Here is a 144179-nt window from a genome sequence, read left to right as displayed (position 1 = left end):
ATCACTGTGACTCGGTGCACTCAAGCTTGCTTCACATAAATGAATTATCTCTCCCCATTATACATCAGTAAGAAAAAACTAAGATGCCCACATAAATTCTTACATTAAAAATGTAGTGAATGTTAATAAACTTTAGGTGAAAACGGCATCCCAACCTACGCAATGACATCTTTTACACATGTCCAGATTAGAACTAACATTTATACAATGCTTCTTGGTCACAAAACATAGCACTGGTCTGTGGAAATGGGGTGCAAGCCACCAATGAGCACTACTGTGTGTTGTTTAGTCTTCTGTCAACTTGACACAAGCCAGGATCATCTGAGAAGAAGGAATCTCAGATGAGAAAATGCCTCTGTCATATTGGTCTATAGGCAAGTCTGTGGTGTGGTTTTTTGTTGTTGTTTTTGTCTTGTTTTGTTTTTTGCTTAATGGTTGATATGAGAAGGCTCAGGCCACTGTGGGCAGTGTCACCCCGAGGCAGATAGTCCTGGGGTGTTTAAGAAAGCAGGCTGAACAATCTAGGTGGATCAAGCCATCAGGCAGCACTCCTCCGTGGCATCTGCTTCAGTTCCTGCCTCTAGGTTCTGCCATGAGCTCCCGCCCTGGCTTCCCTCAGTGATGGAGTGTGATCTGGGAGTTATAAGATGAAGTAAACCCTTCCCTCCCTATGCTGTTTTTGGTCAGTGTTTATCACAGCAACAGAAACTAACATAGGAAAAAAAAGCCATAAAGTTCAAATGTCTTGAGGCCACATTAAAACTAAAGGGAAACAAAAGGATTCAGTTTTGTAGTGCCTCTTGTTTATCCCATAGACACAAAGTATTGTCACTTCAGTGTGGAGCCAGGAAGATTTTCTTCCTGCTACATACTTGACAGGCTCTACATTTTATATTTATAGTGTGTCTCATTTTGCACTAGCCTTTCAGAGTGAGCAGCCACTGTGTAGTCCAGCAAGCACAGATATAAAATGTTTCCATTGCCCTAGCAACCTGAGAAGACAAGCTTTTTGTAGTTGTAGAGAAAAAAAGAAACTAAAATTCAAAGACATAAACATTTTCTCCAACAACAGCTAATGAGTGCACAGCCTAGACTCCAACCTCGGCCTCTGGCCTCCGCTTCTGAAGCTCTGCACCTCACTCTGCAGTCTGCAGAGGAAGACGTTTTCAACATGATTCTGAAATACAGTCACATCAAAGGAAGGCATGCACCAAGACCTCACCCATACAATGACATGACATAGATATGTCAGCTCTATTTTTTTTCTCAAATCACAGAGAGCCTTTAATGAAAATAATCTCCAAGTCCACACTCTCTGTGAGTGCGTATTTCTGAGTGGGGTTAATTACTGTCAGTAACATGTGCCTTCCCTCCATCACCTATTCTCTAGCCTGCAAGGCACCCTGTATGTTCAAAAAACCAAATGTATGTGTGCATGCATATGTACAGTATACATACACCCACATACTCACACAAATACACGGAGTTTCCATGGCTCTTACTAGCCCCAAAGTAGCTAGAACAGTAAGTTAAACTGTTTGGTCTTTAGTTTCTTAAGCAGGATGCTGGGGCAACTTATGCTTCAGAGAGAACCTCTCTCTGATCTTCCGTTCTCCTTTTCTCTGCTCCCTTTTCTCCTGAAGGCACACTGTAGTAACTAAGATCGCTCTTCCCCAAGTCAGATTACTAAAACCAAAAGCATAGTATAACCTTCTCCTGCTTTTCCTGTCTTCCATCTTACCAGGAAGACAGGCTTGGTCTACCTTATCCAATAATAGATCCGAAGGCCTTCATTCCACACAAATCCCTGCCCCATACCAGAAAGGAAGGCACACTGGACAACAGGGCCATGAAGAATCTGAACAGACAGGGTGTGCTGTGTAGTAATAAGGGGCGGCGGGGCTGTGACCCCAAAAACCCCAGCCGCCTGCTCGGCTCGGCTAGCTTATGGCCCGAAATAATTACACGGACACTGTATTCTTTTAAACACTGCTCTGGCCCATTTCTAATAATCTATGTAGCGCCCCTAGGTGCGCTTACTGGGAAGATTCTAGCCTAAGTCCATCCTGGGTCGGAGCTGGGGCATGGTGTGCGTCTTCCCTGGAGCAGGTAGCATGGCGTCTCTCCTGCATCTGCTCCGGAGAGCGGAGCTGTGGAGTCTGACCTCACTTCCTCTTCCTCCCAGCCTTCCCTTCTGTTTACTCCACCCACCTAAGGGTGGGCCTATCAAATGGGCCTAGCAGTTTCTTTATTGCTTAAACAATGAAATCAACAGATTGATATATGACACTCCCACATCAGTGCTGGATGTCCCTGTCTCTGAGTGTTAGATGAGACCCTTCTGTCGAGTCACATGGCATACAGTAGCCCATGCTTCAATCATATCTCTGCACTGAAGTCTCCATAAAATCCCAGGGGAAGAGTTTGGAGAGCTTCTGGGTAGCTGAAACCTGCGGAGACTGAGAAAGGTGAGGGGGAACTGATCCACATCCCGGAGCAGCCAAGCCCCTGCCGGAGAGTTCTTCCATGTGTTTCTCCATGCAGATCCTTCTTTGTGCCCTTACAGTAAACCAACAAATGTGTTCCCCTGGGTTCTGTGAGTCACCCTAGCAAATGAACAAACGGGGGAGCTGTAGGGAGCTGCCTGTAGTCAGGGGTCAGAAGCCTGAAGCCTGGACTCCAGACTGATGCCTAAAAAGTTCTGTGCAACTGAGCCCTTAGCATTTGAGAACCGATGCTGCCCACAAGCAGGCAAGGGCAGAATGGAATTCTGCTCTAGAACTGATTGCCTGCTAACTGATGGCAAGACATAACCATGCACTTTGAGAGCTCGGAAGTGATGCATGACAGAAGGAAAGCACACAGTGCAGTCACGGAAATGGGGTTTGCCTTGCCTCAGTCATGGGACCTCTCAAAGTGCTCAGGTTAAAGCCCTAACTTCCTAATATGTATATATTAAAGATGGGGACCTACAGGACGTCCTTGGGTTAAAATGAGGTCACATAGGATGAATACTCAGCCCAAGCAAGACATTTATACTGTCCCATCTAAGGCTTAAGGGAAAATGCAGTGGGGGTGGGAGGTGTAAGAGCCAGAAGATAGGGAGAGGAGCTTCAAATCAACCACTGCAGGCATGCACTCAGAGCAGCTGCAGTTGCCTGCATTGAGCCAGCAGAATCACCCTGTTAGCCATCAGGCAGGGATGCAGGAGGACTCAGGGGCCTCTACCACCCGCTACTGTACTGCTTGCTACTAGTAAGGTTCAGGAGGAGCGGGAACCATTTCCTTCAATTTTGTGCCCACTGATACCCCCACCAAGTTCCAGTGGATAGTGTCCATCCAATGGTCAAAGAGATGACCTCTAAGCAGATGCCAAGACAAAACCAAAAGTCAAAAATCCAGGAAGGGGACTGCAAGGGAGGAGGCGGAGTAGATGGAAATGGGAAGGAGATAAGAGAGGATGTGGAGAGAGAATAATCAGGATACATTCTAAGTGTGTATGAAATTATAATTAAAAATCAGTCCATCTTTAAAGTACTATTTTATAATGGCGAGGTCATGAGGGCAGGAGCCTTGTAAAAGGGTTAGAAACTGTAAAAGAGCAGAGAGATTAGAACTTTGCATGTGAGGACAGAGAGAGAAGGTAGCTTCCTTCAAGTCACAAGAGGGTCCATAGCAGGTACTAAGTCAGTCAGCGTCTTGACCTTGGCCTGCAGAAGCTTAAAACTACAAGAAATAGACACCATTGTTTGTGCCGCCCAGTCTGGGATACTTTGTTTCAGCGGCTTGAGCTAAGACATTGCAAGTGTACTGGACTGTCTCTATGTCTGAACCCCAGAGCTCCATGGACTTCCATCGGCTTCCTTGGCTCCTCTTCTCCTCCAGAAGCATGAGCCCAGGCTAGCCAGCTGTGAGGTGGTAGCCCCTTGGAGAAGTTGACCCCCCGCATCTCAGCTGACGCCCCAGGCATAAGAACAGCTGAGTGTGGCCCAACTCAACACCACCGAGAGGATGCACCTAATTCCTGCCAGTAGAAGTGGGAACTACGTCTATGCTGTCTCGAGTCACCCCGTTCAGATGGTTCCTTATAAAGCAAAACCTGAGTGACAGACACATGAACATGCTTCAGGATCAAGGCAATAAAAAGTGTAATACTTAGGGCCAGAACATGGGCTGAATGCTGCCTCCCTATGACTCGGTAAGGATGGGTGACGCACACTTTTAATCCCAGCACTCAGACGGCAGAGGCAGCAGGATCTGTGTGAGTCCAGTATGTGTGCGTGCCTAGACTACAGAGTGAGTTGCAGGCCAGCCAAGACTACATAGTGAGATCCCGTCTCAAAGAGAGAAAGAAAAGATACATTCTGTTTCATAGAAAGTAAGGACGAACTTGAGGAATCCACGGAAGGGATGAAAAGATAGCTGGAAAATGCAAAGAAAGAGAAGGGAAGTGGCTGGAAAGGGAGAGGAAGGGTGTGGGGAAGAAACAATAGAGATCTGAGTTCAAATCCTAACTGCACAACCCAGTAGCTGTGTTAGTTAAATCACCTGAAGCTCAAACTTACACCTTCTCCCAAAAATGCTCTTAAAAATGTTTACATTACCCAGCAGAACAACCGCCCTTTAGTGGGCACTCAGTGCATCTCAGATCCCTTCTTCACTTTCTCTTGTACCTAGCAAGTCCTATGTGATTACGCTCAGTTTTCTTCATATTATATACAGCACCATCGCTACACATTATTCTTAATTTGTTCACAGTTCCTTTCCCATATTGGACAGGTCAAGTGACTGAAAATTATCCACTTGATGACGTTATTAAATACCTTGTGAAGACTACGCTGTGGCTCAGTCCAAGCACTAAGGCCTCAGAACAAGGGAAGCAACAGTACCGCTCTCAATGGGAGATCAAGGTCCTGAGGGCAGTAGGCTTCTGGCGTTAAGTCCTGAAGTCAAAACTTGGAGTGTTGATGCCCAGGAAGGAAGAGTTGTGAACCCCGGATCCAAGAGGCAAAGACCTAAAATCCTCCAGTCATTCTGTATTGTCTGCTTGCCCTTGGCTGAGCGGATGGCACCTGCCTACATTGAGGGCAGAGCTCCTGTGTTCAGTCAGTGAGTCAAATGCCAGGCTCCTCGGGACACAGACATAACCCCCACAAGAGAGCTTTCTTTACCAGATCTCCGGGCAATCCTCACTCCAGCCAAGTTGACACCATCTCAGAGATGAAAGATCTTTACACTGAAAAGAAATTGGAGAAGACACAAATAAATGGAAATAAATCCTGTGCTTACATGCTGTTAAAGTGTCCACCAATCAAAGCAAACCACAAACTCAGTGCAATCTCTATCAAAACACCAGTAACATTAACCACAGAAAGAGAAAAATAATCCAATCCTAAAATTCATGTGAAATCACGAAAGACCTCTAAATAGACAAAGCAATTGTAAGCAAATGGAACAAAGTCAGAGGCGTCACACTATTTAATTTCAAAACACACTACAGAGCTACAGTGACAAACCACACGAAACTGACAGGAAGACCACCAGGACAAACTAGAGAGCCAGACATAAACCTGTACAGTTAACCCCTCCTGACTGTCAACCAGAGTACCAAGAACACACAGGGAGGAAAGAGGAAGGAAACAAATGACCAGTTAAAAAGAGACATTTCTCAAAAGAAGACATACAAATGACCAACAGATATATGAAAGGTGCTCAAAATCTCTCATCATCAGGGTAGGACAAATCAAATCCACAGTGGGCTCTCCTCATCCTGAGGATGGCGTCTACCAAAACAACCCAAAGGGTACATGTTGACAGGTATGTAAAGAAAGGACACACAAACATACACACACACCCACACACACACACCACCCTGTGGGTGGGAATAAAAGTTAATAGAGCTATTGTGGAAAACTTTTAGAAGTTCCTCAATATTAAAATGACAACAACTGCATGACGCAGAAAAACCATGACTTGGTGGTGTACACTCAAAAGAAATGGAATCAGTGTCAAATAAATACTGTCACTCCCATATTTACAGAAGTGTTGATTACAATAGCTAAGATACTGAATCAAACAAAGTGTCCATCATTATAAAACTTGAAGAAGAAAATGTGGTATGCATATGCAACAGAATACGACTTAGCCATGGAAGGAGGAAATCCCACGATTTTGGACAACACAGATGAACCTGGATGATGTTAAGTGAGCCAAACCAGGCGCAGAAAGACAAATGCCACATGTCTTCACAATCTGGCATTTATACGGGTGATGCAAACAGAGAGTAAAATGGTAACCACCGTGGACCGGCTGGTGTGGAGTGAGGGGGGGTGGAGAAATGTTAGTCAAAGGGGCACAATGATAGGGTAAGCTTAAGAAGCCGACCGAACGGCACCATCACAGTAGTCAATGACGGTTTATTATGCTATATGCTTGAAAAATATAGAAACAATACATTTGTGTTCTTGTCACGAAGTAATAACCATGTGAGGCATTCACCTGTTAATTAGCTAGATCTGACGTCCCACAGCACAGACACACGTGTGTGTAAATGTATATTTTAATATATTACAAATATATAAATAAATGTAAACATCTATCTCAAAATGTCTCATTGTACATTATATATATATGTAAACACACATAACACATATCTGTAAATTTAAAAAGTATAAAAGGACATAGAGATGTATCTTAATGGCCATGCATTTGTTTAGCATGTGTGAGTTCCTGGGTTCAGTCACTGGCACCAAACCCACTTTTCATGCATGTGTAAGCAAAGTCATTATTCAAGTCTTCCTAAGTGTTTATTTTCAACAGATCAAATTCACTAAAAATTTTAAAACTCAAGTCAGAGGCCAGCCTGGTCTATAGCACAAGTTCCAGGATAACCAAGGCTACACTGAGGAACCCTGTCTCAAAAAAAAAAAAAAAAAAACAAGAAAATTAAAAATCAACATATTCTAAAACAAAGCTTTAAGAAGAAAGTATAAAATAATATCTTTATGATATTGAGGAAAATAGAATTTACCAAACAGAATTCAAAAAGCAGGAATCAAAGTGCAAAATTAGCAGACAGCATTCAAGACTGTTATGAACCTGAGGTTGCTGGGCAGTAGAGCACACACACACACAGCAGGCACGAGACCTTAGGTCTAATCCCCAGAAACCCTGCCCCCCCAAAAAAATTGCTTTTGTTCTTCCACAAAAGGCATCATTAAGAAGCTGAATATCACTGTACATTCCTATAATCTAATATTCATGAGGCTGAGGCAGGAGGATCACAAATTTATCCTAGCCCAGTTGAAAATCTATTTGGGAAAAAAATCCTTAAGAGAATAAAAATGTAAGTCCAAGCCATATGTATATATGTGTGTATATAATCTACAAATCAGGGCTGGTGAGATGGCCTAGCAGGTAAAAATCCCTTAACAGTCGAGTTTAGCAACCTGAACTCAATCCCTGGACCCCACAGTGGAAGGAGAAAACCAACTCCTCTAAGTCGGGCCCTTACCTCTACACATATGATACAGCATACAAGGCCCATACATATATATCATGCACATACACTAATAATCAATTAATTTTTTAAATCTGTAAGTCAATAAGAACAAAGAAAGCCTGATAAGAAATTTGGCAGACCAGACACAGACCATGGTGGCACTTGCCTTTAATCCCAGCATTCCAGAGACAGACAGATCTTTGAGTTCAAGGCCAACCTAGTCTACCCAACCGAGTTCCAGGATAGCCAGGATTGTTACACAGAGAAACCCTATCTTGAAGGAAAAACATTGATAAAAGTTATTAAATCAGATCTTTTACAAAAGACTATTTCCAAGTGGCCAATACTTTTTTAACAAGGTGCTTAACTTCTGGGTCATATGAAATAATCCTAAAATTCATGTGAAATCACGAAAGACCTCTAAATAGACAAAGCAATTGTAAGCAAACGGAACAAAGTCAGAGGCGTCACACTATTTAATTTCAAAACACACTACAGAGCTACAGTGACAAACCACACGAAACTGACAGGAAGACCACCAGGACAGACTAGAGAGCCAGACATAAACCTGTACAGTTAAACCCTCCTGACTGTCAACCAGAGTACCAAGAACACACAGGGAGGAAAGAGGAAGGAAACAAATGACACTGGGTACCGAAAAGCTAAAGTTTTGCCCTCTGTGATGGAGAGTCCTCTTTGCCAACATGACAGCACTGAAAACTGTTTACAAGACCAGAAAAATCACACCTCTGGTGTGTCGGTGAGAATATTTCCAGAAAGGACTGACTAAAGAGGGATGACCTACCCTGAATGGGGGTGGTACCACACCATGGGCTGCATGGAATTAAAAACAAAGGGAAAAATCCAGATAATGCAGGTGTTACTTATCATCTATCTGTTATCTATCCATCTATCATCTATTATCATCTACCATCTATCTATCTATCTATCTATCTATCTATCTATCATCGCTCTGTCTGTATCTCTATCTCCACTGCCCCGAGTAGAGCAATCTCTGCCATGTGCTGCCGTTGCCATCAGTTACTGCCACATCCCAGGCCCCCAAAATCCATGGAGCCTAAGAATATGGGGTAAAACCTCTCTAGGGCCAGACTTTGAGGATGTATGGGTTTATTCCACTTCCTGCCCACTCTCTCTGCTTCCTGTTTGGCTGTGATCGGATCTCTCAGCTCTGGCTGCCTGTCACCATGCCTCCCTCACCATTATGGACTCTTCCTCTAGAACTGTAAGGCAAAAAAAAGCTTCTTTAATTTGCTTTTGATGATAAAAGTAACTGATACAGCAATAGAGACTATTTTCATGAAGTTTCAGATGAGAATAAGGACTCTATTGGGAATTGGGCTAAAAGCCATTCCTGTTTCCATTTTGGCAAAGAACTTGATCACATATTACCCAGGACCTGCATCTTGCCAGAAGACTGGGTATAAAGGTGATAGACTAACTGATCTGAGTGAGAAAATTTCAAATAACCCAGAATTTAGTCTGTGGCATGGTTATTGCTGGTTTCTTCTAGCCAAGTGTACAGTGAGACTAGGAAGCAAATTGCAGAGTAGGAAGGACCTGGGAGAATTCACAATTCGGTCATAAATTCCAGAGTGCAAAATCAGAGCTAAGAAAGGTCTGGTTTCTAAAGGAACTAGGGTTGTTTAAAAGAAGTCAGGTCAGTTGCATCAGACAAAACATGTCTTTGTATGCTTCCAAGAACTAGCCAGAACTCACTCGGGGCAGACTCAAGAATGTGAAATACTTCCCTCTGAGTACAGAACACCTCTGAGTCACGCAGCTCACACAAGCCCACCTAGAAATCGTTTCCTTGGGACTCTACAGCTCTGAAGTCCAGGCACACGAACCTCAAGCTGCAGCACAACTTGGCATCTGCTGTCTGATGCCACATTTGCAGGCAGGCACAATATAAAAATGACAGGGTTATGAGTACTTCCACATAGACTTCAAAGGGACACCTGGGAGGCCAGGTAACGTGCAGCAGCATCAAGACCACTGTAGGCAGCCCCGGGAGGGGTGGAGGAGGCAATGTGTGAAACTGGGAGCACGGAAAGGCAAAGGTGAACACAAGAGGTTAGCAATGCCGATGCCAGGAACTTGGAATACCTGCCGAGGAAAAGCTCAGGCAGCAAACAGAGGTAACACAAGAAGTAAACCATGTGGGCACTGGTCCCAAGGTCATAGGGATGGTGCTCCCTAAGCCACTGAGAGCTTACATTACCACATGGTGTGCTCAGACACCAAATACCAGAAGGTGCTGCAGGTTTTATGTTGGCCCTGATGCATTTGGGTCTTGCTTTGGCCCCATCCCTTCTTTTTGTACCACTATCTACCCCGTTTGGGATGGAATGTGTATCCTGTGCCACTGGATATTCAAAGTATGGGATTTCCTTTTCCAGTTTAGATGGTTCTCGTTACTGAGTTTGTCTTCTGTCATGGGAAATTTGGGATTGGAACTTTGGAACAATGTTACTATGGGAATTCTTGGAGATGGACTGAATACATTTTGCATTATGAGATAGACATGAACCTTTGGGAGCCAAGGATGAATGTTGTGGTTTAGTGTGTGTGTGTGTGTGTGTGTGTGTGTGTGTGTGTGTATGCATGATGATTGTGTGGACACAGATGGCACAAGGCACAAGTTCAAGTCAAAGAACAACTTAATGGAGTCAGTTCTTTCCTTCTACCTCTACGTGGGTTCCAGCATCAAACTCAGACGGCCAGGCTTGCACCACCTGCTGAGTTTTCTAGGAGTAACAGGTTGGTTTTATAAATAATCATTACCTTTATTTATTTGGGGTTTGTATGTGTATACACATGCTCCACATGTTAGAGCAGGCATGTGGAGAGCAGAGGACAACTTTGAAGACTCAGTCTTCATTTGTCACCTGGAGGGATCAAGTCACCAGGCATGCTGGGGAGTTCTTTTACCCATAGGGTCATCTCACAAGTTTAATAGTTACTCTTGATTATTACCTTCACTGGATTGAGGAATGCCTGGAATAAAGGTGTTTCCAGAGAGTATTAACAAAGGGGAGAAAATGTCCTGAAATGTGGGCAGCAACCATCCCATAGGTTAGGGATCTTGACAGAAACAGAAAGGAAATATGGGAGCCAGGGATATGCATAAAATGATACAGTTCTTTCCTCACATGTAGAATGCCCTGAGTTTGATGCCCAGCAGTGTATAAATCCAGGCATGGTGGTGCAGCCTATAAGTCCAACCCCCAGGAGGTGGAGGCATAAGGATCAAAAGTTGAATATTATCTTGGCTTTATAGGAATCAAAAGCCAGCCTGGGCTACATAAGACTCTGTCTCAAAAATAACTAAAGAAAATAAAATAGGCAAAGAGAGAAGACCAGGCATTCTCTCTCTCTCTCCTGCTATTCCCTTTCTCACAGGTGGGCACCTCTGCCACAGGCTCCTGTTGCCATGGTGCTTGCTTCTTCCTATAGATCCAAGAACACGGAATAAAACCTCTGAAACCATGAGCCAAAATAAATACATTTTCCTTCGAGTTGTTCCTCACAGTGACAAAAGCTAACATACTCATGAACTAGCCCACAGAGATGCATCCATGGGCGGGACCAACGATGCATATGTGTATATTCAGAACAGACCAAAGCAGCGTATCACCAGAGCACTTGTCCAAATACTGCAGTCGTGTGTTCAGAGAGCCGTGTGGGAATGAGAATGGGTGTTCCACACACTGCCGACGAATCTCACAAGCAGAGCTGAGTGAAAGACACCGGAGCAAATGATACACCAGATCATTTCCTCCACACAACACTCAAAACCACGGCACTAATTTACAGCGAGATCCCTCAGACCTGGAGTTATGCTGTGCATAGGGGAGACAGTGAGGACTCAAAGGGGTCTCAATGCCACTTGGCTTGGAGTCAAGTTACATAAGAACAAAACCTGCATGCTCAGAAGGTATATGTACTTTTTAGCGCTGAATTATTATAAAGGTGCTTTAAAGGCCAATTTTCCTTTGGCATCAACACACTCAAAAATCATTACAAAGTTTCCAAAACCAAAATTTGGCAGTTCGCCTCCCAAGAAGACTCTGGCTGGGCCCATTTCCACAGTGTTCTGATTCATTGCCTGCCACCTGTACTTCTGTCTCCAGATGCCGTCAGGAGGCACGGATCTGTGATGGCCACTTTCTTGCCAACTCGACACAAGCTACAGTCATCCCGGAGGAGGGTGCCTCAGTCTAGAAGATGCCTTTAGAAGATTGGGCTCTAAGCAGACAAGCCTGCGGGGTATTTTCTTAATAAATGACCCATAGGGGAAGAAGGCCCAGCCAATTATGGGTGAGGCCGCCCCTGTGCTCGTGTTCCTGGGTTCTAGAAGAAAATAGGCTTAGCAAGCCCTGTGGGTAAACAGCACTTCTCCACGGTTTCTGCATCAGCTCCGGTCTCCAGGTTCCGGCCCAGTTTGAGTTCCTGCCTTGGCTTCCCTCTCTGGACTGTGATCCAGGGTAAGTAAGCCAAATAAACCATTTCCTCCCCGAGTTGTTTTTGAGTCACAGTGTTTCATCACAGCAACAGTAACCCTGACTAAGATAGAATCTCACACTGGATATGAACTTCTTGGTTCTGCCTTTCCTTCTACTATGTCTTCAAAGGTAAGCAGCAATAAATTTTAGAGGAGAAAACCAGACTAAAGGAAGCTAATTCCTGGCCTGGAATCCTCTAAAGACTCAGGATTTGACAGCACAGTGGCTTTCTGTTGGTGGTTCTTAACCTGTGGGTCGTGACCCCTTTGGGGGGATTGAACGACCCTTTCACAGGGGTTACCCAAGACCATGAAAAACTACAGATATTTATATTATGATACATAATAGTAGAAAAATTACAGTTATGAAGTAGCCACAAAAATAATTTTATGGTTGGGGTCACCACACCATGAAGAACTGTATTAAAGGGCTGCAACATTAAGAAGGCTGAGAACCACTGCTCTGTGTGAGGAGTGAGTTAGGGTTGGCTGGAAGTCTACTTAAGAAATGGTGAGATCTGGGGGAAAGGAAGGAAGGAAGGAAGGAAGGAAGGAAGGAAGGAAGGAAGGAAAGAAGGAAGGGAGCATTGAGCAGAGAGAAGGAGAGAGAAAGGATGGGGAGGGAGGAAGGAAAAGAAAAGAAGGAAAGGAAAGGAAAGGAAAGGAAAGGAAAGGAAAGGAAAGGAAAGGAAAGGAAAGACAAAGAGGAAAAGCTTATTTGGGGCCCACAGGTTCCGAAGTTTCCATCCTTGTCCAGTCAGCTCTATTGCTTTGGGGCCTGCAGTGAGGTCATGGTGAAGGGCATTGGTCAAGCAAAGTTGTTATATCGTACCAACTTGGAAGCAGAGAGAAAAGATGAGCCAGGGCTCCCAAACTCCCTTTAGGAGTATACTGCCAGTGACCACCTCCCTTCCATTAGGCTTCCCCTCCTAATGCTTCCACCATCTACAATAACACCATCTGCTGGGGACCAAGTCTTCAAGGCATGAGCCTTTGGGGGACAGTTGGTATGACCTACCTACGACCTGTCTGACTTTGGGTGGGTTAGGTCTCAGCACTAATCAATGCCTCCGTCGACAGAACAGATATACTAATACCTACTTCTATGTGGCAAAACATTGTTATAAAAATATCTCTTGCATCCTAAGAGGCTGGAAATTTTACTGGACCTCACAGCCAGAGTTAATAATACACATTGAGGTCACTTATGACTTAAGATTGCTATCCTGGTGTGTATTCCGCCTGTTTGTTTAACCTGCTTTTCAAAGAACAATGTGACAGCCAACCTTACTTGCCTTGGGGTCCCATGTAATCAACTTTTACAACCTAAGCTAATGCATAGCTTTAATCTTAAATTATATACTCTTCCACATTCTCACCCATGGGTAATGTGCACACATGTGTGTGTGTGTGTGTGCGTGTGTGTGTGTGTGTGTGTTATAATAATAAACACTAGAAACAGCAAATAGATTGAAAACAACCTTACAAAGCAAATATCCACCATAAATGTTGGAAAAGACATAGACACAGACACAGGGGAGAGACAAGACAGCATCCAGGCAGGCATAGATATAGACTCAAACAACAGGCAGGAGTTGATGGACAACACAGGGAGAAATGAGTAGAGAATTCAAATATGGGCTCACTCCTGGTTAAATTATTCAAGGGGAAATTTTTTAATTTCTTTTCTAGAATGCAACATAGACACACTTTGAGTACTCTGAGGTTATTACTAATGTGTTTAAACCATTAGTTTGGGGATTACCTCTAGGTTTAAATGTGAAATCACACGTGTGTTAGTTTCTGTTCTCGTTAGTGTGACAAAATATCTGACCAAAGCAACGTAAGGGAGAAAGGTTTACCTTGCTTCATAATTTGGGAATATAGTCCATCAGGCATTTAAAGCATGGTGGCAGGAGCGTGGGGCAGCTGTCACATTGAATTCACAGTCAACTTGTTCTCTCATTTTTATTCAGTCTGGGACCCCATCTATAGAACAGAACTGCTTGTGTTACTTGTGGCCTTATACCTTTCTTGAAATGCCCTCACAGACATACCTGTCGTGTTTTTCCACAATGATTCTAAAGGCGGCCAAGCTCAGGCAGACCTGTAACCATCCTGTGTTAAACCAGCAGCCAGCAGCAACTTTGTTTCAAAGCACTAACCTACTCTGTAACATTTTTATATCAAATGCATCCTTAAAGGAGTTACACGAAAACCACACCTCCTTCCTGTCATTTCTCTTGTGGTGCCTAGCCGTCTGTGGACTTCTTAGTCTTAAGAAGTGATGGATACTATAAATGATCAAAGGAGAAAACCAAAATTATCCCCATTCTTGGTAACTGAGAATTCTGCTAGTCCAGTGGCCCCAACACTCATAATCAACTGGCCCTTCCACAAAAGAGGTCGTGGGATGAGATGGATGATGTGGAAGGCTGTGGTGTAAAGACACTGAGGTGCTTCAGGCTGAAGGGTCTTGACCTTGCTCATGGATGGAGTGAGCACCTGAGAGAAGAGGGCTTGATAATGGGGGGGGGGGCACATTTGGAGCAGGACTTCCCATAAATGGAAGGGAGACACCGAGGTAGCAGAGAGGGGTGTACAGGAGTCGTAACGCTCAAGTTCTGGCAGGAACTCAGCTTTGTGACTTTCCCCAGGAATTAGGAGGGTGGAGGGCTTGCAATGGACCCTGGGACTCAGGTTCCGAGGGAAGACACCTAAGGCAGGAAACAGAGTTAAGAAACAGTTTGGAAACCACAGAAGAGGCTTTTTGAGAGCCGGAAAGCTGAGTTCAGAACCCGTAAGTTTGTTTGGTGGAAAAGTAGATCATTTGAGTATCACTCCACACCCATGGTAGTGGCTAGATGAGGCATAGTTACGACGGCACACGCTCACAGGAGTGGAAAATGGTAAACACTTTGGTCAACAGCCTGGCAATGCCTTTTAGAATTAAAAGAACGTCTTTACCATATAATCCAGCAAATAATACGGTCTTGAGCTCTTTTTCAGATGGAAATGAAATCTTAGCTTCACACGGGAAGTTGGTTCCCCATAGGCAGGACCTGGAAAGGACTCACGCATCTTTAAACAAGCCGTGGTGTGGGCGTACCACGGACCGTAAGTTCACATTACCTCCCTTATCCTCGAGGAAACCAGGCTGAGGGAAAAAAGCCCAGCAGACTTCATGACTTCATTTTGTAAAACTTACAAAGTAACAACTATAAAGATGAAGAACAAATAGATTTGGGTACCCTAGATTAAAGGAAAGGGGTGGCTATGAAGGAATAACACAGGGAAGTCTATAGTCATGATTTAATTGACTGTTTTGAGTGAAGTAGTGGTTACTCAAGATCACAAGTATGCTAAAAAGTTGCACAAAGCTCTACACACTAACACATGGATGAGTTCATGTGTGATTCATACAATGTAAATAACTCGGTGATGTACAAGTGTCAGATTCCTCTCTCTGACACAGTACTAGAGCGGCATAGGAGGTTTAATGGAGCATATAATAAGGTTCAAGGAGACAGGAGGACCTGGGGGTGGGCTGGCTACCTATACTATCCAAGTTGGGAGTTCTGGGCTCAGCAAGATATCCCACCTCGATAAATAAGCTGGAGCACAATCAAACAAGACATCTGACATCAATTTCATGCCTGCACACAAGCTTACAGATGCACAGGCTCACATGTGCAGATAAGTAATAAAGTTTTACGTGGAGGGAACAGAAAGGATGTCCAGGACTTGACTCTGCGTTTCTGAAATATCCTGCAACTCTATAATTTATTGATTTTTGTTTGTGCTGTCATTGTTGTTGGAGGTGGTTTTCGTCTGTTTGTGTATGTCTTTTTAGCTGTGTAGTGAAGCAGACTTGAGCTCACCACTCTCCTGCTCAGGCACTGTGGGTAGGTATTGTGATGTGAGCTGGTTGGGTCTTGTTGCCCTTTCATTGTTTAAGTCAAAAGCACAATAAGCCGCAAATGAATGATTTAGCAAAGACTCAAGGAATAGCTCCTGTGTGCTAGGTTCCGTATGAACCAACAGGGATGTAACTGTGATGAGATAAAATGACCTCAAGGAGTTTGAGATTCCCATGGAGTCTGATCCTGACAAAGTCTCTTAGGAATGGGAAAGACAACATCCACCTGGTCCACTGGCTCATTGCCTGTAACCATGGCTGCTTTCCTCAGACTCGCTTTGGCTCTGGGGACAGAGCTCCCTGATTTTTTAATTTTTTTAATTTTTTTGTCCCCAGAGCCAAATGGATAAGGTTCACAAGTCCTTCCATCCCTTCTTGTCTGGTGACATTTAACAGTTTCTCCCTGGCAGCCCAGCCTAAGCTCTCATCACCACTTCCTTCATCCGAGGACAACTGGCCTTAGTCCTCTCCTTAGATCCAGAGGAGGAACATGGGACCGGCCGATTGGTGTACTGTTTTCCTGGCTTTAAAAGCCTCCACATGCATTAAACACAACATTTTGCTTAAAAACATCAAAGGAACTGAAATCGTTTTACATATGTGCTGTGGGAGCTCCTTCTGCTCCTTCAGCCAATAGCCTTTAAGATACCAGCCCACTTGGGAATGGTCTCTTTTGCTTTAAAAAGCAGTGGTAGCCCTGTTCTCTCTGTCTCTGTCTCTCTCTCTCTCTGTGTCTCTGTCTCTGTCTCTGTCTCTCTCTCTCTCTCTCTCTCTCTCTCTCTCTCTCTCTCTCTCTCTCTTCCAGCTCTACTTCCGGCTACTAGACTCTGTTCCTGGTCACGCAGAGGACTGTTGTCTAGGACAGTGATCTGTAAGTTTCCCCCTTAAATAAATAACCCTTTTATTAATCATTCCAAACTGGTATGGGATTGATTGTTTTGTGACTTACGTCTACACATATGACACACACACACACACACACACACACACACACACACACACACACAAAGAAATGAGGCTCCAGGAAAGTAAGGGACTTGTCCACTTAAGTTTTCTCCCTCTGTTTCCTTACCTTCTTTTCCTCTTTCTCTATCCCACACCCCCGAAAACAGGTACTAAGGGACCAAGGTATGTTCAGATTTTACACAGCAATTAAAACATAAAAGTCATGTAAGAGAAAATTCAGAAGTCCCTGGGAGTAGGTTGTAGGCCAGACCTGGAGTCAGAGAGAGCCCTGGAGACAACTCCAGTGCTAAAACGAGGAGAACCCTGAGCCAAGCTGACAGGAGAGGGGGAAATACTGATCAAGCAGAAGGAATAGCATGTGGGAAACACACAGTCTAGCCTGATGGCTACCAGTTCCAAGCTGAGCATGTGTGTGTGTGCATGCACACACGTGCATATATGTACACACAGGTCCATGTAGATATTGTTATGGTTTGGATATTAAGCCTTACCCAAAGATCTATATGCTAAAAGCCTTGGGAGGTGGCAAAATCATTGGGAGAAGAAGGGTTTTGTGGAAAGAAGTTGGGCAACCGAGGCATGCTCTTGAAGGAAATATTGGGATCCTGGGTCCTGTTTCTCTCTGTGTATCTGCTCCCCCTCTTTCTCCTTGACTGCCATGTTAATAGGCTTTATCCATAACATGGTCCGATCATCCCAACATGATACACTGTGTCAACAAAGCCCCATAGCAGTAAGGCCAATGATCAAGGACTAAATACTCTACAACTGTTAGCCAAAATAACCTTCCCTCCTATAAGGTATTCTCAGGTATCTTATCACAGTGACAGAAAGCTAACAGTACATGATATATGGATATGCATATATGTGTATATGTATATATATATATATATATATATATATATATATATATATTAATACCTTGAGGTTAATATTAAGGATAGTAACAGTGTTGATTGCTAACATCTTAGTAATCATTAATACTTATTGGTTAATTTTGAGAGATTTATAGTTTAATTTTAACATATGGGTTCACAAGCTAAAGATCCCGTCACTATATCCTCGACAGGCTATGTCTCAAAGGGGAGAGAGAAAGAGATCTACCACTGTCTTTCTTCTCTTAACCTACTCTTCTCAGGGTGGAGGTGTCATTTGTTTGTAAGATAAGGTTCTCTCTGTGTAGCCCTGGCTGTCCTGGAGCCTGCAATGTGGACCAGCCTGGCTTCGAACTCACAGACCCACCTGTCTCTGCCTCCTGAGTGCCACCAAACCCAGCTCTTTATCCTACTGTTGTGGCATTAAGGCAAGTGCCTTCCTCAGGGGCCTCTCTTCTCCTAACACCTTCCCAGATTTTCCCAATTTATCTTGCAGCAGTAGGAGTTACAGCCGGTTCAATTTCTGCAAACTACAACCACCCCCTCAACTTGGAAGAAGGATCCTACAGTTAAGCAACACAACACCAAACTAAAAATGGCCTGGAGAAGATCAGCCATACCTTAGAGCAGGTTCTTGTCATGTTTCACAAGCACAAAGTCTCCCTCTCTCTGTCTCTCTCTGTGTGTCTCTTTCTCTCGCATATGTGACCAAATGATTCTTAGGTGATAATTTAAAAAGGAAGAAGCAGCTCCGCGGTTGCAGTCTGAAATAAGTGTCTGTTTTTAAATGGCTGGAAAAAGAATGAGGACAAGAGAGAAAAGCAGAAAGGGGGAAGTGCTGCCTCATGCAGGATGCAGTAGGGGTATGAGAGCATCCTCAGGTCCCCATGTTGTGCTGGCTATCAGTGAGTTTAAAGCTATGAAAGAGCACGAATCAGAAGGCCTGACCATGGGTTCTGAGACATCCACAGCTTCCAGGTAATATCCCCCTTCCCAGTGACCTCATTCATAAAAATTAAGCTGACCTTGAGTGGTCCTCAAGCTTTCTTTGTTGTTTGACAACATCGGGGAATGCTGGCTCGTTTTTTGTAATCACAGTACTCAGGAGACAGAGACCCAAGGATGGCTGCAAGTTCACCTGGTGAACATATCTAAGCTCAAGGCCAGCCAAAACTAAATAATGAAAACCTTCCTCAAAATCAAAATTAAAAAAAATAAAAAAGACATTTCCCATCAAACCATCCACTTTTACAATTTTTATTCAGGTGTGTAACACATGCACGGAAGAGGGAACGGAGTGCACGTTCAGCTCAGCGTGTTTCCACGAACTGATGGCACTTAAACCCACAGTCAGATAATTGACAGGTCAGGGCGACACCCCAGGCCCTCCTGAGTGGCACATCTTCCATGCTAGCAGTGGAGTAGAGACGCTCATCAAGAGAGACGGAAGGAAAGTGCCAGTTTGTTTCTTTGTCTAATTTTAATAGAAAACGTGAAACCCTTTCCACAGCACCCACGACCATGCACCATCGATCACGTTGCCTTCCAGATCTAGGTCAGGTGAGCAGGGAGAGCGCTTTACTCTCCTGATGACTCAAGAGCCACCATACGTAAGTGAAGAGAGGGGTCCTAGAAGCATAGATGATCAAAGAAGGAGCCAAGTCAATGGCCAGATAGGACAGGAAGCTCCTGACTCCAATTAATATAGCACACGGCACTGAAACCAGGGAGGAAACCCACGCAATGCATGCTGGGTGCTGGCAAAGGTTTGAAGCAAGCCTAAAACAACTTCTGACTTAACCATTTAAACCCTACTGCTATGCACAATGTCTATATGTCAATAAAAACTCAAAATGTTGTTTGTTTATTTTAACATTTAAATACTGAATAGGACATCTGTCAGCTGGGGTTTTGTTGGTGGTTTGGTTTGGGGATTAGGCTGGGGGGTTGTTTTGAGACAGGGTCTCATTGTTTCCCAGTTTGAACTTCTGGGCTCAAATAACCCTCCCAACTCAGCCTCCATGGTACATGCCACCTTCTCGGCTTCTCCCAGAATTACACACACCCAGTGGCACTTACATACCCTTCAAAAGGCAAAGGTGACCTGGGAGTGGTGGCTCCCAACTGTTATCTTAACACCCAGGAGGCAGAGGCAGGAGAACTGGTACAACATCAAGGCCAGCCTGCTCTAGACAGCAAAAGCCAAGCCAGGCTCTGTGGCAACACCAGAAAAGGAAAACGAAGTGCCAAGGCCAGCAGGGCTAGGTGACTCACACCTGCAATCCCAGCTTGGGAGGCTGAGTCACAACAGCTACTGTGAGTTCAAGGCCAGCCTGGGCTGCAGAATGAGACCCTATCTGAAGAAGGTAAAGTACTCTGGAGAGGCGGTTCAGAGCTAAAAGTACATTCTGCCCTTCCAAAAACACAAGTGCACTTCCCAGTGCCCACATCAGCTCACAGCCCTTGAGCTCCAGCTCCAGGAGAGCTGACGTCCTCCTGACACCTGGATACACACAGCATTCACTCACGCAGACACACAGACACACACATACACAAAGACAGAAAACAAACAAAAAAAACTCTGTAAGAAAAAATGAAATAATCAACATACCTAAAACATAGAACCAAGCAATTTTAGTAACCACATATTTTAAAGTCCATATGTAATAATATTATAAACATATATAAGTCAACCATATGTAGGGCCTCTCAAATTTTTTCTGAGAACTAATATATCCACAGTCTGTCCTCTCACTACAGTAGAAGTAAATGAGAACTCGATAGTAAAATATGTAACTAGACAGAACCACTTCAATTCCCTAGTAATGACGTACACTTCTATGTGACCCTCTGGGTTAAAAAAAAATTGTAATAAAAATTAAAATAGTTTATAGTAACTAATTATGACACAAAACTTTCAGGATTTACAAAACAGCCATGCTCAAAGAAAAAGCTACAGCCTCAAACGAAAGTATCTTTTCTCCTTCTGCCATGTGGGTCTGAGGAACCACACTCAGGCTGTCCGGCTTGGCAGCAAGAGCGTGTCCACTAAGCCATCATGTCAGCCTCTATTCATCATTTGAAGAGAGAGCCTAGCTAATGCCTAAGGAAGAAAAGGTTTAAAAATGTGTAAGAATTGGAAATGAGGAAATAAAATTGTCTTAATTATAGAAAAATGTCAACATAAGAAATCCTTCTAAATCTAGAAACTATTCAAGTTAATAAGTGTATTTAGTGAGATCGCCGGAACAAAGCCAGCACATAAAAATGCATCGCATTTCTGTATCCCAGGAACAACTCAAAGCAACTGCAGTAGCGCGGAGGAGAATCCGTAACCAGTGGCATCAGCAATTTACATCCCTGATGTCCCAGTGTCTCCACTGGACGTGATGGCGCTTTGCTCAGCACCTCAGCACTCAGGAGACTGAGGCAGACAATCAGGTCAAAGGCCAGCCAGGGATGAACCAAGTTCAAAGCCAATGTGAGCTGAAGACATTTGGCAAGATCTTGTCTCAAAAGTGAAAGAAACAGGAAAATAGTGTAGTTTCTCCTCAGCTCAATTTCAATCAAAACAGTGCTATACTGTTTCCATCTGTTTTAAAGGCACCAAAATTACAGAATGGCTAAATACTGTTCTGAAGTTTTAATGTGGACTCTAACTCTTGTAAAGCAGGAGGGTAAAGAATGAGAGGTACAGATAAAAGTGTTTGCTTCACATGCACAAGGCCCGGAGTTTGATCTCCAGCACTGCAAAAAAAACAAACAAACAAAAAAAAACCCTAAACAAAAAGAGGAAGGGAGTCAAAACCAAACCATTTTGCATATAAATATTAAAATGTTCAGCTGGGTGGTGGTGCTGCACGCCTTTAATCCCAGCATTTGGGAGTCCTAAACAGAGGCAAGCAGATCTCTGTGAGTTCGAGGCCAGCCTTGTCTACAGAGCTAGTTCTAGGCCAGCCAAGGCTACCCAAAGAAATCCTGTCTCCAAAAAACAAAACAAGCAAGCAAATAAAAAGTTTCTTAGAATTGAGTGACATCTAAATCATCTAAATTGAGACATGCAAAGAGGGAGAAAGAAGGAGAGAATGTGCTCCAGTGTTCCAGGACTGCCAAGGCTACACAGGGAAACCCTGTATCCAAAAAATAAAAATAAAAAATCAGCAAGAATGGAAAAATACTTGATGGGTAAGGGCACTTGCTCTGAAAACTTAAGGACCTGAGTTCAAATTGCAATCAGCTATGCAAAAAAAAAAAAAAAAAAAACCAACACTGGCAGGGTGCTGGGGGAGCTGGAGATAAGAGAAGTCTGTCCAGTCAGCTTAGCAAAAAACGGTTCAGTGAGTGACCCTAGCTCAGAGCAATAAGACAGAGAGGAATGGAGGAAGACACCTGGCATCCTGTTTTGGCTTCTACATGTATGCCCACACATGCTCATGCTTCAAGCAGAAAATAAATAGCACACTAATAATAAAATATATACATTGCAATGCGTAGGCACTCAGGCAAAACTATGTTACAATGTAGCCATGCACATGCATAAAGCAAAAATTAAATAACACTTCAGTAATAAAATATATGCATTGCAACATGTAAGCACTCAGGCAGAACCATGTTACAGTATAGCCAGGTCCTTGCACCTGTATGTAGACTGAATGAGAAAGATAAATTATGTTGCAATTTCTTCCCACTGTCTTCCAAAACATGCAACATTGCTTTAGGCGGATTTTTCTGGAACAAAATTAAGTATTATAAACTTCTTAGATTTGATAGTACTTTTAATCCTGGAAATTTCACTGTGTGTATAAGAACAACATATCTTCTACACTCAGCAAAACTTCACCTCTCTTCAGCAAAACATTTGAAAGCTCACACAGGCTAACTCAAACAGTTCCGGTTTCTGCCGGTGAATGCTACCCAATGAAAAACTTACTAGCAGCTTTCCTGCTTCCATTGATAACCTTTGGCACGGGCAAATTTTCAGTCTGCCTTAACACATGCCCTGGACCCCTGAGAAATCATGTGATATTTATAGGTCCTTCCTGTAAAAATATCCTTTCACCAGCCCAACCAGGCAAAAGCGGCCATGACAAAAAGCCCTTGGAAGAAAGTGTGTCTTCTTGGAAGATATCAAAGGGGTCATGATGGCTAAGAAAAATAAAAACTAGCCTGTCTTTATACTTTTTGTGATGGCTGAATAGAGACCATATGTAATATGTGAGGCCTCAAGTCTGGGTCCGACCTTGTTCAGCTCCCAGTCTGATTCTGCAGTATCTTAAGTGAGAGCATCCAGGTCCCTGTCCCCCGAGAGTGCTCAAATCTTAGCCTCAGCACATTCAAATATGTTAGGCGCTTCTTCATTTGCTCGTAGAATATTTTATTTGTTAATATTAAATAATATCCCTTAAAATACAGAAACATTGGAGGGGAAATATTTTCTCTGTCTTTTGTATAAAAAAATCTACTCCCCTTTTTTCAAATCGTGCTCTCTTGTTCTTTCATATCTCTTCTTCTAAGACCTTAGTGATGAGTTCACAGACTTTAACGTGTCTATTTTTCAAACAAACTAGAAAATTAGTCAAAAGCCATTATTATACTTTCTAGGGTTCATATTTCTTTTCTTTATACAAGGTAAATTAATTCTAATATAGCTATAGGCAATTTTATCTTCTTTATACTTTTGTTATTATTTATGTAAACATGTGTGTGTGTATGTGTGTGTGTGTGAGTGTGTGTGTGTGTGTGTATGTGTGTGTGAGTGTGTGTGTGTGCCTGAGGAGGTGAGAGGAGCATCAGATCCCTTAGAGCTTGAGTAATAAGCAGCTACGAGTTGCCTGATGTGGGTGCTGGGAATCAAACTCAGGTCCTCTGCAAAAACAATACATGCATTTAACTGCTGAGTCATCTCGCCAGCCCCTAAACAATTTTTAAGCTAATTTTTAAATTAGCTTTAATTTAAATTAAAATTTTTAAAATTAAAATTTTAACTTTAAATTTTTAATATTAAAATTAAAATTTTAACTTTAAATTTTTAAATTAAATTAAAAATTTAACTTTAAATTTTTAAAGCTAGTGGAGTGACTTGTCTGCAAACCCCTACCTACCTGAGAAGCTTTGTGAGGTGAAAAGACCTGGGTTTAAATCCAATTCTACCGCTTTCTGTCTTTATGCTGCACAGAAGAATGTTAGTTCGTTTCTTTAGGTATCTACTGGGACAATATGTAAAGTACCTGGTTCACAAACTCATTGCTCATTAAATAGGCTCTAGGATGTCTATTACTAAAATCAGCGGCCGTGCTTGTCGATATCTACTTAGTTCACCTAACCTGACCTGAATCTGAAATAAATCTACTAAACATGTAGAGTCTTCATGCTGAGAAGGATCCCTGGAAAAGAACCAAAATGTAGGAATGGTTTAGAAGCCACTTTCCTCGTAAAGACAAACAGAGGAACCAGGTAAAACTGCAAGAGGTAGTTGGAGCCTACATGCTTAGTATGTTGGCAAACAGAACTTGAGCTTTGAAGAGCTCTGGTCACATGACTGTGTTCCGGAAGTGTGGGATTGTGGTTTAATAACTGCCTTCCTTCCTTTACCTGTTCTCAGTACATCTCAGACAGCCCAGCGAGGTTTTTAACTATGGAGGCCTTTTAGAACTTAGGCCTCTTTAGAACGTCATCTCAAAATGCTTTGCCAGCCACAAAATATCATATGTATAAGACAATTAAAACAGCTAAGTGTGTGTGTGTATGTGTGTGTGTGTGTGCATACATTTACCTCATACACTCTCTCACACACACTCAAATCCACTCTTCAACACAGACCCATCTCGCAACACAGAAAGAAAATGACCTGGAAGGCCCTTGGGAGGCCCTAGACATACATTAACTCATGACCTGTTTGGGGTCTTAGACACCTTTGCAAACCAGAGGGAGATTGTTGACTCTTCCTCTCTAGACAAATAGCACCCTTGCACAAGTGTGATTGCATGTTACAGACTCTGAAAACGAAATTTGTAAGTTTCATCATTCTCCGGTGTGTTTTGGTGAGGACTCAAAGAATACAAACATGACAACAGAATACAACGCCTGTCTGCACACACAAACATAACTACCTGAAACAGAAGCTCCCGAAAACAGGTCAGTCACGTACGTGCGATAGTTTCTAAGATAAATTTATCCTATGTGCCTGCCTAAAATGTTGCTCAGTTGTTACCCAATCCCCCACAAACTGGAAACGAAAATATATTAACATCATCTAACTAACATTTTTCTGCTTGGGAGATAAAGAAACTAAGACCCAAGGAAACCAAGAGTCTGGCCCCCATCTTTATTGAGAGATAGCTGAACAAGCCAAAACATGTCTATTTGGATCGCCAGCCCAAGCAAAAATTCCAAATACCAGCTCCCATCAAAAAGGGCAGAAGAGAGACCTCAGGCTTCAAGCATGCTGATGCTCTGAGGTGGAACGCTGGCAAATGCTGGGCTGGGCCTGAGCCTCTGATTCAGGCAGCTTTCTTTCTAAGTCATGTCAATGGCCTAGCATGACTTGACAAATAGGCAAATCTTTCCCCGTTCTCCATTTCTCCAGCCACTGCAACTAGCAAAGAAGAGCCCTCTCTTGGAACAGATTTTGAATACTTAGATCACACAGGCATTATTTGTCCACGAGTGGCAGCTGGCCGGGAAACAGGAGTGAACTGTCCTCTTCGCTTTCACCAGGGCCTCACACAGCTGTTTCTTCCACCCTGGGACTGCTTAATTAAAATTTAAACATCAAAACCACATGGATCAATGCGTGAATGTGAAGGGTCCAAAGCCTTTAAGTCCCCGCTGCCAACAACCTCAGGCCCCACCCCGTCACTTTTAAAGCCAGGAGAAGCCAGGATCCATTAAGACGCTGCCTTGCCTTTGGTAGATTGGAAAGCTAGCCCTGCCCCTGGCATCCATCACATGTAACCGACTCACGGTCTCTTTGCTTGGAAGTTCTCCTGTATGTGAGTGTGCATAAACCACTGCTCATCATGAGAAGGGAATCTTTTAACAAGCAGAGGTCAGACACCTGCGGGGGGCGGGAGGGAGCACACGGACTACCGAGCAAGAAGGCAGGCGGGGGACAAGCAAGTGGTCACCTGGCGCCGGCCTGCCTGCACTTGCACACACGCCTAGCCAAGGGCAAAGCGCGTGGTCCCGGGCAGTTTCGGGCGTGCGGGCACGCTGAGCAGCTGCGGAAAAGCGAAGCTGGTGAACCCCAACATGAGCCCCGGGTCACGGAGATGGCGGCCTATCCCCGGGCTCGCGAGGCCCCTCTTCGGGCACCAGGGTTGGGGGTAGCCAAGGATGCAGAAGGAAGTGCGGACCCTAAACCACGTGTACTCTGGGACGAACCGGGGGCCGTTGCTCCTCCCCTCCCCCCTCCCGCTGCGGCAGAAATTTGCCTGGGCCTCGGCCTTGAAAGCCCCCCCCATCCTCCAGAGTCCTTGTTGCGGGGGTGGGGTGGAGGGGTCTTTCACTTCAATCTGTTTTTGTCCTTGCCCTCCCCTTCAACAGAATTCTTGTGCTGGTGTTTCTGTTTTTTGTGCTTTTTTTTCTTTTTTAGAGGCGGTGAGGGGGCAGGGAATAGGGGGAGTTTGCGTCTGAACATCCCTGAGCAAGGTAAACAGTTCTGAAGGTCAGCGACGACTCCCCGCTGGTCCCTCCCAAAAAGATGAACGCTCTTCTGGAGATCGTCTAGAAAACCCGAACTGTTTAAGCACCAAGTTCTCCAGCTATTCCATTAATTGGTTGAAACCCTACATCTTAATGATTAACAATTGTAAACACTCCTCCAAAAATAAAAGTATCAAAATTCTGGAAGCGATTATAAAGAAAGCTGTGAGATAGGTTCTCAGTCAAGATTAATTCAAGAATGCAAAAAAATACACATATTTAGTGCTGCAAAAATGGAAAACTGAAGGAAATGGTATTTAGAAAACAGTCATTTAAAGAGGACATATATTACATAACTAAAAATTACGAATAGACCTCAGTAATCAAATTAGCCATCAGCACAAACTAAACAGGTCCATATTGTGGACACCCCCCCCCCAGCATCTTTTAGCCGCCCCTCCGCTGTCAACCCCTTACCTTTATTTTCAGAATCTTTCATTCTCTGTTCCCTCCCTGTGCTGCACGAAAGTAGGGAAGTCCAGCTGTCTGTGCAACCCTGCCTTGGGATTTGTCATTCACGGACAGTCAGCGGTCCCGGGGGCGAAGTCCCTCAACGCAGGAGCACCCAAGCTATGATAATGGCATGCAAGTCAGTGTGCAGGGTTATAATTTTGCTTATGCTGGAGCGGAAGGGATGAGGATGAAGGCAGACGTAAACACGACTTCCAAAACATGGCATGGAACCGGATCTGGAGCCTAGGTTTGCCCTTCTCCCTTTCCTGGAGTGAGTACCTCTTCGCCTCCAGAGAGACTCGGTTTGGTGTTGAACGTGGAAGGTCTGTGCAGTGGTCGAGACTTATTTCAAATGACTTTGGAGGGGGGTTTAAGAGCCCCAGCTTCCTCTTCTATACTCATGTGATGCTTCCTTCATTTATTTAACAAACACTTCTGGGTGGGTCAGGCGCAATTCTTAGCCCTGTAGTGTGCAGGACCAAACCCTAGCTCTGCTCTCAATACAGAAGCAGTGGGTGCCATACAGTGACCTGTGCCTGCTGCAAAGACATGATTCCTAAAGCCGCTTCACCAGGATCTAAATCAATGAGCATGGAAGCTTTGCAAACCAGCCAGTCAGTGACTCAACCTGAGCCTGAGGAAGCCAGACCAGGAGATCCCTCTACCGAAAGGCAAGGAAGCTTCCAGCAAACGTTCTAGCCATTCAGACCACACTGAGTTTTGTCTCGTTCTACAACTCAGGTACATCCCTCCTTTCCTCTGTTTCACCTGTTAGGGTTTCAGAGGCTTTATGAAGCAGGCACATCCCTGCTCTGGTAGCAGTTTTTACCTTCCGGTGAGAGAATTCAGACAAGCAATAAAAAAACCATAGGCGGGGAATAACGGAACGTGGCAATGAGGTGACAAGTGCCATTTTTAGACAGTGTGGCCAAGTGAGAGGATGTTTAGCTTATGAAAAGTGGGGCAGCATTATCACAGTCTTCCAAACATCTCTACTTCGAAATAGGGCCGGGTGTGGCATTCAATGGCACAGTATTTGCCTGGCATTTGCAGGGCATTGGATTTGACCCAAAGCATTGCCTTACAGCCCTCCATGCCCCTCTAAACAAAAGAAAAACAAGTTTAAAGCTGCTTTTTCAAGGCTAGTGAGATGACTCACTGTGTAAAGATGCTTGCCACCAAGTCTGACTCATGACCTGAGTTCAATCCCTGGGCTCTACATAGTAGAAGGAGAGACCCACTCCCCCAAATTGTCCTCTGACCTCCACACATGTAGCACAATACACATGCACACACATATGAATGCAAAATCGACGACTGTCATAATTTTTAAGTAAATAAATAAACCTTTAAAATAAATAGGGGATGGAAAGATGGCTCAAAGGTTAAGAGCACTGGCTGGTGTTCCTGAGGACCCAGGTTGGATTCCCACCAACCACCCCACAGCTCAGGGATCTAGTGCCCTCTTCTGGCCTCCTTGGATACCAGGCATGTACATGGTACACACACACACACACACACACACACACACACACATCTTGCTTATATATAAGCAAAACACCCATACACATGAAAATAACTTTTTAGTTAAAAATAATTTTTTTCTAGTTCTGAGCCTTCACAAACCTCCTTCCTCTACTACATGTTGCCTCACTGGTAGCTGGTTTTGTGTGATTTTTTTTCCCATTACGGATTGGAAAAACTGATGCCCAGAGAGATTAACTGATGAACTACAGGACCCATGTTTAGAGAAAACCAACAGAAAGAAATCCATCTGCTACTCTCATCCTCAGAACTTCCTGGTAAATACAGTCTTGACAAAGATATTCCAGTGGACAAGGGTGTTGAAGACCCGTCTGCCATTATCAACCGAGTGGTGAGGGCAGATGACTTAACCTCCCAGCATCATCTCCTCACCGATAAATAGGAGCTCATCCCACCTGCCCTGGTACGCTGCTAGGAAGACCAAAGAAGAGAAGAGCTGCAGAACTTGGTAAACAATGCATTCTGTCAATGTGAGGAGTCATTACCAGCTGCTTGGGCACATTTAAGATGACTAATAAGTGTTCACCTGCTCATGGCCGTAGCCATGAGTCAAGTATGGCCACGGAACAGAAGCTGTCTTGGTCACTAGGGGGTCCCTGGGTTGATTTCTAGCTGTTTACATTTGAAGACTCCCTGTAAAGTTGGAAATGTTTAAGCATTTGGTTTTGGTTTCCATTACCCCTTGGCAATGTATAATGGCTTTCTGCTGTTCTTTAGAAGGTTAGGGGCCAGTGAGGGGAGCGCGCTGAGACAGTTGCATCTTGAATGTCTCCCAGAAGCCCATGCAATAAAGTCTTGGTCTAAAGGCACAGCTATTTGAAGGATGGAAACCCTTTAAGAGGTAGAATCCAGAGGGGGATCTTTAGGCCACTGTGAATACAGTCTTGAAGTGGATTATGGGACCACAGCACCACCCCCTTTCTCTTTCCTGGCATGGGATAAACTGTTTTTGCTTTGCCATGGGATCCTCAATAATATGTTGCCTTACCACCAACCCAAAGCAATTTTTCAAACCTATCAGGGACTGAAGTAGATAAACCTTTCCCGAGGCCAGTGAAACGGCTCCGGGGGCAAGGACACTTGTTGTCAAACCAGAGGACCTGAGTTCAATCTCTGGAACCCACATGGTGGAAGGAGAGAACTGACTCCCAAAAGTTGTCCTCTGAACTTCACATGCACGTATGCACTCATGAACAATAAATGTAAAAAAAAATGTTTAGGACAACCTGTTCCTCTGTAATTCATCTCGCATATTTTGTTATAGAGATGGAAAGCTGAATATCACAATTGTGTTCATTTTAACTCCTTCATATCCACCTTCTGAGCCTCGGGCCTGTACATCACATCCAAGAACTGGGCGTTCTCCTTCGAGGATTGTCAAACTATGCTGGGTAGGAGCATCAGGGGGCTGAGATGCTGTAGACCTCATGCCCTCCCTTCACTCGGCGATACTATTCGTGTTAGGAACTCTTCTACACGTAAGGAAGATGCAGCGCTGAACCAACATTCAGTCTTGGGGAGCTTGTGGCCTCCAGTTGAGGAATTCCTAATTCGGGCAAACAGATGCCAGACCTGGGTTTGAATATTAGGGGGCAAAAGGGCTTTGAGGCAGAATAGACTGCATCCAAACATGGACTGTGCTATTTACTTGCCCCTAGAGAAAGTTAGGGTGCGTTCTGGAGCCTCTCTAAAGTTTCCGTTCTAACCGTATGGGTTGAAGACAGTAATGAGACCATCTCATAAGGCTGGATGAAGCACAGTGACCTCAAACGTGAAAAGGTACAGCACAATGCCATGAGGGAAGGTCACAGTCAGTGCTGGAAGATTAATAGGGTGACCTGAGTCAGCCCTCTGAGCCTTAGCTTTCCTCATAAACTAAGGAAAATAGCAATTAGTTTGTAGGGTTTTATTGTGAGAATTATACCCCAGGACGGAGGTAAAGCCTGTGGTATAAAGGAGCAGGGACCCACAAGCTACCTCACTCAAATTGCTTTTGCATCAGAGAAGAAATACCAGGATTTGAAGTAGTACGGAGAGGGAGGAAGGAGGGCTGCCATTTATATTTCAAAGGAAGTAATGTGTTTTTAAGTGTGACCTTCTCTACAGATACCTGCTCCCCCCCCCCCAACGCTGCTTCTGCAAGGTTTCAAGCATACAAAGGAGTTGAAAGGATTGCACAGTAAGCCCCATAACATATGCATTGTTGTGTCTGTGCATGTTTTTAACCTGTTCTTGGCTGCTCCTTAGTTTATCATGTGCTGGAGAGAGAACATGAGAGACAGACAGAGAGAGAGAGAGACAGAGACCGAGAGACAGAGAGAGAGAGAGTGCATGCCACGACGTGGTCATAGAGAGGTCAGAGAACGGCTCTGGGTAGTCTATTCTCATCTGCCACCTTTACATGGCTCCCAAGAAAGGAGCTCAAAATTAGGCTTGCCCTGCAAGTGCCTTTAGCTGTTGAACTATGTCACCTGCCCCATCTTATTATATTTTTGAGACAAAATCTCACTATATTCCCAAGCTGACCTCAAACTTATGATCCTCCTGTTTCTGCCACGGAAGTGCTAGGACCCTCAGCCACACCCAGATTTTCTCTCCTCCTCTTTTTTAAAGGTGGGGCGCAAGATTCAGCAGTCCTTCCGTCTTGGGACTATAGGCCTGGGCCACTGTATATGAGTAACTGAATATCTCTTTTTCCTTTTTAAAATCAGGTTGAAAGAGATTGAAGGTCTTATTAAATGGAAAGGGGGTTCCCCTCATGACACAATATACCTTAGATCTCTGATCCTCAGGCCATTACAGTTGGGGCCAGACAAGCTCTCTGAAGTTTTGACCTGCCTCAAGATCATGCCTCACTCAGGAACAAGAACAAGCCTTGGATTGAGTCTTTCCACTAAGGGGTGCCTCTGACCCCAAGCTTATGATAGAACCATAACAAAAGCAATTCTAAATAGCCAGTCATGTCATGATGCTCCGTCTCAATAACTAGGTTTAGGGAATGCCTCCAGCAACTCCACTGGCCACTAAGTCCTTGGCATTTCTGCACAGTCCCTTTCTTATTAGAAGCCACTTCTGAGTCACTCATGAGTCACAAGCATGCTGGAGAAAAGTGATGGCTTTCCCGGAAATACCACACTTGGTCTTTCTCCACCCAGGAATCTCTGTTTGGTTTGCTCCAAGCATCCAAGTGGCAGTTAGGAAGGTAAAATGGAGAGAGAAAACTCACTACCAAGCAATGGGGATGTGTACCTGAGCATGCCTGAGGGCAGGTGGCATGGCTCCAAGGAAGGCAGAGACACCAGGAAGCCAAGCTACCAAACAAGAGGAAGGACGTTAACCCGCAGAATGCCTACCACTTGCCAGGCAGTTCATTTTTATTGTCATTTGTATGTTTACTGGAGAACTCATTTGCCAAGTAGTGGTTTTATTGCAAGGATGCTCCCATCAAGCCGCCTCGGTTCAAACCCCAGGGTAGCAACTATATCCCTGTGGGAGCATGATCTAACCTTCCTCTGCTTTGGCCCTTTTCTTATTCATAAAATGGAGACTGTAAAACAAGGGTGTTCAGTCCAGGAAGATGGCTCAATGAGAAAGGGGCTCTAGCAGCGCTAGCTTGATGGCCCGAGTTTGATCCCCTAAACCCACAAGAAGCCAGATACAGTGGCCTCCATCAGTAATCCCAGCTCTCCTACAGGGCCAGAGCCAGGACCGGCTCCTAGAACACAGCACAGTGACAGAAACAATAGAGACCTCAACAAAGTGGGAAGGGAGAACCGATGCCTCCAAGTCTCCTCGGACATCTGTGCACACACACAAACAATTTAAAAGTATGTATTATGTGTATGTACATAAATATATATATAGACAAAACTGTATACCCCCATATATATGTGTGTGTTTGTGTGTGTGTGTGTGTGTGTGTGTGTGTGTGTGTGTGTAGGCACTCTTTAGCTGGCATACAACACTACACACATGTTACAATCCCAAATCTTAGATGAGAAAAATGACGGCGAGTGGGAGGCGAGGTGACATACCACAGCCACACAGACAAGAAGCAGCAGGGCCCGGATGCTCCACGTCATTCACAACTCACAGCAGCTCCGGGAGGGAAGGGCAGTATCCAATCATCCCCCTGTATCGCTGTGAGCTCGGTACCTCAAGAAATACTGGCAACTCACTCATGCCACAAGTAGCAAATGGAAGAACTGAGACTCAGACCCACACTTGACAAAGCCCCCATCTATCTCATAGGACAGTTTCACAAAATTTAGCTTATACTGGAGTTACTTCAGGGCTTAGTAAAGGACAGGTTTCTGGGCTCTGTCCCCAGAGCTTCTGATTTTGTGACTCTAAAGCAGTGTGGATTATTAGTACCTCTGAGTTGGAAGACCTCCCTCAACAGTTATGCACCTGTAGGCATAGTAGGTGTTAGGGAAAAAATCGGGCCTGAGACTGTCAGCAGAGAAGCTCTGCCACTCAAAGTGGTGACTACTTGCCAGGGCTTAACTATCTTGTATTTTCTGTGCATGTGTGTGAGTGTGTGTGTGTTACCTATACAAGTACATGCTAGTGTGCTCAGGAACAAGGGTGACAGATATGATCGGTCACGCCCAGCTCTAACATGGTCGCTCAGGATCTAAAATGGGGTCCTTGTTTATTCAGCAAGGGCTCTCCTCACTGAGCCATCTGTTCACCCTAACTCCTTTGACTCCTTTGAAATGTGATCTCATTTGATTCCAGGAACCATGATCTCCATTTAATGTTATTTAAAAGAGAAAAAAGACACACTGTTAGAAACAAGGAGTGAAGCTGGCTGACATGTGTTCTGCTGTCCTCCTGTCCTAGAAGAGAGTATGAGCTGGCACAGACTGAGCTGGTTCTAGCTGTGTCTTCCCAGGAAATAGCATATTTCAGGACCCAACAGGGTGAGGTGACCTCTAGTGAGAGGAACTCAGGGATGATTAGCATAATCCCAAGGGCTGGAGCCCTCTCCGGGCAACAGAAACGCACCAACTCTCTGGACAGTCCCTTTTCTACACCTAGTAGCCTCGAGGTGTGATTAAAGAGCCATCCTCTGGGAAGGGTGGATTATTGGAAGGGTTCATTTCTACTCCACACAGCTTGATCTCCTTTCATGGAGAAGTCTTGAATTTGATGCCAGAAGTGGAAGAAGATAAAAACACTACATAATTAAACTGAAATCAAGTAATTTATTAGAACCCAGAATATCTAAAGAATTCCTATAAAGGGCTGGAGAGATGGCTCAGTGGTTAAGAGCAGTGGCTGCTCTTCCAGAGGTCCTGAGTTCAATTCCCAGCAACCGCATAGTGGCTCAAGCCATCTGTAATGAGATCTGGTGCCCTCTTCTGGCCTGCAGGCATACATGGAGGCAAAATGTTGTATACATAATAAGTAAATTTAAAAAAAAAAAAAGAAAGAATTCCTATAAAGAGAGAGAAACGTACCAAGAGTGGGAACGGTCCGCAACAGGCTTTTCACAGAGGCCTGAGTGAGTGGCCAGTGTTAGTGAAAAGATACTTAGATTCACTATCTATCAAAGGTATTCAGTTCTCCGAAAAAGACAAAGGACCGTGGTGGTCATGGTTGTCATGATCATGCATGACTATTGGGAGCATGCCTGTGCAGGGCATTTGGAAGGTGGAGGTTTAGGTCAAGGCCAGCCTGAGATGCCTGAGACCATCTCCAAAAAACACAAAGCACTAAAGGGGCCCACGACATCATTTTATACACATCAAGCAGGCAAGCATTGAAATGTCTAACACTATCAGATTGCACTATATACTTATATGAAGTTGTGGAAGGATAAACTTACCTACTTTTAAACAAAAAGCCTAGCAGAACACGGAAAGGAATCAAGAAGCTCACCAGAAACAAATTAGCATAAATTAACATAAATCTTCAGAGGTCTATGTGGTAAGATCCTTTAAGAGCAGTAACAACAAAAACTTTATTACATTTTTATCCAGTAACTGTCCCTCTAAGTATTTCCATCGTATAAATAGTCAGGTGCATGTTTTAAGATTGTATTTGTATTAAATGTATATGTGGGGATGAAGGTGGGTGTCCACAGAGACTAAAAGTTGTTATTGGATCCCCTGGAACTGGAGTTACAACCAGTCAGGTCATGGGTGCTGGGGACTACACTCCAGTTCTCTGGAAGAGCAGCATGCACTAAAAGATGCCAGGAGGCCTCGAAGCTGTGTGCTTTCTTTCTCCCCTATGACTTGTGGGGCAGGCTGGGAGAGAGCTGAATGCTGCTACCAAAGGCCTCGCCGTCCCAGAAGATTCAGCTGCCCGAAGAGACGCAAGTTACGGTCTTCCCCACAACTCACTAAACTTTTCAGTCCCGTGACTACCCAGATGTGAGGTATAAGATCTGGACTGATATTTATAAAAATAAATTCGCCTTCTCTGAGCCTCTGGGAGCTACGCAAACATTAACCAGCACAGCTACAGGATGCCACGGGAATTAGCATCCCCATCTTGCAGATAATAAATGGGTTGAGTTTTAGGAAGATTAAGGGCCCCTGGCTAAGATCATGCTGTCTAATTTGGGGCCACTCATTAGCAGCAGACTAAAAGGATAGTCTTTCTGCCATCAGAGAACATGGCCCGAGGTGTTCAAGCGATAGCAACGTCATCATGAAGAAAACTTCAGATGCCCTTTTTCAGAACCGATAAAGCCGGGCTATGGGTTTCTTTCATCACGTGACAGTTCATCTTAACTTCCGTGAACACATGGGAATCTGTTCATTGTGTGCTGGCAGAAAGGGTGAGTTAGCCAGTTACCTGCTGTGAGTCCTCTTGCAAGGCATTCAGTATCCCCTCACTTTTCCTCTCAAGTACAAAATGGAGGGGGTAAATAACATCTACCCTTCTTCCTCCAGGCCTGTTTTCAAGATCTGACCAAGACTGGGTACAGTAGCACTGAGAAAGGAGAAGAGGCGGGACCTCTGTGGGCCCTGGTCTAGAGAGCTCCAGGCCAGCCAGAGCTACATAGTGAAACCATGTCTCAGAAAAAAGAAATGACAAAAAGGATAAAAATCTGAGCAAGCTCTTGTTTGAATTAATCTACTAGGTATCATTTAATTCCTTCTTGCTCCTCTCTTGCTCTGTCTGCCTCTCCCGTGTCCCCACTCCGAGGCAGCCTCTCACTGATTCCCTCTCCCCACTCGCCCCTCCCCCAATAAACCTCTTGTGCACATACAAAAAAAAAGTATCATCTTATAGTTATATCATAATAGTCTTATCCCCAGGATGTGTAGGGAACAAAAAGAGGAATGTACAGGGATGTGTAGCCTAAAGAGCTGTGGCTGGACCGTACGATAGGAACCAGGAACAGAAGCAAAGGCAGAGGATGCTGTGTTCAGGATCGAACTGTATTTGCTTGTTTTGTTTTTCTCCAGGCAGGATCTCAAAATATAACCCTGGGTGTCATAGAGCTCACTCTGTAGACCAGGCTGCCTTCACAACTCACAGAGATTCGCCCTGCCTCTACCTCCCAAGTGCTGAGATCAAAGGTGAGGCTAGAACTGTAAAATTCTAAAACTCTCCATTCCTTCCTTCCCAGAATCAGGTGATGCATACCATGGTCTCTGAAGGAGTAGCTAGTGCTATCCCAGGACCCAACAACCTAGAGGAAGAAGCTGACCATCCTTAGCCCCATTGACCATCAGTAGCAGATCTTGGTAGCCATAAGGAGGAAGCTTTATTCGCATATTAATTAAAGTAGGAAGACGAACTTTAGAAGCCAGCAAGGTGCTGAGTGATGATGGGCTCAAGGGTCTCTTTTCTGCCCACCAAAAGCTCATGTCCACGGCAATAAATAAATATTTGCAAGACATTCATCAGGTTTTATACTCCCTACTCTGCACCAACACCTTACAGCTATTAGCTCTTCCTAATCAATCATTTATTTGATCCTTAAAGCAACGGGGTAAGGGTGGCTATGTCACCATAGGGCTCTGTTGACATCTGGCTCAGGGCTGGATCTGTCGGCCATTTTAAATCAGGGCATGTCTGCCTCACAGAGGAAAGATCTTTAGAAGAAAAAACAGACAAAAAGGAGGAGACCAGACCCACACAAGTACCGAACGCACACTTCAACTGGAGTGAAGGGTAAAGAGGACTGGGGAAGGTGTGAGCTGTTATACCAGACGGGCAGCCACAAACGCCCTGCAGGGGATGAAATTCTAAAGAAGAGGTTACAGGTGGCAGGAAAGGCTTCGGGAGGGAGGGACCGCGTTTTGAGTGGCAGTCAGCCAGGCAGCTAGATGAGGGCATGGCCACTGCCGGCTGAGAAACCGTGAGCCCATAAACCACGTTGTTCCCTACTCAGACGCCTTTCTGCCAGTGATAAATGTCTACTCTTCCTCCCCGGCCTCAACTTGCCCTTCAACTCTCACTTAGCCCTCGCTGAGCACCTCGGAGCCCTGCGGCTGTTTTCCCTGCGGGTAGACCGCTTAGCCAGCTGCTTACTGGAGTAACTCAACAGGTCGGAGGCTTCCTTTTGGCTCTGCCTCGGGCCTCCTCCACACACCCGTGTCTCCCAGCTCAGTTCCCAGGAATGGGTGGCTTTAGGAGTGTAATGTCGGTCTCCCTCTCTAGAAATGGTGTCGTGCGCAGGACTTTGCCTATCTTGCTCCCTTCGGGTCCTTGCAGAGAGAGGGGCTGGATAAAAATGAACGGAGTGATGAGTAGCTATGAGTTGAGGCCCTGAAGAGGACAGAATGGCCTGCGCCTGGAAAGCAAATGCTTGTGGCGGTGCTTCTGGGTAACCTGGAGTCTCCGAGCGCCTACAGGTTGGAAAGGGGATGGGCTGGGTGCAGATGGGGAGATCCCGGAAGAGAGCCTGGGGGGATCGTAACAACGCCCCAAAGGTACCGCACTGCAGGGGCTGGGCCAGGCGTGGGATCCAGGAGGGAAGCCAACCTGCGTGAAATTCTGTCGCGTGTCACCCACAAATCCCCAAGTGCAGAGCCAAGCCCGAAGACAAGACGAAGGGCGGGGGAGGGGGAGCACACCGGGACCCGCCCCTGCCCTGCAGAAGCCTGGGAACCTCGGGCCTGCCCCCCCCCCCCCCACCCCGGACCTCCCAGTGCCCGCCGCCACCCCGGTGCCCTCCGCCGCCCCGTTATCCGCGGGGCGCACACTCACCCCGCTCTGCCCGGGGAGCTGTTCGCGTCCTCCACAGCCGCCGACTCGCACGCCACCGCCGCAGCGCGGACAGCAGCCTAGGGCTCTTAGTGCCTCCGGCTTCGGGCGCGCCCATAAGTGCTCCCGCCCCTTCCCGCCGCTGCCAGGGCCCCCGGGGTAGCCGCCACTGTCGCAGCAGCGCGTCTGCTTGTGCCCGGGCCACTGCCGGGTGGACGCGGCCACGGGGGAGGAGCTTGCGGCGGGGAGATTCAGTCCGTGCGTGGCGGCCGGTCCCGCGGTACCCCGACCACGAACAGGTGTGCGCGGCCACAAACACACGCTCTTTGCTGCAGAAAAAGCTGTGCGTGTTCTGCAGTAGCCAGGTGTCCTAGACTAACGCGGGAAACCCCAGGAGAGCCTCGATCCTATCTCACGTCACAGAGCGAGCATAAGATCGAAAGGAAGGTTGGACAGGGGAGCACGGAAACACAATTCTTAGTTAAGGGATCCACCTTAGGGTTGGCAAGAGACTTGACCCTAGAGTGGCTCCCAGGAGCCCAGGGTGATGTCCCCAGATAGTCCCTTGGGCAGCTGAGGATAGGGAACCTGAAATGACCCTATCCTATAGCAATACTGACGAATATCTTGCATATCACCATAGAACCTTTATATGGTGATGGATGGAGATAGAGACAGAGACCCACACTGGAGCACTGGACTGAGCTCCCAAGGTCCCAATGAGGAGCGGAAGGAGGGAGAAGATGAGCAAGGAAATCAGGACCACGAGGGGTGCACCCACCCACTGAGTCAATGGGGCTGATCTATTGGGAGCTCACAAGGCCAGCTGGACTGTGACTGAAAAAGCATGGGATAAAACCGGACTCTCTGAACATGGCGAACAATGAGGACTGATGAGAAGCCAAGGACAATGGCACGGGGTTTTGACCCTACTTCATGTTCTGGCTTTGTGGGAGCCTAGCCAGTTTGGATGTTCACCTTCCTAGACATGGACGGAGGGGGGCGGACCTTGGACTTTCCACAGGCAGGGAACCCTGACTGCTCTTTGGACTGGAGAGGGAGGGGGAGAGGAGTTTGGGGGGAGGGGGAGAAGGGTGGGAGGAGGGGGAGGGAAATGGGAGGCTGGGAGGAGGCGGATACTTTTTTTTTCCTTTTCTCAATAAAAAAAAAAAGATCGAAGCCCCCAGCGGTAAGTCTTCTGTCCAGAGGTCGTAGCGCGCTGAAAGGATGGTTTCCATGTCCTGATCCCTAAATCCACCTCACTGAATGAGCGTGTTAGAAATGAAACATACATCTCTATATGCCCGCCAAATTGCAAAACTGCCATTTTTGCAGTCATATGAATATTAGACAAAGGTTTCACCAGGTGATCAAGATTAAAATCACCAGTAGTGGCAGATGAAAACTGCATGTCTCCGAACTTGATGTGCTCAGGAATTCAGACTTGTCTGTCTTGTGCTCTGGATGAAAAAAATGCACAAACAGAATCTGACGTCAGGAAACACCAAATAAACCCAAAATAAAAACAAGAGTCCTAAGATGGGGTCCTGTTTTCTCCAGAGATGCTGATGCCATAAAAGTCTATGTTCAAGATCAGAGGAGGCTAGATCACTGGGCAGGGAACCCTGATAGCTCTATGGGCTGACAAGGGAGGGGAACTTGATTGGGGGAGGGGGAGGGAAATGAGAGGAGGTGGCGGGGAAGAGACAGAAATCTTTAATAAATAAATAAACAGAAAAAAAAAAGAAAAAAAGATCAGAGGAGGCAGAAGAGTCACAGCTACTAAACACAATTGTGCTCCTTGACTGGACCCTGAGGTGGAGGTATTTCATGTTTTTGTTGTGTTTAAGGCTCTAAATCGCAAGGCCAGCCTGGGTTACAAAGAAAGATGTAGTGATATTTTGTTTATGTTTTAACAAATAAAGCTTGCCTGAAGATCAGAGTGCAGAGCTAAGCCACTAGAGGCTAGGGAATAGTGGCATTTACTTTTAATCCCAGGACTCCTGAGACAGAGACAGAGAGATCTCTGTTAGCCAAGGCCACCCTGGGCTGTGGAAAACGGATCCAGTCTAAAAGAGAAACAGAGGTCACACAAAGGTGATCCCAGCACTTGGGATCATAAGCCTTTAATTCTAACCCTAGAGGGGTGGAGACAGGAGTGATATGGCTGGGTGGAGAGAGGAATATAAGGCAGAAGGAGACAGGAGCTCAGAGCTGTCCGAGGTTTGGTGGAGACAGTTGCACTCTGAGGTTTGGTGGAGACAGAAGGAGTCTGGAGATGAAAACTGAGGACAGGATCGCCCTTTGTTCTGGGCATTGGTAGAAGTAAAAGAACTCTGGTGAGTATCCCCGCCTGTTACGCGGGAGACCGGGGTTCAATTCCCTGACGGGGAGAGAAGAAGAAGAAGAAGAAGAAGAAGAAGAAGAAGAAGAAGAAGAAGAAGAAGAAGAAGAAGAAGAAGAAGAAGAAGAAGAAGAAGAAGAAGAAGAAGGAAAAGAACTCTAGTGACTGGCCTCTCTGCTTCTCTGATCTTCAGCTTTTAACCCATATATCTGAAGCTGAGATTTTATTATTACAACCATTATTCGCGCTACAGGACGACCTTGTCTCAGAACAGCAGTAGCGATACTAAGAAGAAAGGAATATACAGAGGTAAAGGCCTAAAATGTATCTGGGCTGAGCAGGCAAAAACACTTGCCACACAAGTTTGACAACCCAAATTTGATCTCCGGAACCAACAAAAAGCTGGGTGTTACCATGGCTCAAATCTGTAACCCAACACTCCTACTGGGAGAGAAGCAGCAGAAAAGCAGAGGATCAGCCAGAAGTTCCCAGCCCAGCTAGACTACAATGCAAAGAGAGGCAAAAACAAGAAAAAAAAAAGCCTGTTCTGCCTCAACAAGGTCGAAGGAAAAACTCCCAAAAGTTGTCCTCTGGCTTCCTTCTGTACACTATGCCATATACACGCCTATAAATCTTTTTTTTTTTGAGACAAGGTCTCTCTATGTAGTTAGTCATAGTTATCCTGGAACTTGCTATGTAGACCAGACTGGCCTTGAACTCGCAGAGATTCTTGTGCCTCTGCCTCCTCAGTGCTTTGATTAAAGGCATATCTGAATTTCAGATAGCTCAATCCAGTATATAAAATGTGGTTGAGCCACCAGGATCTTGTTTCCATGGCTACGTTTGACTTACTCATCACCCTTACTCCCTTAAAGAAGCCAGCCACCATCTAAGGCCTGAGGGCTCTGAGAAGTTACAAGGGCAAGGTCCTAGGCTCCCTGATATCGAAGAGGCCCTTGGTTGTCTAGACAATCAACCCTGTATAAGCAATTATAGGGCAGCCCTATTTGATTAATTTATAATGTAGAAAATGAGAATATAGATTCAAAATGAAAGATGAGTAGGAGAGACTGGGAAGCAGATGGATCTCTCTCTCTCTCTGTGTCTCTCTCTGTCTCTCTCTCTCTCTCTCTCTCTTTCTCTCTCTCTCCAGTAAACAGATTTCTTTCATACCAGCTTTCAGGTTTCATGGATTCCAAACCGAAGACACTGGCCCTTTGAACAAATCATCTATTTAACAGAGCTATTCAGGAATAGGGGTCACATGGAACTTACTAATTCCCTAGACAAGTTTCCCCCTGTTCCTGTGACTTCTTAACCCCGGGGGCATTGAAAGTCTTAGAGTTAGAATACATAGTATCTAATTTTTGTTAACCAAACCATCTGTGAAACATGGTTATTTTAAGCATCAACCACTATAGCCATTCTCATTAAAGAAAGGAGTATAATCAGACAGCCTCGACAGCCTTTTTGCTAGGTACCCTACCACACTAACCTATATGTGCTGAATCTTACCAACTAGTTCTGAAATACCATCCCGGCCTGGTGGGTCTGGCAAGACTCCCCTTGGCATCGATTGTCTGTATCTCCACAAGGTCTGATCTTCACATAGAGGGACCGAGTAGATATAGCTCCACACTTGGCAAGTAGAGGGAAGATTACAAACACAAGCCCTGCCCAGACTACAGAGTGAGATCCTGCCTCAGACAGAAGCAGTCAGCTTGCAAGCAGAAAGATTTTATTGGTCTGGAAAAGACCAGAGGGACTTATTTTTCCTTTTTCTTCCAAACATCATGTGATTTCATGACACCCTTCCAGCTCAGAGCCAGAATGAGGTCAGAAGTTTCTGGTTCCCACAGTTAAAATGAGCCTCAGATAGATGGGGGAGGGGTTGGGAGAATCTCTTCAACAAACCCTGCAAGCCCATGAGATGAGAACTCAGTCTGAATGAAAAGGTCCCAAGTGCCCTAAGGCACATTCAGGAGGTTAGGGACAAGAATTTCTTTTCAAAGGCCAAAAATGTGGACTGAAAATACAGTAAGACGAAGAAAGTGAGAAAAATGTGGGCTAGTGAGATGGTTTATCAGGTACAGGCCTTGTTCTGTCAGGACTCACATAGTAGGAAAAGAGAACTGACTCCTTCAAACTGTCCTCTGACCTGCTGCACACACACCCCACATACATATAGATACACATACATACACATATACCCCCCACACCACATACCACAAACACACCATATATACATACACACACGCCACACACACACCACACCACATACCACAAACACCACATACACACACACCACACCACATACTACAAACACACTGCATACACACACCACACCACATACCACAAACATACCACATATACATGCACACCACATACATACACATATATACACACCACACCACATACCACAAACACCACATACACCCACACCATACCACATACCACAAACACACTGAATACACACACCACACACACTATACATACCACACACATATATAAACACCAAACCACATATACACACATACCACACCACATACCACAAACACCACATACACCCACACCATACCACATAACACATACACATACACACACCATACTACATACCACATACACACACCATACCACATACCACAAACATACCACATACCTACACATACCCTACACATATAAACACTGCACACATACACATCATATACTACACTGTAATGTGAATTCTAATTGATCTCAATAAAATCCCAGAGTTAAAGAAGTTAGATGTAATGATATTTCATTTGTATTTCAATAAATAAAGCTTGCCTGAAGATCAGAGAGTAAAACAGCCCCACTGGTCAGCCTTACAGACCAGGCAGTAGTGACACACACCTGTAATCCCAGTAGCCCCACTAGTTTGCCATAGAAACCAGATGGTAGTGATGCACGCCTTTGATCCCAGCACTAGAGAGGAATATAAGATGGGAGGAGACAGCTCTCAGACACAGTCTCATTCCTGGAGGCAAGATCAACATTTCGGACTGAGGAAGAAGTAAGAGCTAGCGACTGGCTGTTTTGCAACTGGCCTTCAGGTTGAACCTCAATAGCTGTCTCTGAGTTTTTATGAATTGTGCTACAGTCAGAGAAGTAAAGGAGTCAGCCACTAGAGGGACTTCTTACCTCTACCAAATCCTCAAACCAAATGGGTAAGGTCCTGTCTCTACGAATCCTTAAACTGAATAGGGCTGAGCTCCTGTCTCCTCCCGCCTTATATTCCTCTCTCCCCAGACATAGCACTTCCCATCTCCGCCTCCCTTGTGCTGCGATTAAAGATGTATGCCAACAGTGCCTAGCCTCTATGGTTAACCAGTGGCTGTCTCCACTGTCTGATCTTCAGGCAAGCTTTGTTAGAGCACAAACAAAATATCACCACACACACACACACACATACATACCACATACACACACATCATACACATACCACACACACATATCACACACATACGCCACACCACACGTAAACACACAAATGAACAAATAAATGTAGTTGAAGAATTCAAATGTGAAAAATGCAAACCAAATAAACCCACTTAATTCTAAATTTGTTCACTGTGCAAGTAGAGAAAAAATAACTAAATCCCACTCGTGTCATTCTGTTTACAAAGCTAGTATCAGAAGTAAGAAATACTAAAGTTTCCGTTCTCAAAGTCGATGAGATTTAAAGAATGTATTTTCCCATGTATATGTGTATCTCTGTATGTGTGTGTGTTGTTGCAGTTTATAATAAAATAGCCCCACCCTAGCCCAGAATGGAGTATAATAAGGGTTTACTTAATAGGGGGTGAACTCACAGAAAGGGTAGCACTGGGAACTGGAACCGAATCCAGCAGCCATGAGACCCTCACATGCTTTAAATCTGCATTTATAGTACATTGGGTCATGCCCAAAGTGGGCGGGTATCTTAAAGACTTTTTGTTGAAGGAGTTATCTGAAGCACCATTATTTGGACAGAAAAGGGGAAATAGTATGGGAAGTCCTTCTGTATGTGTGTTGCTTTTATTGGTTAATGAACAAAGAATCTTCTTTGGGCCTATGGCAGGCAAAATTAAGCCAGGGAAGAAATCCAGAGATAGAGAGAGAAAATAGGCGGAGTCAAGGAGATGCTACGGAAGGAGAAAGACACAAGCCGCAAGCCACCAGCTGGAACTTTACCCGGTAAGCCACAGCCTGTGGCGATACACAGAATAACAGAAATGTTAATAAGGATCCTAAGCTAGTAGGCCAAGCAGTGTTGTAATTCATACAGTTTCTGTGTTATTATTTGGGTCTGGACAGCCAGGAAACAAATGCAACCTCCCTTACAGTGTGCAGCTATATACGTATGTTATGTAGGGTTTTGAGTGTGGTGTGTGTGTGTGTGTGTGTGTGTGTGTGTGTGTGTGTGTGTGACAAATGGATGTCTGGAGGGGAGAGAAACAGAACAAGCAGAGCTGTGAGAACTCTGACATTGCCTTTTGGGAGCAGCACGATCCTAGCCACCCCTGCCTACCTGCTCAACCTCTGCTTCCTCATCTGTGAAGTAAAAGTAGTGAGAAGTTCTTGCAGTAATTTACTGCACTAGATGTACTGGATCATGGGCTCAGATTTATAACAGTAGCCTTTTATAATGCCATGTCCCTTAGAGAGGCAGTGGCAGCCTTTATGCCATCTTCCGTTTTCAATTAATGAATAAATTGTGTGTGTGTGTGTGTGTGTGTGTGTGTGTGTGTGTGTGTGTGTGTGGTTGTGATCACAGAGACATGGGAAGGCCTAGATCTGGGATAAGGGTCACATCCTCCAAGCTCCATCCTTTCTTCTATTATGCCTAAACATCGCCATTAACACCACCCCCTTCCAGAAGATTGTAGCACAAATAATAAAAACCCAGAGACAGATATTGGGGTTCAACCTGAAAATCAGAAAAGCAAAGCAACTAGCCACTGGCTCTTACCTCTACCTCAGACCGAAAATGGGCAACCCTGCCTTCACAAATCCTCAGATTGAGACTGCAAGTGAGGCCTGTTTCTCTAGATCTGGGGTTAAAGGTATGTACCACCACTGCCCAGCTTCTATGGCTAATTAGTACGGCTGCTGGGATTTAAGATATATGCCACCATTGCCTGACCTGTATGACTGACTAGTGTGGCTTCTGAGATTAAAGGTGTGTGCCACCACTGCCTGGCCTGTGTGGCTTACTAGTGTGTCTGTTTTGCACTGATCTTCAGGCAAGCTTTATTTATTAACATACAAATAATATGCCACTCTAGAGGATTCCAGGGTAAGAACTATATCCTAGTGTCGTGGTCACTCACTGCCAGTGCCTCTGAAGTCACTGGGATCAATAGTATCACATCTTCTGGATGAACGGTAATGCCAGTAGGGAATTATAAGAAATACGCTGAATATAATCCCACCCAAATCTGCTTTTCAAGCTGAAGTTCTCCAAGTTCACAAGATTAAAGGGTGTGGTGATTTGATGAGAATGGCTTCCATACACTCATATATTTGAATGCTTGGTCACCCTATCCACCCACCCCTTCCTTCACAGTTAGCAGAACTGTTTGGGAAGGATTGGGAGGTGTGGCCTTGTTGGAAGAAGTGTGCCACTGGGGTGCTCTTTGAGGTTTCAAAAGTGATGTGGGATGTCTTTCTGTATATATGTTGCTTTTATTGGTTGATGTTTTGGACTATGCCAGGGCTGGAAGAGATAGAGAGAGAGAGTAGGCAGAGTCAAAGAGATGCCATGTAGCTGCTGAAGGAGGCAAGTGCCATGGAGCTGCCCAAGAAACAAGAGGTAACAATCCACAAGTCTCATGGTAAAATATAAAATAATAAAAATGAGTTAATTTAAGATGTAAGAGTTACTTAATAAGAAACATGAGCTAATAGGCCAAAAGTATTATAATTAATATAGTTTCGGTGTGATTATTCGGGTCTGAGCAGTCAGGAACCACATGAGTGGTCTCCTACTACACAAAAGACTCACACCATCCCCAGTTAGCTCTTTCTCTACATCTCTGACTCATGATTGTTATCTCAACATGTAAGCTCTCAGCTACTACTCCAAAACTATGCCTGTCTGCCTACCTGCCTGACATCATATTCCAGCACTTGGAAAGCAGAGGCAGGCGAACCTCTGTGATTTTGAGGCCATCCTGGTCTACAAAGTGACTTCAGAATAGCCAAGACTGTTACACAGAGAAACCGTGCCTCAAAAAACCAAAAACAAAAAAAAAGCATAGATTTGCTTTTTTAAAATGTCTACCCTGTATCAAGAAACACAACAAAGGTGATTTAATCTAGAAAGGGGACGACATGATCCAATTCCATCCTAGCTTGATCTTTTCTTTGTCTAAATAAGTCAGAAAACAAGAGTCTATTTTCAATTTTGGATTTGTAAACTTTTTTTTTCAAAATAGAGCATATTCACAGTGTTGCCTGTAAATAAACAGAAGCGCCTGTAGTTTCAAAATGCTGACCCTGAGCTGGAGAGATGGCTCAGAGGTTAAGAGCATTGCCTGCTCTTCCAAAGGTCCTGAGTTCAATTCCCAGCAACCACGTGGTGGCTCACAACCATCTGTAATGAGGTCTGGTGCCCTCTTCTGGCTTGCAGGCATACACGCAGGAAGAATATTGTATACAAAATGCTGACCCTATAAATTTGTCACCAGGTAGACTTCCATGTCGCTGCATAGGTATCTCCCTGTGACCTTCCTCTGGGTAGTGGGAGTTATATCAGGTGTCCCTCTTTATGAAGCCCAGCACTTTGGGGCCTCGATCCACTTCCATATATCAAAATGGCAAGCCTAATTTCTTACTGTTTACATTGTCCTTGTATACTCTGCCTGTGTTTCAGAATTATTTTAGTTTGCAACTGCTGTATACCTGGGTTTTTGTTTTTTTCAGACATGGTTTCTCTGTAGCTTTGGACCTTGTTTAGACTTCTTTTTTATAGTTTCAGAAACGTTTCCTGTCCCTCTGCCCCTTTCCAAATTTCTTTGGAAGCACTTTCCGAATTGGAACACTGAGAATTCCTTGGGTTCTCTGAATCACCAATGACGATGAAGATTGTGTCTGTCTGTGGCCTGTCTTTTCTTTAGATTTGGGGAGTAGCTCCCCACACACGAGTCACATCTCGGCAAATGGTTTGCTAGCTGCATCTACTACCTCTGCTCTTGACTCTCACACAGCTTCTTGACTTGAGATCACTTCCTCAAAGCCAACATGATGCTCATCACGCTGAGAGGCTCGTTCCTTGTGAAGAACCAGGGGCCATTATACTCACTCCTCCACTGGCCTCTGAGAGAAATTCTGCAATTAACAGAAAACTCTCATCTTTAAAATGAGAAGGGAGAGACATCTCCACCATGACACCTGATCTTCCTTCCCTTTGCTTCCATACTGACACAGTTTTGTCTTTTCTAGGTCTGGTCCCACTTACTGTCTCCCTTGCCCACAAACCATTCTGGCACAAAGGAAGCTGATTCTCTTGTCTTTCACTTAGGCTTGAACTAGTTGATCTTTGTCAGTTTTGAACAAAACCCATCACTTTCCACCTACTTGCTATACATAGCAATTGAATCACTTAGCTTGTTCTCCTATTGTGCTTCTTTCTCCAGTTTTTTTTTCTTTCCCACACCATTTCTACTGGTCTGTGACTGCTTTCCTTTTGTCTCTTCAATTAAAGAAACTGTGTATACAGCACAGTTCTCGCTGTACTCACTCCATTCAGCTCCCAGCTTTGCTGATGCTTATCATCGGTTAGTAACAGAGTCCCAAGTGAGGACTTAGTGTGAGTTGAATGTCTAAAGAGCACTTATCCATATCCTTGACTATTGAAGATCGAGCTCGGTGTTTCTGTTCTTCAGTAGTATTCCACTGCTGTTTTGCCTGTGTATGAATTGCTTGGACTATCTGCACAGGACCCCAGAATTTTCTGTTTCTTGAAGAATGTTTTAACGCTAAGCATTCTGAGTTAAAGTGATATATAGGCTCGGGGTTTTTAAACCTATTTTTTTGTTTGTTTTTAAAAGATATATTTATTATGTATACAGTGTTTTGCTTGTATTCCTGCAGGTCAGAAGAGGGCACCAGATCTCATTACAGATGGTTATGAGCCGCCATGTGGTTGCTGGGATTTGAACTCAGGACCTCTGGAAGAGCAACCAGTGCTCTTAACCTGTGAGCCATCTCTCCAGCCCAGTTTCGTTTTTCATACAGGATTTCTTTGTGTAACAGTCCTGGCTGTCCTGCAACTCACTTTGTAGACTAGGCTGGCCTCTTACTCAGAGTTCTGCCTGCCTCTGTCTCCCAAGTGCTGGGATTAAAGGTGTGTGCCATCACCGCCCAGCTTTTAAACCTATTTTTATAAGCTATACGGCATTATGAATTTGAATTTTAGTTTTGATTCATGAGTTTTTCTTCTTCTGGAGGATTCGATTATAAGTGTGTTGGGTCTTCTCCATCCCCTATAGCTGTGGGTTTTCTACCTTTTTATTATTTTAATCCTATGAGTTTGTTTTCCATGTCCATGTCTTCTTTGTATGCCTTGTTGAATTTGGACTCGCTTGTACCCCTTGTAAGTTACTTCTTAGGACCTTTGTCTCACTTTGTATTCCTGTGTCATCTCTCATTTACAGCTTTTTATTGTGTCCTGCTCAGGACTACATTTCTGATTTGTCTGTTGTTGCTTCCCTGGTTGGCTCGTTATTGGAGTGGTGGACTACAATTCCCTTTCTGTTCTGAAGTTGGGTCTTGGATGGTCTTTATAAGCTATAGAATCCTATTTTAGACTCCCGATTTATTTCCTCTTAAACATAATTCTGTAGAGTCTTGGAAAGATGGCTCAGGGGTAAAGACAACACTTGCTGCCAAGCTCACGTTTGATTTCAATCACCCACATGATAAAATAAGAGAACTCTAAGACAATCCTGCAGACTTGTCTTCAGACTTCTACATTTGAACAGAGGGACCTACACACACACACACACACATTCATTTTAATGTGCGGCTAGTGGATACTTTTTCTGCTTGTTCAAAATGTTGGACTTTCCTACACCAGGTGTTTCTACTGCAAGGATGAAGCCTTACTCAACAGCACCCTCTCCTGTTGGTACACTGAAATATTTACTTTTTATAGTACTGTTCATTAACTTCAGATCTAACTATGTGGTACCAGACCCTTGAACACGCTATGGAAACAAAGCTACGAACAAAGCTACATCCCTGGGTCCCTCAAATACACTTCTTAATGAACACTACCTTTGGGTGTAATGTTAGGGAAAGCTTGGCGTCTTAGATTCCATGGACTCTTTGTTCTATGGGTTTTTATATAAATCCTATCTATTTCTACAAGGGCTCCAGAGCTGGTACTGAGCTCCGATATTTATTTCCCCATCCAAATAAAAATCTGCAGTATTGTGTCCTAGCTATATATGAGTTAAATATAATTTTATCCTGCTTTTGTTGGCTTTATTTTTTTAAGGATGTATGGACTCAGATTTAAGTAGCTATTGTTTTCAGAGTCCTCATTTTCTTGCCCAAACTTGTACATACCAGTATTAATTTTTAGGCAAGACTTTCATGTGGAAATTACATAATAGGTCTAGTTTATTGGGTTCAAACTAAAGAAACTTTTTTTTTCTTCAGGTAAGACACAGGTCAGTGAGATGGCTCAGACAGTAAAGGTGCTTGTTACCAAATGAATTTGATCTTTGGAAACACAAATGGTGGTGGTGGTGGGGGGGAGAACAACTCCACTCACAATACACACAATGGTGCGTTGTGTGTTTGTAGGGGGGAAAGATCAAAACAAGTAAATGAGAAAATAAGGGGGAAATTTAAATAGAGAAAATGGTTTTCTCAGGTCTAAGCAATTTTCTCCTTCCTTCTTCTCACTCAGAGTATTGTGGAAAGGACCTATGACCCACGTATCTACGGCTATATTTGTCCTGCAGTCACTATGAATCATCTGAAATGGTATACTTAATGGTGCTGTTGGTCTATATACACAATCTCCAGAGATAGTGGCTGCTCTGGCTTCATAGAGCTGCATTTGGCATCCATCCCTATTCCTAATTACTCCTTGTCGGGCAATTGTGTTCTCTCCAGATCCGTGGCCTTAGATGGCGGGATAGAGAATGTCAGCACCTGATCAGACACGAGAATCTCTCCATGGGAGTCTTTCCTGGCGTGTTAAAGGGACTACCCCCAGGACCTTGGCCAGGAGAGAAGCCTGACAGAGAACCTAATCGTTTAGTTCCTCGTCAGTTGATTTCTTACCATCTTGACCAGGACCCAGAGTACCAGGATAATGGGAGTCAGAAAGAGGAAGAGCTGAGCGGTGGTCAGTAAAGTCCCTTAAACCACTGACTGACCAAGTGGACAGGCTTGACCAAATCCACCAGTCTCGGGTCATCATGAGTAACTGCTGCATGGCCCACTGCCTGGCATCAGACAGCCCACCGTATCTCCCATGGCATCCACATCTATGCTCACACTTAACTAGTCACCAAGACGACTCTCCTTCATCGTCCTCTCTAAAGTCTCAAATTGGCCCACGAGGATCTGCTACTTGGCCAAGTTAAAATCAGAAATGGCAAATACGCACGAACTACAGGTCTGCCTGGGGAAAGCGAACAAGTGGACGACGACAAGCCACAGGAAGGCAGTGGCAGCAAGAGGTTGGGCAGCAGTGGCTCCCTTTTGTCAGAGGTCATTCCACTGTCTCATGCTCACCCCCATTTTCTCACCTGGCTCCTCACGTCCTCCTGGGAGTGGCTTCCTTCTTCTGCTCCTCTTAGTCTCATCATCCCCTTAACTGAAGTCTCTTCTCAGTTCAGATCTGCGGCGGGGTGACTTTCTGTCACGCAAACTGGACATCATTTCTGACAGGTATTCTTACACTGTCTCTCACCAGCGAAGTGCAAGGCCTTCCCCAGCCAGCCTCACCTGTCTCGCAGGTGGTCTCTGCCTGCCGTGCACACCCAAACCTCCCTGCACCCTCTACCGCATCTGCCTAGATGTTCTTTCTGGCAAAACTCAGCTCAAACATTAGCCATCCCTTGACTTCTCCTTAGCGAAGAGGTCTTCTCAATGAATAGGTTAATTGTAATCACTCATGTTCTCCAGACAACTGGAGCGTCAGGGGCGAAGATTTATATTTGTATCCTTAGAATCTAACGAAGTTTGACAAGAGAAATCAGTAAACAACTGGATGGCAGATCGCACTCCTGGGCGCAGCTCCCTTAGGTTATACCATCCTGCAGTAATAAACCCAACCCAGAGCCAGCAAGATGGCTCAAAAGGCAGAAGTGCTTGCCATCAAACCTGACCGCCCAAGTTTGATCCCTAGGACCCACATTGCAAGGGAGAACTGGCTCTCACACATTGTCCTCTAACATCAGTGCAAGGCAACAAGTATTTTAGAAACTAAATTAAAGTGTCTATAGTCTTTAAAAACCAATTTTATTTTCAGATACTACCCGCCCAGTATGGACGGGGTGCATCTTTGCTCTGAGTTTTCCCTTTTTAAGAGACCCAAGGCATTGTTCACCTCACTAGGATTTCTGACTCTTCCATTGTCAGCTCTGAAGTGGCACAATTTGTCTACCCTTATTTCAGTGACATCAGCGAGGCAAGTGTCCAAGTATGAAGAAGCCCAGAGAGAAGGGCTGTGAAGTCCTCCAACAATGAGGGAGCGTGGGTGTCTCAGCCATCTGACAACCTGCCGCATAGCCATCCCGTCCAGATGGCCTTCCCCTGCCCTTCCTAAGGACACGCATGGGTTTAGAACTTGCTTCCAGCTGGTTTCAGCTACTGGAAGGCCTCCCAGAGGAGAAGGCCATACCAGGGTTGCGAAAGGCCAGTAGGTACTTCCTTCATGGCCCAAGCTCCCACCAGACAACATTACAAAGGGCTCTGGCTCCAGCGTCTGTAAAAACAAAACTAACGAGTAAAGGGCAGGACAAACAAGGAACATGAGGGAACATTAACAACAGCAGGAAAGCGAACAGGACCAGAAGCACGGCTTGCCACCACTACTTGGTTTAGGTTACATTCACGGTTTGCCTCGTTTACACGTTAGAGGCAACTGTGGCTAACGGAAAAGCCATCACGTGGCGTAAACAACCAAGAGCAAACTCCTGAAAACTTTAGTGTATAAACAGCCACAAACACTAAATGAACTGATTGCATCAAGCAGAAAAACGTTTATTTCTATCAAATTGAATACAAATTGATCTTCAAGTAAGATAACCAAAAAAAAAAAGCCAATTAATACAATGAAGTTAGGCTAGCATATACAGAACACGTTCAGATACTCTGAATTAAGTATATTCCAAAATCAGGAACACCAACTGTCACACTAAAGAAAAACAGGCCTGTCGGCTCCTGGAAAAAGTAAGCCATTTTTCACAGGTGAACAGAAGACAGGTGGCCCCGGGTTAGAAGACTGCCTGGAACTTTGGGAGATCACAGTGAAATGCCATCATAGCGCAACATATTCCCCCAGAGATCTGTCCACCTCAAAAACAATCAATTCAGTAGTACAAATTCTCATAAAACTAGAAAAGCCTTGAGGCCTAACATCGCTTGCAGTTTCCACAAAGACAAAATTTTCTTCCCTCCTCTCTAATCCCAGAGAGGTAATGACCCTTTCAAAAGTTCGAAACAAGGATCTTTTATTGCAAGACACTTGTGCTTCCTGTTTTCTGTCACTAGAGATACAGTCTATATGAATGCTATCTGGGCTAATAGCATAGCCTGTCTCCTTCACACTCAACTACATACAGAATGGCCAAACCATGACGTGCCCAGGCACAGGTGATAGCAATTTATTCTGCCAAGAACTGTTCGGTTTACCGCACCAAAAATAAGGAATAGCATGTATGGATAACTTTTAGGTTTTAATAGATGGCAGGTTTTCTTCATATGGGATGCATGGCTTCTGATACCTGAATTGAGGCCAGTCAGCCTGGGTCCAAACCCAGCCTTGGAATTAGAGGCCTCTTCTGGCAAGTTCCTTTGCCTAAGCCACTCCAATGATGTCTGCCACTCTTCCAGAGCCCACAAGCAGAACTGGGGGGCGGGAGGGTGCTTAGGGCGAGACAGACAGCTAACATCCAATAAAAGCCTGTGGTTTCTGAAGCAGGAAAACCTGGGAGTGGGTCATAGCTGTACTGTTCACTTGTATCAAGAGCCTGGGCAAGACTTCCTAAACTGGACTCCTTGTTCATAGGAAGGATTGGTTGTGTCTACCTCATGGGATGCTGGGAAGAGTCACCAAGATGCTTATGGAGGTCCTGAAAGTACACAATCCACTCAGAAGGCCTCCTTCGTGGCACCATTTTTTGTCATAATACTAGAGGAATCAACATGCAGGGTTTCCCAAGCTCTAATCAAAAGAGTGGTGGGAGGCAAACTGAACAAAGAACTGGATGGAGCTTGTGAATAAAGGTCAGTGTGGAATCTCAGAAACCACCCAGACTCTTGGCTTCCATCTGAGGGACAGGCGTGCATGGGAAGGAAGGACAAGATGCTTCTTTCATTCTACCTGTCAAGGTATTTTGGTATCAACACTCTTCTGACAAAGTCATTAAAAAAAAGGCAAGTCTGGTGCGGAAAACCAGATGTCCTTTTTCCGGCCAATGAACGTGAAAATCAGCAAAGACCTTGAAAAAGGCATTTTCACCTCTTCCTGGTTTCACCAGCAGACAGACACTCCTGACCCCTAGTGTCCCCAGTGCCTAGCTACCATAGACTACTGAGCTTGAAATGCAAACAGAAAAAGATGGAAAAACAGAGTGTGCAGGCAGCAACCTGGTCACACCCATCTTTAAAAGAGGTGAAGAAATAAGTTGGAAGTTATCCCCCCCCCACCTCCTGAGTTACCCCAAATTCCCTTAAGTTTCTACTTCCCTTGGTTTGTGGAAATAATCTCAGGGTGATCCTCCTCTAGACAGCAGTTTCCCATGCCTGATCTGCCTCCCCTGGACTTTTATGTCTCTCCTGACTCCTACCAAGTGACATCCAAATGCAAGCTTCCAAAGTAGTCGGCATCAACATGACAGCGCCCACGTGGTCACAGGCCTGAGCCAGGCGTCTCCACTTGAGAGCATGCGGAGGGATGCTGTTCTGCATTGCCTTGAAGGCAGCTGAAGAACATGCACAGGGGAGGACACTGAGAGGAGCCACAGAGTCCAGGCAGTACAGTAAGGAAGACAGACTCATCACCACACAGAACAGACCGCAGTGAACGGACTGGGGACCCACAGACACCTTCAAAATGTAATGTCAACACCACTAAAGTGCTACGCCCACCCCACACCCTGCCCCCACAGACTATGAGATGTCACACTAAATCACCAGTGTCCTTTCTGACAGTCCCTGGGGGACGACAGGTGGATGTAGGACACCTTAAGGCAGCAAGAAGAAATGTCACTTCTCTCTTCCCAGAGAAGAGTAAGAATTGTACAAGGTGGCCAACAAGTCTGGACACCAGGGAAGTCTTTTAACAAATGTTTTATTGACATGATGATTGACAAAATATTAGCATCTTCATTTCTGGACTTTGTGGCCACCTATGGACTGCATCTTTGGAATAGGAAGAAAACAAAGATTCTGCGTTCCCACAGCGGTAAAGCTGTCTTACTCAGTGCAGGTGCAATGTACAGCTAGTGCAAGACGCTCCAAGCCCACAGGCTTGCTCCCTTTACTGACTTCTTGCCATCTGCTTGGATCACTCACAAAAAAACATTGTCAGCATTAATATTTAGCAGCACGTTCAATATTCACCATGCCTAGAATAAAGTAGCCGAAACCATCTCATTAGTCCAGTGATTTCCACACGATCACTACACTTCTATGAGTGAACATTTCCCTTGTTTTTTTTTTCCCTTGAGAATTCCCAAAAACTTTAGGGAATCGTTTTGAAACAACAGAAGGTACAGAGTGGGTTCAAGACAGTCAGAGCAGCTGTTTCACAAGGTGAGCACTCTGCCTGGCTCAGTTCCCCTGGTTCTCAGTCTGTAGAGAGAGGAGGTTAGAGGGATAAAGGCAGAGACTATCGTGTTACTGAACAGCTTATGAGGAGAGCGAGCAGATGAGATAGGACAAGGTCAGCAGAAACTAGGATGTCTGAGAACAGAGGGTGGAACAGTCGCCGTGGAGAAGCAGTGGCTGAGCGCAATTAGCATCAATTCCATTATCATCAAGGAGGGTATGGCGGAGGACAAGCCAGGACCACAGCTCTCCAAGTTCTCAGGCTGACAGTGCTGTGGTTCAACAGCCTGTGGAAGGTAGCACAGACCAGAGATTCCACCACCATCGTGTGCAAAAAGATTCCGATAGCAGGGCATGGCTGCAATCCATCTAGAGTATGGGCTCAACACTGGTGGAAATCCAGTCTGGGCTTTCGCCCCTGCAGAGCTCTGCGTTCTTTTCAAAGGCAGGAGGGGGGTTTCTTCATGGACGCTTTCTACCCACTAGTTTTCCTCATTACTTCATTCACTTAAACTAGAGAAGATGCTGCAAGCTATCTCAGCTAGCTCCTAATTTGGCCAGGGCACCAGGACTACACGCATGATTGAGTGAACGACCAAGTCTTCTTGGCTCTTCCAAGGGCAGGCTCAGTTTGCTTCTTTGGACTGAATAGGTGCAATCTTGTTTGAGAAAAGTGTGTAAACGTAGGGCCATATTTTGTTCGTCTCCGTCCCGGAGAACTGGTGGAGCACTCCGCGGCTCCTGGAAGACAATCCAAGTAAAACATCGTTTAGGTTGTTTAACATCACAGGACAGGCAGAGACCCAAGGTTAAAGCAGGCACCATCCCCTGGTCTGTTTATAGTTTGACAGTCACCCTAGTCTACCTGAATCACGTATTTACATGAAAGCTTGTCAAAGTATCTAAGGCAATTAAATAAGATAATGAGGGCTGGAATGGGGGGGCACGTTGGAGCACAAAGATGTAACACCTGCATAGTATTCATAAAGCCTCAACTCCAGCTGCCAAAATCCCCTCAACCCCCGTTACCCCCACCCCAAAAGTCCAGACATAAAACAGACAGAGATAACTGGGTTTAAGCCCTCATGTTCTAACAGGTTCCTGAATAAAGATGCTGGACCTTACCTCCCACAGACCACTCCACTACTTCCCCACCTTCTAGGAAGTGTGGACCTTCAGACGCATCTAGCTCGAAGAAGCATTACCTAGCTCAGGCCAGAGATCCTCCCATCAGGCCCTATGACTTTCTGGCAGGGCCCTTCCACAAACACACTAAGGCACACTCACTTGTACAGTTCGATGACGGGTTTTGCCGCATCCTTGTACCGTCGTAGTTTGGCAGCAACTGCTTCAGGTTTATCATCTTCTTGTTGGACAAGTGGCTCACCAGTGATGTCATCAACCCCCTAAAGCATCAGAGGAGCCAGTTAACATGGCCAACCAGTGGCCATTCCCAAGGTCAGAACTTTCTTGTTCCGGACCACATGATCAAAGTGAACTCCAACCACATCCACAAACCCAAGCCTGGGGCTTTGCTATGCTGGCCTCATGTCCCGAGAAGGGCACTAAATCTTCCTTGACTATTCACATCTTTATAAACACATGCTGGTGCTATAGCTAAATGGTTCTTTCAAGCCTGTCTGAATTCTGAGAATCCTCCCTAAACAACATACCTACATAATGTCATGCTGGTCCCACTAAATAGCCCCCAAACTGCTTTTTTTCTTCTTCTTCTAAATTCTGGCTTCTTATGGTGGGGCAGAAACTGACTTCCAAGACCAAAACTGGAGTCACAAGCGAAGGTACTTGATATCAAGCTTCATGAACCTGGACCCACAAGGAGACTGCTGCAACCTGACCTTAGTCATCCACACTTGTGCCATGGGACCCTCACAAGTATATATCCATATGAACATGGATACAAACAAGTAACTGATAAAAGGAGCAAAAACAGGGGAAAAAATGGTTCTTTATCATCTCTATCAGCTTTCACATTGCTACGGAGCAGTCTCTGCAAAACCAATGACACACCCTGAGGTTTATCAATAGGCCTGATTCAAACACCCAGGACCATCAGGGACAAGCATTTTAAGAAACGAGACATTTAAATATATAAAATTTTCAGTGGGTGTGGTTGCACAGGCCTTTAATGCTAGCAGAGGCAGGTGGCTCTGTAAGTTCAAGGCCCACCTGATCTACATCATTAGCTCCAGAAGAGCCTGGGATACATAAGCAAATTTCCTTTTTGGTACTTTGAATCTCCTAGGAAGCATAACGACCTACACACAGCACAGTAGTAGCATCAGAATTCTGCTCCCAAGCTCACACTGTCCTCTCTAGGGAAAGCTGCAGAGTAAATCTGTCAAAGACAGGCTAGGGAGGATCTACAAGACTCCAGCAACTCACATGGACCATGAGAAGCTGCCCGGGAATTTAAAACACACTGTGATCCTGCTGCAGCTGGGGGCCACACTGATGACACATGACAATACACACCATTATCACAGGTGGAGTGTCAGCATGCAGAAACGCAGAGGCCGTGACCGATCTGTTTTACTGATGGCCAAAATGCTTAAAGTACCAACAAACAGCGCTGCTTCCAGAAGAAAGAGAAGGACACCCGGGAAGCAACCTCACTCTACCCGGGGAGACACCAGTGGCTAGTGGAGCTGACCATTCACTTCCACAGCTGTCTCTGGAAACAGCGTTCACTGTTATCAGGGGTTCTTTCAGGTAGAGTTGGGCTTTGGAAAGTAACAGTTTAGTAAGTAAAGCTTTTCAGATATTGTAAGAATTGATGAGCATGTCTGAATAAGGCCAGAGGAGCCTTTGAGCTTTCAAGTCCTTTCTTCTCTCCCCTTTTATTTTCCTATCGCCATATCTTGGGTTACACTTCAATGGCACCCTGTCCACCCAGCCACTCAGAAGGTTAGGACCTGCCTAGTCAAAACAATGAACCTGGATCTATGGAATAAGTGAAAGACTGAGTGAGCAAACCAGTTAGCTAGGGTGGGGTCCTCTAATGCTTATCACAAATGAACTGGCACCATTAAGGGCAATATTGGCACAATGGCGACCAGCAGTGGTAATTACCACCTTAAAGTAACTTCCACTGTTTCCGTCTACATTCAAGGCTTTTTCCATATAAAGATTTGATACCATGCTACCTATTCCAGTCCAGAGATAACAGGCAGAATTCATGCATTAGTTCAATCAGCCATTATCAGGGAGACAGGAGGGAAAAAAATCAACAGAAAGATAATCACATGTATCCTGAACCAGACATGGGATGCACACCCAGAATCTCTCAGGCCTTTGGAAGACCAAGACTAGAGAACTTTGAGTTAGAAGCAACCTGAGCTACCTATCGTGGCTTAGCAACGACCATCAATAGCTAGGTGTAGGAGCACACACCTTTAATCCCAGCACTCAGAGGCAGAAGCAAGCAGATCTCTCTGTGTTCCAGGACAGCTACAACTGTTACACACAGAGCACTGTCTCAAAAAGCCCATCCCCCAAAAGATAAACAAATGTCAATGGTTTAATAAAAGTCATGAAACAAAATGGAGGAGGCCACTTTCCCCAGGTCGCCAGCAAGGCTGCCTTGCATCCTAGCTCTCCCCTTTGACTACGACTGAATCTAAACTTTGTCTATGTTTCTTGGCTATATAGATTTTATCTTCCCTGAACAGCATGCAGTCTATCTTACCAGAACTTGAGGAGGGTTGAAGTCCAAGTTATAGACTCTCCCGCTAGAAGGGTGAATCCATCTTCGGCTCAGACGATCTTTAAGTGTCTCAAAAGGGATATTCAGACTAATCACTAGGTCCACATCACAGATTCTGTCCAAGGCTTCTGCCTGTACTAACGTCCTTGGGAACCCTAAGGGCCAAAACAAAAGATCAATTGCCAGACACCGTCCATTGAGTATAGGGAATAATAAAATCTACACAATCCAAAAGGAGCTAACTAATAATCTGTAACTACCTCTGTAAATATGTTCTTTCATAGCCCAGATCACATGCATGGTCTAGGAGTCCTATGATTTAGAGTAGACTGCACTGAACTGAATGAAAGGCACTAGCCTTGAATGACCCCATGTGCTGTTGAGCAAGTTGTACTTTCTTCATTTCTTCTTCTGCTATAGGGAGAGTACAGACTCCTCCTATCTGGTGCCTTCTAGCTCACAGTCTGTTACCACAAGTAACTGCAGGCCTGTCTTTGAAACCCTGAATCAACAGGCCTTTACCCAGATAATCACCTGGCCCTTTATGTGCCATGTGACCTAACAATTCCACACGGCGCTCTTGAAACATGCCAGGAAAATGGTTGCAAACTCTCATGATTCCAGTATTTGGGAGGCTACACCAAGAAGGTCGTGAATTCCAGGCCAGTTTGGGAAATAAGTGAGACCCTGTCTCAAAAAGAAAAAAAAAATTTACCTAAAATATCTAAGCCTGACTAAACATGGTAGTACACACCTTTAAACCCAACACTGGGATCAGCAGACCTTTGAGGGTAGCATGGTCCTATAGCAAGTTTCAGGCCAGCCAAGGCTTTATAGGGAGACGATCTTTAGCTAAGCCGATTGCAAAAATAACTAGTCCTTTGAAAATGATTTATTTGCTGCAAAAATTATAGATCTGTCTACTTTTCTAAGTGTGGGAAAATATCAAAATATAAATCCGGGCTCATGGGCATTGTCTTTTTTGTTTTTGATAATAAAGTATGAGTCTCAGTCACAGCGTTGGCAGCGGCTATGGGACAGGGAAGGCTAGTTTGCCTTTTTTAGTTCATGCCCACTAAACAACAGTGGTTAGAAGGGGCAGACCTTGAAGAGACTCACTGGGGCAAGTGTGGTATCCTAGATCAAAGGGCCTGGAAATATTCTGAGCCTCCACAGACATCTGGGCTTCTGTCATGGGTACTGGAGAGCAGACTGTTGCTTTGAGTAGACGTAAAGGCAAGGCTTTGAAAATGCCGTTTAACTACTTCCAAGATTTTCAAAATGGAATTCTTAGCCTCGGCTTTATATTCAGCTTTATGGTTCAGACCTAGACAGGAATGCAGACTAGGGTCTTGGGGCCTGGAGGTGATAGGTGGTAGGTGGTAGGTAGTGCCTTCTTCAAGCTGGTCTGGGCACAGCAAGTCATTTGGATGTAATTCTAACATCGCAGGCTGCCAAGAACACCACGAGGGAAAGCACGGTGAACCTGGCTCTTTAACCACTGGCGGCACATGCAATTTTGAAAGGAACAAGCTGAAAAAGAGTACAATGTGAAGACCTATCGACTAATGTCTGTATGGATGAGCTATTCATAGATGCTAGGAGCCGTGCAATCTAGTTTCCAGCCAGCATATGAATGCTTGTCCAGCGCGTCTCCAGGTGAGGCAAAAGCCCTTGTGCAGGGACAGTCTCACTCAGCAAGGACCAGTGGCCTTCGGGCCAGCACAGACCACTGCTGGGACCATGCAGCCTGCGTGTTCTCTTCTCACTTGTAATATTGATGATTCTCTTGCTGTTTTAGTGTCATTTTGTCAATCATGCATGGAACAAACATGATCATTTCTGGGAACCCCGGTTTTTTCTCGAATATTTTCCCTAAAATTATTTGGAAGCTGACGTTTCTCGGGTTTCTTGTCTGGGGGTGCCAGCTGTTTCTTCGGACCCCGGGAGCTGTTCTGATTCAGTGCTGACAGGATCGGAAGCAGATCACCCCTATTTCTGTAAATATGTTTTGAACGATATGTTCTTGAAAATGTGTGCCTATGTTTACCACCCTTAGTTTTGTAAAGACAGGATGTACCCAGTTCAGTGTTGGGCCAAGCTAGCAAAAGGATGAGTGCTGTTCTGGGTTTAAAGATGTTTTGATGGAAAAGCTGGGGAAAACATACATGGCATATTTGTTTTTGCCGGAGGTTAATGTTGAAGGATGGGGGAAAATCGTGTTTGTTAGTATGGAAAAATATGTTTGTGTAAGTAAAGATGGCTGGAGCTATTCGGGGCCAGTCGCTTGTGTGAAACCCATCTGTAACATGAAGGGCCAGGCCTGCTTGTTGTTGGGGTTTTTGTCCTCCTTCCCAGAATTCTCCTGTTCTCATTACATCATTTCTACTTCCTGTCTGGTTTTCCCGCCTATATTTCCTGCTTGGCCAATCAGCATTTATTTATAACATGATTGACAGAATATAGACAATTCTCCGGCACCACCCATCTGGTGGAAAGACACTCCACCAACACTCCTTCCCCAGCTCAGGATCTGAACCCAGGCTGCACCCTGGACCACAGCAGATAGAGACAGAGGGAGGGAGATTAAAGAAATGTACGCATTTTGTTTCTCCGATCTATATAGCTAGCATTTGATATTTATTTGATCCCAGTTCCCTTCTAGAGATTGACTCTGGGAACTGAGTAAGACTCAAACTCCTGGAACATTGACTGAATTGTTAGGATATTGGCTTGTGAAAAGACCCCCATATAAATTCCAAGTTAAAATATGATCCATGAAAAATCTTCAAATAGAAATATCCATATTAGTCAGGTGGTGGTAACTCATGCCTTTAATCCCAGTGCTGGGAAGGCAGAAGCAGGCAGGTCTGTGTGAGTTCTAGGACAACCAGGAATGTTACAGAGAGAAACCCTGTCTGGGGTGGGGGGAGGCAAAGAGGAGAGAGGAAGGGAGGGAAGAAGAAAAACCCATATTTAAAGAGAAGACAGTTCTGGGGGTGTGGCGAGCAACTCAGCAAAAGGGAGGCTGTGAGATCCTGGACTCAAAACTTGTGCTTGCACACGCATACACATACAAGGGAGAGAGTGATGGGAGAAACGGAAGGAAGGAGAAAGGAAGAGGAGGGCAAGACAAGACAGGCAGGCAGAAAATGTGAATCTGACTGAATAGGCTACTACTCACAATGGTGTGCCCAGAGAACTGCAGACCCAGTGTGGTACTTACCCCCACTAAACTCAGATGCTGACAGACCCTGAGACATGGGCAGTGCCTATTTCTGAAGTGCCCAGAACTCAGGAGATGCCACCTGGGCAGGATGGTGAATGTGGATGGGCTGCACGTGCACACTTGGTCAACAGGTGGCAGCATTTACAACTTTTCCATGCATAGAGAATTACAACTGGGCAGGGAGAGAGGGAAGCTTGGGGGGGGGGGGGAGGCTTGATGTGACTCTCAGGTCAGTTCGGTGATAGAATAAGGCCCAGCCTCAGAGACAGTATCAGGGAAAGGGAGAGAAAATTACCCGGATGAATGTTTGGGGGACAGGATGCTAGCTGCCTTGTGTCTGATTAAATATCACAGCAAAACAAAAGAGCATGCTAGCACCTGGTGCTTGCCTCCCATGCATGGCTTCACGGCTTACAGGACTGTCTTCCTCATTCTCCCACACCTATCACCACTTGCCCCTTACCTAACCCAACAGAGAAAACATGCTCTTGCCCAGGCCAAACAGCTGCTCGAGATGGCCAGCTTGGAACTGCCACACTGCACCAACAGGCCTGTCCCCCAAATCCTCAAGGATCTGTGCGGGACAGTGACAAGTGGCTAGATTCCTTCTGGCTGCTGGGATTTGGCACCTGGTGCAGGATGCCACGGCAGCAGCTAGGGGCAGAGGCAAATAGAATGGAATCAGGCTGCATCTGTTTTTCTAACTTGGAGTGCAGTGACAGGGAGGTGCAGAGCCAGGCAAAACAGGACCTCTGCCTGGTGGAAGCAGCTGGACAGGTCTGCAAGGACACTGGATATAGCAATCCTGTTCCTCTCTGAGAGAGAACCGTAACAGCTGGGCTCAGTTCCATTCTTCTAAGAGAGTTTCCCAGTAGAAATGTATGTCAACCAACATCTGCCCGGGCTGGCTGGCACCTTGAGAACGGTCCCTCCCCCACCTTTCAAGTCTATAGTTACTTCCGCCCATCCCAACTGGGGGGGGGGGCGCTACTCCCAGTTATGAGCCACAGGGACCAGCTATGGCAGGAGGCAGGTGGCATTCTCCCAGTCTTACCTAGCAGGGAGTGTAAACTGTTCACACTAAGCCCAGAAATCCTTAGGAACCACAGTGAAGCTTATGTCACAGAGGAGGCCTTTTCTCCTCCCCTTGTGTGACTATTCCGTGTTTACCTATGCAACCTCTGGAGCCCTTCTCATTCCACCCTTAGGAATGGTGAAAAAAGGAAGTAGTGGCTTAGGAAGCTAGCAAAAGGGCTGTGGGCTCTGCTGTGCCGAGCACTCTAGAACCCCACCTGGACCCCCCCCACACACACACATACACACACACTCCCAGCTCACTGCAAGGGTCCTGGGAGACATGGAGAACTATGAACTAACAGTTCCTAGCATGTCTGGTATTTACATGATGATCCCTAACAGTAGCCAAGTTACAGTTATGAAGCAGTGACTAGGGCTGGGGTCACCACAGGAGGAACTGTATTAAAAGTAGCAGCCAGAGGAAAGCTGAGGAGCACTGCTCTAGAACCTGAAATACTGGGATTCAAGAGATGTGCACTAAGGGGCCCTGCCCTTAAGAGCTATGAGGAAATGGCCGAGCAAAGAACTGAGACAGACCAATGTTGGAGTGTGTTGGGCGGGGGAGGGGGGGCTAAACCGTGTGTGTGTGTGTGTGTGTGTGTGTGTGTGTGTGTGTGTGTGTGTGTGTGTGTTGTGTTTGTGTTTGTGGGTGGTGGTGGTGGTGGTGGTATTAAATAAAAGGAAAAAAAAGAGCCCATTATTGAGAGATGCCAGGGCAGGTATCACGGAAAGATGCTTACTGACTTGCTCCCAGGCCTACATCCAGCCGTCTTTCCTAGACTTCCCAGAACCACCTACTCACAGCAATCAACATCCGTGAAATTCCCGCACATTCTCCTAGGCCAGTCTGAGGGACGCCGTGACTCAGATGAGATCCCCTTCACAGCCACTGTGTCAGGCTAACAAACGAACCAGCACACAGAAGCAGGAGGACCAGAGTTGTATGTCATGAAGCCAGCCTGGTTATGAGACCCTCAGAGAGTCTGCCTCTTCAAAGGGACCTTGTCATAGAAAGGCGAATTCTTGGAAGCTGAGATCTCCTGAGATCCTCTGGAAGGGTCTCTGCAGTATAATCAAGTCCTAGGTCGTTACTTCTATCTATAAGTACGCTGGTTTGCCAGGATATATGTACGTGGATCCCATGCTTGGCAGGTGCCTGCAGAGGCCATAAAAGCTCTTGGATACCCTGGAGTTAAGGGATGACTGTGAGCTGTCTTGTGGGTGCTGGATACTGAGCCCAAGTCCTCTGCTCGTAACCACAGAGCCATCTATCCAGCCCCAAACCTTTGTTCTTAAACCAGTTACTCTAATACTGAACCCCCTCCCCCCAAGGAAAGATGCCCCTGCGAGGAAGGAGTGACCATCTGCAAACGCTCATATAAAGGTTCCTGTTCTCTGTGCACAGACAAGTTGGGGACAAACTGGTCCCACTGTATCTCAAGACAAAGGGACAAAAGATTTCACCACAGGCCCGTTCATTATTCCTGCACTTAGGAAACTAGCTGGCCGAACACCCCATGAGGTCTCAGTCACTGGCTGCAGGTGAGGTCTTTCTGAGACAGACAGAACGTTCAGAAGCCTTTGCCATGTAAAGCACACTTGTAATGCTGACGACCCCTCTGTGAACACAGACACAGGGTACACCTACACTGTGGAGGGAGGGCAGGGAGCTGGGAAACCAAATAAGGAAATAAACATGATGCCATGTGATTCTGACAAGAATGAACCAGACATAGGGACAGTCCGATGATCCCAGCTATTAGGAGTGAAAGCAAGATTAGGAATTTAAAGCCACCCTTGGCTACATGAGAAAATCCAAAGCCAGTCTGGGCTACATGAGACTGAGACTCAAAAAAAATCTGAGTGTGGGGGGAAGAACCAGAGCACAAATAATATTAATAACACTAACACGTGCCTACAATTTAACCAAACGTATGTCCAGAACCCCTCAAGAGTTCCATGCTTGTGGGCCAAGTGTGCTTGCACACGGTAGTACACGTCTTTAATCCCAGCACTTGGGGAGGCAGAGGCGAGCGGATCCTCTTGGTCTACAAATCAAGTTCCGGGATAGCCAGGGCTATTACAGAAAAACCCTGTCTCAAACAAACAAATTATTTCCATGCTTGTAACCAATGTTTATAAAACCTATACCAAAAGCAGGCCTCTCTTATAGATGGGGAAAAAAGAATTCAAAAGTAGGTTGGTTGTCAGATGGTGGTGGTGCGCGCCTTTAATCCCAGCAGGGGCAAAGGCAGGTGGATCTCTGTGAATTCGAAGCCAGCCTGGACCTCAAAGTGAGTTCCAGGGTAGCCAGGGACAAACAGAGAAACGCTATTTCGAAAAACCAAGAGAGAGAGAAAAAAAATCAAACACACAGAGCTGCATTAGTTACTCGGAAGGCTGGCTAAGGCAGGGCAATGGAGGCCAACCTGAGCATCTTCAAAACCTGAGCATGTAGTTCACTGGGATGGCACTTCCTGGGCATCACACAGACTGACTGTGATAGAGAGTAACTGCCATCCCAGCACTTGAGACAGAGAAGGGGTCAAGGCCAGCCTCCACTGTATAGGAAATTGGGAACCAACCCAGGACACAGAAGTACCTTTATCAAAAAGAGGGTCAGGAAATAAAGAGAAAAATCCTATGTCCCCACTGAATGGAACTCAACAATTATTGCTATTTAGAATAGCCATTAGCTGGTCTCACTAAAACTAGACTCACACCTAGTGAAGCGCTGTGCTTTCCCTCAACATATTTAAATGGAAATAAAATTATTTATTTTATTCATAAAATTATGAGGATATTTAACGACCTTGTTAAAAAGTAGAATCTTGAGGACCAAAGTGATGGTTCCGTAGTTAAGAACACTCCAAGTTCTTCCAGAAGACCTAGTTCCTAGTACCCACGTTAGACGGCCTCCTCAGGCACAGGCCCATACATGACATACACTTAAACATACAAATGAACTTAGAAGATAATTTTTTTAAAAAAAGTAGAACCAAACAGGTCTTGGCAAAAAATGATCTGATCAAGTCAGGTGGCGGTGGTGGCACACACCTTTAGCTCCAGCCCTCGGAGCAGAGAGACAGGCAGCTCTCGAGTTCAACACAGAGGTGCAGTACAGTCAGGGTTGCAGAGAAACCCTGTCTCAAAACCCCCTCCCCCAAAATTATCTGATCAGTTTTGATACATAAACTCAAAGGTGTGACCGTCTAGGTGACAATATCGTGGCTTCCTACCTGGTCACAAAAATAACCACGAAATCAACCAAACCCAAAAAATAAAATCTGATCCCTATGACTTGTATGGCAAGGGTTCCCTAAAGGTTCATTCATGACTTTGAACAGCTGGTCCCTGGCTGACAGTTATTTGGGGAGGTTATGGAGCTTTGAGGAGGCGAAGCCTTGCTGGAGGAAGGCTTCACCTTTCATGACGCCAATTCCATGTAGCTCCTAAACATAGATGTCACCTCGTCTACCAGGTCAGCAGCATACACATCCTCCACCCCGGCTGTGTCAGAGAGTGTAAGTGTGCGTCTATGCACTGCGGGTGCGCACATGCGTTCTTGTATGCTCACACTGCAGTGGCACACACACACATGCTGTAGCACGCCGGCACTCTATCCATTGTGGGTTCCAGGTGCTGACATACGAAAGAGTTCCACAACAGCCTGGAATGAGGTATAACAAAGGTTTATTTATCTGGCGATAAACTCACAGAAAGAGTAGCTATCTGCAATCCTCTGCGTGTGCTGGGAACTGGAACCGAATTCAGCAGCCACGGGGACTGCCCAAGCTTATAGAGATCATGCCGCCAAGTAGACTGGTATCTTAAAGGCTACCGGCTGCAAGGAGCTCCCACAGCATCCAGATCACACTGCCATCATCAGGCCTTGCGTGCTTTCACCAATAGAGTCATCTCACCAGTCAGAATCCTTCCTTTCCTGTCCCCAGCCAAGGGCAGAATCAGTCACACCTGTATGCATATACTTTAGAGATACGTCTTATAAACACATGGAAGTATTCATACACTCTCAAAGCAGGGCTGTCCTCTATTTACTCAATAGCTCCTCCTCAGTAACCACCTAACCACATTATCACACATCCAGAATCATACGCTATCACAGGGGCGACAGAGAAAACTGCTCCAGGAACTCGGTAAAAGATGTGAGGAGACAGGGCGCACTGTTCATTCTCAGGAGGCATCCGCTGCCCAGTGGGGGATGGCACTCTTCACAGGTCGGCCTCGCGCGAAAAAAAAAAAAACCCACACAACAGAGGAGAGGAGGTCCAAGCTGGTCTAATCTGCTAAAAACAACTCTCTGCCAAGGCAGGGCAGAACCATCAGCCCCAGGACCCCTGCTCCGCTTTCTCCACAAGCTTCTCCTTCCAAGGCCTGAGTGGGTGGACAGGCATGCTGGGACGTCTCAGGTCTGAGATCACTCTCCAAGAACACAAGCAGTCATGGCAAGGCAGTGCATTCAAACAGCCTGTCTTTCTGGGCAGAAAAGTGAATCCATTAAAAACAGAATTCCCTCCGGAATAAGCGAGTTTGTACTGCTCACAAGGAAATACAGTCTGTTTAATACAACTTCAGCTTCTTAAAATTTGAGTCTCATCCCATATGTGGGGTTGCAAAAAAGTCTGAGTTTCTGAATCCAAAGTCAAGTGTGTAAGGAACCAAGCAATGTGTGATCTCACTGCTGCCCTTCCCCCTCTTCATACTGCACAGGCCAGGACGCTCAAGGCCAGCACCTGAAACACTCAGCTGTCAGGGCTGCTGGAATGGGACTTAAGTCATCAGCTACGTAACGGAATTTAAGGTCAGCCTAAGCTACATGAGACCCTCTATCAAAAGACAGGGGAAGGGGATACCAAGTGTGCCAATACACCCAGCAAACTGCAGTGTTTTTAACCACACACACATAGGTCTCCGTTCTAAGAAACATAATGATGCTATTTGTGGTGTGACACACCTCTAGTCCTACCACACAGGAGGCAGAGGCAGGAGGCTCCCTGTGAGTTAGAGACCAGCCTGGTCTAGAGAGTTCCAGACCAACTAAGGCTACACAGCCCCTGCCCTCCAAATAAACAAACAAATGTATGATTATTACCAGCAAAGGTTTGGCCTGTATATCTATTTTAGAATTTCATGCCTGTGATGGTCAAAGGACAATTTAAAGGATTTAGTTCTGTTCTCCACCGTTGGGTAAAAGAGATCAAACTCAAATAGCTAAGCTAGCCTTTGTATCAGGGACCTATACCTGATAACAAACTCAAGAGCTTTGCACACCTATTTTACAAACTTGCATGCCAAAGGTAATATAAAATCTCAAGCAAAACGGTGTCAGTGAAAGATATTTTTTTTTAAAGATTTATTTATTTATTATGTATACAACAGTCTGCCTCCATGTATGCCCGCACACCAGAGGAGGGCGCCAGATCTCATTACAGATGGTTGTGAGCCACCATGTGGTTGCTGGGAATCGAACTCAGGACCTCTGGAAGAGCAGACAGTGCTCTTAACCACTGAGCCATCTCTCCAGCCCCTGAAAGATATTTAAGAAACCTTGACAGTTATCTTTATCTTGAATTAAAAGACTTTAATAATTATTTTCCAAACTGCGAGAGTGTTTTCCTGGAAAACTAATGCTATGATTTGGATGAGCCGAGCACAGTTCCCAAAGGTCCGTGTCCTGAGACTCAGTAACTAGGACATGATCATGAGATGGTTTTAGAGGTACAGCTTGATGGGAAGACACGGGGTGTGTGTATCATGGAAATGATTACCATGGTTCTTGAGGATTCCAGCTAATTCCCATGAGACTTGTGCAGGATCAAGGAGTGTAGCACCCTGCCAACTCTGGCTTCCTGAACTATATCATGAAACCTCGAGCCTTGTGTGTGTGCTGTTACTGAGATGCAATCGATCAGGATATGATGCAGGCGAGGGGGCCCTTGCTGTGCTGCTCACCACACCTCAGACACTGACATCCCCAGCTAGTGATGCTGTTTGAGGAGATCACACACACACACACACATATAGAGAGAGAGAGAGAGCCTAACACTTCCATTTTGCTGTCTTGTCAGTTGCCCACTGCCATGTCTGCCCTGTCATTGAGGACTCTGGAGCCCTAGCAGAAATTAACTCTTTCTTCCATGAACTGCTTTTGGTCGTAGAACCTTATCACAGCAACAGAAACGTAACTAATACACCCCCGCACGCAACTTCAAACTAAAGAAAACCTTTTGTTTACCCATTACTCATCTTAATCATTGCTTTATTAACGAAAGTTGACCAATGTACCAAATAAAAGTCTTTTGAAGACCAACCCTGGTAGCTCATATCTGTAATCCCAGCATTTGGGAGGCTGCAGAGAGGATTACCATGAGTTTGAAGTCATCTGAGTGACACAGTGAGACTCTGCTTCAAAGAGAAAAACAAAATGGGTGTTTCTTTTCCAAAAGCAGTGAAGGTAGAGCGCTGAACATTTGCACAAGGGTGGGCGTTGGCCAGGAAGAACACACACCATCCCCCACCCGACTTGGTGTTCCCTTGGCCGGCATCCACCGCACCTCCACCCACAGTTAGCAGGGTGCCTCTCTGCAGCCATATGGACCAAGATGATGAGTCATCTGTCATCCAGAATTCCTTCTAATAAGACAGGCCTCTACACATCCAATCACCTTTAGCACACTCAGCCAGCACATCTCGGCTAAGCACGACCATGTTCCCTGCAACATAAGGGGTCTAAAGTAGAACGTGGGGACCAGCAGCCCTTACGCCCGCGCTGTGCCAAATGGACAGATTCCAGAGCTTTGAAGAAAAATCAAAACTGAATATGACCAGATGGGTTTTCGGAAAGAAAGATGAAAACCTAATCAGCTGGGAGACTGACGCACTTCACTAAAAACAGGCCAGCGCTGTAAAGGGACCAGCTCTTCTCTGAGAGAACAGCTAAGACAAAAGCAAGCAGGAAGAGTCCGTAACTGCCTGACTTCGCAACTCTGCAAGGCGAAATTTTTAATGCTTTTTTTAATTTTTCACAGGGTTTCTGGCCTCCTTGAGATGCACCTGCCTCTGCCTCCCAGTACTGAGATCTTGAACTTCATACTTCATGTAGTGACCTACGAAAAATCCCAGGCCCTGTAAACTAGCCACAATTACTTAATAAAGCCTCATGGCATTTACTTAAATGCCACTCCTAAGCATTTTGCTTCCAGTCATTCATTTCATCCTCAAACTCTTTCCTAATCCATCTTCCACAACAAATCAAATGCACAGAAAAGTACAGTGACCAGCCCAAGGTGACACACTGCCAGGGAGGGGAAGAGTTCAGATTCAAGAGGAGCAGTCTGGCCCCAATGCCCTTTAGCTGCCTCCTGAGTTTAAAGTACATGAGGCCTTATGATTAAAGAAATTGAAATGAATTACCAACGGGTACCAGCAAACCTAGAGCTCACCCCAAATACACAAAAACTGCTTGGGAAAATGGGTATAGTGGTGAACCCTAAAGTGCCACTGCTGGGGGGAAAGCAACACTCAGGTGTGAACCCCACGAGACTTGCCAGGTGAATGACACCAACTGATGCGATAGTGGTACCCCAGTTACGGGGATGAGAACCAGCTGCTTTCTGGTTTGCTCTACAGGAAGGAACTCGCACCATTGACTTCAAAAGCCTAGCGGGGCAGTGACTACTGTTTCGCTAAGTGGGCAGGGTGTGTTTTGTCTGTCAAACTGACTTTCAAATATTGATGTTTAGGACCACAGGCTAGTGCTGCCATCAGGTTTAATCAAAGAAGCTCCTGTTTGCCGTGGGTGACAGCTAAAGTAGAAGCTGTGAACTGTTCAAAGTGCTAAGAATAAGTGACTATTTTGTATTCATCCCTAAACAGGGCATCTGTGTTACCAACCTACCCACACCCATAACCATATCCAGAGAGGCTCAGAAAACACAGAACTGCAGTGTGTCCTGGCTGCTTTTATGTCAACTTGACACAAGCTAGAACCGCCTGACAGGAACCTCAATCGAGAAACCGTATCCATACAGGCTGTAGGCAAGCTTGTAGATCATTTTCTTAGTGATTGACACGAGGGCACCCAGGCCATTGGCACGATGCCATCCGTGGTCTCTGCATCAGCTCCTGACTCCAGGTTCCTACCCTGACTTGCTTCTGTGATGAACTGGGACGTGGAAGTGTAAGCAAATTGCTTTTGGTCATGGTGTTCAATCACAACAACGTAAACACTAATTAAAACGGGGTAAGAAGTGTAAGGGCGAGAAGAAAGGGGCTGCGGATTGCGCTGTCTTGTAGGCATAACATGGCTTTTGCACCTTTGAATTCTTGGCGGTTGTTATTACTTACACAAGACCTGCCTAAAACTGGGCCTTTGGACCCTGTCCTGGAGAGGTTGACAAGGCTCCGTGACTCCCTGAGAACTCCCAGGCAGTGTAGTGGGACTGCTCTAGGGGAAAAGACATTTTTCTTCCGTGGTGCAGCGGCTGGGAAGCTGCCCTGTCTCCTGTAAATAAGCCCTCCCCCACGCTCCTTAAACTCACTGGGACACACACAAAAAATAAAACAGAAAAGTAGAATGGGGACTCGCTGGGAAAGGGGAGAAGGAGTGGGACAACGGATGAAGAGCAGATATGATCAGAACATGTATTACGTATAAAATTTCATAATGAAACTTATATAAATAATATATACCAATAAAGGTATTTTAATTCTCTCTCCTAATACTAAGATGCTTTTCTTGGTTATTTGGTCACAGTGACACACAATTCGAGTAACATTCACAAAATCAAAAGGACCTTGCCTGTTTCTTGAAAGCTCAGAAAACCCTAGGCTAAGTCATGTCCCACTTACTCTGGAGTTACCCCCCCCCCCCCCACTCAAATCAGTATTTCCTAAACCACACTTTTTCTACCTAGGGAACATCTATCTTCTTCGTTATATCTCATGTGTGTAAATGTTTGCTTGCATATTCACCTGCATGCCATGTACACGCCTGCTGTCCCGAGAGGCCAGAAGTTACAGGCTCCAGAGAGCTAGCTACCATGTGTATGCTGGGAACCAAGCCTAGGGCATTTGCTCTTGCAAAGGACCACTGAGTCCTCTCCAGACCCCTATTCACCTCCAAAAAAATTAATCATTCTTTGATCCTCAGAGAACCATAAAATACATGTTTTCTCTTACAGTATTTGTAGCTAATTTTTTTTTATGTTTCTTTATACAGCTTACTCCTTTCCAGAGACAGCTATTAGCACCTTTAAAAAAAAGTGTCTTAAACTATTTACCAAAAGGGAGGTCAAATAAGCATCCTTGAAGACACATCCCTGGGAAAAAATTCAGAATGGAATGTACTTGGTTATTTTAATCTTTGCTCTTTGGGTGCCCACTACTCAGCTCCCAAATAAATTCATGGACACTTATTATTACTTATGAATGCCCAGCCTTAGCTTGGCTTGTTTCTAGCTAGTTTTTCTTAATTTAAATTATCCCATCTATCTTTTGCCTCTGGGCTTTTACCATTCCTCACTCTATGTACCTTTCTTCTTACTCCTTAGCTAGCTGGGTGGCTGGCCCCTGGTGTTCTCTCACCTTCTCCTATCCTCTCCTATTTATTCTCTCCGCCTGCCAGCTCCTGCCTAGTTATTGGCCATTCAGCTCTTTAATAGACCAATCAAGTGTTTTAGACAGACAAAGTAACACAGTTTCAGAGTTACAAATGCAACAAAGAAAGCAACATATCTTTGTATCAAGAAACAAATATTCCACAACATAAGTGAATAACACATCTTTTATATTTCACAACAATGGAATGGCTGGACCATAAGAATACTATGCTGCCTCACAAAGGCCCCACTCTGTGATCCTGTGGCCTAGAACCTGTAAACCCAGAGTGGCTTACAACCTGCTGCAATCACCTGCCTCAGCCTTCCAAGTGCAGAGATAACAGGTATCCCCTGGCTGAAGCTGCCAATTTTTTTTTGGGGGGGGGTGGTTTCAAGACAGGGTTTCTCTGTAGCTTTGAAGCCTATCCTGGAACTAGCTCTGTAGACCAGGCTGGCCTCGAAATCACAGAGATCCACCTGCCTCTGCCTCCCAAGTGCTGGGATTAAAGGTGTGCACCACCACTGCCTGGTTAAGGCTACCATTTTTTATAATCACCTTCCTATAACCAATAAGACTTTTAGACACCCTATCTCTGTTAATCAGTCAAGTGAAAAACAAGAAACTCAAGAGCTGGAATTTGTACAACCCCAGTGAATGAAAATGCCTCTTAATTTAAGATGGTACCCAGTGTAACCTCGTCATGGACACCGTGGGACTAAGACAACAGCAGCATGCTTCTCTCGCGTCAAAGCTTTCAAGCTAATGGTCACCAGGCGGAAAACTACGGTGACATCACACTGGGTCCCCATGTTGTCGAATTATTTATTATCAAACCGTAAGAACTTATGAGAGAAATCCAGCCTGCCCAGTACCCGCTCACCGTCTAAGAGCCAGTGTTCGGTGCTCCTGGTCTCCAGTTCTGACACCATGAGGCGCGTGATCACATGATCTGGAACCAAAAGACCTTTTTCTAGGTACTGCTTTGCCGTGTCGCCAACTTCTGTTTAAAAGAGGGGGAGAGAAAGAAACACTCAAGAAGGTTGCCAAGATGGGTGTATTGGCACAAGCCTGTAATCCCAGCACTGTAGTGGTACAGGCAGGAGGGTCAGAAGTTCATCATCCCAGCACTTGGGAGGCAGAGGCAGGTGGATCTGTGAGTTCCAGAGGCCTGCCTAGTCTATGTAGTGAGTTCCAGGGCAGCCAGAACTGCACAGGAAGACACTGTCTTGGAAAGAAAGCCCAAATCCCACCCACCCTACCGGACCACCCAGCTACCTACCCCCCCCCCCCAAAAACCAAGTATTTATCAGGCAGTGCGGGAAGACTGAAGAAGGTTCAACCATCCCCTGGGGGACCAGAGGGAAAGAAACCATTTCAATTAGCACACTGGGGAAATTATTCACAACACTGGGGAAATAGATGCAGGTATATTTCTGAGAATGAGGCCGGTCTGTTCTACAAAGCAAATTCCAGGCCATTTAGACCCGTCTCAAAACAACAACAACAACAACAACAACAACAACAACAAAAAACCACATAGGAAGGCATGACAGTCCACACCTGTTATCCCAACACTCAGCAGACCAAGGTGGAAGGATCAAGGGTTTAAAGTGAGGCTACGTTAGAAAGATCCATCTCCAGAACTTCAATGCACACGCACACATATTCACACACATTCACGCACACACACGTTTCTTTTCCTGAGCCACAATAATCAGATGATATCTAGGGACAACACAGTTGTAATGGCAATTGGGTGTTATTAGTGAACTGCCAACTTTGTAAAAGAATGTGAATCTTAAAACATACGTCAGAGAAAAACAATTTCTTGTATATAGGAACCTTTACATAAGACAGCAGACAAAGGACGGGGTTAAACTACCTATTTCTAAGAACTGGACATTTTCTACAAAAATGAAGTCCTCTGCTGAACAGGGATCTGAACCACTAAGAACCACATATGCACAGGCATTAGGTTCTTACATAACCACAAAACCAGGTAGGCGACATGGCTCTGGTAAAAGGTGCCTACTGCCAAACCTGATTACCTTGGGACCCATGGGGTAGAGAGAACCGACGCCAGCAAATTACCTCCCCCCTCCACTCAAGCCATGGCACACACCTGCACACTAGAATAGATGGAGAGATGACTGAGCAGGTGGGCAGGCGGGGAGGAAGGCAGGCAGGCAGGCAGGTAGGTAGGTATCTAAGAATATTAACAGTGGGGGAAAATGCCGGAAGTATAGATAAACAGAATGACTGGAGTATCTCATAATATTATAGGAAAGTGCCTGAGAAGTGTTTTAGCCCCATTCCCCCCTTGAATTTGCATAGATCCATTGCATCTCCAGCTTGAGCCTGTATTGCTATCCTCAAGTGAAGCACTGAACCACGGGCTGTGGAAATCTTGACATCACTCAATCCCTAGATTCAGGGCCACTAAAACTGCAGGTTCCACGTAGGCTATCCAGCCCCAACTGATACATCTACCACACAACCTCCACACCTAAGGCTCAAGGAACATTCTGGAAGAGGGGAAAGAAAGATTAGAGCCACAGGACCAGAAGTCTGCTGTAAGATTGTGCCTTCCAACATGACAACTATAGCCACATAATCAACAATATACCTGAACAGTAATGTCTCCAGCTAATCAACACAGATGGGGAAATCTCTTGGAGCCCCACACATAGAGTTACAGACTGATGACTAGATAGATAGATAGATAGATAGATAGATAGATAGATAGATAGATAGATAGATAGATAGATAGATAGATAGATAGATAGATAGATAGATAGATCGATCACTGAGCAAGGAGAGCAGGTGCGTGGGGAGCTACGCTGCAGGTGTTTGAGGTACCCGCCATAGATGGAAATACTTCAGGCACTCATGATGGAGAGCAGACCAGCAAGATGTGGGACCGCATGCAGGTGACTCTGAAGGGCATGGCATTTAAAGCAGCTTTAGAAAGGTCACTCCCAGACCAAAGGCCAGCTACTTCGATCGAGGGGCTTGGTGTCAACTCAAAGTGTTGGTAGGGCCCTCCGTGGAAAACAAAGAACCTCAAGATGGCATGGGTAGTGCCTTCAACAGAGGTGTATGCCACAGAACAGGGCAACATGACATTGGAATGGGAAGCTGTGAGAGCCCCAAGCCTAAGACAAAAGCCTGACACAAGAAACAGAAGCAAGGGAAGGAGCTCTTGTCCGTCCCTTGACTACCTTGGTTTGATCCAAAGGAAGCTTGAAATAACCCCCGTTGGAAGACTTCCAGCACTCACTGAGTCCGATATGTAACCGATATGTAACTGAGCGCAGCAAACTTCCCAACTGTTTCAGACAACTGTGGCCTCCCTCTGAAGGAGACAGGCAGCATGTCCACTACCCTGACACAACACACGACAAAGACTCGCAACCATGGGATCCGGCCCATGAAGGAAGTGCATGACAAGAGAGCATCTCGTCATAAGACACAGGTTACTCCAAGGACTGTCCCTGCACCGCCCTAGCCAGGGAAAGCTAATGGCAACACGTTTAGATAAATTACAGAGCTGATCCAATTTCCCAGGGGCTCCAAAGATTGCGCTCTCCCGTCCCACCCCCTCCCTCCACCGTTTCTCCCTCTCCTCTATACACACACTGGGTGGGTGGGGGGGATGCCAGCTAGAAGATGGCATATCTCTAAGTCACACAGACGGGCCTCTAACTAGAAACCCATGTGCATCATTCAACCTCCCATGTGCTGGGATGCGAGATGTGTGTCACCTCCCTGGCACATCTTTTTAGACTTAAAATCTACAGAGTTTAAGCCAAGTGGCTCATCCTTCCAAACTCATACTTCCAAGAAAGTTTCATCAGCTCCTAAGATCCCCAGTCATGGTGTTTTAACCACAGCGACAGAGAGGCGACCAAGGCAATGCTCACCTGTGATTTATTGGCAAGATTCCACCATAGGGAAGCCTTGTGTGTTTTTCTGGCAGTTACACAAAAGTTAAAAACCACACAAAATTACTGTAAAGATGAGTTACATCTGGCAAAATTTTTTATGGAAAAATCAAGAATATAAGATAGAGGGCAATGGCTGGCAAGAGAAGGAGTGGACAGGGACATTTAAATGTTCTCTTTCTTAGGCTGGAAAATACATTAACGGCCGTCTTCTCTGTGTCTGTCCGTCTTTGTTCTGACCAAGTGAGAACACGTTGGATTCAGAAGACAAGCTAGTCAAATGTCTACCATGCAGCAACTTCCCACGATGCCTGGCTGGGTCCCTCAAGACAAACTTTCTGTGCCCATTCAATGCCTCTGAGAAAAAGACCTGGCAAGGAGCCAATCCCTTCCCAAGGCTGCACAGCATGTGAGTACCAAATGCAACGTGGAAGGGACAAAATTAGAAGAAATCAGAGTCCCCAAACTGTAGCTTTGTGATCCTAAAGACTAAGTTCTTTCTCTTTCCGTGTGCAAGAATACTTAGTCCTTACTTGAAAAATACTGAGTCCTCCCTTTAAACTGTTTGCCCTTCATATTACTTTGCTAAATCTCTTCCAATAAGAAAATACACTTAGCCGGGTATGGTGACACATACCTTTATATCCAGCACTAGGAGGCAGAGGCTGGAGGATCTCTGAGTCAAAAGCCAGCCTGTTCTCATAGCAAGTTCCAGGTCAGCCAAGGCTACATAAAGACCCTGTCTCAAAAACCTGGAACACTTCAAAGGGAGGTCACAAGGAGAAAAACGCTCATCATATAATATTTTACAAGATCTTGGGTAAAGGTGTGTGATCCATGGAACCCAAGTAATGGAGAGAACTGTCCTCCGACCGCTAGGTACCCAACTGCATTCAGAGCCAACCAAAATGATGCTAGGCTGAAGTCAAGTTCAGCAGTGCTCGCCCATGTTAAAAAATAAAAAAGCATAGCAGCATGTATCTGTAATCTCAGAGCTGAGGAAGGAGGTGACTAGAGGCTCCCTAGAGTTTGCTGTCCAGCCAGTTAAGTATAACGAACCAACCCTAGGTCCCAGTGAGAAATCACACCTGTGCAAACACACCCACATTTGCCTCCTGTACAACACAGAGAAACAATGCCTATCAAGGACTGAGGATCCATCTGCACAGTGCTTGCCTGCCTGGCATGTCGAGCCCTGCCTTCTATCTCCCAGGACTGTATGAGGCAGACATGGTGGTGCACACCTGGAGTCCCAGCTTGGAAGCTGGACGGAGGAGGATCAAGAGCAAAGGTCGTGCACACTTCAATTACAGAGTTTCAGGCTAGCCAGGGCTACATGAGACCCTGACTTTAAGGCCGTCAAAGGCTAGGGAAATGGTTTAGTGGAAAGAGTGCTTGCCATGCAGGTGTGAGGATCGGAGTTCAAATCCGAGTGTCCACACAAATGACCAGACGTGACTCCAGAGCTCACAAAGAGATAAGGCATCCTTGGAGAATTTGGCCAAACTAACCCTCATCAGGATGCTCTGGGCTCAATTAAGAGACCTGACTCAATAAAGAGGGCTAGAAATCAAGGAAGACTCCTTCAAGCCCCTACACATGAAGAGGCACACGTATTTCTCTCTCTCTCTCTCTCTCTCTCTCTCTCTCTCTCTCTCTCTCTCTCTCACACACACACACACACACACACACACACACACACACACACAGTCAAGTTAGGCATGGGATAACTCACATCTTCTATTCACTCAGAAGGCTGAGGAAGGTGGATCTGAGTTCAAGGCCAGCTTGGTCTACAGACTGAGTTCCAGGACAGCCAAGGCCACATAGAGAAAATGTTTCAGGGGGGAAAAAATGAGTTTAAGGACAGTCTAGACTACAAAATAAGACCCTGTGTCAAAACCAAGACAAACAAGACCAAATCCTTTAGAAGTATAAATTACTGCAGAAATCCCTAAATATAAGTCATTATCACACTTAACCCAAATGAGTCTTCATCAACTCCTGGCTGAGCCTAGTCCCTAGGGCAACTAGAAGGATGTCCAATTGGGTAAGTGGATGGGCAGTCCAAGCTGCACCACACCCCCCACCTCAGACCCACAAAGGTCTGTATGCCCATCTACAGTGCCTGTGGTCTGCACACTTGCCTGCCACTACTGCACACAGTGACTGGAATGTTACGACTGGCCAACAAACCCCAAGGGTCCTCCTCTCCAGCGGGGGATTACAGGTGCCTGGCCACCACACCCAGCACTTCACTGCAGATGGCTGGGAATCCAAACTTAAGTCCTGTTGCTTACATAACAAACACTTGACACCCACCCAAATCCATTGTCAACTTACTCTCTGAAGTTCAGAGATGCCTCATCTGCACACAAAGAATGAACCATTTTCTACATGACAAAGCTTTAAATGCTATCTTCCAACCCGATCCTCCTCTGGCAAGCTCTGAGATTACTGATTTAAGCATTAATAAGCATTCTGTTGGTCTCACAAAGACTATTTTGGGTCTGTACAAACTAATGTGGCAATGTCATCACCACAGGTTACACTGCCGCTTTTGAAGTCTGACCACAAGGAGCTGTTCTTGGAGCTGACATCCTTCAACACCCACAAAATGTCTGTATCCACTCTTAAAGACTGCAAACTCTTAGGACTCCTATGGATCCTCCTAAAGAAACACCCACCACTCTCAAACTGTCGTGTAGTTGCCCAGGGTTCTATCCAACAGCACAGAGAAAATCCAGCTGCCTCTCTCCGGCCTGCAAAACACAGACAAGGCTTATCTACAAAACTCCAAGCCTGGAGACTGTCGAGCTTTCCTAAGGAACATGACAGAGGTAGATGTATAACTTACAATTTTTAAAACTTGGAACTCAAAATTTTAATCCTCTTCATTTTTATTTTAGGACATCGTAAGTTGTCCTAAAGATCCCTGTGGGGCCAAGTCATGCCTCCACACCTCCTCACAGGCTTAGATGACATCATTTAGCTCTTTGAGGGATGGGGTGAGAAGGGGAAAACCACTGGTTGGAACCCGTTTCCTGTGTGGTAAAATATCCAGTTATCTGAGTCTGTGCGATCATTTATCCCTGGTCAAAACCAGGGCAATGATAAAAGAAATTTTGTTTTTTAGCCTACATTTAAGCCAAAATGTATGAAATCACTGTATCACTTAAGATGAAAAGGGAAAGAATTTGTAATGTGATTCATATCCCACCAATGTCTTTTCAAAGACTGGGATGGTTTACAATGACCAAAGGAGCATGTTGTGAACTATTATTTTAAGATGTGTTGCATCTGTTTGGGCTGTGGAACATTTGTTAATGATGTAAAGATGCATGTGTTTAACTCTGTGAAGCTGTGATTCTTTGCCTGTCTAAAACACCTGAATGGTCCAAAAAACGGCTAACAGCAAGACAGGAGAAAGGATAGGTGGGGCTTGCAAGCAGCAGAGAATAAATAAAAGGAGCAAGAGATCATCAAGGAAAGGAGGATGCTAGGGGCTAGCCACCCAGCCACATAGCCAGCCACAGAGTAAACATGAATTTGAGATATACAGGCGTGGGGCTGGAGAGATGGCTCAGAGGTTAAGAGCATTGACTGCTCTTCCAGAGGTCCTGAGTTCAATTCCCAGCAACCGCATGGTGGCTCACAACCATCTGTAATGAGATCTGGTGCCCTCTTCTAGTCAGCAAGCATAAAGTGTTCTGTCTGTATAAGTGTGTATATATTTTTGTAAGGGTGCTTTTAGTTCCAGCACTTGGGAGGCCGAGGCAAGCAGATCTCTGTGGGTTCAAGGCCAGCCTGGCCTACAAGAGCTAGTTCCAAAAAACCAAAATAATAATAATACTCTGTGTGTCATTGTGTCATTTATTTGGGAGTTGGTTGGCAGGGGGTGAAAGAACCAAAGAATAAAAAACCAGCTACAGAAGCAAACATGACCCAAGAGTCCTTGAGTCAAGGGTCCAAGAGTCCTCCAGCAGCTGAGAGCAGCAGGCATCTGGGTCAAGGTTTCTGATTCCAACTCTGCCCCAACGACCCGAGTACCATCACTCATTAGGCCTCAGATTCTCACAGCTGCCTGATATGCTGATCATGGAAATTTAGACCCTTGGACGTTGTGTAAAAGTTGCAGGGTAACAATCCACTCTCACCCAAATTCTCTTCAAACTACACCCGCTCTTTTTTATCCCCCGAGGTTCCCACGATGCGAGAAGGATGCTAATAACTAAAGAGTCTGTTTCTATGGGCAGATGAGGCACCAGGCACTGGAGCCTTCTGGATTCAGGGAGTGGAATTAGAACTCAGGCAGCGGCATGCCTCACACAATAACTGGTGTCAAGTTAAGGTTCTTTCAATTGTACTTGGCCTGGAGAGTTTAGGGCCGGTGCTTTGCTTCCCCCTTCTCTCCAATCAGAATGGGTATTTCAGGGGGCTGGAGAGATGGCTCAGAGGTTAAGAGCATTGCCTGTTCTTCCAAAGGTCCTGAGTTCAATTCCCAGCAACCACATGGTGGCTCACAACCATCTGTAATGAGGTCTGGTGTCCTCTTCTGGCCTGCAGGCATACACACAGACAGAATATTGTATACATAATAAATAAATAAATAAATATTTTTTGAAAAAAAGAATGGATATTTCATGCACTTGAAATCAGTATTTTGTAGTCTAGGCCCACAAACGTGTTGGCAAAGGGTCTGTTCCTCTAACAGCCAAGGCATGGGGACACAGAGACAAGAGCAGTGATTCCAGCCAGGGCAATGGCAGACCGTGGCTGAGGAAGGGAACACCCAGTAAAAGAGGATCTGCTGTGGAGCCCCTCCCACAGCACATCAATCATCTGACCCCTCCCATGGACTGGAAGAACTCAACAGTACAAGCCCTCATTCAAAAAAAAAAAAACTTAATAAATCATAAAGATGATGGATTCCGTAAGCCAGGCCAATGCAAATATCTACATCCTGAGTATTTTCTTGGCCCAGGCCCAGAACATGTGTACTTCATGAAACACCCACACCAAGTGCATCTGGGGCGGTGGGCACCGTGCATGCTGCTCACACAGCCGAGAGAACCAGAGGCAGCAGAAGACCGCAAGGAAACAGACAGGGACGAGGACTCTGGAAGCCAGTCAGAACTTAAAGCCGTGTAGGCTCAGAGGATTGAAGCATCTTTTCAGGCCCAGGCCCTGGTACCCACCGTACCAGGCACAACAGTCCTGAGAACTGGGATTCTACTCCCTTCCTTCCTGGAGGTCTTGATTTTCTCGGCAAAAAAAACCCAATCTCCAAGTAACCTGATCCCAGCCCAAAGACTGCCCCCCATTCAGAGGACAGAGAAGAATTTCATTTTTAATCTGACCCATTCCATGGCAGTAGGCTGACGAACAGTTGGTGGGGCCACCTCCTGAGCGGGCAGAATCTTGGCTGTGGATAAGCCAAAGGAGCCGCTGTTCTCCACGCCATCCGCGCAGGTGGTACAAGCTGCCACACAGCTGCCGGCGCATGGCTTTGCCCCTTTCCGTTCCTCAGTGTTCTCATAATAACCTGATGGAGAACTAAAATCACAAGCCAAAGATGTGTCCAGCACATAGCCTCTCAAAGCAGGCTGGGAGGGCGGGCAAAAGCTGAGGTTGAGGACTTCCCAGAGGGTTTCCTCGGCCACTGAGGGACACTGACAAGCCAACCTGCCGTCAGTCCTCAACAAAAGCACCTGGTAGCAACAGCGTCAGCAGCAGTCACTGGGCACTAAGTACCTGGCTGGAGAGGGAGGGCTCCGCAGTTAGGAGCTGCTGAGAGCTGCTGCTGCCCTTGCAGAAGACCGGGGTTCAGTTCCCAGCACGCATGTCAGGCACCTCAAATAATTCCACCTCCAGGAAATCCGATGCCCTCTTCCGGCTTCTGTAGGTACTCACACACGTGTGGCACACAGCCAAACAGATGTACACATAGATAAAATAAATGTAAAACCTTTCAAAGGAAAGTAAACTTAAAAAGAAAACACTAAGGACTGACCAATGGTTGTTCCTCTATAAGGAAGGCTACTATTTGATTTTTTCAAACTAAAAGATGTTAGCTGGGCATGGTGGCACACACGGGTAAGGCGGGTGGGTTACAAGTTTGAGGTCACCCCGAGCTACACAGCAAGATCTTATCCTTGAAAAAAAGTTTTACATAAAAAAAACCTATAAACTGCTTGATTTCCTTCCTTTTTTTCTTTCTTTCTTGTTTTGTTTTGCTTTGCTGAGACAGGGTCCCAATTGTGCTGTGTAGTCCAGGAGGGTCTTGCGCCGTGTAATTCATGACATGTAGCGTCAAACTCAGCCCATCAAATGCTGACATCTTAGTTTCTAAGTGACGCTTCTTCTATTAAGGGTAAGAACGTGATGCCTGGGCCATTCTGGGTTACAGACATGGTCTTATCTTTAAGAGTGTTTTCCTGTGGGCTGGTGGTACGTGCCTTTAATCCCACCACTCAGGAGGCAGCTGCAGGTGCATCTCTGAGTTCGAGGCCAGCTTGGTTTACAGAGTGGAGTTCCAGGACAGCCAGCTGTTGTATGAGCTGCGGGCCTCTTCCCACAGCCCAGCTCCTGGCCACCTGGCTAGCTTATACCCCGAAATAACAACACACAAACTGTATTCATTTAAACACTGCCTGGCCCATTTCTATTAATGTGTGTAGCACTGAGGTGTTTTCCGATGGTAACCTCTGTGAAAAGGTCATTTGGTCACCAAAGGGGTCTCGACCCACAGGACTAAAGCTACCTCATAGGGAATGAGGCCTGAGCCGTGGGGGAGGGGTCTGAATCCTGTCTTTTCTTTGGGCTCATTCTAAAGAATTCTTCGGTGGCTAATGCCTTTAATCCCGCACTCGAGAGACAGAGGCAGGCGGATGGATCTCTGTGAGTTTGAGGCCAGCCTGGTCTACAAGAGCTAGTCCCAAGACAGGCTCTAACGCTACAGAAAAACCCTATCTCAAAAAAAACAAAAAGAAAAAAGAATTCTTCCACAAGTTACATCCCTGACCTTCACTAAGTTGATGAGGTCAGTCTTATCCTTGAACTAGCTCAGCAGCCATGATAGGCCTTTAACTTGTCATCCTCTTGCCTCAGACACCCAATAGCTGATATTAGTCGTGTATCACCGTTTTTTTTTTCTTTTTCTTTCTTTCTTTTTTTTTTTTGGATTTTGAGACAGGGTTTCTCTGTAGCTTTTGGTTCCTGTCCTGGAACTAGCTCTTGTAGACCAGGCTAGCCTCGAACTCACAGAGATCTGCCTGTCTCTGCCTCCAAGTGCTGGGATTAAAGGCGTGTGCCACCACCGCCTGGCTTCACCATGTTTTTGTTAAGATTTATTTCCATTATTTTTTACTCATGTGAGGGATAATTTTAATTATGAGGAGGGGATGTGCATGTGAGCGTCAGGTACTGATGGATGTCAGGTGTTAAATCCCCTAGAGCTGATAATAGGATATAGGCAGGTGTGATCCAATTGGGGTGGTTACAGGGAACTGAACTCAGGTCCTGCGGATAAATCATCTGTGCTCTTAAGGACGAACAGAGTCAGCCTGACTTGCATCTTTTCAGTGTTAACAGGACCAGAGAATTAGTCAACTCTCTGTTAGGACCAGTCTGGGTACCAATTGCATCTCTTCCCTTCGTAGCCCCAGAATGACACAACATGTTACCAGGATTTGTGCTGTGATTTAACAATCTCTCGAAAAATCTCAGACTGCACTGGCCTAGGAGCACTAGGTGCTCTTGCTGAGGGCACGGGTGTGGGGCGAGCAGGCCTGCTTTTCATCCCGCCCAGATCCCACTCAGCTAGCTTAGCCCTGGAAATAATAACATGGAAACTGTATTCATTTAAACATTGCCTGGCCCATTATTTCTAGCCTCCTATTGGCTAACTCTCACATCTTGGTTAGCCCATTTCCATGAGGCTGTGGCTTACCAGGAAAGATCCTAACCTACGTCCTTCTTGGGGCGGAGAGTCATGGCGTCTGCCTGACTCTGCTTTCTTCCTCCCAGAATTCTGTTTGGTCTACTCCACCCACCTAAGGGCTGGCCTATCAAAAGGCCAAGGCAGTTTCTTTATTAACCAATGAAAGTAACACATAGATAGATGACCCTCCAACACCACACGGGTTTGATCCCAACACCCACTGTGGCTCACAAACACCTCAACGCCAGTTCCAAAGGAACCCAATGCCCTCTTCTGGCTTTCTCAGGCACCAGGCGTGCAAATGGCACACAGACACACACGCATATGCATGAAATAAAATTAAACCAGAAAAGAAACAGTGAACATCCAGCCTGCTCTCTGGGGGGAACCCTCCGTTCTCATGGTTATTTTTATTCCAACAGGTTCTAGGCATCCCAAGGTGATTCCCTCAGTGGCCTAGAGGGTCCCAGCCCCTCGACTTCAACCCGTGAGTTTAAACAAGTCTCTGGTCTCCAAACCCGCACTGCTCTTTCAAACGGCACATACCTGAAGCTGAATGTGCTAGCAGCGAGCCTAATTTTAGAGACGCTTCAGAATGTTCACACTTATTCCACTGCCAGAGAGAGGAGAAAAACAACGCAGGCGCACACACTGCCCGGGCTGTTCTCCAAAGGATGCATAAAGAGTATGATGGATTTGCAACAATGACTTCCCTCCCTTTTTCCTTATTATAAACCAGGCCACCTAAGAGCCTCCAGAGCTGACTACAGCCCAGGCAGTATACACTCCTCGCCAGCCAAGGCGGTGACTGAATAAAGCAGCCAATAAAATTAAGTTCTTTTAAAGCCACTCCACTTTAAAGGTATAAATAGACTCCGCTGCTTCGCAGCTTAAAATATCAAACAAGGCCCACAGCCGTCCTCTGATCTCCACACGTGCCGTGACATGCACATACATGTGCAAACGTGCAGTTTTTTCATTCTATGAGGCTAAAGCTAGGGCTCGATGGTTAAGAGCACTGGTTGCTTTCCAGAGGATTTGGGTTCAATTCCCAGCATCCAGCTGGAAGCTAATAAACTTCTATAACTCCAGCTCCAGGGGATCCAATGACTTCTTCTTGTCCCTAGAGCATCATGGCACACATGACACAAATATACAAACAGGCAAAACACTCAGGCACATAAAATAAATGCTACCACTTTTTATGCCCATTTTGATGATTTTTTTCAGTCTATTTTTTCCTTGTCTTTTGTATGGTCTTCTACGGGCAAGTACATTTATGTTGTGTAGATTATCAGTAAAATAAACCTGTGAAATAAACCTGAAAATTATAGAGTTGGGCACAGTAGTGCAACACCCACAATCCTAGCAACTTGGGGGAGGCTGAAGCAGAAGAGGGATGGGCTCTAGGCCAGCCTGGTCTACACAGCAAGAACTTATCTCAAAGAAGAGGATAATATATGGTGGTCACCATGAGACCACTAGCAGTGACCTAAGAGGGAGCAGCCATGATGGAGTCCTAAACAGACCGCTGGTCCACGCGGCCTAACACTCGGGCCTTTCCTAGAAGTTGTGGAGCTGGTTCAGCACACCCTCTTACAGCCTCCCTTCAGTGGCCACTTGTTGCTAGACAGATTCAAGAGATAAAAGTGCCAGCCAAGGTGACTGAGGCTGGAGTTAAAGCTAGTTAGTCTAGGATACGTAGTTGAGCTCCAGGTCTCCAAAACAATAAGAAGTTAACAACAGCAGAACCAGAACCACAAAAAAAAAAAAAAAAAAAATCCTATGGTCCAGAAACACGCTTGCCAGCTCCAGTGAGCTCCTGGCCTTTGTCCTGAGAACATCCTGCAGCCAACAGCAGTTGCAGCTAGAGCTCAACCACCATCTGCAACAGCCTTTCACCATCACCGCAGAGCGGGGAATGCAGCTGCAGGCAGCAGGCTGGGCTTGGCTCGGCTCCTCTGTACATGTATTCAGTGCTGCAACATGACATTCAAAACACCTCTAGTGCAAGACAAGGATTCACAGCCTCCTGCCTTAGCCCCCACTGGCCAGACAGATGGGGATGATGGTATATACTACAATTTTCCTCTGAGGTCTGGGTGACAAATTCACTTTCTAGCCCAGGCCGACCTTGAGTTCAGGTTTATCTCCAAGCCAGCAATCCTGAGCTTCCATCATAACTGGGCCCACTACAGATGCCAGATGCACACTCAGCAGGCCCACTGATGGAAATATTTCTCAGTACGAAAAGAAATGCCAAAAACTAAAATAAAAAGCTCCAAAAATTGCAACTCAAAACAGGGCTTAACCTTGCACTTCTTCAACTCAGATCTCAAGTTTGTTAAGTCTGCTCTTTATTTAAAAAGTTTAACTTCTGGAGCCTTTGAGGAGGTTCAGTGGGTGAAGGTCCTTTCCCCCAGATCCCCCATGGTGGAAGGAGAAGAGAGAGACCTTGCAAATATTCTTCCCTGACCTCCATACACAAGCTCATGCATGCTCCATAACCCAGGCTGTTCATAATCTTCCCATTTTCCTCTTGACTCAACCCCTCAAGTGCTGGGACCTCCCAAACTCAAACTGCCATTCTGAGCTGGATGCAGTGTATGCACCTACAGAAACAGCTACCTGCCCCATGGGCTGATGTGGAAGGATCTCTGGAGCCCTGAAACTCAAAGGAGTTGTGTACTGTACTAACCTGTACCTACGCTAGGTTCCAAGGGTGTCACTGGATCTGAAGAGTCTCCTACTTCCATGTGCCCTAGCCTGGGTGTAATAAAAAGACTCTCCTGGGTGGTGGTGGTGGTACATACATGCCTTTAATTCCAGCACTGAGGGAGGCAGAAGCAGGCAGATCTCTGTGAGTTCGAGACCAGCCTGTTCTACAGAGTGAGTCAGAGCTACACAGAGAAACTCTGTCTCAAAAAAATAATAATAAAACAAAACTCTTGGCATTTTGCTCATTTGTTAAACTACTACCTATGTCACTGGAGGTTTTTTTATTCATTTATCTTTTAGATAAGGTCTTACTCTCCTGGAATTTATTATATAAGCTAGGTTGGACTCTAACTCACAGCAATCCTCCTGCTTCGGCTTCCCAAGTGTTAAGACTGCAGGCATGAGCTATCAATCTGGCTTTAAAACAACAACAACAACAACAAAAAAAAACTGTTTCAAAGATGCTCAGCAGTTAAGAACAAGTACTGCTCTTACAGGACCCAAGTTCAGTTCCTAGCTCTCAACTCAGGCAGATCACAACTGCCTCTTAACTCCAGCTTCAAAGGACCTCTTCTGGCCTTCTTGGGTGCCTGCACTCATACGCACATACCCTAACACTGACATATATGTACACCTAATTTTTTTTTTTTTTTTGGATTTTCGAGACAGGGTTTCTCTGTAGTTTTCGGTGCCTGTCCTGGCACTAGCTCTTGTAGACCAGGCTGGCCTCGAACTCACAGAGATCCTCCTGCCTCTGCCTCCCGAGTGCTGGGATTAAAGGCGTGCGCCACCACCACCCGGCTGTACACCTAATTTTTAAACAAATCATTTTTTAAAAAAACTCATTGGGGGCAGAGAGCTAGCTCAGTAAAGAGCCTTTTCTAATCTAACAAAGATCCGATCTCAGGATTCACATCACAGTTCACAACTGCCTGTCCCGCCAGATACATGGGAGCCAACATCTGCTCTTCGGACCTCTGCCGGCACCCACACATGCACAGACATGTGCACACACAAACGAACATACATGCATGTGAGTGCAAGCACAAATTAAAAATGAAATATTAAAATGAAAAGTATGGGACTGAGGACAGGCTCCAAAACCACAGAGAAACCCTGTCTCGAAAAACCAAAAAAAAAAAAAAAAAAGTATGGGACTGGAGCGATGGCGCTGCACTCTTGAGGATCAGGATTCAGTTCCCAACACCCACACGGAAGCGGATTTCTCAGTATCCCCCAGATCTCTATCCGCAGTGTCCGACTTGCCTCACTCCAGTCCGAGCCCTGCCAGCACTCCCAGAACTCCAAGGTAGCTCTGCCACCCTGTAACTGTAGGTGAACACTCAAAGGTTGGCAGCCTCGCCTAAGGTCACAGAGCTGGGGTGGGCGCCACTGAGAGCCCAAGGTGAGATGGGGTGGGTATCACTGAGCGCTCTACACCATAAAACAAAAAGGTTAGCTGAAACAAATACTGCTTCGGAATTTAGAGAGTTACCGATACAGGGCTGGGGAGATTCCAGTAGTAAAGTGCTTGTCAGGTGAGCTTGAGGAGAACAGGTCAATCAATACACAGTATCCACATTAAATGAAAAAGTCACAACAGTGGCTTGTGCTTGCAATCCCAGCAGTAGGGAGACAGGAGGATCCCTGGGGCTCTGTAACTGGAGTTTCAAGAAAGTGAGATACTCAAAAGTGAGGAGGAGAGCTAGAGATGACTCAGCGATCCACTGGTCACTCTTGCAGAACGTGGGGTACCATTCCCAGCATCCACCCATATGGTGGTTCACTGCCTATGATTCATTACAGAACATCCAGCATCCTCGTCTGACCTCTAAAGGACTCAGGTGCACATGTGGTGCTCATACATACATACATGCAGGCAGGCAGGCACTCACTTATACTTACAAAATTAAACAGAGAAACCCTGTATGGAAAAAAACAAAAGATGGATGAAGCCTGAAGTGGAGAATGACCCCCACGACTGACTTTTGGACCCCACACACAATGTTCATTGGCACCCAAACACTATAATACATGGGTTCAAATTCACAAGCACATATGCACATATACACATACCAAAAAGAGTTGGAAGGATTTCCAGCTCCAAAGAACAAAACGAGTACCCTGAGGAGTTGGAATCTGACAACACACACACATACAAAGACACACAGACACGCACTCAGATACTATGAGCTCTGGCGGGAAGAAAAGGCCAGTTAGACAGTGCCTCACTATGGATCTCTTTGGGGCAGACCCAGGACTCACTCTGCAGACTAGAACTGGACTTGCGTTCATTGATCCTTCTACTCCTGCTTCCTGTGTACAAGAATGCAGTTGTGAGCTACAACAACTGGTTATATATACCAGGAGCTTTTAAAAGGCTAAGCCGGCCAGGATCGTCTTCAGAATGCCTGAAATAACATGAAAATTGAGAGAAAGCGGAAGACAACGGGAAGCCCTCAACAGCTAAAACAGTTCCATTTAGCCACTGGCGTCAGCTGCTGATGGCCATCAAAATGGAGTCATGGCATTATTTTTTTTTAAATGGTGGCTCGCATTTCACATTTGCAATCCCAGCACTCGGTGGCAGGAGTTGTTCGAGGCCCTAGGCAGCATAGGGAGTCCCCATTCTATAGAGTCAAACCATGTCTCAGAAAAAGCAGGCCTTTAGTTGATGCAAGTCTGGTCTACATAGTGAAACCCTGTATTAAAACCCAGAAGAAAAATAATCAGGAGCTAGGTAGATAAAATAACTGTCAGAAGTGCTCGCCACAAGCATGAGGATTTCAACTCAATCCCACTACACATAAAAACTGTTGCATGACATATGCTTGCATCATAGTGCTAGAGACAGAGACAATGGGATTCCTGAGGCTCCCTAGCCAGCCAGCCTAACCAACTGGTATGTCCCAGATCCCAGTGATGCCCTATCTTAAAGAAAAGCAAAAACAGCTGAATGGCTTCCGAGGAGCAACACCCAAATTTGACCCCTAGAAAGGGCACGCGCATGCGTAGACACATACAGGCACACACACACATACATAAACAGGGATACTGGTAAACTGTCCTGTGCTGTGTGAGCTCACTGGGATAATAGCTCTGAAGAGAGGCTATCCTCCCCTCCACTCCAGGCCCACTTTAAATCCAAGGCTCCTTTTCTGGGGACGGTCTGGTCCCCCTAACTCTATAACAGGAAGGACAAGAACACCACAACAGCCCACGGGTAAAAACACCATGTGTGTTGAGAAGAGCCAGAAGGCGAACCATTTCCACCAGATATTAGTAGTGTCTAGTCCATGATAAGTGAGCACAGTGGCCAAGGAGGTCAGCAGTTCAGTCATGGGAAGCTCAGCCATGGAGAGAAGGCTCGGTAGGGAACTCCAACTGACTGCCTCGGTTTCCCCAGTCGATCTCTGCTGGACGTTGGTGAGTCTCTGATTTGACGATGCTTGCTCAATGGGTTACACCAGGCATCTCCACCGGATAATGAGTCTGAGCTCCAGATCTGATGTCTTGTTAGCTACCTGCTACTTCTTTGTTCCTTGTTAGTTATTCCATAGCTCCCTACATTCTTCAGGAATTCATTCATTCAAAATCAAAAGCACAGCTTTTCTCCTGACTGCACAGAACACATAACCACTCCCACACACTACATATGTATATATGTGTACGTACACACACACAACACACAGGAGGAAGGATGGATGGATAAATGGAAAGGATGGAGGGAGGGGGAAAGATGGGTGGGGGATGAGAGACCGAGCGAGGAAATATAATCGCAGGAAAGTAGGGCTCTTCTCAGAGGTGCCTTGAAACTATTCAATATCTGAAGAGCCCGTGGATGTAATTTATGTGACACTGGAGACAGAAGCTAGACAAAAGATGGCAGCTTCCTGATGATCATTTCAAGGACTTGGCTTTCATCTCTGTATGAGAGGGGATAAAAGGAAAATCTCCCGACAATTAGACTTATGCAGCACGGGAAGAGCCACTCTCAATGCCTGGGGGCTGAGCTGTCAGCTGCCACAGAAGGGAGCAAGCTAAAATGGCCACTTGGGCAGAATGACCCAAAATCCCTTCCAATTCTAAGACATCTTAAGAAACTGAATACCCAAAACTTACCAGATTCATTGCTATGCGTAACGTTTAGTCCCTAAGAACTCTGGAAAACCAAAACAAAATCTCTGTGGAAAGAGATTTTGTCCTTCCCCCAAGCTGCAGCATTTTCCTAAAACTAAGGGGCTGGAACTGACGCAAGTGAAAAACCAACCTTTCTTTTGGAAAAAGAGAAAGCATGCCCTAAGATGTTATCCATAGTTACCATTAAAGGAAGAACCTGGAACTATATCACAGGTTCTGTCTACACTGGCTGCTCTCTTTAAGAGAATGAACTGAATAAAAAAGACCGATGAGGAGCTGGAGAGATGGCTCAGTGGTTAAGAGCATTGCCTGCTTTTCCAAAGGTCCTGAGTTCAATTCCCGGCAATCACATAGTGGCTCACAACCATCTGGTACCCTCTTCTGACCTGCAGACTTACAGACAGAATATTGTATACATAATAAATAAATATTTAAAAAAAAAAGACCGATGAGCCCGTTTAATACGGGAGGGATCTGAATTGACAGTTTTCCAGTGGGGACAGACATCCCACAAACTGGAACCACCTTACACCACTAGAGGAGCCAAAGCTCAAAGTCAGACAAAGCTCAGGCTGGCACTGTGGAGAGGTTCCCTGAGGTAACAAGGTGAGATGCAGCAGCCCCAGCATTCAGGAGGCAGAGGCAGAAGATCCGAAGCCGGAGCCTACAAGCAGGACTCAAAGATCAGAGACTAGAAGGTGGGAGATGCGTATGGGCCACCTGCCAATGGGCACAGGGTCTCTCTGAGACTGGGAAACCTTTATGATTAGGCGAGAATAGTGGCTTTACCACTCTGTAAAATACACCGACTCCTATGTCTGTGGGAGTGCTTTTCTTCGGGGTTCTTGTTGATTTGTTTTGTTTTCTGTTGTTCTATCAAATGTGGGTCTCACACAGTCATGTTGACCTTGAACCCACAATCTCCTCTTGCTTCAGCCTCCCAAAGGTTGAGATTACAGGTGTAGGATTTGGTGCGGCTGATCTGTGTGGACTGTTTGGTAGACAGCAAACAGAGGGTCTAAAACATGCGAGACTAGCCCATTAACTGAGCGATGCTCCCACCCTTTGATTTATTCTGAGAGTCTGAGAACTCCCCCTGTAGCCCAGGCTGGCCTTGAACTCACAATCCTTCTGCCTCAACCTCTGAAGAGGCTGGGATTGCACCAATGCCATCGCACTTAGCTTGATTTGCCCAGATATTTCTATTTTGTGGTACCGGGTAACTGGAACACGTGGCCTTGAAAGTGTCTCGACTTATGTGTGGGTGTCAGAAGCTGGTTCTCTGCTTTCATCTCGTTTTGAATTAGGGTCTCTCTTGCTTCTTGTGTATATGCTACAGTCCCAAGCTTCCAAGTGAGTTTCCCACCTGTCTATAGGAGGGCTGGAATTACAGGTGCATGCGGCTTTTCACTTGGGTTGCTGGGTTCTGGGAACTGAACTCAAGTCATCAAACTTGCACGGCAAGCACTTTTACCCGATGAGCCCATCTGAATGTTTTTAAAAGGCCAAGTTTACTGCAGGCAAATTTTACCTCAGTAAAGCTAGTTTATTGCATATTAACAGCAACAGAAATGCATTTCTCCAGTAATAAATCTGATCACTCAAAAGACCCTGAGCCTACGGTTCTCTGTCCATACCATGAACGGAACAGAACGGACCAGGTTCCTCTTTTCCACCTTAAGGTCACTTCCTCTTTTCCACCTTAAGGTCACTCCCTCTGTACCCCAAAAAGGAACACCAGATTGCACTCCCCCTGAAGCTCAGTTCAAAGATCTCCTCAGAGAACTGCCTTCCAGTGACCAGTCATCACGGTGAATACTACCTTCTTGATACACTTAAACGGGACGTAAAATGTAAGAAAAGTCACACTTCACCCTGCTGAGCTTATGTCCAAAGTCTCTGAACTCAACTGCCATTAATTAACTTTACTATTTAATTGGTGAGAGACTATGGCTGAAGTCATTAATAATCAAAAGGAACCCATCACTGGGAGGAGAAAATGAACGCCCAACAGAAGGTACAGATGGTATCAAGAAGTCCCAGAAAAGAGCCACCCGCGGCGGGAACAGTGTGGACAAGCTTCAAAGGCAAGGCTGAAAACAGATCCAGAGAATGAAAGGCGCACCAGGGAAGGTTACATCTGAGCAATGGCTCCCGCCCACCCGGTCTCTGGCTTCAACGCTCCACCCACGCAGGCACACCTCACGGGAACATCTTGAGAGCCACAACCTGAACCCTGAGCCCTAAGTGCCTCAAGGTCAGAACAAGCTTTGCGGGCATGCCTCCCCATGCCTAACCCTGGCAAGGAGCGGCTGGCAAGTGCCTAATGAAGGAACACTGGGCTCCGGCAATACTCCAGGCCTCACACTGTCACAATGAAGCCTCATCGCTACCTCCTGGCCGCCGCAGATGGTTTCTATTTCAGACCTTTTCGGTCCTTTTTGGGATTGGGGGCGGCGTTTCCTTCTTTGTGGATGTGTTGTTCAAAACTGTTTTGAGGGTAAACCTCTAGCCTAGCTAACTCGTTTCCTGTAACAACCACCCAGCCTGGGCTGGAATTCTCAATCCTCCTGCCTCAGTTTCCTGAGTGCTAGTATTTGGAGTATGCGCCGCCTTGCCCTCCCAACTTCAATTGGCTTTTGCACCTCAACACACCTGTGAAGAGCTGAGCTGCTAGGATTTTCTGCCACCTGCCATGCTTCTATCAAATGTGTCCCCTACACCTAAAGATTTAAGATAATTGCAATATTTAAAGGTGAAGCTTTTAATTATTATTAGCTCACGAGGCCACCTGATCTCCCTTGAGAATGGGGTTACTTCCCCTACGACAAAAGGCACAAAGCTAGGGGTATAGCTCAGGTATAGTTTACAGTATAGTTCATCGGCAGAGCTACAGCATCAGGGTGAGAGAAGCAACTTATGAGCTGGGGGCATAGTGACAAAGCCTGTAATCCCAGCACTCAGTGGGAAGCTGAGGCAGAAGGATAAAGCATTGGCTAAAGCTTACCTAGGGCTACCTGATCAGACAACATGTCAAAAAACAAAGTGGAGGGGTGGTCGGCATGACAGCTCAGAAGGTGAAGACACTTGCTGTCAAGCCTGATAACTTTGATTGCTCCATAACAGTCCCCACAGTAGAAGTGACCCCCACAATTGTCCTGTGAATGGGTGCACAACCACCCAGCATAAACATACATAGCAAATGTTCAAACACGGCAGCGACGAAGTGTTTCCACACAGCACTTAACCTCTCCAACCCCCCACCCCCTCCCCCGCATTCATCCCGTTAGCACATGATCAGAGCTCAGGGAGCCAGCACAGAATCAAAGATCCTGAGGATGACTTGAGCCTGGAAACCACCAGCCTTCAGGAGTGTGCGAAATGACCAGGCAAGGTGGCATGGCCTGGCGCCCCCGCGATTCCAGCATGTCAGGAGGCTGAGGCAGGAAGATCAAATTCACAGCCAGTCTGGGCTACACACTGAGTTACAGGCCAGGTCAATCAATCCGGACTTCACAGACCCTGTTTCTGTCTCTCTGCTCCAAGAAATGTCGAAAGGAATTCCTGTTGCTCTAAAGGACAGTGTGAAACGCTTTGTGTCAGCAGGCAAACAGATTAAGATAGGCTATCTCAAAAGGCATTTCTAACCAGATAAGAGGTAGAAGGATGTAATCTCCCCAAGTTCCAGGACAGCCTGGGCTACAGACAGTTTCAATCTTGCCCAGGCGATGTGGCAAGATGGGGAACTTGAGGCAAACACGTGCTACTATAACCCCCGGTGCCAGGAAGGCAACGTGACAGGATGAGCCCAAAAGTCCAGCTCAAAAGTCCCAGGTTTGAATGTCAGTTTATCTAGCCGTCTGACCTAGGGCAAATTGCTCAATCTCTGGGGCCATTTACTTATTTTAGAATTATCCAGCAGGAACTGCTACTGTGCAGACAGGCACGTGGATTATAACTAATAGGCACAGAGGAGGTGATCCAGAGCCTGGCAGATGCTGCAAACCGAAGGCCAAAGCCCCAGAATTACAAAGTGCCAGGCAGGGTCCCTGGTCAGTGATGCAAATCAAAAATTTAAAAAGCGATGTCTATTAAAGTGCTACGTGTAGAAAACAGTTCATCTTCAGCTGCTTTCGGACCTGATGATCAGGACTCACGATGCACTATTTCCACACGGGGGGCGAATGCTTGGTGCCCGGCCATTTCCTAAGTACGAAAGTTCTCGGGCTTTGGAGGTGAGGCGGTTAAAATGTAACATCAACTGTCCAAAATGAACTTCACGGTGCTAGACAAATGAGACCTTTTGTACTGTGTCTGAAAGGCCAAATAAACTAAATGTCAATGCGTGCCGGGAGGGGGGAGGGGGAGTGTGTAAATACTCTTTAGCACCTACCTATGTTTGGGGGGGAAAAGAAAACCAAACTTAGTTTGCTAAAGCAAGCCCGTGTTTGAATGCCTGACGGCTGGAGAAAGCCCAAAAATTTCACAAGGAAAACATCACTTCAACTTACAAATCAGCAATACAGCAGAATACAGCACCATTTTGGCAAAAATATAGCCAGACTTTCATAAACTGTCTATTTCTAATAGTTTCAACCCCAGTTTACCAGCTTCATGATAATTAGCCATCACTTGAATTCTAGAAAGTTCATAAAGTTTCATAAACTACATTACACTAGTTTTTAAAGTGTGTGTGTATGTGCGTGTGAGGAGCATGCCCCAGAGGGAGGCAGGTGTCAGATCCCCTAGAGGTGAAATTAAAGCCAGTTGTGAACTACCCATGAACACTGTAGAATTCAACTCTCCAGCCCCCGATACGTTATTTTTATGAGTATCTTAAAGCACAGGCAATGGGAGCTGGAGCAAGATGCATGGAGCAAATGCAACAGCCTCGCTTACGACTTGGTGCAGCTCAGCAGCCATGCTTAGGTTTGGCCTGCTGGTACTGGGTTCTAAGAAAGCAGGCTGAGCAAGCCGTAAGGAGCACGCCAGTAAGCAGCACTCCTGATTCAGCTCCTGCCTCCAGGTTCCTGCTCTACCTGAGCTCCCTTCCTGACCTCCGTCAAGGCAGGATGATGAAAAGTGGTGTGGAGGTGTAAGTCAAATAAACCCTTTCCGCCCCAAGGTGCTTCTGGTAACGGCATTTCACCCCAGCAATAGTAACCCTAACTTAGGACCCACTTCCTCTCATGTGCTCCCCAACACGGCTCAGTGGGTACAGAGCTTGCCACACAAGCCTGACAATCTGAGTTTGAGCCCCAGAACCCACATAAACTTGGAGGGGGAAAAAAATCATTAAAGTTGTCTTTTGACACACACACACACAGAGAGAGAGAGAGAGAGAGAGAGAGAGAGAGGAGGAAGAGGGAGAGAGAACTAATGATAAGTAATTTTTAAGGAGTCCCAATACTCAAAAGACTGATGCAGCAATACAGGCAAGTCTGAGACCATCCTAGACTACACTGTGAGACTAGGCCAGCCTGGGCTATAGAACAAGAAAGACCCTGTTAAGGTGTCCCCCACCCCCAAGCCGTCCTTTCCCTGTGTCCTGCAGAGCCAGGCATGCACCCCTGCAACTAACTCTTCAGCTGCCTGCCTGCTTCTCTTGCAGCTGTGCAGCCCTTTCAGAGAATACACCTTATTTTACGACTTTGTACCTCACAAGTCACACTGCCCAGATCCTAACACTCACTGTAAGACACTATAGTATTCAACGCTACCTGCTTGCCCACCAGGAGACTCTAACCCCAATCCCCAATATCAGAAGACTAGTTATATCCACGGGTCTCAAAAGTGCAGCCAGAGCATCTCTGAGCATCCAGGAGCCGTTTCCAGGGGCCATGAGGTCCTCCATCAACTACTTACTGTGTGAAGTAAGCCTTCAGACACTGCAACACAAATTGAAAGAGTCAAAGACACTTTTTTTTTGTTTCAAAGACACTCTTGTGCTCTTTCACGAAGACATTAAAGCCGGGCGGTGGTGGCGCACGCCTTTAATCCCAGCACTCGGGAGGCAGAGGCAGGCGGATCTCTGTGAGTTCGAGACCAGCCTGGTCTACAGAGCTAGTTCCAGGACAGGCTCCAAAGCCACAGAGAAACCCTCGAAAAACAAAACAAAACAAAGACATTAAAGACTGGAGCTGGGTCTGGAAGCCAAGAATGATAGCACACACCTATAATCCCAGCATTCAAGAGGCCGAGAGAGATGAAGCAACAATTCAAGGCCAGAATGGGCTACGTGAGCAGACCTTGTCTCAAAAAAACCGAAGTTGTGAAAGATTTGAGAAAATTATGGGCTACGTGAGCAGACCCTGTCTCAAAAAAAAAAACAAAAAAAAAACCAAAACCAAAGTTGTGAAAGATTTGAGAAAATTAAGAAACTCAAAGGAAGAAAAAAGGGAACAACTGAGATTGCACAAGACAAAGAAGATTTAGTGACTCTATTAAACGGGCACTGTTAAACTGGATCTTAGGAAACACACTGGTGGAGAAGCAAATGGCATTCAGAGAATATCGGAAAATTAGCTGATGACGTCAATGTTAATTCTACTGAGTTATTTGCTTAGAATAACCCACGGGAACAATTTAAACAATATACCTCAGCTGGTCCATAGCTTGCCTAGCATGCAGACACTCTGGCTTCAATCTCAAGCAACACATAAAACTGGGCAAGGAACTGGAGAGATGGCTCAGCAGTTAAGAGCACTGGCTGCTCTTCCAGAGGACCTGGGTTAATTTCCTAGCACCCATGTGGCAGTTCACACCTGTCTGGAACTCCAGTCCCAGAGCTTCTGACATCCTCACACAAACATGCATGTAGGCAAAACACCAATAAACATTAAAAAAGAAAAGCTTTAAATAAAAAAAAAAACCTTTAAAAAGAAAAGCTTAAAAAAAAAACTTAAAAAAACCTAGGCATGGTGACCTAAAATACCAGAACTGAGGAGGTTGCAGCAAGACCATAAGTTCAAGACTATGGGGTTTGGGAAAGGGCTCAGTGGGTCACCAAGTGCCTGCTGAGGTGAGGCACAAAAGCCTTGAGTTCAGACGTCCAGAACTCAAGCTAGACTCAATACACTGCTTTTTCTGTTTACACAGAGCACAGGATCAAACCAAGGGCTTCCTGCAAGCTAGGCAGGTTACCTACCAACTGAGCTAGATCTATAGCCCGAGAGACTGTCCAGCCCTTCATTGACTTGGTCCTGGGTCTCACCAAATGGGGAAAGCAGAATGTTGCATACCCTAGGAATATCCTGGGATGCACCAGGAAAAATTAACCATTTCAAGTTATTTTAGACGTAATACCGATCTGACTCAGGTCTCCAAACCCATCCATCCTCCAGTCTCAGAGAATTTCACCCTTACATAAGCTGCACATTTATACTTAATGAGTACCCAAAAGCCTGAGCCCTTTGAACGAGGTCATCTTTTCACAGAGGATCAGCTCAGAGCCTCATCTGAAAAGCTAGTCCATCTGTAAAACCCTGGCAGGAGCTACAGTTAATATTAATTAATAAGAACAGAAACAGGTTCCTTCTTGAACATCTTTTCTTTAGTCAAGTCCTCCATGATGCTTCCAAATGGAACTTCTCCAATTCTTTTATCCTTGAGATACTAGACTCCAATATTAAAAGGAGCCTGTTTTTGTTTTGTTTTTAAACACCACTATCTGAGCCTTAAAACGGGATCTTTATGTCCTTCAGATAAAACCTAGCAAAGAAAGCTATCACAAAATATCAAAGTTCTGGAGGGTTTTTTGTTGTTCCTTCTGAGACAGATTTTCCCCACGGGGCCCTAGCCCAGGTTGATCTGGACCTATGTACTTCAACCTTCTATATATATTACAGATGTGCACACCAGGCACGCACGGCGTTAGGAATCAAACCCACCAGTACTTTGTCATTGAAGGACAAGCAACCATCAACTGAACCACATTCCCGCCTCCAATAGAATGTTTTGATGGGATTCATTCTATAGTGGACCAGCTTTGTATGTGCAAGCATGCCTGTGCTTACACACACACACACACACACACACACACACACACACACACACACGCGCGCGCGCGCGCGCGCGCTCGGTATGGGTGGAGAAGAGGGGAGCTAACACTCCCCATGAGAGAATGCAGGGTCCTTGCAACATAAGGCAAGCCTTTTCTGTTTCTTCACAGTGTATGCTAAAAAAATACAAGCTAAAGACCTGGAGGCGGGTCCTCAAAGAAGGTATTTGATAAGCCTCAGCCTGCACAGCTCCAGGCAGTCCAGGGAAGGCCAAGGGAAAAGCAACTATCAGGAAGATAATCTCAAGTCCTTTGTAGGCATCACTCCTTACCACAATCCAAAACTCACCCAACTGCAGCAGCCTGTGTAAACTTCTGGTACAGCACACACAATCTTAGCACTGGACTTGTACCTTCAGTACAGACGGTAGGAACCCTTTTTTTGCTGCATTACAGCTTGCCAGACCCCAGTTTCAGGGGTAAAACACATACTATCAGGAGAAGGTAGAGTAAGAGGCTCACACCATTAAGCTGCTCCAACTGGCACGTGCCTATAACCCTGGACCTGGTAGCTGGGTAGTTCAAGAGTTCAGCTTTGACCTAGGCTACTTGGGGAAGTTAAAGGCCAAGCCTTTGACATACACAGCCTCATCTCGATAGACAGATCGATGGATGGAGGGGTGGTGGATGGATGGACGGACGGAAGGACGAACGGATAGATAACTTTTTGGGGAAAAGAAAGCTAAAGGTACATCATTTTCTTAAGCAATGTGATTACCCTCAGGCACACTACCCCAGTAGATATGCGGCCAGTGGATGAAGTGGACAGCTACGGGCCTTCAGGACTCAACTAACAGCTGATACAATCAACATGGTACGCGCAGAGGAAGAAGATGGATCCTGCAGGCCAGCGAGAAGACTTCCTTCTCCGGAGCACCGAGGTCAGATAGGCCCTTTCCTGCAGGGCAGCGTTCTGCCAGCCAGACTGTGACTGTAGGAGGCAAGCCATGTAGGCAAGAGCCTGCCCAAATAAATCCAGGCTGAAGCAGATGGCCGGAGCTACTTTCCAACTGAAATCGCTACTGACTTCCTGGGCATCGCTGTGTTTCGTCATCATCCTCAGACTCCAACTATAAACTGTACATCCAGAAGGGTTCTTGGCTTCCCTGGGAGGTTAAAAGCAAGCAGCAGGTGGGTGGCAGGAAATAAAAATCCTGCATAATCCTGTTCTTACAAGACAGAGTGGCCCCTAAGACTCTCAAAGAGACTTCTAGAGACATCACACACCTAGGAACAAGCCACTTTCAAAACAAATTGCAGTCTTTTTATCACTTCTTTGCCTGGTCAAGTTTTTTAATTAGTTAATGGGAGAGATTAAAAAGGGGGCGGGGCGGATGATTCTCCAAAACATTTAAGTCACTTTTACTAGTGAGAAAAGGGTGGAGGAATGAAGGCATTTAAAAGAATGTAACCTGCAGGTAGTAACCTGCAGGTAGTGCCTTTAATCCCAGCACTTGAAAGGTTGGCTCTCGGTGAGTTCAAGGCCAACCAGGTCTACACAGAGAAACGGGGGGGGGGGGGGGGGGGGGGGACGCACTATAGAAATAAAACTTCAGAACAGAAGAAAATTAACTGGTATTTTACAGGGCAGAATATGGTGGAACACACCTTAATCCCTGTCTTAAACAGGCAGAGGTCGGTGGATCTGAGTTCCAAGCCAGTCTGGTCTACATAGTGAGACACTGTCTTAAAATTAAAATAAAAACTAAAAAATGATAAGGGATGGAGAGGTGGTTCAGTGGTTAAGAGCACTGGATGCTCGAGAGGACCTGCATCTGGTTTCCGGATCCATACCATGTCTCAACCATCTTAACTCTAGTTTCGGGGGACCTGATGCCCTCTTTTGACCGACGTAAGGACGAGACATGAAAATGGTTCACATACTGATGTAATATTCATACATATAATAACACTTTTTTAAAAGTGAGAAGACAGCCAAGTAAAAAGTTAGTAGAGAAAGAAAGATATCTCCTCTCTTAAAGTTCTTCTTTAGTTTGTTTGTTTGTATGTTTTTCGACACAGAGTTTCTCTGTAGCTCTGGATCCTGTCCTGGAACTAGCTCTTGTAGATGAGACTGTCCTTGAACTCAGAGAGCCAGCTGCCTCTGTTGGGATTAAAGGTGTGGGACGCCAGCACCACCACCCGGCTCCTCTTAAAACTCTTTTTAAAAAGTGAAAAGGAGGCCAGGTGTGGAGGAAGGCACAGGCCTTTAAACTCAGCCCTCAGGAGGTAGAGGTAGATGGATCTGTGTTTGAGGCTGGACTGATCTCCATAGCTAGTCCCAGCATTCGGGCTAAGCTAACACAGACTTAAGGCTGAGGAGCCATCAGAAGTTTTTGCCCCCGTGTGCAGCAGCCAGGACAGCAGAGCCTGGGAGACAGAGCACCAGGAGGCTGCCTTCCTTCTCCACACAAGGAGGAGCACCATCAAGGGAAGCATATCCTCAATCAGGCTGCCCTGACCAGCAAGCTGCCAGAGTTCGCCACCAGCCTCAGTATGAAGACCATCAACTACAGGCAGTTAATGGTGACTTTGAGATCAAGTGCATGGCCTTTGAGTGAGGCCAGTCGGCCTAAAGCCACCAAGAAAGGTGGCTACCGCTACCGCCCATCTAAAAAAGAAAAAGGCCACTAGTCCTTCATTCCAGAGGGATGGACATTCCGCTAGCCTTGTCTCAGCTAGCCTCCATAGCCTAATCTAGAAGTCCAATCCTACACACAAACCGTCATCAGGTTGCCCCCTCCCAAACTGTATTCCAAATTCTGAAAGAGTGCATTAGAAAAGAGAGAGGCAAATCCTGGAGTGCATTAAACAAGGAGCCCAGGAGGCTCGTAGCTCAGGAGTACAGTATAGCTATCATTCACATCCGCATGAAGTTCGATCCTTGGCGGAGAAAAAGAATCTAACTGGGGGATGGGGGTCCGCCCATAACCCCAGCTGAGACAGATAAACGCCTAGTAAACTTAATAAGGCCCTATCGTAAATCTAAGGGCTGGCTGAGAAGGCTCCAAGTATAAAGGCACTTGACACCTAGGCTGAGGACCTAAGTGCCACAGGCACAATGGTAAAACCACACTCACATACTAGTAAGATTTTAAATTTTAACTTAAAACCGGTTTTGAGTGTCGTTCAGGGGTGTGGTAACTGCCTAGCCTATTCGAAGGCCTGAGTTCAATCAATCCTCAGTGATGGGGCCAAAGGGGGCCGCCCGCGAAGAAACAAAATACAAAGTGGTACACTATATCTCAGACACAGGTTAAGAGAATCCAAATAAAGACTGGATTTTATAACCTGCTTCAGCGGAAGAATAAACAGCCTTCCAGATGCTTAAAGTGGTTCATATCAATCTGCTTTCCAGCCTTGTCCACCCACCTGCTCATACTTACAGACGCTTCTGAAATGCAGATTCAGGAACAATTAGTCCAGAAGGAGCAATAACCACTTGGACACAGGTGAGAACAGAGCTAGGGAAGGACCTCAGCTTCAGAAGGGAGTTGCTAATTACGCTCATCTGCATCCTAGAAGGGTAGGCGCCCCGCAGTTCCTCGCTAGTGCTTGGTTTTCTCATGCTTATTCCTTTGGATCCGGGAGCCGAAGAAGAGGGGAGAGGGAGAATTTGCAAGACTGCGGAGAGAAGGGGCAATCTAGATCGCCAACTTTACCGCACCCACCGAGGGACAGTCTCCAAAAGGCCATTGGCCGAAAGGCTGAACTCAAAAATGCAATTTATCAGAACGAGTCTCCCGGTCTCCAGGCGGCCAAGTAGAGCTTGAGGAGGAGGGGAGTTGGCGGGGACAGTTTGCCGCGGACGCCTGCTGCGACCACAGGCCTTTCACCGCCTTGCAGCGCTTGGCTCCAGGCCAGAGCGCGCGCGGGGGGCCGTAGGGGTGCGCGCCGCGGAGTCCCAGAGCGCCGGCGGCCGCGACTCCCACAGGTGGGCGGCGCGCGCGGTCCCCAGCTCCTGGCGGCTCAGCAGGACCACAACAGGGGACCCAGGGTCCCTGCACAGGGGAAGCGGCGTGAGAGGCCGGTGAGGGATCCCGCCGAGCGGCTCGCGTTCCCTCGGCCGGGAGCGCGAGGTCCTCCCCACGCACAAGCGACGGGTGCAGTCAGAGGAGCTGCCGGCCAACCTCGGCCTCCTCCGGGCGCGGTTAAGCCGAGCGGGCGGGCGGCTGGCTGCATGCGCCGCGGCACGTACGAGCCCGCACAGGCACACGCGGGCGGGCGGGGGCAGGGCGCCGGCGCCGAGGGGGACCCGTGCCCGCGACCGCCCGGCTCCCGGCCCTACCACCCCGCCGAGCTCGTCTCCACCCTCGCCCCCCCTGGCCCAGCCCCTCACCCGTGCTGGCCTTGAGGTTCTCCCGCAAGAAGTGGCCGCTGGAGAGATGCTGGAGGCCAAAGTTCTGGGCGATCCTCTGGCATACGGTGCCCTTACCCGAGCCTGGCGGCCCGAGGATAACCGCGCGCAGGAGTTTAGAAGCCATGGCTTTGGAGGGGAGGGGATGGCGTGGACGGCAGCCCGCGCACTTGGCCCGACAGCCCCTGCCTCAGTACCCTCCGCACGCGGGGATCTGCCTGCCACCCCTATAGAGGGAAGGAGAGGCTTTTTAAGACGGCCCCGCCCCTCAGCCCCGCCCTCCGCCACCTCCTCGCCCCGGGCCACGCCGGTGCAGTGCTGCTGGGGCCCCCGCCCAGCGAGCTCGGCCCTCTGGGGTCAGAGGTCGGTTAGACCCACCCGGGTCCTTCCCTGACCCCCAACCCAGGCGCGCGATCCCGGGGAGCCCCTGTCGGTCCCCGCACGTGGTCTGAGCGCGAGCCGCTCGCCGACCGCGTCTTGGTGACGGTCGCATCCCCAGAGTGGCCACCGCCTGAAACTAGGCAGGGGGAACCTCCGCCCCAAGCAGCCGGAGAGAGACACACCTCGGCGGAAAGGAGCGCGGCCAGACTTAGGCTGGATCCCGCTGGGCGGCGCCGTCCCTGCCCGGCGGGCTGGCCGCGCGGGACTCGCTTCTTACGTAAGCCGGGAGCTCCCCGCTCCAGCCACCGCGCCCCCTCCTCTCCCCCTCCCGTGGCGTCCGGGGCCAGACTGAGGCTGTGGGGGCGAACGGAGATGGAGACGCCCAGAGAGAAAGGAACTGCCTGGGGACCCAATCTATTGTCAAGGGGAAGGAAAAACACAACTTGTTGAGCGCCTACTCTGGGTCCAGTGCTAGGCTGTGTGATATTATTATGCAATCTTTGCAGGTACGGATGGAGAAAGGCTTGGAATACGAACCATTCATTCATATACTTTAGTAATGTTATACGTTTTAACCCATGTAGGGGAGTCGAACCCCCTGAGACTATCCCTTAAACCAGGGTATCTTACACCAGTATTCACAGCAGGTACTGGAAAGAGAATAAAAAGTTGTGGGCTGGCCTGAACTACATTTTGATACTGGGTCTTAAAAAAAGAGAGAGGGAGAGAAAACACCAAAACCTGGTGGCAATGGCGGCTGCACTCCCTACACTCAGGAGGCAGAGGCAGAGGCAGGCAGGGATCTCTGAGTTCAGAGCCAGCCTGGTCTACAGAGCGATTTCCAGGACAGCTAGGGCTACACAAAGAAACCCTGTCTAGAAAAACCAAAAAGAGAAAAAGAGGGGGGTGAAAACACCCTCTTGTGCACCTAACGTTGTTTTGTGTGTTTGATATACAACAATGACAATTCCTGCCCCCATAATTGCAGCCGCAGTTCTGAACCCTTGGCGGACTCGAAAACCCAGCGCTCTGGAATGAGAAACAAAAGGATGCTTTTCGCTTGTGCTCTGACTTACAGCCAGATGATTCCAGGAGTTCTGTGCTCAGGATGCACTATTCCCAACTCTCACCGACTCAAACAGAGGCTTTCTTTTTCTCACCCCTCACACATGAAACTCATACAGCAGCTCACCTCTGCCTTTGTTTGGTTTTAATCAGGGTTTCACTTTGTAGCCCAGGCTGGTCTTGAACTCACCATGCTATTACTGTTGTTCTTTTGGGACGGAAAGGTGTCTCCTTTCCGACCTCGCGGAAAAAATAACAATTACCACAGCTTTCTTAACACCAGGATTACAGGAGATCACCAGGCCCTTCTGCCTCCTCAATCAATCTGTTTCCAAGTTACTTCGTAGGACCCAGGCACGACAAGCTCAAGGGAGGCTGAGTCTCAGTAGTACCCTAAGGCAAAACCTGGTACCAAAAAGGAACACAAACTGAGACCACCCAGGCACCACCCAGAAACAGACCATTCAAAGGAAATTCCTAACATTCCAACTATTGTAGATAGGATCACCTGACAGCACACACCCGTCACTTTTCACCAGGACACCCCTAGACAAATGTTAGCCAACTAGGGGTCTTGAACCTTAGGAATACCTCACCCCCATCTTTGGGCTACTACAAAAACCCAACCCTAACTGAGCTTGGGGCTCTCTGACCACTCCAATACGATGGACACACAAAGAATTTAAGTTTGCAAACTGGTGTAAGAATAAAAGCTCAGCTGGGCGGTGGTAGTGCACGCCTTTAATCCCAGCACTCGGGCAGCTGAGGGGGTAATTTCAAGGTCAGCCTGCTCTAAAATTTAGGGGCGGTGGTGGTGGTGGGTGCCTTTAATCCCAGCACTTGGGAGGCAGAGGCAGGCAGATCTCTGTGAGTTTGAGGTCAGCCTGGTCTACAAGAGCTAGTTCCAGGATAAGCTCCAAAGCTTCAGAGAAACCCTGTCTCAAAAAACCAAACCAAAACAAACAAACAAACAAAAAGAATAAAGGCTCTTTGCTTTTACATACAGGATTCTGTGATCTGGGCATAACATTATAAAAGCCCTCAGTTTCCACCCCAAGTACTGGGATGATCACCGGCAAACCTGTCTTCCACACCCTTCTACTTCCTCTGCAGTTACTAGAAACCCTGCTAAACTAAAGGCCCATTTCCGTTACTTGCCCACTTTGGTGGGTCACACCTCCCTTCCTAAGCCTCCGACCTTCGAGAATCCTTTGCCGAGTTCTCATCCGTGTGCTCAGTAACTCAGAGATGGTGAAGAGCATCCTTGGGGACACCATGGGAAAGAGCCCTTGATTCCTGGCTGTTGTGTGTCTTCCTGGAGGCAGGAGACAGTGTGAGGCGGCGTCTTGCCAAGCCAGATCCCCTCATTGCCATTCCACACACAACCCTGGCAAGACAACACACTCAGGCCAGCAACCCCTCTGCCAACATTTGTTCCACAGACTCATTTCCTGAAATATCCCAGTGTGCTATAGGCCTTATTCTGAGAGCTCCTTCAGTGATCTTTTTGCTGAACAACAAAGGAAAGCCCAAAGCTGGGCTGTGAGGGGGCTTAAATCTCTCATGTTCCTGCCATCTGTGCTTGTAATAATAGCTGCTCATCCTTTACGGGGATTGTCAGACCAGAGCACGCATCAGAGCCACCTGGAGAGCTTGTGAAAACACGTTGTTGAGGGCCAGGGAAGTGGCCAGCTTATAAAGTGCTCGCCACAAAAGCATGAAGACCTGAGTTCAGTCCCCAGCACCCTGGTATAAAAGGTTGGATACAGTGCTGGGAGGTGAAGACTGGGAGTCCCTGGGGCTTATTGGCAAGTTAGTCTAGCCAGACAGAACATTGTATACATTTTAAATAAATAAATATTTTTTTAAAAAAAATAAGTACTGGCAGCTTTTTCAGAGGACCCATGTTCCATTCCCTACCCACATGGCAGCTCACAGCCATCTGTAACTCCAGTTCCAAGGGAAATGGCCTCCTCAGGCACCAGGAATGCATGTGGTACACAGACATACACGCAAGCAAAACACCCGTCCACGTAAAGTTTAAATAAAACTGTAAAACCCAATAGGAAATTTATTTTTTGTTTTTTTTTTTGTTTTTTTTTTTTTTTTGCAGCAGGGTCTCTATATGGCCCTGGATAGCCTGGGCTAAGTATGTAGATCATGCTGGCATGAAACTCACAAAGATCCACCTGCTTCTGCTTCCAAGTGCTATGATAAATATTGGATTTGTGCTTATGTTGTTAAAGTTGAAGAGTGGGTAGGTATAATGGTGCATCTTTATGCTGGCACCAGAGAGGCAAAGACATGCAAATCTCTGAGTTCATGGACAGCCAGGGGTATATAGAGAGACTCTTGTCTCCAAAACAAAGGAGGGAGGATGGCAGGTAAAAATCTTTAAATATTTTTTAAAATTTCATATATATATGTATGTACATGTATATATATGGAACATGTGTGCAGGTACCCTCAGATGCCAAAAGAGTGTATTGGATTCCCCAAAAATTAGAACTAAAGGCAATCGTTAGCCATCTGATATGTGTGCTAGAAACCAAATCCAGGTCCTCTGTGTAATGGTTTGTCCTGTCCCTTTAGGAGACAAGCCCGCCCCCCACTGAAGCAAGCAGGTCTTCCTTTGCTTGCAGCCTGAGTCCCTTCCTTTCCATCTCTCTCCCAAAGGGGCAGCTTCTGCCTCTCTCCCTTCTCCCCATATCTCCCCTTCCCCTGCCTCATTCTCTCTTTCTCTCTGCCTCTCTCTGCTCTTCTCCCTTCTCCCCATATTTCCCCTTCCCCTGCCTCTCTCTACTCTTCTCCCTTCTCTCCTTTCCTTTTCCCCTCCATAACCCACTAAATAAATACCCACTTTCTCTGCATGGTGCATCTTTGTCTCTCACCTGCCTAATGGCTCCCTGCCTGGGACTGACTGCCTTCATGGCCCACCGTGCCATGGTCTCGGGACCTGCTGCCTGCTGCCACCACATGGGAACCTGCAGCATTTTATTTTTACCATAACATTTGGTGTTCGTGACTTGGCCAGGTTCTCTCCATGTTCCTCTGGCCCACAGGCAGGTTGGCTGAGGACATGTGGAACTCTGGGCTTGGGAACCAGGTTTCTTTTTTCTTTTTCTTTTTTCTTTTCTTTTCTTTTTTTTTTTTTTTTTTGATTTTTCGAGACAGGGTCTCTCTGTAGCTTTGGAGCCTGTCCTGGAACTAGCTCTGTAGACCAGGCTGGTCTCGAACTCACAGAAATCTGCCTGCCTCTGCCTCCCAAGTTCTGGGATTAAAGGCATGCGCCACCATCGCCCGGCTGGAACCAGGTTTCTTTACAACAGCTTTGTGTTCTATCTGCCTGAATGCTGACCTCTACGGACACCAGCAGCTTTGGTGGTGAGTTTTCCCCTTCCAGTCCCCGACCACAGCCTTCACAGCTTTGGTTGAGCCCTTCACTGAACTTCATCTCTGGTTGCTTTCCATAGCTAAAAACGTGTTTGGAAGACCCAGGATTGGTCCTCCCGTGCTAGCACTACACATGCTGAGGTGCATTCGATTTGGGGCCCAAGGTCCCTTGGGTTATTCTTTCTCCTTTCTTTTTCTTTTTCTTTTCTTTTCTTTTGGACTACCCATAAGTGGTCCCTATTATGACAGACCGCTCAGCGTGGCCTCTAGCCTCTTTGGCTTCCGAGTCACCCAGACCAAAGCCAGTCACACTTTAACACCCTGGCTCTAGAGAGGAGACGCCCTGTGGTATTCTTTCACAGTTTTCACGTTTCCAGCTATGGTGTAAACCCTCAAGCTATCAGCCACTCACCTGTGAATGCTCTGCTGGTGTTCTACCAGCTCCGCTTTTCCTCAAACTATCCCTGACACGGCTACTGCTGATTCCACAGAAACCAACAAGGTTGGTCAGATCCATGAGGTGGCTGTTTTCAATTCCAGTGCTTTTGTTCCCTGCGGTGGCTTATGGTGTGATGGCTTGGCAACACGACAGATCACGCCTCTAGGTCTCTCTTGTTATTATGTTTAAAACTTCCGTGGCTCAAAAAAAATGTGACTTTTCCATACAACATGTGACTGCTGCCATTTTAACTGAGGTCAGGTGACCACCTCCATCTTAATTGAGAGCCAGGTCAGGTGACCAAGTCCTGCCATCTCTACTGAGGTATTCCCTGCCTCGTTCCCAGGTGCTGACTCTGTTAAGATGACAGCCAATACAGTCAAGTTTGGACCCAGCTCTCCAGGCAGATTCTGTAACTTATCTATACCCAGTAAACAGCCCTCAACAGCTCAGAGATCTGGGGAATATGGCATTTAAATATTTAAAAACCTTTTCATAATGAAAAGAGACAGGTTGGTTCCTAGCAGCAGCACTCTATTTCCTCCAAAGAAGACAGAAGACAAATGGGCACAAAACAACATCCATCTGTAATCGTTTCAACTGCCAAGCACCGATCACTGAGAAAAACTGCCTTTATATAAACTGAAGATCTCCAGACAGTAGATAGAATCGCTGGAATTGACAGCCTAGCTGCTCAGGTCAAGGTAGGTGTGTTTTCATAAAGATTTCTTGGTCCACAGGATTTTCTGGAGCCTGGCAGGCCCTATGCTAAACAACAAAAGGCAAATACGACCCTCAGTGACCATGGAGAACCCTAAGGAGTAGTTCTAGGTGCTAACCAAGTAAGTTCTCTGTTGTTTTTAATCAATAACTCAAGTGAAAATTTATTCTTCTCAAAGAGCTCTGATGCAGTTTGACAGCTGAGACATTTTGTTGGTTTAAAAGGACAACCTCACCAAACAAATTTTAGCAAAATACAAATACAAGTTATAAGGAGAAGTGCATGCTATCAAATTTTTCTCTCATGCTGCCTTTAATAGTCTTAAAAATACCTTTTATTGGGGGCTGGAGAGATGGCTCAGAGCACTGGCTGATCTTCCAGAGGTCCTGAGTTCAATTCCCAGCAACCATATGGTGGCTCACAACCATCTGTAATTTGATCTGACTCCCTCTTCTGGCCTGCAGACTGAACACTGTGTAATAATAAATAAATATTTTTTAAAAAAATACTTTTCATTGTGCAAAAAATATCTGCCACTTGCTTGTCATGGCTGAACCCTACAGTAGCCGCTTGATTTTGAGGTTGTGTTGTGAGTCCTGGGGATGCAACCTCATTTTCCTTTCTCTAACATCATAGCTGAACTTTGCTGACCTTGAAACTAAAGAACAAGTTAGTAGGTCAAAGACACCCAAAGGAGTGTCTTTGGGAACCAGATTCCAGGTTCCCAGCTTTACATTAAAATTACCTTTCTGGAGAAAAACCTTCATTTGCCTGTCTTGTCAGGAATTATATTTAGAAACCTACAGTTGTCTTTCTCGCTCCAGAAGATGCCTTTCCACACGGGCTCTCTTCACTGTGCTGTCTACTTTCTCCCCTCGAATCTCAACAAGCACATCAGTCTTTTCCCTCTAACACATTGAGCAGTGTCTGAAGCCGCAGGCTCTGTGTCCCCTTGATTGATAAGATCTCAGTCTCAGTTAATCCCACTGATGGTGAATAAAACTACTATCACACAAGCAGGGTGGTGGTGGCGCACGCACGCCTTTAATCCCAGCACTCGGGAGGCAGAGGCAGGCGGATCTCTGTGAGTTCGAGACCAGCCTGGTCTACAAGAGCTAGTTCCAGGACAGGCTCCAAAACCACAGAGAAACCCTGTCTCAAAAAAACAAAACAAACAAAAAACAACAACAAAAACAAAAAAAAACCACTACTATCACAGTTTATTTATTTATTTATTTATTTATTTTTTTATTTTTTTTTTGGTTTTTCGAGACAGGGTTTCTCTGTGGCTTTGGAACCTGTCCTGGAACTAGCTCTGTAGACCAGGCTGGTCTCGAACTCACAGAGATCCGCCTGCCTCTGCCTCCCGGGTGCTGGGATTAAAGGCGTGCGCCACCACCGCCCGGCTACTATCACAGTTTAAAGCCAAATTTGTAGCAAGCTTTCTCTGCCTAGATCCATATCCAAGTTCCTGGGAAATATACCAGAATCAAGTATGACAAGGAGTTAAGAAGGAAAACCCTTAATTCATTGCATTTTCCCATCAGGTCCAACCAGGGGTAAGCATACATCCCGACATATTTCCTACCTGTGAACCTCCTGCCCACTTGTAATCATGCACATCCAGTAGAGATGAGCCAAACAAACTTGTTTAGGTGGTGAAAACACACACTTGTTATCTCCCATAAACAACAGCCGCCAGCATTTTAGGAACTATCTGTCCTTGGGCAAGGGGCTTGCAGATCAGATCCTGTTTTATTTCATGGTTCTTTAAGGCATAGTAATTAAAACAAAAAATATAACTTTGACTCTCACACTCCCCCCTTTCAGTCATATCCTGAGTCAAATCCTTGACTTTGGGTTGGATAGCTGTTTATATTGGGATATAATAACCATCTGCTTAATGATACCCTGAGAGGAATTATCGTTTAGTTAAAATATTAGTGATGTAAAAGCCAATAGCAATTAGCAGAAGCAGAAAGGCCCTTTGATGGCTGACAGAGTTACTATCTATAAAGAACCTGTAAATGAGAATGAGGTGGTGTGGGAGGGCCTTCTGTCTGTGTGTTGCTTTTATTGGTTAATGAATAAAGAACTGCTTTGAGCCTATGGCAGGGAAGAACAGAACTAGGCATGGAAAGCTAGGCTGTTTACTGGGAGAAAGAAGGGTGGAGTCAGAGAGAAGCCATGGAGCCCCCCAGAGACAGATGCTGGAAATTTTACCGGGTAAGCCACAGCCATGTGGTGATAACAGATTAATAGAAATAGGTTAAATTATTATAAGAGTTAGCCAATAAGAAGCTAAAACTAATGGGCCAAGCAGTGATTTAATTACTACAATCTCTGTGTGATTATTTTGGGTCTAAGCTAACTGGGCACCTAGGAACCAATAAGCGGCCCTCCTCAAACAGATTGGCAGCTATTTACAACAATTGGTGTGCCAATGTGGTCTACTAAAATCCACATAAAACCTGAGAAAGTTTAAAAAGGAATTTTAGACACTAAAGAACAGAGTTAAGCATGGTTTGTTAGCGGCATCTTGGGTGGGCTCTGTTTGCTAGAAACAAGCAAAGGTATGGCTCATTTAAGAGAAGTTTTCCTGATTGAGCGATAGCAAGAAAAAAGCTATGGTTTTGAAATGCCTGCTTTCTGGGCCACACTGCCAGCACAAACTCTGACTCTTTTTGGAGGTCCAGCTGTGGAGCACTTGAATGGGTTTGTCCCCAGGTGCTTGTATGCCCACTTGGGAAATTAGCTGAGACCATGCCCGCAGGTCAGCGCCCCCCTGCCAGCCTGGGCAAGTGGTGGGATCAGGACTACTAGGAATGCACAGGCAGAAGAGCATGGCGGATTCCTGCTGCTACACACAGAGATATTTCCAGGCTGCGCAATGCGCTGCATGGCACGTTTAGCTATTACTCTAAACTATAAAAAGGGTTTATGTGCTTCACGCTCGTTCTCTGAGTTAAAGTGCTGAGTGTGACTCCTACTTGGCAGCCCCAGAGCTGGCCGTAATGGTAATGGTACCTCTACCACTTTCATTTTTTTATTTTTTTTTTAATTTATTTATTTATTAAGGATTTCTGCCTCCTCCCCGCCACCGCCTCCCATTTCCCTCCCCCTCCCCCATCAAGTCCTCCTCCCTCATCTGCTCGAAGAGCAATCAGGGTTCCCTGACCTGTGGGAAGTCCAAGGACCGCCCAACTCTATCCAGGTCTAGTAAGCCTCTACCACTTTTAAAGTGGAGAGAGGTGGAGTCAACATTCAGAGGAGCTGCAACCAAGCTGCTTACCATTTTAAAAACTCTTCAAGACATAAAAGAATTACAGATAACTCAATAAGGACAGATTCAGACATAAAGAGCTCTAAATGGGTCACAGTGTTGGATAAATGTAGGGAGGCTTGGGAGAGAGAAGAAAAAGAGTATAGAGAGTTGGAAAAGAAGTAAATCAATACCTTAAACAAAAATAGAAATATATATACAGTATCACAAAAGTAACCTTAAATTTGTATCAATATAAAAAATCCATAGCAATGTGAAATATTTGAGACTAGTAGTTGTTTTTTAGATTAAAAGTAGATTCAACTATCTCTGTGAGTTCGAGACCAGCCTGGTCTATAAGAGCTAGTTCTAGGACAGGCTCCAAAACCACAGAGAAACCCTGTCTCGAAAAGCCAAAAAAAAAAAAAAAAAGTAGATTCAACAATCTACCATTTATTATATTAACCCCCCCTTTTTTGGGAAAAAGATCATTGAATCTAACCTCCTTTGTTTAGTTCTCCCCCACACATCACGACCAATCACAATTTGCAACCAACCCTCCTAAACAATGATAAATATTTACCAATTACCAGAAACCCAGAAACCACCCCCCACCTCATGGGAATGTGGGCACCATATTCTCTAGATTGCTTCCTGTTGTATAGAGGAAATGGCATCTCGGGGTAGGAGAGGCTGAGAAAATTGGGATAGTGATCAAATTCTGGGAGAGTTAGTTGTCTCTGTATGATGGAACAGTATAGAGCTTATCTGAAGTCTTGGCTGGAGTAGTCTGTGAGGCTGGACCATCTCAACTATCAGCTTTGAAGTTGTTCTGGATATAGATTGTTGAGGAAACTGTAAGTGAGGTATTCTAGGAAGCTGGATCATTAGGGCTACATGTCTTTATTCATGTCTGGTCTTATTGTTCTGAAAACATACTAACTTTTAAATGTAACATATGTGTCTGTTTTAACACAAGTATGGAATGTGTTGTGTGCACAAGTCACCTAAAGATGATTTGCTGTAAGTTTGAGCAGGTACAAGATATCTGTCAACTTTATAAGTCCATTTGGGCTGAATAATCAAACTGGTAGGAGGACTCTATAGCCAAGAAGATTAATCAAGTCTTATCCAGTCTCAGAGCTGTTCCCATGTAGAGGGATCAGTGTACATATGTGACCTGTCCTGTAGTCTCCCTTCCTCACATCTGCAGCCAAGATCCTCAGGAGGTCTCCCCTGGTCAAATCTGATCTTTATTAATTTTGAAGGAATCCAAAGCTTTTTGTTTCTTCTTCTTCTTCTTCTTCTTCTTCTTCTTCTTCTTCTTCTTCTTCTTCTTCTTCTTCTTCTTCTTCTTCTTCTTCTGTGGTTTTTCGAGACAGGGTTTCTCTGTGGTTTTGGAACCTGTTCTGGAACTAGCTCTGTAGACCAGGCTGGTCTCGAACTCACAGAGATCTGCCTGCCTCTGCCTCCCGAGTGCTGGGATTAGCTTTCTGTTTCTTGTGGAAACAAAAGTACAACCTTTCCCCCAACACAATACATTTCCCAACTTTAATTCTGAAGTCAAGACATCCCTAAAGTACAGAGGATGGAAATTGGAATAGTCCTATCTTATATGTGATACAGCAAGACAATGACCTGAGCAGTCTGGCAAAGGGCTTGGAGCAGCTTCTCAGCCTATGAGTCTTGACCCATTGGGAGTTGAAAAGCTTTTTACAGGGGTAGCATAGGACCACCTGCATGTTGGATGTTTGCATTGTGATCCACAACAGTGGCAAAATTGCAGTTGTGAAATAGCAATAGGAATACTTAGGAGGTTACCACAACATGGGATCTTATTGAAGGCTCAAAGCATTGGTAAGGTTGAGAAACACTGGCTTAGAGAATGTTTCTCCTTACCTAAGGTCTACTAATACTTGAAAGTTTATGTTTAACCCCCTTATCTTTGCTAACTTGGTTAAATTTAAGCTGATTTTATAAACAGAGTCATATAAGAAATTGTTATATTCTGTAATGGTGTACTATAAAAGGACCAGGAAATTTCCCAGTTTGAAGCCTCCCTGTCCTATGCAAGGGGCTCCAGACCTGCCAGAGCTATGTAACAAGACCCTGACTTTATAATAACTTACTATTATCAGATACAAGGAATCCAAATTCAGAAATAGTTTAAGTAGATCTGTCAGGAAGCTTTACATTCAAAGTAAAAGACAGTAAATTTCTGTTTTGTTTAGTTTTCTTGGTTTTTGTTTGAGGCAAGGTCTCATATAGTTCAGGCTGGCCTCAAACAAACTCTATATGGAAAGATGACCTTGAAATGTTGATCCTCCTGCCTCAGCCTCCCACAAGCTTGGATTACATGCATATACCACCATACCCAGCCAGTCAATGAATGTAGAGAAAGAGCATTTGACTCAATAAAAATCACAAACATAAATTGTCTCATTTCTATTGGTTGAAGCCATTCATTTACTTCTATGGTCTCAAACACCTAGGCTGTTCTGATGAATATTTCACAAAGGTCCATATGTAAAGGCTTGGTCAACAAGGTGAGAGGTGCTGGGAGATGTGGCCTTTTAAGAGGTGGGACCTTGTTGAAGGTTCTTAGGTCACTGGGAACTCTACATTCAAAAGTGACTTCTCTCTCTTCTCTCTCTCCAAACTCACACTCCCTCCAGCAGTTACCAATTTTACACTTGGATTTCCAGAGCTATAGGTCAGTATAAACCTCTTCTTCCTTCAGAAGTGGCCAGTGTCAGTCATCTCATTAAGTGACACAAAGTTGACTATTACACCAACCAACTGTCCCAATGTTAGAGAAAACTAGAGTATTTCATGCTTAGATTAGCCAACGAGTAGGCACCGATGATTACACAGGCTTTACACTCTGGCCTCACTGTGACAGCTTGCCACTCTGTTTGTGTCTCACCAGCTCTGACCAGCTCTCTTTCTTGTTCTGATCTGGCCCTTTCAGACCCTGGGTATTCCATTATCAGACTAAAGAGAGACCTACTGACGAATATCTTGCATATCACCATAGAACCGTCATCTGGTGATGGATAGAGATAGAGACAGGGACCCACACTGGAGCACTGGACTGAGCTCCCAAGGTCCCAATGAGGAGAGGAAGGAGGGAGAAGATGAGCAAGGAAGTCAGGACCACGAGGGGTGCACCCACCCACTGAGACAGTGGAGCTGATCTATTGGGAGCTCACCAAGGCCAGCTGGACTGTGACTGAAAAAGCATGGGATAAAACTGGACTCTCTGAACATGGCGAACAATGAGGACTGATGAGAAGCCAAGGACAATGGCACGGGGTTTTGATCCTACTTCATGTTCTGGCTTTGTGGGAGCCTAGCCAGTTTGGATGTTCACCTTCCTAGATATGGACGGAGTGGGGAGGACCTTGGACTTTCCACAGGGCAGGGAACCCTGACTGCTCTTTGGACTGGAGAGGGAGGGAGAGAGGAGTGGGGGGAGGGGGAGAAGGGTGGGAGGAGGGGGAGGGAAATGGGAGGCTGGGAGGAGGGGGAAACTTTTTTTTTCCTTCTCTCAATAAAAGAGAGAGAGAGAGAGAGAGAGAGAGAGAGAGAGAGAGAGAGAGAGAGAGAGAGAGAGACCTACTGACCAAGCATGGAGGTGCACACCCAGGAGGATCCTAGCATTTGTGAGACTGAGACAGGAAGGTTGGTGCACACCTAAAGGTGTCCTAGCAAGGGTAAGACTGAGGCAGGAAAATGACACCAAGTTCAAGGCCAGCATGGTCTATAGAGCAAGTTACAGGTCAGCCAAGGCAGAGTGGCTGTTTGAAAAACCAATCAGAATAAACAAATCACTAGAGCCTGGAGAGATTGCTCAACAGTTAATAGTATTTGTAGTGATATTTTGTTTGTGTTTTAACAAATGAAGTTTGCCAGAAGATCAGAGTGCAGAGCTAAACTACTAGAGGCCAGGGAGTAGTGGCATGCACCGTTAATCCCAGGATTCCGAAGACGGGCAGACCACCCGGGGCTACACAAGACTGAATCTTCTAAAAGAGAAAGAGCTCACACAAAGGTGATCCCAGCGCTTGGGATCCCACACCTTTAATCCCAGCACTAGGGAGGTGGAGACAGGAGTGATATGGCTGGGTGGAGAGAGGACTACAAAGCAGAAGGTAGCAAGAGCTGAGTGTAGTGTGAGGTTTGGTGGAAACAGTTGCAGTCTGAGGATCACCCCTGCAGCCAGAGGGCAAAGTCTGAGGAGACAGACTGAGGACAGGATCGCCCCTTTGGTTTGAGTGTTGGTAGAGGTAAAAGAACTCTCTAGTGGCTGGCCTCTCTGCTTCTCTGACATTCAGCATTAACTCCTATATCTGACTCTGGGTTTTTATTATCTTATTATTGGTTTTAGACCAACTAGAATTCATGCTACAAGTGTTGGCTGCTCATCCAGAAAATATGGACTTGATTCCCAGAGCCCACATTGTAGCTCACAACTGTTAAGATGTCTCCCTTCTTATAGGCGGGGTGTGAATCGGCAGTGAATACCACAGGGGCTTGTAGGAGAGCATCCTCTGCCTACAGGCGGGTGCTAATGCCTGACTGGCTCCGGTCAGTGCAGAGTTAGGGTCAGAAGTTGTACCCCTGGCAGCTCTAACAAGCAGGGCTGAGCCACCAGTCCTCGAAAGCTAATAAAAGGAGTGGAAAGCAAACTAATACTAAAAAACAGATTGAGATTTATTCAGTGTGGCTACATCAGGAAGAGAGACAATGGGGAGTCCTAACATGTGGTTTAGGCTTAAGGTAGAAGGCAAGAGGTATGTATAACGAAGCAGTCATGGTTGTCCTGGGACATTCACCAAAGAAGACTACTCAAACATAGGTTTAAGGCAACAGAAAGTCTTTATTAGCCAGTCAATGACTATACTGGAAGTTCAGAATTCCAGTGTAGACCAGAGCCTTTCTCAGAGTGAGCTTTTAAGCACAAAAAACCATGTCCTGAGTTGACACACTTCAGCTAACAAGAACAGTTAGCCAGAAGCAGAACTATAGAAGCCAGAAAGCAAGCTTAGTACATTTATAGACGTTCCAGACTGTGGGCTTTGATGGATTAGGTCTTTGTTTTCATTCTGGCAGGTGGTTCTGTTTACATGCTGAGTTTTACAGCCTGAATGGCACTTCCAACATGGAGTCAGTCGTGATAAGGCCCTGTGACAGTGGTGAAGGTGTGGTCCTGCCTATCTCTGACCCACCATTACAGATCCATTTTCCTGTAAGGTGGTTTGATAGGTTCAAATCTCTTTGAAGGAGAAAAGTTGCACTTCTGGTTGGCCCACGCTAAAGGATTTTTCTTTCACAGGATGAGATTCCAAGGGGAATTTTAATGCCTCGGTGTCTATTATTTTAATAATCTGACAGTTAAATGGAGGCACACAGCTAGCTCCAGGCTAGGCAGGGATGTAGGGGAATATTATTTTAAGGTGTGTTGCTTTTGTTTATGCTTCATTTGTTTAACTCTGTGAAGTTGTGTTTCTTTGCCCACCTAAAACACCTGGTGGTCTAAGGAAGAGTTGAACGGCCAATAGCAAGGCAGGAGCAAGAATATGCTGGGGCTGGCAGGCAGAGAGTATAAGTAGGAGGAGAAATGAGGAAGAGGAGGAGCAAAAGAACAAGGAGAGGAAGACCTCAGGGGCCAGCCAGTCACAGAGTAAGACTGCAAGGAGGAAAGATAAAAGCCGAGAGGGGAAAGGTAGACAGAATAATTTAATATAAGAAAAGCGGGCAAGAAACAAGTCAAGCTAAGGCCGGGCATTTATCACTAAGAATGAGCCTCTGTGTGTGATTTATTTAGGAGCTGGGTGGTGGCCCCCCACCAAAAGCCAAAAGAGTAAAACATCATACAACACAGGGTTCTTATAGTGTCAGAGGTGCTGTTTACCCCCAATCAGAAACTGGTCCTTGCAGAGTTTACCCTTGAGATAATCTGGGGTCTGAAATCTTGCAAAATGCATTCTTTGATTTTATTTCTAAGCCCTCTAATAAAAAAAATTTAAAAACCAGATGTGGTGGGACACACTTTCAATTCCAGTATTCAGAGGGCAAATGCAGGAAGACCTCTATGAGTTCCAGGCCAGCTAGGGATGTACATGAACTGAGACACACAGTGAAACTCTCTCTTAAAAGCACACACCAAAAAATGTAATAAATTAGAAACTTTGCCTGGACTACTGAATGAGTTCAAAATAAGTCTGAGTAAAATCCTATCTCCAAAAAGCAGAAGTGGGGCGGGGGGGGGGGGGCTGGAGAGATGGCTCAGTGGTTAAGAGCATTTGCCTGCTCTTCCAAAGGTCCTGAGTTCAATTCCCAGCAACCACATGGTGGCTCACAACCATCTGTAATGAGGTCTGGCGCCCTCTTCTGGCCTGCAGACATACACATGGACAGAATATTGTATACGTAATAAATAAATAAATAAATATTGGAAAAAAAACCAAAAAGCAGAAGTGGGAGCAGGGGCTGCCTAGAATGAGAAATACCAAAGCTTCAATCCCCAGTTCAGGAAACAGAATGTAAAACTCCACCTGTATCCAAGCTTGATATCAAAAGCTTGGATTCCTAGCTCTTGGCAGGTAAAGGAGAATGGTCAGGAATTTAAGGTCAGCCTGTACTTTGCAAAGCTTTTGTAACAAATGTCAAACAAACAAACAAACCACCACCCAACAACAAAAAGAACTCCACCCTTTGAGAAGAAATCCTATGAAGAAATCTGTTCAGCTTGGCAGACAGTAGCCTGCCGTCCCACGGAACAGAGAGCAAAGTCTCACCCCTACCTCTTCTATTTGACTGTTTGACTTAGGAAGTTTGCTTAACCTTTCCAACCTTAGTTTCTTTACCTATAAAAAGCAGACAAATGTTCTCACCTCTCCCCACTTGGGACAGTGGGCCCCATGAAGAATCACGTTAAAGTCAAAATTAGCAGTGTAGGGGCTAGCCAGATGGCTCAGTGGTTAAGAGCACTGACTGCTCTTCCAGAGGACCTGGGTTCAATTCCCAGCACCCAAATGGCAGCTCGCAGCTGTCTGTAACTACAGTTCCAGAGAATCTGACATCACTATACCAATGTGCATAAAATAAAGTTAAATTTAAAAAAAAATTAGCAGTGTACTTATCAATTCAGAGCCATTGTGAGTTCCAGGCCAGCTTTAGCTACAAAGCAAAACACTGTCCCGGAAAAAGAAAATAATAATGCTAGCAATCCGGAGGCAGCAACAATAAGATCACTATGAATTCAAAGCCAACCTCCACTACTTACATGTGTTCCAGGCCAGCCTGGGCTACAAAGTGAGCAGAAGAAGTCGGGCAGTGGTGGCGCACGCTTTTAATCCCAGCACTCGGGAGGCAGAGGCAGGTGGATCTCTGTGAGTTCGAGACCAGCCTGTTCTACAAGAGCTAGTTCCAGGATAGGCTCCAAAACCACAGAGAAACCCTGTCTCGAAAAACCAAAAAAAAAAAAAAAAAAAAAAAACAAAACAACAAAGTGAGCAGAAGAGTCACATTAACATCTAATGTTTACTGTGTGCTACCCACATGATAAGGTCAGAGTTAACCCCTTCAAAAGTCAACACACAATCCAATCAAAGTGCTGTGCTATCTCTGGTCACAGGGACAGATAAACAATCACTGGATTGTCAATGATTATACAGTGAGTCAAGAGAGGATCCAAGCCAAGCAGTCTGGCTCCAAGTTCCTACTCTCATATCCTAGGGACCTAATTTCCTTGACATCCCACGTCCCTGGCCATTGATGAGGCTGACACATGACTGCCAAAAATAACTTGGATGAATGAATCAAAACCTTCTTAGGGAGGGATATAGTTCAGTACTTGTCTAGCATGCTCAAGACTAGAACGGGGCCACTCGAACCTGACCAACCCACTCTGATGCTCAAGACTCACATGGTAGAAGAGGAGACTCTCAAAAATTGTCCTCTGATCTCCACATCAGTACAGGGGCATAGACACTCTCCCCCTCCCCTCAAATGAAATGAGTAAATAAATGAGAAAAAGGATGTTGCGCTAGGTGTGATGGTATATATACTCTGAAGACAGAAGCAGGTGGACCTCTGTGAGTTCGAGGCCAGCCTGGTTAACATAGCAAGTTCCAGGACAATGAGAAACTATATCTCAAAGAGACTCTATTTCAAAAATCTAAAATTAATTCCCGATTTAATAAAAAGTGCAAAGGACAGCGATATACAACTGTAAGTGATGTTCTGGTAAAATGTCCTGAGGTTATTTATTCCTTTTTGTTTGAGTCCAGGCGTTACCACAACTCCTGGAGTCTATATACCCAAGGAGTCTGGACTGTTTGGTATAAAGTTCCATTCCAAGGCCCCTCTCCTGGGAGTTGCCACAGTCCAGACTCCACCTGGAGGTGGGGAGGAGCCTGCCAAATGGTGACCCCTCCCAGAGAGGATCAAGACCACTCCCATAAGCTATTTAACCTGCCCCCCAGAAAACAAACACATGGTTTTCCCAGTTCTCCTTTCCCCTGGAGGCCTGAAGGGCTACCCAGGAGCGCTGGCATCCATTAAACCTGGGCCTTTTTTCTAATTTGGCTTGATTTGGTCTGATTTGAATTATTGCATCATTGGAGAGGCTTATTGGGCTGTAAAAACTTTACACTTGTATCTGCTTGGATGTAACTAATCTCTTCAGATTGATTTTTTTCCTTCTAGTGCCTTCAGTAGAGCTAATAGATATAAATTCCTTAAATTTGTTTTTATCATGAGCTTCAATTAAGGCTGATAGTTTTGCTGGGTATAGTAGTCTGGGCTGGCAATACATCATCCTTCAGAGCTTGTAGAATGCCCAGACTCTTCTGGATTTCAGAATCTCCACTGAAAAGTCAGGTGTTATCCAAATGACCCTGTCTTTATATGTGTGACTTCATTTTCCCCAAGCTTTTAATATCTTTTGTTCTGTACACATATGTGTCCAAGGGAGTTTCTTCTCTGGTCTTGTCTATTTGGTGTTCTGTATTCTTCTTGCACCTTGATAGCAATTTTTAGGTGTGGGAAGCTTTATTCTATGATTTTGTTAAAGCTATTTTCTATAGCTTGACCTGGATTTCTTCTCCTTCCTCTATACCTATTATTCATAGGTTTCGTCTCTTCATAGTGTTGCAGATTTCCTGAATGGTTTTTGCCCCGATTTTTTGTTTATATTTAACATATCCTTTGACCAACTGATTAATGTCTTCTATTTTGCCTTCAAGCCTGATATTTTCCTTCTACTTCATTCAGTCTGTTGGCGAGGCTTTGTCTCTAAGCTTTTTGTGTGACTTCCTGCTTTATTCATTTTGAGTTTTGCTGAAGTCTGACTTTTCTTTAGCTATTCTATCTTCATCAATTGTTTGTGTTTTCTTTAATATTTATTTATTTATTATGTACACAATATTCTGTCTGTGTGTATGTCTGCAGGCCAGAAGAGGGCACAAGACCTCATTCCAGATGGCTGTGAGCCACCATGTGGTTGCCGGGAATTGAACTCAGGACCTTTGGAAGAGCAGGCAATGCTCTTAACCACTGAGCCATCTCTCCAGCCCCCAATTGTTTGTGTTTTCATGGTCTTCATTCAGGCATTTTTTTCATAGCCTCTTTAAGGTCATCGAACATATTCATATTTGCTGTTTTGAAGTCCTTGTCTTGAGTGTCAGTTAAACTGATCTCTCGGGGAATATTATAATAGGTATGGATTCTGGAGGAGCATATTGTCTTTGTTCTTTTTGATAGTTTTTTTTCTTTTGAGATGGGATCTTGGCCTGGATAGCTGTTTTTGACTTTGTTGAGTGTCAAAATAATAAAACAGAAAAACATAAAATAGTATCGGGAGGGAGTTCCAGTGAATACTCAAATTGCTCACATTTAATTTCCAATTGCTTAAAATACTCCTGAATGCAAACGGTAGGAGGAAGACAAAAAATTGCATTAACACCATACAAGGAAATGAACAGACGAGTTGACAGTCGTGGGCTACTTCCATAGTTTAACATTCCTTTGCTAGAACAAAACAAGTCACACTCACACCCTAGACCAGAACAGTCTGTAGGCAAACTACTCTCTGGGTGGAATCTAGTGTTATCTCCTTAAAGGAACTGGAACCTTAGTTGGATCCTTAGACTTTTGTTTGAGATAGAAACACATCTACTTCTCTGTTCCTGAAATACAAGGTCTGGCTATCAGCCACACCTGATGACAATAACCTTGAGAGACCAGAACTCTCTAATCTGAATCTAGGTGGACCTTTGTTTGATGTAGAAATAAGAATCATCTTAAAGAAACAGAGGTAAGTTCTAACTCTCTGTCCTTTGGTCAATGTGGAAATAGGCTCACATTTTGGGGCCTCCACAGTTGAGAAGATGTTCAGGTCTTTGTTTGCTGTTACTGTTATGATTCAGCCACAGTATGGCTGATACTTCCAGGTTCTAGGGCCATGCATGTGCAGACAAGTCCTAAGGTAGAAGTGCCTAATGGCCCCAGCAATCTTAAAGGGCCCCGTGTGCCCCACGTGCGGCATGCTTCATCATCTACGGTGTGATGCAGCTGTGTGTGTCCTTGCATGCATGAGCACCATCACTGCATAGGACGTAGCCACGTCATCCCCCTGTGCGCATGCGCTGGGCAGCCTTTAAAAGCTGGATGTGCCATTTTAGCCCACCCTCAGTCACCCCAATCTGTCAGGTTGTAGATCAGCTGAATGATGCTTGGCCTTCAGTCTTGGGAACACTCTGGGTTTCAGGGTTCAAACTCCAACTGGTTTCAGTAGGTAGGGTGGCTGAAGTTCTGCTTAGGACTCTGGGTTCAGACTCTAATTAGTCTGAACCAGATTGACACTTTGGGAGGGGTTGGTAATAAGTGAGCACCTGGGAAAAGGGGACCGACTATGGAGATCTCAAGTAGAGTTTGGGGGTCCAGCTCCATTTGGTTCTAGTCCCAGACCCAGTGGTTGGTGGGCTGGCTGGAAATATGAAGGGGGAGGTGAGGAAACTGCCTCTGTGGTTTTGGGTGAAACTCAAGGCTTAGGGCCCCCCCCTTTAATAAAAAAGATAGGGTCTCACTGCATAGCCCTGGCAGGCCTAGAATTTCTCATGTGGAATAGACTGGCCTCGAACTCACAGAGATCTTCACGCCTCTGGCTCCCAAGTGCTGAGATTACAGGCCTGCCCCACCACATTGGCTTTCATACTCTGTCACTATTCCTGTTTGCTTCATTTCCATGAAGTTCCTCTGCGCACACAAAGTGAACTGGTCCAATGCCAAGTGAACCTCATCCCCTCGGCTTTTCTTCTTCCATCTCTCTTCTCTGCTGTCTGCTTCTGCACCCAGCTGAAAACTCTCACACCTTCCTTCCTTAGCCCTGGCCCTTCTAGAAAGAATTGTATTCATTATCTCTTACCAATATAGCCATTGAGTCATTTAACCCACCACTACATTTACTGAAGGCCTCCTTGGTCCAGTCCTAGGAATATAGCCAGATAGTGCATTTTGGCAGGGGTGACAGACCATATTAGAAAACTAAAATATTAAAAAAATCAAGTATACATTTATGTTCTGATGAGAAATGCACTTGAATAATGAGCTAGTAAGCGATTATTAGAGTGTTAACAAGACTTTCTCCAAACCAAAATCAACGCGAACAACTGAAAGGGTGTGTGGTATGGCATACCTGCAATCCCAGCCCTTGGGAGGCAGAGGAAGGTAGATCACTGCGGGTATAAAAATCAGTCTGGTGCACATATCAAATTCCAGGCAAGATAGGGCTATCTAGTAAGACCTTCTCTCGAAAACAAAGCAAGCAAACATAAGGGATACGTGGTGTTGCCAATCAGCAATCCTAGCACCCAAGAGGTAGAGGTGAGAACATCAGGAGTTCGCCAGCATCCTCCAATAGTAGTGAGTTCGAGTTCAGCCTGGGTTACTGAGAATGTATTTCAAAACAAATAAATAGAAAGCAAACTGTAGTACGCACAGTACACACTTGTAAGATTGAGAAGTCCTCAACTGATTTGTTACGTCTAAAACCCATTCCAACACCCAGGATCCCCCTTCTGCCTCCCACAAGGTTTCCCTGGTGACTTTGCATCATCACACACCTAAAAGGGAAGGGGGAAGGAGGCTCCAGTCCTCTGCCTGAGCTGAAAAAAATCTCTGATATCAACAGGTCTGCAGTGGCATCAGGAAAGCCCAGGAGACCAAGCTCCGGAACCCCTTTCTGGGCCTCTGTAGTCCAGGAAGGGGAAAAGTGGGAAAAGTGACTCCTGTTACTTGGCTCTGAGCCAAAAGAGCTGCTAGCTGGAGTGGAATTTTTTTCATGGCAAAGGAAGAGGAAAAATCAGATCACATTTCCCACTGACAGAGCCTATTTGTTCAGGAAGATCTTGGGGCCCTAGCTGTTCCTAACAGGAGGGTATTCATTAAGTTATGCCTTGATTAGGACTGCTCAAGTACTGCCCCCAACACTCCTGTTTCTCTTCCCATCACGGTGCAGAGCCTCCAGCGAGCTGGGCAAGCCTTCCGTCCCAACCACACCCCAGCTCTTCTTTCTTCCCTTCGCCTTCAAGTTTGAAGTCATTGCTCTCAAAATTACAAATGCCCCAGGGGAGCTCTGAGTCTGGCCATCATGGGACAAAGTGAAGAACCCTTGATTCAGCAAGGAAAGTTATTCCTTGTAGAAGAATTGGATGTTCCTCTTACACTTCATAAAACCCTGCAGCTTCTGGGGAAGGGGACTTGGGGACCCATAGAAGCTATCCTGCTATCCTCTACCAAGACATTTGGATAGGAATAATCCATGTAAAATGGATTCAAAGAGGCTTAATATAAAAACACAGAATCATATACTTGAACGGGTGTAAAAGTCACATACCCCAGCTCCATGGGAGTGGCTGATAATACTGAATTCTTGGCTTTATCATCTCATGCAACTCATAACATCCCTCAGAGGGAGGGGCTGCATTTCCCCTGGTTACAGATGAAGAAATGGGCATAATAACTTGCCTGAAGTCAGCCTGGGAGTAAGTTATTATGATCAGGCCATCAAGCATGAGCATGAGCCCCCATGCTTCTTGTCCCTGCTCCACAGTCTCTCCGAATCGCCTCCCTGAAATGTGAGCGCAGTCTCTGCTTGGACAGCTGCAGCAATGAGGACCTACAGCTTTTAGAGGCAGTCTGTTGACTGGCAGTTGTGAGAACAATTTCTGTAAATGCTGGTTGTTTTCTGCCATTGAGCACATTCACAACTTTAAAAGACAAGTGTGTCTAATATCTAAATCTCTGTTACCATGCTGTTACCAGCTGGCCTTTCCAACATTTTCACCTCCCTTTCCCCTTTCCTGATAAGCCATCCTGTTTGTCAAAAACCCAACTCAATCGCTTTGGCCAGAACTTCAAACAACACCTCTTCAGATGCAAACTCTGTGAGAGCAGAGACAGTGACTGTCCAGGCCACCAAACTCTTAGTCCCGGCATCAAGTATGGACTTGAAGCATTTGCTGAATGTGTGATTACATCTAGATGAAGAAGGGTCCATAGGGAACACAGCGACACTGCCCCCTCCCCACTCAGGATGCTGTCACAGTTGGCTGATGCTCTCTTGCTCAGTGATAGATTTATGGATGGCCTGACGCTGACAACTCACTGCTGAATCAGCAGGTACAGTGGGAAGAGTGACAAACAGGACGATAGATAGATATCAACTTCAGGCCTCCGCATGCTCAAGCACACTTGGGTGCCCAGACACACCCAAAACAAAAATGCATATGTGCACACTTGCACATGACACATCCATACGTATGAAAATGGAAACGAACAAATAATAGTGACCCACAGACAGGCAGCTCCTCCTCATCCTGATGTTGAAAAGGGGATTTTTCCATCTTTCTGCTGTAGAGGCAGTGTGCATAGGAAAATGAGTATAATCCTAGGCCAATATGTACCAGGGCAAGGATCTCAGCTTTATTACATACACACTGGCTTTGTAGCCTTTCACCAATCACCTCTCTCCCTTTTCATTGTCGGTATCCGTAAAGTAAGGATAAAAACACCTTTGCCCCTGGGATGCTTTGAGGTTTAAAAGAGATAATGGGAGGTGGGGAGATGACTCAGAAAGTACCTGCTGAAGAGGCCTGAGGACCCAAGTTTAGATCCTAAGCACCCATACAAAATATGGGTTTGGGGGCATGTCTGTAACCCTGGTACTGGGAGTGTAGAGAGAATGAGGACGAGCCAGGGGCTTGATAGACAGTCACCCTAGCCAGTCAATGAGCTCTGGCCTCAGTAAGCAAGCATGTTAAAAATACGGTAGAGAGTAATCAAGGAAGGTACCCTACATCAACCTCTGGTCTTCACACTAATGTGTACACACACACACACACAAATGTGCTCACACATACATTACACACACAAAATTGATAGTGGGTATGAGATTCCTAAAACATGAAAAGCTCTTAATAATTTGTTAATTTATTCCAAGAAAATTGATTACTACTGAGGCTAGCGAGATGGCTCAGTGGATAAAGTGATTGCCAAGAGAGTCTAACCACTTAAGTTCAATCCCCAGAACCCAGGTAAAGAGGAAGAGAGAGAACCAACTCCACAGTTTTCCTCTGATTTCCACACACAAACTGTGACATGAGCGCTGGCACACTTGTATCATACACACAACATAACAAACATAAATACAATAAATGGTTAAAATAAATGTATGACTACCATCACAGGTTCGTATACATGCAGTTTAAGCAGTCAAGAGTACAACGTGCAATCAGGTCCTTTGCAAGAGCAACAAGTGCTCTCGACCACTGAGCCAAATTCTCCAACTCCCTAAGTTTTTAAAAAGCATTTGCGGTAAAGCCTAATTCATAATAAGCATTATAAACTAAGCACTTCTCTTGTCTATGAAGAAAACATCTAGAAAAATAGCTGGAGGACGCCTGAGGAAGAGCAACACTGCCAGGGGCAGAACACGCAGCACCCAGTCTTCCACTAACCTGATGCCACAGAGAGACTCAAGCAAGGTAGGGACCAACGTGATGGCTCCAGGCCAAGCTCCCTCTGGGTTTCAGAAAGACACCTCCAAAGCAACAAAACACCAGCAATCAGAGATTGCACCCATCTGCTCACTGAAGCACTGGGAACATATCACATATTCCAGGGACTGTGATAAGACCCTGCCAGTACAGCTAAGAGAGACACAGTGGCTGCCCAGGAGCTGTTCACAGTCCAGTAGAGAAAGGTGCGAAGGCAAATATTAACAAGATAGTGGGACCAGGGCACAGTTAGTATGTACAAAACATAGTGGAGAGCCGGTGTGATGGTTCAACAGGTTGAGTCCTTGCTAAAAAAAGCCCAGAGACCTGAATGTGATTCCTGGAAATCATGTGAAAGGTAAAAGGAAATAACTGATTGCACAAAGTTGTTCTCTGGTTTCTACATATGTACCTCTCCTCCACATCAAGCTCCCATCAATGACAGGATAGAGAGATGATGAGTGGATAGGTCAACAGATAGATAGATAGATAGATAGATAGATAGATAGATAGATAGATAGATAGATGATAGATAGATAGATAGATAGATAGATAGATACGATAATGGATGGATAGATAGACAGACAGACAGATAGATACAAAGGATGGGAGAATTTAACAAAGAAATTAATCTCATGACTTTAAAGACATATTTGAATAATAGGCAAGATATTAGCCTAAAAAGCAATGAGATGGAGCCAGGGAGATGACTGAGTAGTTACGCATGCTTAAAGCTCTTTGCCGTTTACTTGTTCATTTTTTTGAGACAGGTCCTAATATTAGCCCTGGCTATCCTAGAACTTGTTTTATATATCAGGCTGGCATAAAATTCATAGAGATTCTCCTGCCTCTGCTTCCACCTCCAGAGTGTTAGGATTAAAGATGTGTGTCACTATGCTCACCATCAGAGTGCTAACTACTTGTGGTAGTTTGAAAGAAAATGGACTCCAATGGAAGTGGCACTAATGGGAGCTCTGGCCTTGTTGGAGTAGATGTGCCCTTGTTGGAGAAAGTGTGTCACTGTGGGGATGGGCTTTGAGGTCTCTTATGCTCAAGCTACATCCAGTGAGACAGACCATTTCCTGTTGCCTTTGAGTCAAGATGTAGGACTCTTAGCTACTTCTCCAGCACCATGTCTGCCTATACACACCACTATGTTGCACCATGATGATAATGGACTAACCCTCTGAAACTATAAGCCATCCAATTAGAAGTTTTCCTTTATTAGAGTTGCTGTGGTCATGGGGCCTCTTCACAGCAATAGAACCCCTAAGAATTTGGTACCAGAAGTGGAGAATTACTATGATAGGCCTGACCATGTTTTTGTTTGGAGGAATATGGACTTTGGTGCTTGGGTTTAGAAAGCAGTTGAATGCTTTAAGTACTGCTTAATGGGTTATACTAGTAGGAACATGGAAGACAATTGTATTGAGAGTGATTTGAACTATGGAGGGCTGGCTCAAGAGGTTTCAAATGAGAATAATTTTAGTATATTGTCTAGAAATCATTCTTTGCATATTTTGGTGAAGAATGTGGTTGCTTTTTGCGCTTGTCCAAAGAGTCTGCCTGAGGCTAAAGTGAAGAGTTTTGTATTAATCCCTTGGCAAAGAAAACCTCAAAATAACCTAGTATAGACTCTGTCATATGCTTACTAGTGTTCATGCTTATAAGAATTTATAATGAACAGGAGCAAGTTGAGGAGTAAAGGCTTGTAGCCATATCATAATGCAAAAATGCATTCAGGTTAACTGTCCCCATAGTCTATAACAGAATATAAATGCTTATAAGCATGAACACTAGCAAGCACATAACAGAGTCTATACTAGGCTGTTTTGAGATTTCTTCTGCCAAAGGAATTAGTCCAGATCTCTTCACTTTAGCCTCAGGCAGACTCTTCAGACAAGAGCAAAAGGCAGCCACATTACCCACCCAAATATCACAAAACTGATCTCTAGACCATATACTAATATCCTTCTCCTCTGAAACCTCTTGATCCAGGCACCCACAGTTCAAATAACACTCAGCACCACTGTCTTCCATGCTCCTACTAGGATGGCTCATTAAACAGCAGTTAAAGTAGTTAACTGCTTGTCTAATCTATAATCCCCAAATCCGGATTCCTTCAAACAACAGTACGTCAGGTGTTGGGGATATTCCATCACATTGTGAAACCCAAGTTTGCATTTGTGTTAATCTAATAAATTAACCTTGGATCAGGAGACTGAGTTAGCAACTAGTTGACAGAGAGTAATCATAGAGCATCAGAGGGCATTCAGGGGAGATAGGGAGACACAAGAAGTAGTAGGGAAGGATTTGGAGTGGTGCAGCTTTTTCTAGTTTGGCAGAGCAGAATGATGGGTCTTTTGGAGATTCCAACAAGGAGACAGGGTTTCTACCCAGCTTCTCTGAGCTAGCAGGTTTTCACCCCAGCCTTTGAATCTTGGGTCTTATTTATAAATAGAATGATAGAGATTTAGTTTGTAGTAATAGGAGTGGCGGGGCTGCATCCCTGGCACCCCAGCCGCCTGGCTAGCTTATGCCCTGAAATAACAACACATAAACTGTATTCATTTAAACACTGCTTGGCCCATTTCTATCTAGCCTTTTCTCGGCTAACTCTCGCACCTGGACTAGCCCATTTCTAATCTTCTGTGTAGCACAGCTAGGTGCACTGACCGGGAAGATTCTAGCCTACGTCTATCCTGGGTCGGAGCTTCATCGCCTGTGTCTCAGAGAGCAGAGCTCTCAGGTCCGCCCTGGAGAGGGGAGCATGGTGTCTCTCTGAGGTGTCTGCTCCTGAGAGGAGAGCTGTCGAGTCTGAGCTCACTTCCTCTTCCTCCCAGCATTCTGTTCTGTTTACTCCACCCACCTATGTTCTAAGCTATGAGCCCAAGCAGTTTGTTTATTACTTAACCAATGAAATCAACAGATTGATATGTGACACTCCCACATCATTAGTTAAAGCTACCTTTAGTAGCATGACAGAGCTGGGGCCTAAGGGAACATAATTCCAGCCAGGCTGCTGCTAGAGAAACAGATCAGTAACTGTGGACTTGCAATTGTTGGCTGAAATACCAGTAGATTAAGGTGTAGCCACAGTGCAGAAGTTAAAACAACAGTCGGGCTTATTATAGCAATACCCCACTTCTGGTACCAACTTCTGTCTTAGGGTTTCTATTGCTGTGAAGAGACACCATGACCACAGTAACTCTTATGAAGGAAAACATTTCATTGAGAAAACAACTTACAGTTTCAGAGTTTTATCCATTATCATGGTGGGGAGCATGGTAGCTCAGAGTGTGGTGGCATGCAGGCAGACATGGTGCTAGAGAATTCTACATCTTCAGCCAAAGGTAACAGGAACTGTCTCACTGGGCATGGCTTGAGCATATATGAGACTTCAAAGCCTGTCTCCACAGTGACACACTTCCTCCAACAAGACCACATCTACCCCAACAGACCACACCTCCCAATAGTGGCATTTCCTTTGGGTCTATTTTCCTTCACACCACAACAGTATGCCTTTGTTGTCTTACCTACTGCCATGAAAGGAGGCTGCACCAGTGCTATGCCCTTGAATTTCTTTATCGCAGAGCTGTGGGACAAAAATAAATCTCCTGTCATAATTGTCCAGCCACAGACATTTTCTTTTTTTTTTAAATATTTATTTATTTATTTATTATGTATGCAATATTCTGTCTGTGTGTATCCCTGCAGGCCGGAAGAGGGCACCAGACCTCTTTACAGATGGTTGTCAGCCACCATGTGGTTGCCGGGAATTGAACTCAGGACCTTTGGAAGAGCAGGCAATGCTCTTAACCACTGAGCCATCTCTCCAGCCCCCAGACATTTTCTTATAACAACAAAAGAAGACAAACACAAGAGCTTTGTAAAGGTGCCTATGAAAGTATTCGCAATAAAGGCTGCAAAGGTGGCTCAGCGGATAAAGGTGCTTCCTGCAAAGTCGGACAACCTGGGTTCCATCCCCAGGATCCATATGATAACAGAACTGATACAAGCTGCCCTCTGACTTTCACGTGCATGATACAGGCCCACCCCTCATCCACTCCCACAAAATGAATAGATAAGTAGAAAACTTTAAAAATATTTATTATTTTCTATGGGAATGCTTTGCCTGAAGATAGGTATGTGCACTCTGTACCCACAGAGCTCAGAAGAGGGAGTTGGACCCCCTGGAACTGAAGATATGGATGGTTGTGAGCCACCATGTGGGTGCTGGGTGCTGCACCAGGATCTTCACCACCGCCCATCAACTCCAGACCCCTAAAACACTTTTACGGCATTTTTAATAAAACCTAATTCTCAATAAGCACTATAATACAAGCACATCTGGACATTTTTTTTTCGACTGTCTACTTTAAGCCTTCAGTGAAAGAAATGAGAAGATGTCCTCAGAATCCAAAAGAGCCTTCAGGAACTCTTGCACGATCAGTCGATACTCCCCACCATCCTCATTTCTGTACTCACCTTCCTACACTCAGGGGCCCAGAGGTAACGTGAGAGTGGGAGTAGCTATCCACCCAGCACCCTTCCTCTCCCCATCCCTCCGCATCTTCACCCTGCCAGCGTCCCACTACTGCGGCCTCTTTACAGTCTCTCCCCTCCCTGCAAAACCATATTGCATAGCTCACACTCTGGTGACTCCTTTGTGTTTACTTGGGGAATTCCTAGTTTATACAGAGCTATTTATAAGATGCAGTTTTTTAAATATATCTTCGGTTTTCCTTATAAAGGAACTCAATGAGTCATAAAGTAGTAGGCTGGGGAAAAACAGCTAATTACACATAAAAAAACCAATTCATTCTTAAAACAAACATTTTCTCTTTCCTTTCCTTTCTTTTTTTTATGCTTTTGTTTTTGTTTTGAGTCAGGGCCGCTCTATGAAGGCCTGGCTATCCCAGGAACTCAACTATATAGACCAGACTGGCCTAACCTTAAACTCACAGAGATCCACTGGTCTCTGTCACAGAGTACAGGATTAAAGGTGTTGTGCCACCCATGCCTAGAACCCCAGTCTCTGTCTCTGGGTTTTTATTATTCATGCTACATGCAGGAAGTCTATCCCATTCAGCCAATGAAGTAAAGAAGGTTAACCAGAAACAGTGACCAAGCTTAAGCCACCCCTTCAAGTCTATCTCTATATCCTTCTTCTAGGAAGCTTTGCGTCCCAGTACTGGGTTAGGGATTCCTATGCTTTGGTCTGTCCCACAGAAGTCAGCATGCCAAAGAGCTAGGAAAACATTTCTACAGGAGCAGCATGTTCAAAAGTCTCAAGTGGAAAAGAAATTCCTGAGTCTAGGCATGGTGGCAGACACCTATAATCCCAGCAGTTTAGAGGTGAGGGCAGGAGATTCAGGAGTCTGAGTATAGTGAGTTCAAAGCTAGCTTGGGATACATACAATTCTGTCTCACTTTTTTTGTTTTGTTTTGTTTGTTTATTTTTTGAGACAGCGTTTCTCTGTAGCTTTGGAGCCTATCCTGGAACTAGCTCTTGTAGACCAGACTGCCCTTGTACATTGTTAAATGAGTTGCATTGGTATATTACCTTAAAGTAGACTAGAAACATTATATAGTATAACAAAAATAACCTTAAATTTGTATCAATATATATATAAATTCATACCAATATAAAATATTTGAGACTAGTAGTTGCTTTTATAGTTTAAAAGTAGATTCAATAATATACCCTTTCTTTTTTTGGGAAAAAGATCCCTGAATCTAACCTCCTTCATTTGGTTTCTTTCCTCACCATTACCAATAACAACTTGTAACCAACCCCCCTAAATGATGACAGACATCCATAACCCACCAAATGTCCAAAAACTACCTACCCCACCTCTTGGGAATGTGGGCTTCATGTTCTCTAGATTGCTTCCTGTTGTCTGGGGATGATAGCATCTTTAGGGGCCCCTAAGGAAATTGGGATAATGGTCAAGTCCTGGGAGAGCTTGCTGTATTATTTTTTTAGATCTCTGTGTGATAGGAAGGTGTAGAGCTTATATGAGATCTTGGCTGGATATTTTGTGAGGCTGGACCACCCTAGCTAGCAGGTTTGATGTTGCTCTGGATGCAGAATTTTGAGGAAACTGTGACAAATGCATTCTGAGAGGCTGGATAACTTGGACTATTTGTCTTTATTGGTGCCTAGTGCCTGGTTATTTTTTTTTCTGAAAACACACAAATGTTTAAAGATAACACACACACACAGAGATTATATATATATGTATATATAATATGTATATATATATGTATCAATACATTTATGGACTGTGTGGTGTTCACAAGTCAACTACAGATGACTTTTTGTCTTATGTTTGAGCAGGTAAAATGCATCTGTAAACTTTATGAGTTTGCTTGGACTGTATAACCAAACCTCTACCCATGCCATATGAAAGAATGGCATGTAATAATAGGTCAGGAGGACTCAGCAGCCAACAAGATTCATCCAAGTCTCAGAGCTGCTCTAAGGGGTTAGCACATACATCACCTGTCCTGTAGTCTTTCTTGGATTCTTTTCTCATGTCTGTAGTCAAGATTTTCAGGAGGCCCCCCAAATCAAATCTGATCTTCATTTATTTTCAAGAAAGCCATAATTTTTTGTTTCCTGTGGGGGGAAAAGGCATAATCTCTTCCCCAATGCAACATATTTCTTGACTTCCATCTGAAGTTAGGACATTTTTAAAATATATAGGTTAGTTTAATTCAGCAGTTTCCCCCCCAATCCAATATCTCTCAGTAGCTGTCAGGTTTTGTTCATTAGCACTTAAAAAGATTCAAAGTCGACAAAGCACATACAGCATCCAGATGTCCTATGTATTTCCCATCCTTATGTGGCTTATTCTTTTTATATTACTTTATTTTTTTCTTTAAAGCCTTTATTATTTTTAAATTATGTATTCTTTCTATGATTGTCTATACCCATTTTCTTTTTCTCTTCAGCATCTAAGCTCATTTTTAAGCATATTATATCTGTTCAGAGGTTTTTCCATCTGGATCTGACTTTCGTGTTGTCTGCAGCCTCCTCAGACCATGTGAGACAAATCTTAAACTGCTATGCTACCACCAGGCGGCTCTACTGAGCATATGACACTGGCGGCTGACTCCACCCTCCTTGGTTCCCTGAGAGCCTAGTCTCATGCCAGTTGGTACCCGCCCTGGGGCCACATTTACCCACCCCACCCCAGCACTGGGAATGTTGTGTCCACCTGTAGAAGGCATCTGTACCTAGTGCCAGCTGCTGAATTGCTCAGCTGCACAGCAGGGCTCTTAAGAGAGCCACACCTCTGCCCGAGCATACCAAGAGACCAAGGTCACCAGGAAGCCGCTTGTTCAGAATTCTTTTTATTTCTTCTAGCTTTCTCAGGCCTTATGTGGATATATATGGCTGGATGTTGGGTGCCATATGCAATAATGTGTTTTTTCTGTTCTGCCAGCCAGCTCCCAAATAATGACACAGAGACTTATTAATTATGAAAGCTTGGCCTATAGCTTAGGCTTGTCCCACTAGCTCTTTTTTTTTTTTTCCGAGACAGGGTTTCTCTGTAGCTTTGGAGCCAGTCCTGGAACTAGCTCTTGTAGACCAGGCTGGCCTTGAACTCACAGAGATCCACCTGCTTCTGCTTCCCGAAGTGCTGGGATTAAAGGCGTGTGCCACCACTGCCCGGCCTACCACTAGCTCTTATAACTTAAATTAACCCATTTATACTAATCTACATTCTATCATGTGGTGCTACCTCTTTTCCATCTTTCACCTCCTCTCTGTGTTTCCTGGTGTCTCCAAGGTGCACCTAGATTTCTATTCCTCACTCTTTCTGCCCAGAAGTCCCACCTATACCTTCTGCCTAGATTTGCCATTCAGCTTTTTATTACACCAATCACAGCAATACACCTTCACACAGTGTACAAATATCCCACAAAAGTCTGTAATTCCAGCGGGGGGGGATCAGACACCCTCTTCTGGCCTTCATGAGCACTGCATGCGTATGGTGTAAAGACATGCATACACAGGCAAAATGCCTATACATATAATAAATTTTAAAAATGAATAACAAAGAAAGCGTATGGGCTAAGGAGAAGACTCAGTGGGTGAAGCCCTTGAAGCATGGGAACCTAGGTTCAGATCCACATAAGCTCTGAAATGTTGAACACAGTGGCATGTCTCTATAATTCCAGTACTTCTATGAAGAGATGGGAGGTGGAGACAGGAGAACCCCCAGAGGCTTATGGGTTAGTTAGCTTAGTGTATGACGTGGTGAGCAATGAGAAATCCTATTTCAAACTTGAGGCTTTCCTCTGACCTCCACGTGTGTGCCGTGAAACACCCCCCCCCCACACACACACACATCCACAACATACATCCAAGGGGAGAGAGGAGGAGAAAAGAGAAAGACAGCTCTATATGAATTAGGAATTTTAGAGTCAAACCAATCCATACTAAAAGTCCTCAATGTAGTAGCTATAGCATACAGCCTTTGGCTGGCAGTTACCACCAGAGGCCTGAAGACCTGCACCAGGTTCCAGCGCTGCAGACTGACGAAAGGTCATACCCCTGGTAGGAAGAGCTCTGTGGGTCAGCTTCCAGCGCACACCTTAACACATTGATTCTGCAGGTGGACCATCTGCAGGTGACTCTGCTCCATCATCACTGCTCTCTGCGTCTCCACCCCTCTACAATGAAATGAGGACAATACCTGTCCTGTCACTGCTGTCACAGGATTAGGAGAACTGATATCTATCTGCCCCTTAGCAAGTGGAGAGGCACTGGAGGGTATCTACATAACAGATATCTACATATGTGCAGAACTGGAGTGAAGCAGGTCCACAGTTTTCGTGGATATAGACATGCCCCTTACTTGTTAGCCACCCCCACCCCTGCTCAGGAATCTAGCCTGGCTCATTGTTTACTCAGTCAAACAGCTTCCCTATGTCATAACTGACATTTAGTCTCTCTAGAAGGTGCATTCTAAGCAAGGACAATATCGCCCCCAAGGAGGCAGATACTGTTGGGGACTGTGGACCCCCAGACCCTGAATTTCCTGTGACCCCCCCTTGCCTGTCGGAGTAAACAGCTTGTTATGCTTGTAGTTGCTCAGAGCAAAACAACTTGTTTCTCTGTGTTTGCAGCTGCTCTGAGCATGAGACCCTCAGGAGCTCCTGGTGGCAGGGGAGTGGTTTCTGGTGGGTTTGGCTGGGGTGTGGCTATCAGATAAGGATCCCTATATAAGCTGCCCCTGGACACAATAAAGGGGGCATTTTTGGCCTTCTTATTTCAAGGATGGCCCATGTGTCTGTCTGTCTCTGTGTGTGTATGTGTTTAAATCTCCAGGCCCCTTTCCCGGCTCACAAACAAACTGCCCATAGTGCAGGTGCTACAAGATACTAGCTCTTGGAAGTTGAAAAAAAGAATATATATATATATATATATATATATAAATTATTTTTTATGAATACAGAGCTTAAACAGCTCTATCCCATATAAATAATATTCAGTACAACTTGGCATTGAGACATTACCATAAGAGAGTCACGAGGAGTTCAATCTGAAGTCTCTTGAGCCCAGGGATGGCCATGAAGAGAAATGTAAGAAACCCAATCTACCAATAGTTCCCTCAAAAGGAAGAACATGGTGGCTTATGCCTGTCATTCCAGCACTCAGGAGGCTGAGGCAAGCAGATTGCTGTTAGCTGGAAGCCAGACTGAGCTACAAAATGAATTGACCGGCCTGGACTACACAGTGAAACCTTGTCTCAGAAAAACAAAAACAAAACAAAACAACAAAAAAAGGAATACAGGATGAGCTAGCACTCCCAGCAAATCAGAAGGGGACTTACTTTGTCTTTCCCAGTATCCGTGTGTTTCCTGAGAAATAAAATAAATGGGATTAGTCATGTCTGTAAGGCCCTTTTCAGTACTGGCAGTAGAACTCACCAGCAGCACTCGGGGACTCTCTGAGAATACACATAGGTACCCAGAGAGCCTCGGATTCATTTATAGGCAAACTTAATTCATACTTTTTTTGTGTCCCAGGGTTTTGTGCTCTGCACTCCAGGCCCCTTTTTAGTTTTCTGTCTGTTCATTTATGTGTGTGTGTGTGTGTGTGTGTGTGTGTGTGTGTGTGTGTGTGTTTCATAGGCTCTCACTAAATTGCACAGGCTGGTCTTGCACTACAGAGTGAATTCCAAACTTTCAATCCTCCTGCATCAGCCTCCTGAGTAGCTGGGATAACAGACTGCTCCGCCAGCCCAGCGTCCTCACTAGTCTTCACTTGCCCCTCCTCCTCCACCTCTAATGCAGTGGTGCATGGTGACATGCTAACCAAGACTCAAGTGATGGCTGATTCTTCAGTGATGTGGGATGTGCTTCTGTGTAAGTGTTGCTTTTATTGGTTAGTGAATAAAGTTGTTTTGGCCAATGACTTAGCAGAGTAAAGCCAGGCAGGAAATAGAGAGTAGGTGGAGTCAGGGGGATACCATGTAGCTGCTGAAGGAGAAAGACACTGCCAGAACCTTTCCAATAAGCCACAGCCTCATGGTGACACACAGATGTATTTAAATGGGTTAATAAAAGATGTAAGAGCTAGCTGGGAATACGTTTGAGCCATTGGCCAAGCAGTGTTGTAATTAATATAATTTCTGTTTGATTATTCAGGTCTAGGTGGCTGGGAAACAAATGAGCAGTCTCCATTTACACCTTAGAGCCAGGGAGATGAAGCCATGTGTTTTGTGGCTACAAGAAGAATGTATGAATGAAAAAACAAACTCCATTTCCAGGCTATAATAGATTAAGTAAAATGCTGCAGGTCTTTGAGTGATGGCAGTGGGTCCCCAAAGTGGTGGCAGGCAGTGGGCATCGGGTCCTGAGACCACGGCAGGCCACAAAGGCAGATAGGTCCCAGGCAGCAAGCCACATGATGGGTAAGAGATTGAGAAGGATAGGCACACCATGCAGAATGAAGTTGAATATTTATTTAGTGGGTTATGGAAGAGAAGGGGAGAAGGGGGAAGAGCAGAGAGAGAGAGGCAGGGAGAGAGGGGGAAGAAAGGGGGAAGGAGAGAAGTGGGGAGAAGGGAGAGACAGAAGCTGCTTCAGAGAGAGAGAGAGAGAGAGAGAAAAGAAAGGAATAAGGCTGGAAGCTGAAGATCAGCTTGCCTTGGCAGACAGAATAGGGAGTTGGCATGGCTTGTCTCTTAAAGGGACAGAGCAGACCATTACATAGGACCCTACCCCTTTCCTCTACAGCTGATTACACAGTGTCTGGATCAGGAAAAAACTCCTTAGGTGGAGAGGGACTGGTCACTTTTGGGTTTCCCTACAAGCAAACTTTCATATGAAGAATGTAATGATAGTTATATATATTTGGGAATCAGCCCTGGAAATTCTAATGATGAAAAGCAGACTCAAGTCAGAGCCATGGGTAACCAGAGCTTGGCTCTACTGAGGAACTCTGGAAGCAGTGTAGCTATCCCACAGAAGAGAGAGAAGCTGGGGGACTTAGCCACCAAAACCCATTAGAAGAGCCAGTCTCCCAGGGCACATTTACAGCCTGAAGCACTCAGTAAAGACATTGTGGCCAGAGAATGCCCTGAGGTCAAAAGAGCCAGATGACCTGGCCAACAGCATCAGAGGGAGAGAGCTGAGCGTTGAGGCAGAAAGAACATTCAGGACTCTTCCTTCTCACCTTTCCCAGGACCTAAAGCCCACAAGGTACAACCAGAGCTAGCACCGCCCTGAAGACCCATGCAGTTCTGAGAGCCTGAGGTCCATAGCTAAGGCTAGCAAGGAGTCCTCAGTTCTCCGTAGCTCCTGAACTGGAGATCAAAGGCCAGAAACAAAGTTCCCGCAAGGCTGACAAGTCACTTGCCTCTGACTCTCAGTTGCCTTATCTATGACATGGTTCAGCCAAGATAAGAGATGACAAAGTGCTTGGTTCGTGCTGTGAAAATAGAAGATCATATCCTTGTATTATCTGCCTTCCCTGAGCCCCAGGCATGCTCCAGTCAGTCCACTCATTGTTTGTGTTCCCATACACAGCTGTGCTGGCTCACAGACAGCACTCAAAACAGGCTTGCTGGGTGAATGAGGGATCATGAGAAGGTGCACCCCCAAGGTACAAGCAAGCCATTGGAGAACAGAGAGGATGCTAGGCTTGGGGTGGGCTCAACATTATCCTTCTCATCAACATTGCGAAACCAAGATATTTCTTGAGTATAACTTAAGTTGGAGCATTTATTTCCACGAGACTAGGTTGAGGCATATTCCAGACCAATAATGTCTACAATGGCAATGTCTACCAGTGCCCAAATACTAGTGGGACTCAAGACACTGCCGTGCACTTGGGCTCCTCTCCAGCTAATCTCTGCTGGCTGGGTGGTTCTTCCCTGGCCACCCAGTAACCACTGAGAGGCCTAGAGTTTTCACTGTCTACCTAGATGACGTCATGCAGCCTTGGTGTTCCCGCTATGGCACAGACTGTGGCAATCAGGAGCCTTAGAAATTCTGCTTTAGACTTTAAGACTTGAGGTCGATCCCAGATCCCTAAGTAACCCTTCTTTCTTTCACCTATCAAATGGGAATAATAGTATTTCACAAAATTATTCTACATATACAAAAACGCTAAACACTCTCTCTTTAGAGAATAAACCAGTCTCCTGGGCATAAAAAAGCTGAATAACATTTTTTTTTTACTTCATTTTATGGATCAGAAGTTATGACCTAGAAGAGGTAAATAAACAATAAATATCAATATCAGATTGATAAATAATCACGATCAAATCACTGATCTGATAAACACATTAACGTGTTTTGTATGTGTGTGTGTGTGCACGTACACATACTCACATGTGCACACACATGTGCACAGCATCTATGTTGAGGCCATAGGACAACTTGCAGGAATCAGGTCTTTCCTTCTGCCATGAGGGTGCTGAGGATTGAAGTCAGGTCATCAAGCTTGGTTGCAAGCAGCTTTACCCACTGAGTTATCCTGACTACCCCACAGTTAGGGGTTTCTGTTTTTTATTTTTTATTATTTATTTATTTATTTTGCTTGTTTGGTTTGGTTTGGTTTTTGGAGACATGGTTTCTCTGTAGCTTTGGAGCCTGCTCTAGAACTCCCTCTGTAGACCAGGCTGGCCTCAAACTCACAGAGATCTGCCTGTCTCTGTCTTTTGAGGGATAGGATTAAAGGTATACACCACCACCGCCCGACCAAGTTTAAACTCTTACGTTATCATTTTATCAAGGTTACGTTATCAAGGTTGTTTCTTTTCTCCAAGTAATGAGTTTATAACAATCTCTTCCTAACTCACCGTGGAAGTACTTCTTCCTAGACACCTCAGGTGGTGACTCACCAAGGAGGCACAGCAGATACAGCCAGGAACAGTGGTAAACATGGGCTCCCAGCACTGAGAGGCAAAGGCATGAGGAATGCTAGGAGTTTGAGGTCAGCCTGCCTCGCAGTGTGTTTCAGGCCTGTCTAGGCTATAATGTGAAAACCAAAGGTAGGAGACAAGATGGTAGAGAAACATATATCCATATATGCACACACATACATATACACACATGTATATTGGTTTTGAGACAAGGTCTCACTATGTAGCTCTGGCTGTTCTGGAACAGCTTCACTCTGTAGATCATGCTGACCTCTAACTTACAGAAATCTACCTGCCTCTACCTCTGAAGTGCTGGGATTAAAAGCCTGTGCCACCAGACCTTGCTAATATAATTTTAAAATATTCATGTTTTATTTTAGAGGTATGAATGTTTTATCTGTATATATGTCTGTGTACCACATGTGTGCTTGGAGCCCCCAGAGGCCAGGCCAGAAGGAAACATTGGCTTAGAGATGGTTGTGAGCCACTCTGTGAGTGGTTAGAAGCCAAACTCAGGTCCTCTGCTACAGCTGCCAATGCTCTTAACCACTGAATCATGTCTCAGGCCCTGAGTAGTAAATATTTCAAAAAGAAGCTTAATGTTGAGACGCTGATACCAATCTCTTTGGATCTCAAAAACCAAAACCTATTTCCTCAACTTCTGGGCCAGCGAACTGGGGGTACGGTTTCAGTATTCATCGGAAGAGGAAGAAATTATTCAGCCCATAACAGCTTGTATCCATTAAATGTTTTATTTCAAATCTGCAATTTCTTGGAGTGCTAGGGTTAAAGGCTCATGCCATCACACCTTGGCATGAGGTTTAGCACTTTCCCCTGGACTGTGGAATCAGTTTAGGCCATCAGGTTTGTGCAGCAAGCACTTCGGTAAAATCAGAGAAGGCATCTTTCCCGTCTTTAAATATGTTTTCTTGTCTGTTTTTTAAGATTTTAAATTTTTATTTATGTATATGCATGTGCTATGCAGATGCCCAAAGATGCCTGAAGAAGTGAGATGGATATTGTCTAGGAGGATGGGCATGGGTCCATTTTCTCTGCCAATTAAAGAATTAAGAGGAAAGAAAGAAACGTTACCAAGAGTCTCGGGGAGTCCTGGGAGAGCCATCGTATGATAGCTGGGAAATCAGAACCCTCTCTGGGAGTTCATTAGTCAAATAATTTAAGGATATGAAAACGGAAGCTCCAGGACAGAGAGCAGACTCGAGAGAAGCTTGGGGACCATTTGTTAGTGTTTAGGAGGAAAACCCAGGGCCAGCAAGGTGTAACTCCCAAGGCTGCCTGAAAGGAAGGAGATTGGAGAAGAGAAGGAACCACAGCCGTGCTGCTTGGGATAAGAGGCATGGAAGTCAGCTGCCTGGCAGCAGGCATCCACACAGCTCGGAGGGGACCTCAGAAAAAGAGTAAGGAAGCCCAGGGTCTCAGCTGGAGAGTTTAAAGCAGCATTAGGTTTTGGCCAGCATCTGAAAGAAGACAGAAGAGAAGAAAAAGAAATAAGTATGCTTTTCTGAGTCAGGCCTCAGAAAGATGGGCAGACCTGGCCAAACCACTCTCTAAATCCCTGACCTGCTCCAGTGAATTAACCGTTAAGAGAGGAGGCAAGGACATGTGCCCACCTAGAGGTTCTTTACAGGATCCTCAGGAGCTAGTGTTGGGGGTGGGGCATGTTGTGAGCCACCTGACACAGTTTTGAGGAACTACACCCCAGTCGTCTGGAAGAACAGCAAGTGCTTTAACCACTGAGTCAACTTTCCAGATCCCTTACATATTTTTTGTTGCTGTTTGCTTTATGTTTTTGTTTTTTTTTTTTTTTGGTTTTTTTCGAGACAGGGTTTCTCTGTGGTTTTGGAGCCTGTCCTGGAACTAGCTCTTGTAGACCAGGCTGTCCTCGAACTCACAGAGATCCGCCTGCCTCTGCCTCCCGAGTGCTGGGATTAAAGGCGTGCGCCACCACCGCCCGGCTGCTTTATGTTTTTGATACAGGCTCTCGATACACATCCCTGGCTGGCCTGGAACTGGCTATGTAGACCAGGCTGGCCTCAAACTCACGAAGATCCACTGCCTCTACCTCCCAAGTGCTGGGATTAAAGGTGTGCGCCACCACACCTGGCGTGTTTGATTTCTTAAGAGTACTTTAAAGCTGCACATTTTAGAAAGATTTAAAGAGGGCTTTTAACTTTGGTTGGTTGGGTTAGGTTAGGTTTGGTTCTTTGAGACATAGTCTCACTCTCTAAGCCCAGCTGGTCTCCCATCTCAGCCTCTTACATGCTAAGATTACAGGCATGAGCCACCACATCCAGCTATAGAAGTATTATAAATTAATTTTTTTTGGCTGAGTTTTATACTTCACTGGTAAATTCTCTTTGAAGAGAAGAGTAAGAATACGGTATTATGACGCATTGGAGTAAGTGGCTTGAGAGAATGACTGTCACGGAGGATCTCTCAGGACTCAGTGAGGCTGCCAAGTATCAAACAATATATCCAACAAGACTGTGCCCCGAGCCTGGGAGATGGCTCAGCAGATAGAAGGTACCTGCCAACAGACCCAGGTCTAGTCCTAACACCCACACCATGATGGAGAGGTCCAACTCTGGTGCCGTGGCT

General features: G+C 45.5%; 2 protein-coding genes across 7 annotated transcripts in view; both read right to left on the bottom strand.

The window, feature by feature from the left end:
• Positions 1 to 37882, bottom strand: part of Dnajc6 (DnaJ heat shock protein family (Hsp40) member C6) — a 155649-nt gene extending 117767 nt beyond the window's left edge. The window contains exons 1-2 of one of the 4 annotated variants that reach the window (XM_075945858.1): positions 26910 to 27169; positions 4824 to 5236 (exon numbers count right to left, since the gene is read on the bottom strand). Coding sequence is in view for 2 of the 4 variants with exons in the window: in XM_075945856.1 (XP_075801971.1) it covers positions 37668 to 37782 (115 nt within the window). In the remaining 2 variants the exon portion in view is untranslated. Of the gene's footprint in view, positions 1 to 4823; positions 5237 to 26909; positions 27366 to 37667 lie in introns of those variants that run through there. The other 3 variants (XM_075945859.1, XM_075945856.1, XM_075945857.1) reach the window with 3 other exon arrangements.
• Positions 37883 to 52215: 14333 nt separating this feature from the next.
• On the bottom strand, positions 52216 to 104507 carry Ak4 (adenylate kinase 4). 3 transcript variants are annotated; one of them, XM_075945852.1, is made up of 6 exons: positions 104407 to 104503; positions 103826 to 104070; positions 73564 to 73683; positions 58739 to 58911; positions 56317 to 56435; positions 52216 to 55770 (listed from the first exon to the last, which is right to left on the bottom strand). In XM_075945852.1, the coding sequence occupies exons 2-6, from the start codon at positions 103968 to 103970 to the stop codon at positions 55656 to 55658; spliced, it is 672 nt and encodes a 223-aa protein (XP_075801967.1). In that variant the 5' UTR covers positions 103971 to 104070; positions 104407 to 104503; the 3' UTR covers positions 52216 to 55655. The 3 variants fall into 3 exon arrangements, with proteins under 3 accessions (XP_075801967.1, XP_075801968.1, XP_075801969.1); XM_075945853.1 differs by lacking the exon at positions 104407 to 104503 and adding an exon at positions 104222 to 104238; XM_075945854.1 differs by lacking the exon at positions 73564 to 73683 and having other exon boundaries at positions 104407 to 104507.
• Positions 104508 to 144179: the final 39672 nt, after the last annotated feature.

The sequence above is a fragment of the Microtus pennsylvanicus genome, chromosome 13 (genome assembly GCF_037038515.1).
Source record: "Microtus pennsylvanicus isolate mMicPen1 chromosome 13, mMicPen1.hap1, whole genome shotgun sequence".
Taxonomy (NCBI): domain Eukaryota; kingdom Metazoa; phylum Chordata; class Mammalia; order Rodentia; family Cricetidae; genus Microtus; species Microtus pennsylvanicus.
The sequence above is the reverse complement of the archived record's forward strand: the minus strand, read 5'-3'. Positions and strand labels throughout refer to the sequence as shown.

Bases quoted from the DNA above. Each gene is read 5' to 3' on its own strand.
- Ak4 (XM_075945852.1), bottom strand. From the start codon at position 103,970: ATGGCTTCTAAACTCCTGCGCGCGGTTATCCTCGGGCCGCCAGGCTCG. The intron at 58,912-73,563 runs GTGAGCGGGTAC...TTTGGCCCTTAG, and splicing joins CGAACACTGGCTCTTAGACG to GGTTCCCAAGGACGTTAGTA. The intron at 56,436-58,738 runs GTAAGATAGACT...CTGATGCTTTAG, and splicing joins TCAACCCTCCTCAAGTTCTG to GGGGTTGATGACATCACTGG.